The following is a 123,502-nucleotide window of genomic DNA, read 5'->3' on the forward strand; positions in this document are numbered from 1 at the left end:
TGGGGTTTAGGGGGTTTGTTTTGTTTAGAGTTGCCGTTTGCATGCGTGGGAGTTGCACGAATTGTGTCGTTAAATAATGCTCCATGTTTGTCCTGCACGAGACCCGCGAAACACACAAAACGAAACGAATCCAAACCAAGTCAAACAAAACGAACACACTGTAAAAAATCGTTGCTTAAGCTGAAGGGAAAATAGGCTATACAGAGTAGACAGAGTAGGCTAAATATAGTTTCCTATTTATTTATAAATGTAGAAAGCTTATCAGACAAAGAAGTAAAGGTCTACGCACAGTATTTCCTATGTTTTTTAATATTGGCCATAAAAACTGTTAAATGAATTCATAACAATAGTTCCTATTAATATGGAAACATCAGTCGATGAATAGATGAACTGACAATCATTGCCTATTTAGACGGCTGGCTTTGTCGCATTTTATTTATTTTTAAAAACATAATTTGAATTTGGATTTGGCAAAAATTGGTTTTAGTGCCGCAGAAGCAAAAACTGGTTGGCTGCGAGCGCGGAAGCGCTGCTCGAATGGCAACTGGAGCAGCGTTTTGGGTGGCCGGACGGATCGGGTCCAGCCGGGTCTCGTGGCTCGGATCTGGGATGCCAGGGTATGGGTATGGGTATCAGGGTATTTGAGTACCTGGCAGCCGTGCCGGCCTTGCATTTGATGTTGGATGTTGCAGCCGCCGACGTACAGCGCGCAGCGCACAGCGCCGTTTTGTTTAATTGATAGACGACGATGACTGGGACTTGGACTGAGACTGCGACTGGGACGACCCACGCGGCACAAGGCGGTGGAGTGGATTGCTGGATCGGTGGAGCGGCCTGGAAGCCATGGGTTCCTAGCCGGCGGCACGCGATGTCTTTTTTGTTGGATCTCTTTTTGCCGGCCGCCGCTACGGTGGCAGGCAACCCATCGAACTCAAACTGTGCGCATGCTCATGCAACAGAATGCGACGTCGAATGCGGCGTTGACAGATTGATGCCCCCTAACTCAGGCTGGGGCCCCCGCTTCATTATTCAAATTACCGGTGTGTTTGTGCGGAATTTATCAAAGTCCTTCTGGAGGCAAAGAGCCAAGAAGGGTTACTACCAACCATGTGGACGATATGCTTCTCGTTTTTTTTTTTTTTGGCCTAGCTTGTTTTCGCGTGGGCGTCAAATGCTGTTTTTGCTCAACTAGAAATAAAACTATTTGCAGGTCAGTTAAGATAAGTTTCGGCATGTCCACAGACAAGTCCAACTTTCCTTTTGGCTAAGGGCATCGGTTTGTTGAAACTGGAACGCGAATGCGAAATGTATCTGTATCTGTATCTGTAACTGAGACTGAGGACTGAGGCTTGGACTGAGACAGCGGTAACTGGGTGCGGCATAAATTCTCATAAATCTATGGCCCAAAAATCAGGCGCATATACATATGTAGATAGGTATATATACACATGCTGGCTGGAGTAATTAAAGCAGTTTAACATGTCTACAGAGCCTGGCCAGTTTTTGGAGCTGTCACAACATCAACAAGCCTTCATTCATGCTCTGCGACAGCGCAAACATAAGCCAGCCAGAAAGTCAGCCAGCCTGTTTGCGGAGACCCATGGTCCGTCAGTCCGTCAGTCTGTCAGTCAGACGGCCAGTCATTCAGTCATTCAAAAGCCAGCCAAAAACTTGCCATAAATCAACTCATTTGAAATGCATCAAAGGCAGCAATCAGAAACAGAAACAGTAACAGTTACAGGCACAGAGACTGCCCAAAAGAAAAACGCAGTGCAGTCAGTTGCACAAATATTTTTACACGTTGCCGCGATTTCCAATTGAAATCGAATCGAACATTCGGCATTCGCAAAAGTGACAATGTGCGGGCGGGGCAACCACTAAAGTCCAAACGGCATGCGAAAAAAAAAACTAAATAAATAAATAAACATTGGAGAACACAGCTCAACTGTCGTGGCTGGGGGCGTGTTGCACAATGTGTGAAAACAGGATCAGAGTCCTGCCTAAACATTTGTCAACCCAGCGGCGCTTATGTAATCAACAATGCAGATTCGGCATGCTAAGCCTCTGTTTTCTTTAAGCTTTTTTTTGCCAGAGCATGCACCAATTAAACAGTTTGTCTGCAAGCTCGGAACATGCATCAATCAAATGGGAGGACAAGTTTGTGGCTACGCTCCAATCGGCTAAATGTTTGTCCGGTTCTGACCCTCGGAATGTGCATTTGCATTTGGCTTATGACAGGCCAGATCTGGAGGCTTGGGGCGTGGCCATTATTAGCATCGCTGGCCACTGGTCAGTGCTTAATTGATTCGGTTGTTGGCCATGTTAATTGACAGCACGCACGGATGTAACATTGCGATAGCCGGCTGACACAAGCCAAACCAAAGACCCAGTACCAAATACCAATAACCGAAAAGACAAAACCAAACGCAAAAAGCCCAGTTAGTTGGCGAGTCAGTCAGTTGTCAGTCAGTTGGTCAGTTGCCATGGCTGACCATGGTTAGCTCTGGAATCCTGTCGGGGCTCTCGTATAGTCTGGCAAGAGCATAGTAAATTTCACTTATCAAGAGCCAAACAATTAACGGTTGCTGCACGAGTTATAAATATAAATGTCAGGAACCGTCTGGAGTGCCCTGGGATTCGGATTCCGATTCGCATTTAAGCTGGGACTTGGATTCGGATTCGTGAGCGCCCTGACCCACATGCAATTGGCAACTGCCAGCAATTTGCCACCTAAGAGAAAATTATGATCGCCAGCATTTCCTGGGCCAGATAAGGCGGCACAACTTATGCACAAATGCGGCTGTCACAGTGCTTTCCACTTCCCACAATTTCCACAAAGAGCCACAAAAAAGTCAACAGCCGCAACACAGCATTTTCGTTATAATTTCTATTATTTTCCCTTTTGGCATAATTGCAGACAATTTACTTAACGATCAATAGCGTCAAACGGCAGGCAGGCAGGCAGGCTTGCTGGCTGGCTGGCTGGCAGGCAGACGTCGAGAAATTTATTAGCTCCCGCAGCTTCAGCTTAGTTTTATAGTAGAGCTCTAGCTCCATCGCTTGGCCATGTGTTGGCCTCTTGGCAACACCAATCCGCATCCACATCCCCATCAACATCCACATCCGCGTGAGAGCCCGGTTTTCTATCCTTGAGCCTCGGCTAATGCGACTGGCATTTTTCTTGGCTTTGTGTGCTTTCTGTTGCCATAAAACATTATTTAAAATGGAGCACCACCGGGGGCAGCCATCAGCCATGTTTGGGCCAACAGATGAACGCTGTTCATATTTTAATTACGCGGCTTTATCACGTCATTCCAGGGTGGTAACCTCTTGGAAGCGACTGCTCCAGTTGCGGAGCTTTTTGAAGGTCCAGCGGATGCCAAAACAATCAATATTCGATTTATGGGAAAGTCATAAAACCAAAGTGTTTCGATGCGGAAATGTACCTGTGAGGTACTCAAATTTCATTATTATATCTAGACTGATTTCTGCGCTCAATTAATATTAATAGAGGCACAGACGTCTTAACATTTAGTTCACGGAATAAAATTAGAAATATTTTATGTCTCTCTAATTAGTTAATGAGCGAATTCAACAACCGTAACTGTTAGGTCACTGAATTCAACAAGTCTTTTGAGCTTTATGGGCATTTGTTCGATGCAAATATTTTCATTATTGATCGGTGATTTGGGGCAATTAACATACGACCTCTGGCCACAATTGTGCGTCTATTTTTGGCTGCAATCAACCAAAGTGCCCCTCCGTTAACCCTTTTGTTCGAAACATCGTAGAGCTCGGCTAATTCGGCTTAATCTAGCCCAGAGAGCCACCCGTTGATTGACGATAATGTTGTCTAAATGCACATTTAACAAAGAAAGAAAAAGTGTTGCCAGTTATAACTATTTACCTGTCAGAGGCCCAAAGAGTGTGAGAACAGATTTGGCTTTCCATAAAGCCCAAACGCACAATAACGAATGCGCAATAAATTTCTAAATTTTCGCCAATAAACAAACGTAATGATCATGTTGAAGATGCTGATCTTCGCGGCACCATCTACTAGATCCCAGCGCTCCGCGAATGATGATGGTCTCTGCTGGACACCCACTGCCGGTCCCGAACGCTGATTATGTTCGTCTGGCCGACGTCTGTATAGGATGGGTTATGGGTATGGGCACAGGTAGGGGCTTGGATTTTGAGTTTCGGGTATAATGTTGGAAGGAAATCGGCAAAGATCTTCGACGATTTTCAACGATCGGCGGCCGATCAATGCGGTGGTCGGCGAAATGTTGTTTATGTGCTGCTGATTATGAGCGGGCGTCTTTGGGGTCTTTGTTTTTGGGTTTTTGATGTTTCAACAACGTCGAACTTTGGGGTCACAGCGGCAACGTCGCATCGTAAATCATTCATAGAGGGAGCAGGCTCTCCAGCAACAACAACGTGAAATTTGTTGCTTTGCCTGCACACAACAAATTGATTTTAGTCACGATACTGTCAATTAGCCGGCCATGGGTCAGCCTTTGCGAGGTGTTGAAGCCTCCTGACCCCTCAGCGTTTGAGCTGCTCAGCCTCTTGCCCGCTCTTGTCCAGCTTTCGGCCATCTGCGCCTTGTGGCCTGTTTGGCTTTGTGGCCATCTCCTGGGCCAGAAGAGATCCTCCTCCATCGTTTAGGCGCGATTAAGGCCGCAAAGTTATTGTTATAGTTGCCCGCCAGGTATCTGCTACTTTATTAAATCAAACTTTTCAGGTGATTATTATCACGTGAGTTGCTGATCCCTGGCTGGTTTATGGCCGCAATTTGGCGGCCTTTCGCCTCGTTCTCGATCTAATTGAGTGATTTCCGGAATTCCAAATGGGAAAATAAGGAAAGCCTAATTAACTTTTTACTATTTGCTATGTTTATTTGCTTAGTTTCGGTGGCCACTGCGCAGCAAATCGTTGGCATACCTGGGCGATAATTAAAGACTCCAAAACCCAATGCCAATTCCAAAAGAAATAGCAAACCCAATCCGAATCCAAATCCAAATACGATCTCCTTTTTTGAGGCAGGCGTACCTGTTAGGAGATACTTTGAACCTGTTGTACAGTTAGAGTTACAATTTGCAACGGCCAAAGCGAGACGGAGTCGTTGTATATCGATGGCGATGCACTTGAAAATCGTGATTTCACCTTTTGTACCGTACCAAGCGACCAACAGCAGGCTGCAGCCTGCAACCAACTACCAATAACGCCAGAAAGCCAAAAAGCCAAGAGGACCACAAAGGCTTCTAAATGGCAAAGTAAACTGATTTACAATCAAAGGCAACGAAGCGCGCAAAGAGCTCCAATGAAGTTTCTCGGGAAGCGAGAGCCCGACTTAGTTCCGTTCGATCCCAAAGAGTCCAAGTCCAAGTCAAAGACGAAGTCGCAGTCCCGTTGCCATCAGCAGCGCAAAATCAATTGAAGTAATTACGAAATGAAGGCACGAACTAATAAACTTGGTCGTCCCCGGTCGGCAGCCTTAACAAGCTCAAGTGCCCGGGCTGTGGGCCTGGGCATGGGCTTGGGCCTGGTCCTGGTCCTGGCCTGCTTTCCGCTTTCTTGGCCTGATCCCCAGTCACCACCGCCGCCTCCACCCTTCCACAAATGAGAAAAAATCCCAATCCGCATTTGCAGACGACGCCACCGCGCCCAAAACTCGCAGTCTCAATTTACAGTTAGTTTAAATTAATTAACCGAAATGCACTTAATTAGAAGACAATTCCGATTCCGAATCCCCGGCAGTTCAGTTGGCAAATCCAGCATCGGTCGCGGCAAGTGCATGACTCTGGCAGCCTAACCCCGAAAAACGAAATCAGGCCAACTCTTGGCCAGGGATTTGGCCTATTCCGGCCACAGACAGCTACAAATTTGCGAGGGCCCAGCTTTCGGACAGGCGCAATCGATCGTACGTCAGAAACTGGGGCCAGGCATCAACAGAAATATGGCTTTTCATTTAAGCCGGGTCAAGACGCCCCAAAACGCTGACCTCTCCCCAAATGAAAACGAAATTTGAATCAAAAGAAGCCAGAAAACAAAGGAAAAAATCACATTAAATTCATTAAGCTGGCAGCGTTGCTCCGAAGATGTTACTACTCTTAAGTTTTTGTTTATGGTAATAAATTTAATAATTACTTTTAAACTAATATAATCTTTATTTTATGTATTAAGTTTTGAGTAAATCAGCTCACTCATGAAGCTTCTCAAACTAAATAAAATAAAATCATATAAGTTCGGGATAACTAAACTAATATGATTTTAAAATTGAATCCATTGTTCTCATCTTAGCCGCAAAAATTTATTAATTTTATTTTACTCTATGGATTAATCAAAATGAAGTGATATACCCCTTACTAGTGCATAATAGAGCGCCACTTGGTCGAAATGGGAATCGAAAGGGCATCTGTGGGAGGGCAACGGGCATCGGGCATCAGGCATTGGAGTTTTGGGAGCGTTTGAGGTCCAGATTTGGTGGCGGGGCTGGCATCAGTCAATTTGTTTGCCGGGCTTTGGGTTTCTGTTTCTGTTATTACCCTTTGTGGCCACGGCTGTTGGAGTTTGGCGATGAGTCGCCCTAATCGAGGCGCGGAGATCAAAAACGAAAAGAAAACGTGGCCGGAGATGCGCCACACCCGCATCCCAAAACTCAAAATGAAACTTTGAAAAAAAAATTATATAAAAACACGGACAAATGGAAATTAAATCTATTGTCTAGGCATTGGGTCAAGTGCTGGCAGAGACGCCGGCCGAGAAGCCAACAGAGCTGTCGACCGAGACTGCAACATTTATCGTCCGGGCGCGTGCTCAAAATTTAGCTGATTTCACACCGATTTTATGGGGGGTCTCAACCGTGAAGTGTGTGCCAAAAAAGCAAATCGGAATATTAAGAGATGGAAATTTTTCCAAAAATTAAATTTAACATCTAGTCGATCAGGTTTTATTTTCTGCATAATTGGCCAATCTCCGAGTGTTCTCAGCCAGCTTTCGGTAATAAACTTTTATGAATTTGATTTGATGATCAATCTCCGATATTGGCTTATTGTCAAACACTTTTACCCCAGCCTTGCCCTTAATTTTATCCCTCACTTAGCTTGCGAAACCAAGTCGAGTGTTTATCAGTAATTGAGCTTCGCCAAAAACGAACTACGATAGTAATTTGGATCATCTAAGGCCGAGGTGGATCAAGTTGGTCATCAACTCGGCAAGCCGCAACAAAATCCCCCAGCGAAATGAGCCAAAATCTGTGGCAAGCTTTTGCCCTTGCCAACGCCCATCGAAACGGGTGAAAGCCACGAAAACGTGCACCCATTTTGACACTCGGCCAGAGTTACAGATTCGATTTTGACTTAAGAGCTGAGTGCATTCAGTCTCTGCTCTGGAAAAGGCGCCCCGAAAATCGATTTCAATTAAAGTCGCAGCCGAAACGTGCTGGCGATCAAATTAAATGCGCCAAAAATTTTTTGATTATTTGTACAGTTGGAATTAGAAGGAAAGTCGCCGTGGCCGGAGCAATCAACCCCATCATCACCTTTTGTGGCTTTGACTTCATCGCGGCTCCATCTGCGAGTCAGCTCTAACTAGGTTGCACTGACCGGTGGCCAATGGAATGACCCACAGAGTGAGGCGATCCAGTCCCAAGTGTTGCCTGCATTTGGCTGTGAGCCGAAGTTGCATGCCACACGAGATGAAAGCCCGCCGAGCCCGGCGCGCGAGTGCCAAAGTAATTAGTCTGCTGGCAAATAATTTGGGCAGGCTTGCGGTTCCGCATTGCCCGCTTATTAGGCCTATGATAGACTCGAAAACGAGTACACCTCGACCAAATGCCAAACAACTTGAGATCTGAAAATGCACTCCAAACTGCCTCATCATGCGGCCATCAAATCAAAGCGATTCGCGGGGTGCAAGTAATAATAAATAAGCCGAAAATAAATCTAATAAATGGGATGGCGATGCTGCCTCTGTCGACGCCATCAATCAGTTGGCGTTGGAGCCGAAGCGGCAAGGCCAAAGGCGTTTTTCAGTTTCACCAAATGAAATCGGCTATAAATAGCCAAAGAGTCAAGTGAATAAGCCTCAAAATGAGTGCCCCAGAGAACCGAGATGGGCTCATAATTCAACCTGACGAATCCTCCATGCCCTTTGTAACTATTTCCATAATTTCTGCGCTCTCAAGACCAACTCTATAAAAAAGTTGATCTCCCCAATGGAACGATTTATAAGCAACCACTTTTTGGGACCCCCTGGCAGAGTGTTTTCCTCGCTTGTCGGAATTGTTATTTACAATTAAATTTTGTTTTTTGTTGGGCTGGGTCTTGATTGCCCCACCAGAGCCCGGATGGATGGAAACGTAATGATGGACCCTGCACCGCTCAATACCATTACAACAGATTCAATCCGTTCGCAAAGTCGGAGTAATTAAAATCAAAGCACAGAGGAAGCACGAGCCGGGGACGGTGACTGTGAGACTTTAATTGAACACCTCAAAATGATGCGCACGTAACGCAGCTTAACGACTCCAATGAGGCCGTTAAAACAATGCATCTTCTCCCCCATGTCCTGGCAGCATCTCCGGCCAATTGAGGGCAGTTGCTGGCCGAGACTGCTGGCTAAGATGCAGCATGCAACGCCGCCTTAACACGCCCCACATCAAGTGGTCCGAAGTTTGCACAAGAAATTAAACTCCATCGCAGTGGTCGGGGGGCAATGAGGGGCAGCGGCTGAAATCAAGTCTCTCCCATGTCCGTATATCAGTTGTGCATCTACTTGCCCTTAAGTAAAGTAAAGTATCTTGTTGCAACTTCATTTCGTTGCATGGCCCCCAAATATTTTCGCTTCGTTTTGGATTTTTACTCCATTGTTTCTCTGAAATACTCTTCAAAAAACTTAAGCTTTTTTGGCATTAAAAAGATTATATAACAAACGTGTTTATTTAAGTCAAATTAAAGCTTATTAAATACATAATTTAATATTTTCAAAAATATAGTTGGCAAATAGGGAAAGAGATTAATTATGACGGAGGCTAGAAACGAAATAGATATATTAGCGTTGAAAGGACATCTGTATTTCGGCTTGAAAAAAAGCTATTCTGAATGCATTTTCCCCCCTTCGGTTGGCTTTGGCGACCGCAGCAGCAGCAACAACAACATCGGCCGCAATAACATGCATGTTGCATATTTTGGCTTGGCCTTGTTGTTGCTGTTACCAATGTTACTGGTGTTGTTGGGATCCTTCCACGTCCTGCCCTGCCTCACCCTACTCCTTCTGAAATCCAGGCTCCACCGAAATTATTTTCTCTCCCTCGTGCATGTTTCTTTTTCGAGTTTATTTTGTTTTCGGGCTTTGGGTTTTTGGTTTTGGGTGTTTTTATGTTCTTATAATGCGACTTATCAGATTTTTCAGAGCTGACAATGGCCGAAAAGTGGCCAGATTCGGGCTTCGGCTTCGTCTCCCTCTCTGGCCGTTGGCAATGGCCGTGAAGGTGAATGACAAGGGGAGGCTGAATGACAAGGAAAGGCTGGGGCAAGACGGTCCTGGCCACCTGTAAGGGAGGGTGTTGCGGTTTAAATGCGTGCGCTGCAGCCGGCTTGTTGAATTAAGTTTTCTTTTCGGTTTTTTATGGCCCCTCTCTGGCCACGCGACTGATATTTAATATGATTTTATTTTTCTTTTTCGTTTCGATTTTGTTTTGCGATGATTTTCAATAAAATTAAATTGAAAATAAAAATAAAATAAAGTTTTATGATATTATTATTTTGACGCTGCCTTTTACGAAGCCCGGGCCCTCGGAGAAAGATTGTTGGCTCCCGATAAGTGGCCAAAAATGCATTCGAGGCTCGGATTTTGATCTTAATGGCTGGCGTTGTGAAACAAGCACACTCTGACGGGAATTTATTTTATGTCTTTATTGGCATTAGCATATATTTTCTTTTATTGAATTTTGACCAATCTACATTATTTTGTGAGCTGATAAAATTAGAATATTTTGTAAACACGTTTACAATCGTTTCTCACGAGAAAATGAACTACAAAGTATTGAACTATAACTCATCTTCCCACTAATATTTCTCATTCAGCTGCCCCTTTTACAGACCAATCTTTCATTAAACCCGTTGACTCCCATTTGGGGTTGTTGGTGTTATGCGCTTGTCAAATATTTGCAAATCGCTTTGACATCTGGTTCGACAACTTGTTATCGTCTGCTGCTGCTGCCCGACTCGACTTGGCCCGACTTAGTCCGGCTCACACATATTTCGGCTTTAATAAATTGTACCACAATTTGATATGGCCACGCCCGCTCCCTCAGCCCCGGCTCGCAGTCCCGCTGTCCAGCCCCCCAGGTGACCACCCATTTCCGAGTCCAGACTCCTATGGTCCAGCTCCGCTGGCCACTGCAGCTGTCAGACAGAAAATGGCATAAAGTCTTTGATTAGGCGTGGAAAAATATTGTCCGAAAGCATTTTAATCGTTTTGATTAAAAGCCACCACGCCTAATTAGTTGGAAATTGTGTGCCTGCTAGCCTGTCTGTTTTTCAAAACCGGTATGTCCATGCAGATGGAAAACCTTTTCGTCAATTGTTGGCCAACCAATTTAGCAAATAATTCATACGAACATAAATCGCGATAGGCCCTGCCATTGTGGCTGCGATTGTGACTGCCGCAAATTGTTAGCCAATTGTTCGTTTCGGCCAAAACAAATACGAGCTGAAAATGTTTGGGCCCCGCCGCGACACGCCCATTGTTTGTAAATATATTTTCGTTGTGCATTTTGTTCTAATTAATTTTTTCTTCATCTGTTCGGATTTGATTTTAGCATTTTGTTATGCTTTTTGCTATTCGTTTTTGTTATGCCTGCACATTCAACACATTTGGCGATAAGCATCGATCGGCCGGGCCAAATGGCTGGGCGAACCAGCGATCGAACGACATTGGCAAATATGGACGATTAGCAACAGGGCCGAGAGAGCTGCTGTTGCTGCTGCTGCTGCAGAAACCAGGCCGGAACACGTGCTCCATGGGAAACGGAGGTGGGTGCCACAATTGATTGGTTGTGAGGCTAACTGCGAGCTGCATTCAATCAAGACGCTTTTCATCAACTTGCGGGGCAACCCTCGCACCTGGCCACAACATAATGCACACAAAAACGTGCCACTACACCCATGACTTGCCATGCAGCAGCAACGTCTGCGTTCAGCGGACAACAACAAAATACCTTTTAATTGAAAATGTTGATTGAACTCAAGTTCGTTGCCTAAGTCTTTCGTTTGGGCTAGCCCCGCTCACCTGCTCGCCCGTTGTTTTACAGCGTGACACCCGACTGTTGTAGTAATTAATAACAGCGGACAACAACAACAAATTATGTTTTTAATAACTGTAAATTTGTAGTTGTAAAAATTTACGATTTAATTGCCGAACGCTTTTGAATTTATTACGAGTGCTAAGTTGGAGCTGCCAGCGCTAACATTTCACGCTTTGGATTAAAAAAGTCGTTGCATACGTGTGTTTGTGGCCCAGATTGTGATTGGCTTTTGACCTTAGTCCGTGGAGGAACGACCACCTAGGTGGCTTTGAACTAGACCTTGTCATCCGCCTCGAAGTCTTTAACTCCGACCGTATTCGACTTTGACTTTGACGTTTCGCCAATGCCTAAGCAATTGAGCTGAGCAACGAGAAAAACCGTCAAGATCGCCGATCATCGGCTAACTGCACTTGGCCAATGCCGAAAATGAACACAAACAACAACAACAAAACCAAAAAAAAATAATACAACAAAAAGCAACTGCCATGCCGCTTAGCATTTAGTCGATCGTGGTCTTCATCGATGCTGCTTTTTGTTTAACTACAATTACTTATTTAATCATAATTTCGTTCGCGTTTCAACAATCATCAATCATGAAATGCCGAGCGACTGCGACTACGATTTGCGACTGGGCCAACTGTCAGGCTGACAGATTGCCGCTTTCCGCGGATTGGCGAGCAAGTTTTTGGCCTGGCCCACTGGAATGCTGCTATGCGGTCTGCCCCGGCACTGTTTAGTGCAAAAAGTGGCATCAGCCGCAGAACGCCACAATTATCTAGTCAGCAGTCAGTCAGTCAGTCAGTCAGTCAATCGGGCTCGTTGAACTTGCCGTTGCCGTTGCCGTTGATCAATCGATCACGTTTTGACTCACCAGCTCTGGCAATCAACCAAACTTCGCTGGTACCCTGTACCAGGTACCCAGCACCAGGGAATCCCCTTTCCTAGAGCATCCTCCGGCACGATTCGCGCGGACCAAGAAAAACTGAAGCGCAACTGAATGAACTTTCCAAACGGCCAGCACTCGCGAATCAATGCCGCTGCACTTTCTGCTGCTGCGCCTGATCTGGCTGCTGCTGTTGCTGTTGCAGCGGCAGATGGATTGATTGATTGCCTGAAACAGTTAGCAGACATTGTCTGGTTGGCTTATTGCTATTTATGATCTTGATCTATGGATCGAGGGCAAAAGCACATGCGGCGCTGCCATCGAGCAGCCAGTGCACATGTTGATAATCAGCACGGAGCCAAAGTTGATAATGATGCCGTGGCTCAAAAACTCTAGCTGGGAGCTGGCCTTGATTGCGGCTTGGATGGGCCCCACCCCCCGAATTTTCCCCGCAACGGAAAGTGCCTCGTTCATGATTGAGAACATTTTCCAAAAATTGTTGCACAAAAACCTTTAAGGGTAACTGGTTGGCTCGTTGCGGGTTAAAGAGCTGGTGGTGTTAAGTGCACGATAATCGATTCGATTCGATTCGTTGCAAGATGTTGGCGTTAAACGGCCGGAGCGCCAAATTGGCTATTTACGGCCTGGCTGGAGTTTCACTGGCTGGGCTATGCTATGGCTGGCAGGAAGTCATACATTTGCATGTGAAGCCTGGAAAGTATCTATTAGGCTGCGCTCAAAATCTAGATATGCAGTAAAAAACCTGGTTGTGACATTAAAATTCATTGCATCACTTGGCCGAAAAAAAGAATTTACTGCGAATTGTAACACACCGCAAGGGAGCACAGAAATCGACCCAAACTGGTTAACACATTTTGCCACTTTTTACAGCGTTTTAATTACTTGCGATAGCCGAAAAAACAGACGGCAAACTCAAAGTCAGTATTGATTTTTGTGTGCGTTTTGCTGCCTGTCGGCGATCACTAAAAAGTCAATAAAAATCGCCTAGCGAACGCACACGAGCCAATGAGTTATCATTACGGCCGGGTCTCACTTACATTTCAGGTCACAAACAAGAACAGCAACGAGTTTTATGAGATCTTTCGCGATGAGGCAGCGGCACCCAGTTTTTAGCTTGATTAGAGGTGTTCACATTTTGATTACTTGCTGAATGCTAATTACAAACTAGTTGCTATTGGGCAACGTTTAGTTATTATACCCTCCAAATGAGCGTCTTTCAGCTGATTGGCCTTCCAACCTCTTATCAATTTTTTTCGCCCCATAAAACTCTACACTTCCCCTTTCGAAACTGTTGGCTGCTCGATCCTCCTGCACAAAGTGATGTAAATTCCATTAAATGTTGCCATAATCTTCATTGGTCCTTGTGGCTCCGGCTAGTTTGCCCCAAACAATGCGCTAATGATTTATTTAAAGCGCATTAATATCTGTATCGGAATTCGGAATTCGGCATTCAGCACTTGGGAGGAGAATACGGAGGAGCACCGAGACCAAGATTGCCCACTGGGCCGGCTGGGTGGGCGGTGTTGCTGGGATTTTTGGAGCCACAGTCGCAATCGCCGGCGCAGCCGCACCCCTTTTGCGTGGCATTGGCAGTGACCCACCAGCAGCACCACCACCGAAACCAAGCACCACTGCGTACTTCCCGTATCGCTGGCTGCGTATCAGCGCCGCGGGTGCAAAACGAAATCGACATTTAATGCGCTACCACACAATTGCAATTGGCATTGGGGGCACTGGGGGGAGAGGCCCCAGAGCCGGCGGGGTGGGGGCGGGTAGGGAGCGGCCGATGCGGACAGTGCGGCAAAAGCGTCAAGAGCGACCAGTCCGGCGGCCGGCGCGTTTCCGTTTGAGTTGCGGTTACCATGATATCGCATATTTCAATCAATTTGCTTATTATTGTCGTTGCTCTCGGGGCATTCCCGTTAGTATAATAGACCATAAAGGTGCGCTTCAGATCGACACACAAAACACAAGACGGAAAAAATAAGACAAGGAAACAGCAACAACAATTTCACCATAATATATATGCCACAAGTCGGATCTTTACCTTTTGCTTCATACACTCGTTAAAGGTATTTCAAGTTTTTTATGGCAAATTACCTATTTCTGGGAATAAATAATCTGGAATAAATCAGTTGAGCTGTGTTATACTTTGCTAGTCAAGTCGATTTGAAGCTGGAGCTATTTTCACATTAAGAATTAAATAAAGTTTGAATAATCACAGGATAAGTTTGTAGTTAATTATAACCTTTATACAATATAAAGATGATTATTATCATTATTGAAAAATCTCTATAACATACATATATGAAAATTGTCCATTATAATTGGATGAATAAAAGGGTGATTTTTCATTCGATCCTCATATAATTCTCATTCTTTGCGACCTTTTTTGTGTATTTGGATTTTGGGATGTGTCTGAAGCGTGAGATGCGGCCAAATGCAAATTTGCCCGGCACGACGTCTCTGACAGACACTTGTCAAGGAATTTCTTTTTGTTTCCCTGCTGCCATTTTGTTCTCGACAAAACTATGCAAATATATGTCAGGGACATGGAGATGGAGATGCCATGCCGATGCTGATGCCGAGTCGTCATGTCAACTTCCCGACAACAACAAATGAAGATCAACGCTGGCTTATTTATTTTATTTTTATGTACCCCCGCAAAAACACATCTGTGTTTCCGTGTGCACGCCCCTGCAACTGCAACTGCAACAATCGGCGACTGATCCAAAGGCAAAGCCTAAGCCAAGTACACTTGGCCAGGCTGGCAAACACTTGGCCAGAGAAACTCTCTGGCTTGGCAAACACATTTTTCGCGCCCCAAAAGTGTTGGAGGCGTTTTGTTGTCCACTTAGAGACATGGGGCCGTCCGTCTGCTGCTGCATGCTGAATGCTGGATGCTGTTGCAGTGGAAGCTTAACCTGAAGTTAAAGTTGCCGCAGCCAAAGCCGATCTTGCAGCAGCCACTAAGCGTCTTAGGCACACGTCAGACTGTCGCTTCTGTCTGCCGTGGCTGCCTTTTGTTGCCTTTTGGCGCCTTGCGGTGGTCGTTGTTGATTGTGGCATTTTGATTGATTTCTTTTGACTTTTGGCAGCCGCAGCGGCATCGGCAGCCGCAAATATTTGGTAATCCTGCCAGCGAACAAGCCGCTTCATCAGCAATTTTAATGCATATTTTAACACCTCGGGATCGACAGTTGCTCATCGAACCGTGCTTCGGCATTTTAAATGCCTGCAACTTTCTAACCAACGAATAGGAAAAATCCAAGAAGTATTTGTTGACATCCTTCCTCCTGAATATTTCGCTTTTCGGTTTTCTGTTTTCTGCCGCGCATTGACCATAAACTTGATTTCTGCGCACATTCGGCGACAATTTGTCAGAAATTCTGGCACTTTTTCAATCCGTTTTCAGCGGCCCGCGTATTAAGGTCAACGTCAGTGCTTAATTGAACACCTGGACAGTTGCAGCGAGAAACCGATGGTGGGTCAGCAGGTCTGCACAATGACTCATAAGACCCAAGGCGAAGGCAAAAAGTTTTTTAATTTTGTAAAAAAAAAATTAGGATTAAAGTAAATGAGCCACCACAAGAATGGCTATTATTGATCAAATAAGGCACCAACTTTAAATATTACATAAAACTAATATTAAAAAAAATAAAAATATGGCTGAAAACAAATAAAACAGGCAAACTCTCTTCAAAATGCCAAAATTACAAAGATTGCAAGTCGGTTTCAATATAAAATAGAAGAGAAGGAAAAGGATACTATTTAAAGCAGACTATTTCAGGTCCTGGGTTAACAGAGAGCTTCAAAGTCCAGAATAAAATGGCTATGAATAACAAAAAAAAGAAATCTAACTTTTATTTAACGGTGAAAATTAAATAAATAAAATTAAAAGAAGCATCGCAAACGCAACTCTCTACGAAATGCCAAAATTATAAAGATTGCAAGTCTGGTAAGAAATTTAAATTAGGGATGGATAAAATAAAAATAGAATAGAAGAAAATAAGGACGATTATTTCAAGTCCTGGGTTAACAGAGAGCTTCAAAGTCCAAAATAAAATTGCTATGAATAATAAAATAAGGAACCTTACTTGTCTTTTAAATTAAGAAATTAATAATTAAATAAATAAAAGGAAAGAAGTATCGCAAACGAAACTCTCTACAAAATGCCAAAATTATAAAGATTGCAAGTCGGTTTCAATGTAAAATAGAATAGAAGGAAAAGGATACTATTTAAAGCAGACTATTTCAGGTCCTGGGTTAACAGAGAGCTTCAAAGTCCAAAAAAAATGGCAATGAACAATAAAATAAGGAATCTAACTTATCTGTTAAATTAAGAAATTAATAATTAAATAAATAAAAGGAAAGAAGTATCGAAAACGAAACTCTCTACAAAATGCAAAAATTACAAAGATTGCAAGTCGGTTGCAATGTAAAATAGAAGGAAAAGGATACTATTTAAAGCAGACTATTTGAGGTCCTGGGTTAACAGAGAGCTTCAAAGTCCAGAATAAAATGGCTATGAATAACAAAAAAAAGAAATCTAACTTATATTTAACGGTGAAAATTGAATAAATAAAATTAATAGAAGCATCGCAAACGCAACTCTCTACGAAATGTCAAAATTATAAAGATTGCAAGTCTGGTTAAAAATTTAAATTAAGGATGGATAAAATAAAAATTGAATAGAAGAAAATAAGGAAGATTATTTCAAGTCCTGGGTTAACAGAGAGCTTCGAAGTCCAAAATAAAATGGCTATGAGTAATAAAATAAGGAATCTTACTTATCTTTTAAATTAAGAAATTAATAATTAAATAAATAAAAGGAAAGAAGTATCGCAAACGAAACTCTCTACAAAATGCCAAAATTATAAAGATTGCAAGTCGGGTTAAAAATTTAAATTTAAGGATGAAAAATATAAATAGAAGGCAATAAGGATGTTATTCGAAGAAGATTGTTTCAGGTCCTGGGTAAACAGAGAGCTTCAAAGTCCAGAATAAAATGGGTATGAAAAATAAAATAAGGAATCTAACTTATATTTTAAGTTTAGAATTAAATAAATAAAATGAAAAGAAGCATCGCAAACGAAACTCTCTACGAAATTCCAAAATTGTGTAGATTGCAAGTACAGATATAAATATTAATTAATGGATAAAAATACAAAAGAAGGAAATAAGAATATTATTTTAAGCAGATTACTTCATGTCCTGGGTCAACAGAGAGCTAAATTCCAACTCTCAAAATAAATAAAGAATAAAAAGAATAAAAGAAAATAAGAGCTCTGAATCGGTTGGAGGTCCAGCGAATAATGATTATGGATTGTAAATAGAACGACCTGGTCAACAAAAAAAGCCTACTTTTGGATAAATAATATAAAAATACAAAAGAAGGAAATAAGAATATTATTTTAAGCAGATTACTTCATGTCCTGGGTCAACAGAGAGCTAAAGTCCAACTCTCAAAATAAATAAAGAATAAAAAGAATAAAAGAAAATAAGAGCTCCGAATCGGTTGGAGGTCCAGCGAATAATGATTATGGATTGTAAATAGAACGACCTGGTCAACAAAAAAAGCCTACTTGATTCATTTGGGGCAACAGAATAATTATCGATAGTTTCTTTAAGTCTAGTCTGTAGAGTTACCAAATCTGTTAAATTGGGATTTGTTGCCAACAATTCTAAAATACTTTCATTTAAAAAACTTTGTGCATAGTACCATAAGTTTATTTTCCGATTAGATCATATCTTATACAAGTAGTTAAGCAGCTTCTTTATGTCTATTGCGTCCTAAAAACTAACAAAAGCTTTCAAGCTATAATTTTGTTTTGAAAGACCCACAGGTGAACTCCATTTGTAATTGAGATGTGGAATATTGCAACATATCATTGACAGCAACTGAAACGAAGCTAAAATGCATCTTCAGCTGTCAAAATTACAGAAAGCAGCTTGTTGATGCCGATGTTGCAGTTGCAGGTGTTGGTTGGCTTCTTTGGGCAAATAGTGCAAAATCGTGAAATCAAATTTGTTCACGCTGCCGCCAGTCGATGTCTATTATTCGCTTTATGTTAATCAAAACGGGCCAGCGACTCAGACAGTCCTAGCCAAAAAAATCCAAGCAAAATAAAAAGACATCGAACACCCCCTCCAAGCCACTAGGCCACAAATTGTTGGTGCTGGACCTCTTCTCTAGTGTTGGATTTTACATAATTTGGTAGATCTGCTGCGGTTAGCTTGTTTCTTACATCGCACTCGGAGTTGAGTCGGAGTCTTATTTCGTGGCTCCCGTCGTGTCTTTGCGGTGTCTTCCTGGTGAACAATTTGCATTTATTTTATTTGCCGAGAAAAATGACAGAGCCTGGCTCTACAAGCTATTGAGAAACACGTTAGTGTAGAATATCAGTAGTTCGATGACGAACACTATGCCAGAGATGATGAGACTTATCCCACAGATCCTCCAGCACATCCGCAGGTCCTCGAGCCGGAGAGGTAGAGGTGACCACGTTGTGCTGTAATCCTTAATGGTCATGCGGCCAGCCCGCACCATGTCATAGAAGCTGTGGATGAGCCACTGACGCATTAGACCAGACTGGGCCACATTCAAGATGTACTGCTTCAGCGAGTCCCTGAAAATGGACTCCGGGGCGATAAGTATGCCGGAGGGCGAATCCCATTGGAAGCAGAGGTCCTTGCTTAGCTGAAAAACTGGGTGATAAAAGTACTGCTGCTGGGCTTTGATTACCTGCCATTTAATGGAAGTAATGGTGTAGGCCCAGCTGGTGTTGAAAAAGTTCCTATTATCATACAATTCGTTTGGATTGTCGGAGAGGTGAAAAACTGAAGCATACTTGGCCCGGAAATCAGCTTCCAGGTAATAAAACTCGTTCCGCATTCCAAAAATCTTCAGCCCCGAGGCCAGTAATTCATCGAAGCTTCGAATGCGTGGCTCCAGTGGAGGAAGAATCAGCAAGGATATTAACTGGGCGTAGCAGGCGCTGAGCAGGATTAATGTGAAAAGCCTCGTGACCAGCCTCATCATCCGTCCACGGCATTTTATTCCTAAGTACTTGACCATGGGGGGAATACCCAAAAAAACTATAAGATATCCTAACAGCAGAAAAATAGCCGACTCTAAGGTAAGTACATGATCGAACAGAGCTGGTATTTTTAAAATACGTTCTGAAGGGACCATAGTACACCAGCTTAAGAACATAAAAGGATAACTGTAGTCTGCGGCTCTCTCGACGTACTTATACCTTATCATGACTGTGGTCAGGCCAAAATCAACAGATCCATTTCGAGTATACAGTATCATATAGTCGCTGGCCGAGGTTTTTCTTCTGGGAAAGCTTGGATAAACCATATGGACGCCGGCGTTCAAGTTTTTAGCGTAGGCGACGAAATACTGCCATAGGTATCCGGACATTTTTTCGCCATGACTCCCATAACGAAAAGTGTTTGGAGGTGAGAGATCCGGTTGAAGCCGTAGCTTGAAGCCCTTCAGATCCCTCAACTGGTAAGGAAATATCAATGGTACACGATCCTTTGATATACGCTGTTTGATGAGACCGAATTTTGGAAATGCCTGATAGCTGTAGATATGCAAGGAATTTCTCCAATTTTTGAAATACATCACTACATTTAAAACGCTGTACTTCAGGCAAAAGGTCAGGACTTGGGTGGCCCGTACGGAGGATTCCTCGCCTTCGAACTCGATCAATATTCTAACGCTCCTCAGCCTAGTCAAGGTGGTGGCCAAGACCTCAAATTGGGAATGGAAAGAGTTTCCAGAGAGACAGGCCAATACAAATAAGTTGCAGCCATGCCGTTTATAAAGTGCCGGATAGAGTTCGTTCTCTTGCCAAATAATTTGAGGATTTCTAGTTATGTTGGACATTAAAAGCTTATCCAAATCGCATGCGGCAGTCCCTGGATTAAAATAAAACACTGTGCTTTCTGCTGGCACTAAGAACTGCAGCACCAGGCCATAGAGAGCGACCAGGTCAGGAGCGGTACTCAAGCTGATGTTGGACAACATGGATAAAACCGATTCCGTTAGAGACTAACGAAAGGTCTGCCCTTTGAACCAAAAGCAACCCTTTTTCTATTTCTGACACAGTTTGCTTTGGAAATCAAAGCCCTTATCAACGATTATCGCAAGTAATTATCCCAGCCAGCTGAAATTATGGTAACATTAGTTTGGCTCAGAGGCACCCCTTCTCCCAGGGGAACAATAAGAGTTCAAGGCGAACTGGATGTTTGGCTAAAGTTACGATTGCTCGTATCTGGAAATGTCTCTGCTGGCATGTAAAATCCATAAATTCCTGACCTTTCAACTTGTGGGCAAGGCAACCGCAACGCGGGCGAAAACAAAACAAAATGCAGCGAAACAAAACCGGAGAGAAAATACGACAAGCCGATCCCAGAGGGCCAGCTGCAGCTGTAGAATTTTTAAGCCGAAATATTTTAACTTTGTATGGTTGCTCTACCAAAAGGTTGTTAGGTTTTTTATAGACTGTCGTAAAATAAAATTCTCTAGCATAATTATCAATTATACAGTCCTTGGTAACTGCAAAATGAGCTTCTAAATTAATGTGATTAATTTTGCCTTTTTTATTAGCCCTTTCGAAAAAGAGTCTTATTGCTGCGGTGCAGTAATCTTTGGCTACCGACTTGTTTGGCCTGCCATTCAAAGTTCAGGCGGCTCCTCTTTGCACAGCCATGGGTTTTATGGTCGACACAGGCTTGAGCCTGATCCTTCTTGGCAGCTGACAACACCCTCGCATCCGTCTTGCGGAGAAAGTTTTGCGGTCTCAGGGTCCAGGGGACTGATTACTGATTTCTGATTTCGGCTTTAGCATGCGTGTGTGTGTTTTCTACTTCACTGACCCTCGCTGGAACAGAGCGTTTAATAATTTGAAGCAAATTATGAGCAGTTGTCCTCCGCGACTCAATTCCCTGGCACGACATGTCGTGAGGTTCAGCCGCTTTGGCTTTAATTTCCCGTCGATCACGGCCACATAATTCATTGCCAAAATCGTCGTGTTTGGGAAAATTTGTCAACCAAATCGTGGCGCTTCTTGTGTGTCATAAATTTCTTGCGGCGTGCCAATTGTTTCAGCCAGAAAATCGCAAATCTAGACGTCGATTCTTCTTCAGGTCAATAGAACGGTTGAGTTCAAAAGGCACCAAATGTTATCTGGGCCAACTCATTTGGCAAAATGTTTGCCCAGGCTGCTGTTTCATTTTCTTTCCATCGAGTGCCTAACTAGTAGTAATTTGAAATTGAGATGTGTAATGTTGCAACTGGCTAGACATCATTGACAGCCGTGGAATCGGAACGAAAATGTATGTATCTTATACTGCCAACTGTCAAAAATATAGAAAAACAGCTAGTTGATGTCGATGTTGCTTTTGTTGCACTCGCAGGTGTTGGTTGGCTTCTTTGGGTAAATAGTGCAAAATCGTGAAATCAAATTTTTTCACGTTGCCGCCAGTCGGTGTCTATTATTCGCTTTATGTTAATCAAAACGGGCCAGAACTCAAAATCATAGATAGATTTTGCGTTGTCCTACCAAAAAAAATGATGGAAACAAACAGCGAAGCCCCAAGACACTTGCGATTCTTCACTCAGCGGCACTAGGCCACAATTTGTTGGTGTTTGCTGCCAAGGCTTTACATTATTTTGTGGATCCACTGCAGTTGTCTGGCGGTGGCTCATCTCAGAGTCTCATTTCGTGGCTCCCGTCGTGCCGCTGCGGTGACTTCGTTGGAGGTAATTTGCATTTATTCCGTTTGCCCTCAAGAAACTCTCGAAGGTGTAAGACGGTAGGCAACTATTCAACAGCATTGTTAACTACTGTCTCCCCCAAAGAAAACTGCCATTCGGGCCCCTGTCAACGTCACGAAGTGAAACACAAAGTTCCCATTTGTTTGTTTAACTTGTTTATTTATAGGCAGAAAGAAATATGGGGGCTTGGGGCTGCGAGAGCGGGTTGTTTTATCGGACACCATCGCCCTAATTGCCGCGAGGACAACTAAAAGCCAAGCCAGGACTTCACCCAACTAACAATTAGCTCAAAGGTAAACAAAACGAAGCTAATTAGCATACCGATACAGTATATTAGGAGTACGTGCCTCAGATCTGCTATGGTAAGTGCATGGGCTCGGTGGCGTAGCCTTAAGTCCTTGATGTCTATTCTTCCAGCCTTCACCATGTATGAGAAGCCTTTGGAGACCCAAAAGTTAAATAAGCCAGATTGCCATAACTGCATAATAAAATCCTTGAGCGGATCGCGGTGGGGGGAGTTTTCAGGAATACTCAGTCCAAACAGAACCATTTCAAAGAAGCAAATATCCTTGGAGTAGTGAAACAAGGGTCTGGAGCTTCGTTTCTGATGTTCCTCAAAGAGTTTCCACTTCGTGCTGGTGGTGGTATAGCCGAACGATGTGTTCAGCGAGTTGCGCGTTGAAATCAGAATAGTAGCCTTATCTATCAGTCGAAATGCTGCCGAATACCTGGTTCGCTGGGTGAATTCCATTATTTTGTACTCATTGCGAATCGAAAGGATCCGCACTGGTGAATCGATTAGGTCCTGCAGACTGTGAAGCGGTGGTAGAGCAGGAGGAGCGGCTAAGAATGTTAGCAATCTGCTCAGGTAGTTTGCACTCACCAAAACGACCAAAAACAGCCAGCCAATTTTCTTTAGCCTTTGGTGAAAGCGCCAGCGTCCTTTTAAAATTTGGTAGATAATCCATAGAGTCACTATAAAAGAAAAGGTCGTATTGGGTGCCACCCTGGTCAGTATTTCGGACACATTAAGATCCCTCTGCACGGGCAACATGGTGCACCAGCTGGCCAGGTCTGCCGGATAAGAAAATTGATGTATATCGACTTCAGTCATTGACATGGGCTGAATGCTGGCGGACACATCCACGACACCAGCTTGGGCCACATCCAAGATCTCAACGTAGTTTAAGGTTCTTCCGTCCGCGTACTTATTAACAACTTTTAGGGTGGCATTGCACTTTTGGGCGTAAGCTTCCATCATATCCCACAGGTAACCAAGGATGTGCCGATGCCCCTCTTTGTCTACGTAAAGGAGGGTGTTTGGTTCTGAGTAGTCTGGCATGGTTCGAATCCTACCTCCATGAAGGTTCATCATCTTATCCGGATAGAGTGTGGTTATCTTAGTGTCTCCACTAAAGAAATGAGTCGTCATTTTAAATTCCGGGTAGGCTTCAAAGCCATAAATTGTTTTCGTTTTAGTGAAGTTAGGAAAAATCGCATTCACATTAATCATATCTTGGCTCAGGCAAAAGCGCAGAACTTCATTAATTAAACTTTCTTCAATGTCCGCCTTTAGCTCAATCATGATTCGGGCCTGTCTTCGAAAGCGCAAACTCTTCGACACACTGGAAAGCAGATCCTTCCAACGCATTTCCGATAGACAGGCCAACACTAACAAATCGTCGCCGACAAATCGATTCAATATTACGGGTACTTCCGATCGCCAAATTATTGCAGGCAGGGTACCAATTACAGTTGAAAGTGTCTCCTCCAAAGTACATTTTTCCTTTGATGGATCAAAATAGAAGGCGCTGGTAAAATCCCCATCATGGCTTATCAATCTCACTAAATTATCGACCAACTTGCTGTCAAGTTGCGACATTACTGCCGAGCTCATAACTTTATCGAGACGTTCATGTAATGCCCAATGTTTATTTACTGGATAAGTTTATTTTGAAGGTACTAGGTAATGGCGTGTTTTTTTTTAGTGACAGGTTTTTATTTGCACTCATTCTTTACATTGCTTTCCAAACGAGTACCAATTTACTTTGTTTAATCAAAAAAGGAAAGGATGAATTGAAGCTCGTGCAGACTCAAAATTTCTATTCGGTTTCAGTACCCATAAAAAAATTACCATGAGGCAAAAATGTGTTCCCTTTTGAGTTGCGATGAAAAACAACCAAAATATTGACAAAGAAGTGTCTTAAAAGCAGCTATTTAATTCCTGCCTCTAGTTATGGCAAGATAATTGTTATGGCCGATTAGTAAATAATATTGCTTACTCAAATCCTATAAAAAATAGCTTAAATATAAGTTTAAAGGATCTCAAAAGCTTCTATTTTGGCTATTCCAAGATCTGATCTGGGCCAATAAGATTATCCGCCTTAATTTGTGTAAGAGAAACACTCAATATATAATATAATTAATAAATTTTATTTGTTTATTTTTTCCGCCACCACTGCTCACAAGTTGTCCAACCAAACATTGATATAATAAACAGCTAGTTCCATTAAAAATACGGCGAGGGACACAGAGAGAGCCACCCCATACATTATTAGGACATACTGCCAGTCCAGCCAACAAATCGGCTGGAACTGATGGGGTTGGCTTTTATCCTCCAGACGAATACTACCGGCCTCTACCATTTCAAAGAATGATTGGCGATACCACAAACGCAGCAAGCCAGCAGCATGCAGTTTTAGTATAAACGTTCCCAGTCGGTCCTGATATAAGCAGTTTTCTCGAAGAATAAGTGCAAAAAGTGACAGCTTCTGCACACAAATATCCTCTGAGTAGCGAAACAAAGGATGTCGGAAGTAACTTTGTGCTTCCTTGTAGAAACTCCATTTGATGGAAGTCACTGTGTAGGCGTACGTGGTGTTGAATTCATTGCGGTGAGTGGCGACGTCGCTAAGCCCGTCCTTCAGCAAAAAAGAGGAGGCATACCTGCTGCGAAAATCAAAGGGATATTCGGGAAACTCTGTCCGTATGCCCATGATCCGAACACCCGCTTGTTCCATTTCCCTTATATTTGTTATATGGTTAAGCTGCTGGGGCACAATGAATAAGGCCGAAAACTGACCCAGCAGGATGCAAAACAAAAACAGGTGAGTCATTGGTTTCACGATACTAAACAGGCGAGTTTGCAGTAGCCTCCTTTGAGCCAACAGGTTGTGGACGCCATACAGGAGTAGCAAGTAAAGCCACGTCCAGGGCGACTTCATCAGCCTACCCAGTGCTTCGTGGCTACTCAGCGTTCTCTCCATGGGCAGCATGGTACACCAACTACCCACCATTGCCGGATAGCTGAATTTGTGCAGGTTGCTATGCAAGGTCGTATAAGGACGCAAACTGGCGGCAATGTCGACAGTATTGTTCCCCACCAAATCTAAAATCTGAGAATATCTTAAAGTCTGTCCGATCTGGGGAACGGATACCAATTGAATGGTTCCATTCAGATATCGGACAAATTCCACAAGCAGCTTCCAAATGGGACCAGTAACCATAATTTCCCCAGATGGCGATTTGGCGACGATTGTGTGCGGTTGCGAGTTTCCAGGAATAGTGCGTATAGGATGTCCTCCATGGTTTCCCAGTTTGTGAGGGAAAAGAGTAAGCCGTGTCTGATAAACCTTCTTAATTAGTTTGAACTTTGGAAAAATATCGCTGGTGTAAAAAATCTTAGATTTTAAGAACTCCATCGATAGGATAAGGACATTTATCATAAAGTACTCCAGACTTAATTGTAGGATGTTTTCAGCGGAAATTTCTTCATCGTCTGATTCACACAGTTGAACAATAACAGGCACATTCCTCATTTGATTCAACATTACCTTGAGGGCGTTCATTACCCCTCCATATTGAGAAGTCTTTAGACATACCATTCCAATTAGATCCACGTCTTGGTGGTGCCGTAGGTAATGTGGATACTCCTGATCATCCCAGACCAGTGTGGTGACATTGCTACTAGGCAGTAGATCCTCCATCCAGCAGCTGCAGGAGTTTAGGCGGTAGTAGAGCAGCGTCCGGTGTCGGCGTTCTCTCCTCAGATGGTTCCAGAACTGGTGGAGGACTTCAGATCCACTCCACTTGGAGTTTTCCAACTGAACTTGCGACAACATGCCCAACTGGTGAAAAAGTGGTTAGTCAAAGTGTTGATCCAGGATTTTAACCGCCAGTCTATGTGCTCTGCTTTTATTCTGCTTGATTTTACGGTGTCAGCATTTTTAATGGCTGACTTGCAGAACCCTTTGGCCATCTCATTTCGAATGCTCGAGTCCTGAATACAATACACCAAGCGCCAACGCACGAAAGCAAAAGTTAAGACGCACAAGATTGAGGCATGTCTGACCTGTCGCCGGAATGACCCAAATAATCAAGGGGAAAAGTGCCAGGAACGAGCTGAGTCGAATCGCAAGAACCCTCTTAAAATTATACACTCAGAAGTGTATGAGAACTGAAAGAATCAAGTGATTTTGCGAGGTAGAGCCCCGTGCCAAACAGTCTGGGTCGCAGAAAAACAATTACTGCCCCGACGGACAACAGACCAGCGTGTTGACAATGGTCAAATGGTCGGGCCAAATGTGAAGATGCAGCTGGGGATCGGCAAACCCGCGAACCGGTGACCCCTTTGCCGACCCCTCTAGCTGGCATACTAGCCAAACGAATTGTTGTGCTTGCAGCACTCTTCCGCACACATTTTCGAATACACCCACTGCTGGTTGCAGGTTGCTGGCTGCAGGTTGCCGGTTGCCAGTTGCAGATGCACATTGGGCAGCACTTTGCTGGCTCCGCACAAGACTGGCAGCCATGTCCATGTCATCATCATCATCATCATCGCTTGGAGTTGGAGCTGGTGTCGTCGTGGTCGTGGCACTTGTTTTATCGTCATTTTACAGGCATTTTTCATAAATTACAGTTTATTGTTGTTTGATAAACGGTCAGTGGTGGGCGCTACTTGTATTTTGTGACCAGCAGCGACACGCAAATAAAAGCCAAAACAGAAATTACTATGGTTTTATTGTATTAACATCGTAGTCCCCCTCCACCGCAGTCTTCACAGAGCTCATACTCATACCAAACTCATACTCATCGTCGTTGGCGTTGTCCGTGTTGTCTGACTTGATAAAAATAAGCGTTGACATCTTTATGCCCATGTGTGGGCACCGAACGAGGTCCAAACCAATCCGAATGGTAGTCATGTAAAATGGGGAATAAAAACCAAATTTGATGACCATTGTTAATTGCTGACGAAAAGCCTGAGAACTTTTTCCTCATTGAATATATCTCACTAGAGCCAGCTATTGATTTTTTTTTAATATAATTACTTTTCTGGATTAATTCCTTTTATTTTTATTGGATTATTAATTAAAATCAAATTGGTTTAACTAAAAAGATATCTATAGATCCTGCAAAGCCTCCCCTAGAGATCTAAGCGCCGCTTAGCAAAGCGAAAGATACGAGCCGTAACTCACCCACTTATGATTTACGAGCCAAAAGCTGGGGCTCCAAGGCCCCGAGGCTCTATGGGCTTTTGGCGTGCAAATTACCAATGCAAATATGCATCCGCAGAGTGTCTATCGAGGGGATAGTGAAGTGCGGTGGCGCACTGAGATTTGCATAATTTTATGGCCACAAATTCCACTTAAACAACTTAATTAGATTTCAAAGAGCAGCCAGCAAGAAGCAGAAAGCAAAAAGGCTGATTTGAAGGCACTTAAATAAATAAACAAAATTCGAAAATGGAGAATGGATGGCATGTCCCTTTGGGGCAGCCTATCTTATTTATGTACGTGGTCAGCGCCATTTTGGCCAAGTCGCGATAGTCGATTATAGCCCGGTCAACTGACTTATCTCCCACTGCGGACTACAGAAAACTGGCCACCAGCCAGATCTGGATGTGGTCGGGATCGAAACCACGCCAACTTGTGGCCCCGGCTCGCCATCCACCATCCGCGATCCGCGATCTAATGGCAGCTAATCTAGTTAACAGTTTTTCAATTATAGACGATTTGGTGCAGCTGATAATAAATGCGATAAAACATATTTCAGGCCAACGACGCCAATTGGCCAGATTACATCAGAGATTGTGGCCCGGTCTGGGCGTAGTTCGGCTGCAATTGTCAAAACGATTTGGCCCGGTTCGGGCTCATTTGTTAGCCGCCTATTTGGTGGCTGCGGGCGCTAATTGATTTACCAGCTCGTACGCGCCAAAATCGGATCATTAAAATCTTAATTAGCGACCGGCATTCATTAGGGTCTCGGACCGCCCTTCAACTCGATCGGAGTGAGGCCCTTCAATTAAGCCTCCCCATTGATCCCGAGTCGTTGCCCAATTCGATTTTTGAATATCTCGTCCAGAATTGCGTATTGAGAAATCACGTCACCCCGGGGGTTATGGCAAAACTATCTCAATTTTTTTGGCAACAAATAAAATTAATGAGAAGTGCACCGCTAACCCAGTTCAAGTGGCTGGCCAAATGTCAGTGGGCACTTTTTTGATAAATGTGCCACATGGCTGCAGCACAACAAGCCACCGAACGAAATCGAAAATGAAAATGAAAATGTTGCAAATGCACTGGAGCAGCCCCTCCTGAAAGGTTGCCAACTGGCCGTCACTGCCACATCAAAATGATGCCCTCGATCCATCGCGGATCAGCTCCAGGCTCCAGATTAGTCCGTCCTCGGCCAAGTCGTGCGCCGTCAACGAGGAATATGTCAGGGTCTGGGGCCCCCAATGCAGCTCCGGTCCTATCCACTCCGCTCCGGATCAAAGTGTGCCTGTTTAGCAAACATTGCCGCGCCGAGCGGACCAAAAAGCACCCTCACCCCGAGAAGTCAAAATGTGGCAAATGTGTTGCGGCTTTTGGGGACTCCTACCCTTCGAGAAGGTACTGCCAATATTCAAATATTCAATTATTTTATTGTACTGTCTATAATTTGGAAAGTCTGTGAAGCTTTTTATGATTATAAGGGATATAAATGTGAGAAAAGTTTCAGGAAAATGTTGAAATCTAAATAACTAATAAGCATATAAATCTGTGATATTATAAACACATGTGCATATTTAATATAGATCTATTTATTGTTTATTGTTCTCTGTGGCTGCGCCTTCCTTTACTCATTTTTTAGTAAGAGCATATAAAAATTTGTTATAGCAAAAGTAGTTTCCTCCAATTTCTATAGTTTCCCTTGTCGTTCTGTCGGCGTGACAGCTTTGGGCCACAAAAAATTGCCAACTAATGTCGAAAAATTTAGCATCGACCTGGCCCACAACCAAGACTTGCATATGTCCAAATTTTCTTGGAGCCTGGGGCGCTTCTGCTGCAGCGGATTTCAAAACTGAATATCAGAACTACTCGCCATCAATCGATCGCTCTACTATCTTTTGCTTTTGCCTTTTTTGAGCTATTGTAGCTTTGGCTTTTGTTGCTGGGCTGGCCTGGCAGTCAATAAAATTATAAATGCCACTTATTAGACCGAACTATTTCTGGGCAGCGCTTCGCTCCGTTGGCTGTCTGACTGTCTGGCTGGCTGGCTGGCCGGAGCTGCATTTGATGTATGTAAATATAATGAAGCGAATATCAGGCTAATTAAAATAAATTCAGGGCGTGGCGAGCTCTCATGCCGTTTGCAATTAAATTAATTGCCCGCCATTGCTTACTCGCCGACCGTTGTTTGGAGTTGCATAAGTCGGCTTTTGTGGCTATTGTTGGATGCGGAACTGTGGCTCCCAGGCGAAGGAAGCCGAATATATGCCACTCAGACTAGTAATGTGGTCTACTTTTTAAGAGTTCCTAGTACGCAGAAATATCAAGACTCGTCAGTTTCCATTATAATCAAAGCCTTGAGTGTCAGTGTCGTCCCATTAGCTTCCTGTTGAAGCCAAGTCTTTTGTAATTTTCCCACTGTGAGGGAGGGGACTTCTTGATCACTTTTACCAGCAGGTGCTGAAATGTATCTGCCATGGATATGAGCTTGCTGGTAGTTGGCAGCTTCACAGTGCTCGGCTTTTCACTCCTCGTCGGTTTAAACAACGAAACCAGGAAGTCTATGACAATTATAAATCATCTTCGCCTGGCCGTCTAGCATTTTTGCAGCTGTCATGATGAGCACTTCACCTGCTGGCAAGTGACTCGAACACACCAGAAGCAACAGCGGCAGCAGCAATAGTTGCAGTGGTTGCTCATTACACCAGCAACATCAAGAGCAGCAACACCAACTCCAACAGCAACACCCACCCCGCCAACAAATGGGGCAAGTCAAGTGCTCTGGCAAACAGGGCGTCTAACATAGCCCCTCCATGCAACCCCCTGGAGCTCCGTCGTCCACCCCGCCTCTGTCTGCCCGCTCCTAGCATTTTAGCTTTTGTTTGCTCTTCCGACTGACGCAGCTAACTGGAATCCGTTTGTGGCTTAGATAACATTTGGCAAGCGGCAAGTTGATGTCAAATTTCTGGACATGCAGCGAAAGGTTCTTAAATTAGAAAAGCGTGTGCTGGCAATTCTTTACCCCTCCACGCCACCTCCTTCAACCTCGCTTTTCCAAAGTATTTTCACATGTTCACTGACTTTGCAGCAACTTTGGCTTTGGGTCGTCGTGTCGAGTTTTTGCGTCTATTAAAATGCTATTTTGACTGGAGTAGTTTAGTTGAACAACTGTGGCAAAAGGGGGCGGTGGTCGGGGGCGGGACAGAGCAGTCATCATCATTTCGAGTGCTGAAAAGCATTTTTATGTTCTCGTGGCGTCAAGTGCCGCACTGTTGGATGGAAGAAAAGCCCGCCAAAAAGCAAAACAAAAAACAAATAAAAAAATTCGAAATACAAAAACAAGAACAATGTTGATGATAATACTAACAACAACAGTCGGCGGCAGCAACCGCAACTGCAACTGCAACTGCGCGGCGTGCAAATAATGCAATTTGTGCAATGCCCCATCACAAACGTGGGAGTCGAAAAGCTGGCTCTGGAGCTGACTTGGAGCTGCCTCATTTTGGTAGCTTCCCCACTGAGCAGCCAGGCTTAAAAACACTGTCAGTCAGCTATGTAGGTGCTGTTGCGCCCCCCGAGTTGCAAGTTGCTTGTTGCTAGTTGCTGTGTGGCCAACGTTGATTGCATTCTTTGGGCTGCCGCTGCCGCAAAACAAATAAGTGCATTTAGTGTTTAACAAATGTTCGCCTTTGCGCTGATGGCGATGTTGATAAGAGCGGCCAGAATGAATTAACAGCAATAAGCCCGATCTGAAGATCTCGGCGATGACAATTGCTAAACGAGTTATGACAACAGATGATGATGATAATGCTGATCATCATCGTACGCTGCTGCTGATGCGGCCCATTAAAGTTTGAGTCTGTTTGCCTAGCTTTAATGAGTCTCACCGGTACCCCGAAAGTCGTCTGACAATAATTGAATGTCAGAGCTGCCCGCCAAATGGCAGCGAAATGAATTGCAATCTTGGTTCGGGCCATAGGAATTAAAGCGCATTGAAACGGCGGTCATAAAGAAAAAAATATACGCCGCCCACACCGAGCAGGCGAAATTTCACCTCTAACAGAGCAAACACACTCCAAACCTGCAGTCAAGTGGATGTGGAGCAAGATCCGCTTGCCGGACCTGGCTGTAACCGAAGCTGCAACTTGCGAATTTCAGACAGAAGACGGCGGACAGAAGACTGTAGACTGGAGACTCCAGACTTGCTCCAACCTGCAAGTTTAAGACTGCAGGCGGGTGTCATTTAAATTAAATTAGAGATGCCAGCTCTCTAACTGTAACAATGAGTGATGCACGCACTAAAAGCTGACAGCTAGCCCATCAAACGGCAATGGTTGACAGTAAATCAGGCAGAAAGAAAGATGTCGTCCCAGGTCGTAAAAGCCATCCTCGACAATTGCAATTAGCCAAGAACGGGCTGATGCCGGACCATCATCAATGCCAACTGAAATCGAAATACCCATGGTCGATCAATGCGAAGAGGGAGATGGAGCGGCAGCCGGCAGCCGGAACGGGCCATGACCACCGTACCCAAATGGAGCGCCCACGCCAAAAGCCAGCGACGCTTTATGGCCCCCCTGACCAGGTGTCAAGTAATTCGTCATGGCTTGTGGCAGGTCGCCACAGTCCGATCCGGTCCGGTCCAGTCCGGCGGCAGCAGATCCGTTTGCATGCAAATTAGAACAAGCTGGAATAACACACGACCGAGATGCTGACGCTGACAAACGGATTTGGCATGCACCTGCACAGGTTTCTGCCCGGATGGGGGGAAAACTTTGGATTTGGAGTCCGATTCGGATTTGGATGTGGCTCTGACCCCTGAGCCGGCTTTCACATTGCCAGCACTTTCAAGTTCAGAGACAAATGGCTAAGCATTCGATTCGATTTACTTTTAATTTATAATTTGGAAAACCTTTTGAACCATACTTCGGCTTCCAAATGGAAGCAGTCAGAGGCAGTGGACCTGCTCCACCACCATCCGCCAGTTCGAAAAGAAATGAAATTGTCGATGGCCGTCGCCCTGGCAATTTGTGGATGCAATTTCATTTTGTAGTCGGTTCCGCATCATTGCCATCCACTGCAAGAAATGTGCATATTTTTATAATTTAACGACCAAACCTCGTTAAGAGATACATCATAATCTTTATATTTATACCTCCATCCTTAACTATTAACCCCTGAATCCTAAACTGCTAAATTTTGTTGCAGTGTCCTGGAAAACAGTGAGCAATAAAAGTAAAATAGTGCAAATAAAATCAGGTCAAATGGCGCTCACTGGGCTCTAAAAAGCATTATTTTGGGTCCAGGCAGCCGCACGTAACCGAAGAGCATTTGTTGGCCATTTGAGAGGAGAGCTGCTAGCTGACTAATCCGATGCTTCCCATGGATGGGCACTCCTTTCCCAAGACCTGACCCTGGCAGCATTTAAATCGCAGCTTAATTGACTTTTGTGCCAAAGACACAGCTGCGTATCCCCACAGGCGAGCCAAATGCGATTCCGCCAGGAGAATCGAGACTCCAGAGCCAAGACTCAAAACTCAAGACTCGAGAGTCAAGTGTGTCGTTGTCAAGGCGACGTGGACAAGACATCAATCATCACTAAATTAAAAATGGGAAACGTTTAAGATGCCATCGAGGGGGGTGAGCAGCGACCATAGAGAGGTGAATGTGGGGATCGGATTGGATAGGATCGATTCCGCTCCTCATAAATAATGCAACATCAGCCTAGGGAACAGGTAAAGCTACACAGCTAAGGCAACACGGCTACAGCAAATGTCACATTAAACAGGCAATATTAAAGCTGAAAAGCAGATGACACCGAAATCATGTTAGGCGGCACTTGAATGAGTATCAAACGGCAGCTGCCATAAACACACAAACATACTGTCGTGCGATCTGTGCCAGGAGGAGCAGACGGCTCTGGAGCTCTTGAGCCTCCCAATCCCAAACGCAAAGCCACATCCACAACCAAGCTATGAAACTCCTGGAGACAGTCGTTTTACACTTGTCGCCGGCAGTTACCAAAGTTGGCAATTGCCGCGCCATTTTTATGTGGCCTCCGCCTTGGGGATCGGAATTGGAATCGGAATCGGACCGTCGGACGCATCAAATACTGGCTAGGTGCAAACGCCGCACGTCAATTGCTGCATTAGGCCAATTCCGATTGCTGGCCAGATAGAAATGCCAATACCATTGCCACTACCACTGCCACTACCAATTCCAGCTCCAATTCCACTGCCACTGTCGACCACAAACAAGTTGTCATTGTCGCGTTATTTATGACAATGTTCGGGATGTTTCTGTTACCCTTTTGCTGCCCGCGACTCTGGCAACACTTGTTTATGTTAATGCCAAGGGGTCCAGGCCAGGCCACAACAGTGGCCACTCCGCTCTCCGCCGCTCCTTTCGCCGCTCCCCGGATGACAGCGGCTTCCCATTCAAGTGTCCGTCAATTGGCATCGTTAATAGAGTTCCAGCTGGAAGCTGGCCAAAAGTGGCGGGCGTGTGACAATTAAATTGTCAAAGTCGCAACCTTTCGACGTGTGGCAAGTGTCGCCCGTCGCAAAGGTGGCAGCTTAGCTCATCCTGTTCTTCTACCTTATTCTTTATCTTTAATTTTCAATGTTTATGTGTTTAAATTTGGCTCACTAACACTTTCTTGATTTAATTTAAGAGTTTAATGTATTTAAAATGCTTTCCCAGAGCATAATGAAGAAATACACATGCTTGAAAATGTGAACCTTTCAATTATGATTGGTATCACCTACTTGTTTTCTCACAAGCGTTTTGCGCTTCCTTTTGGCCCGATAAATGAGCACAGATAGCTTTAATGTCCAGGCGTGGCTCGCCAGGAAATGTGTGCGCTTTTTTCGGCTTAATGAAATTCATATAATTTTATTCAATTTCTTATCAGTCGCAATTGGCCCTAAGCAAGTGGCCAAAAGAGAGCCCCAGCTCTTGGCCAAGACTCTCTTTGGCCGCCAAGCCGCTGCTTTTGGCAACGCCAACGTCGACGACGGCGTCGTTCCAGACGCTTGGCTGGGAACCCCTTTTTTATTGGTCAAAAGCTGATCGGCAACTGATATTGCAGCCAACTGGAAATGAACCGCTACGACTGGCTCTCTCCACTGGAAGGCTCGAAGAGAGTCAGAGTCGGCCAAGAAAGAGTTGGCTAAGAGCGGAGAATCGCGATAAATACGAAGCAACGAACGACGCTGGCAGCGAACAAAAAACGCGCAACAGGTTTTCTTGGCTCGGCGCTTTTAGCGGCTTTTTCAGCCAGGCGATCCGTTGCGAGAGATTTTGTTGTTGTTGCTGGAGCTGGTTGTTGTGGTTTTTGCTGTTGTTGTGCTGGGTACTGGACTGTATTACTCGGTCAGTCGGTCTTCGAGAGGTTGTTGCTATTTGCCTGTTTTTTGCTCAGAGATTTCTGTTTTGCAACTGCCGGAGAGTTGCTTGGGTTGCCTTCTGGATTCTCCTGCTTCTCCTGCTGCCGATGTCGATGCCGATGTTGCTGCTGCACCGGCAACTGCAATATGTTGCTGCTGTCGGCGTCGCTGCTATTGTCTCAGCCACTGCAGTCGGCCTGTGAGCCGATTGCAATTTTTATCCTCTTGCAGTTTCTGTGCGACTTTCTTGCGGGACTGTTTAAGCTGGTTGCGACTGCGCAGCAAAAAAAAGTAAGAAACAAGATCGCAAATCGGAGTTCGAGTTTTGTGCTTTGCTGAACGAATCGCGTGCGCGGTTTTCGTAGTCGCGTGCGCGCGTTTCCAGGGCGTTTTGCGCGCGATTTTCGCCTGGCTTCAATTTCGTGCGCTTTTTCGCCAATTGGCCAATGAACTGCGGGCCTCCAGATCGAAACCGAAATCGAAATGGAAATGGAAATGCATTTCAGAGGGGGTGCTTGCAAATGAAATGAAAATCCCGCCTGCAGCTGGCACTCAAACTTAATCTGTTATTGTGCGGCTACCTTACAAATAGTGCTCGTAAAAAGTCTGGCAACAGTAAAAATCCATTCAGTGCGGCCATAAAACCAAATCAAAACATATACACTCGACTATGTGAAGTTTTATCTGCCCTATTCCAAGACAAGACAATCATACATATAAAGTAATATTAACAAAAGACCAAACTCGTTTCGATCGGCAACAAACATATATATGCGAGTATAAATAAAAAAGGCAAATTAAATTAAATTTATTTTTAATTACTCGCTGGCCAAAAGATCACATAAAGAGCGTGCAATAAAATATTTGTATCAGTAAATTAATTATATTGTATATAGAAAAACATGTTGCAATAAAGCGGTCTTAACGACACACAAATAAAGAAACAGAGGCTCTAATTCAGCCGTCAAAATTCAGATTCAGTTCAATCTTCAGCCGTGTTCGCGTCGGACTGAAATACAACAAATGAAACACCAAAAACAAAAAATAATAATAATAAAAACAAAAGACTTAGGCAACGAACTTGCTGCCACTTTGTGGTGTCATTTGCTTACACATACACACACACACATAACCCCACAGATAACGGCTCTTCGGGCGCCTCCGGATTGCCGAGTGATATCAGTCGTAACAAACTAATTGACAACTCAAATCCTGCCAAACCACGTAAACGCAAGCCCCAGCTCCAGGGAGCGAGAAAAGGAGAAAAACAGAAAACAATTGTTAAACAACGTTTCGCCTGCCATTCGGGCTGTCGGATTGTTTGGGGGGACTTCAACTTCAACTTCAGATACAGCTTCCAGTGCAACTTCAATCAAATCGCTGCCCCAACGACAATTGCCAAGTGTGCCGCTTAATGTCTTCAAATGCATTTCACCAACACTGGCAGGCTGGATAACAAAAAACGAAAAAAAAAAACAGCTGAAATAAATTTACATAAATATTTCACTTGCCAGTTTTTGCTGCCTGCCAACCACATCCGCGTTTCATAGATTTAGCCTGGCCAAGAGAGTATCTGTGTCTATTGTATGTGCGTTTGTTTAAGTCGCGAGTGTGTGCCTTACTTCTGCGCGATTCCAGACCGATTTCGATTCTGAGGAGCCGTCAATAGCATTTGCCTTGCCGCAGGTGAGTTTAGCCGGATTTTTACGCGTTTGTAATTGCATTTTATGTGCCACTGCCGCCCATCTAGCACTTGGCTCCTGGCGCTGTGCCACAGAGATTTATCAATTAGCAGAGGCAGCGATTTCAAATACAATTAACTGACAAGTTTGCGGCAGTAGACGCGTTTGTTGTTTGGCCATAAAACCGTTAGTTAAAACATTTTTAACTACAATTAATTGCCATGATTTTAAGTGAGAAACACACACACAACAAACGCGCCGTGGAGTGAAAATACCAGCATGGCTCTAAAAATAATTTATCTTCGGCTTTAGCCGTTTCCTTGCCTTATGCTAAATCCAAAGTGCAACAACAGCAGTAGCACCAACAACAACAACAAAAACTACAAATCAGCAATAACAATAATCAGAGTGAGCCATAATTACAAGTTCAGTTGAGCAATTTAAATAAAAACACTTCAACACTTTAACAATTGACGCGTCCACATTGTCGGTGGGATTGTTGAGAGTCTTGTGATGCAATTTATTGGAAAAGCGATTTAATTTTTTTTTGCTTTCCTCCTGTTCAATTAAGAGGAAATACAGCTGTAAGCAAGCTTAGTTTTTGTATTTGTTTTATTTAATAAAGATAATTACAATTGCATGAGGCATTAGAGTTGCTTCGCTGGCAGGAACTGGGGAAGTTGGTTATTGGGTGATGTCTAGGATGAATAATGGGACTTTTAATGATTTATCAAACAAAAGTATATGTCTTGCCATAGCTAAACGATGCTTAAAGTTAGTAATTATTTTTCGTTGCCATAAAAAGTAATTCAAGTAAATAGTCGCTCAATGTAAACTATGTAGCAGACTCATTATTTTAGAGTATTAACTAGGACGCATTAGAGTTATTAGAAAAGCCCAAACAACTTTGAGGAAATTGCAACTCAATAATGAAAAAGTGGCAGCATTAATGTTTACAAATAAATATGCAAAGATTTATTTAATTCTCGATTCTCACAATTGCGAAACGCAAGTCACGAGATCCCAAGCCAGCAGGGCGTGTGCTTTTTTTTTGTTTTGTGAGGGAAACGAAGGGTGGGGATAAGGAGCCAACATAAAGCGAATTAAATAAAATTTATGGCCTGCAATGATGACGACAACAACAAATGAAACGACTGCATCAGACACAACAACATACCGCCACAATAACAACAATTGTTTAATTGCCGAGCTCTGACAAAGAAATCGCCAAGTGGCTGGGACAAAACGCGACAAATGAGTGCAAGAAATGCTGGAAATAGTCAGAGCCAGCGATTCTTGGTAGCCTGCGAGTTGTTAATTGTGGACTCGGATGAGTCAACAAGAAATTTTCTTAATAGCTGTTGTTACCGTTGCAGCTTTTTTCCTCCATTTTTTAATTAATACTTTTTTTTCAACCGCCGCTGCCGCAGCGGCTGCTGCTATAATTTATGAACTTTTTTGCGGACTGGTTGCTGGTTGCTGGCTGCTACTGCTGCAATTAATGTGACTGATTCAAAGCGTTGGTAGCGCGTTGCATTTGATTTGCTTGGCCAGTAGTAATTGTGCTCATTATGCCAGGCTATTGTGGCTGCCATTGTTGTTGCTTCTGAGGTTTTTGCTAGATCTACGCGTCATTACACATGTTGTCTAGACCGAATGTCTGTCTGGCAGTCCGGCAGTCGTCCAGCCAGTGAAGCTGTCAATCTGGTTGGCATGCCGTTTAGCCATCGCTTGACTTCCAGCTAGCACTTGCTGCCCTTTGTACACACTTCCCCCCGATGAATAGCGATCGATGACGCACTTGGCTGACATTTGATAGATTCAATGTGATGTCATCAGTTTAACGCAAATGTCATGCATCCCAATTACTGAGATCACCCGGTGATAGTGCTGGTTATCATTCTAGGCGACTATTGTCAGCCAGTTCGTTGCCTAAGTCTTTTGTTTCGCCACTCCCTCGCATTTTTGGCTTACACCGCCACATCGATTACCGCAACTCAAACCCAAAAAGCAACTGTAATGAGGCATGCGCAAATATTTCGAATATTACTCAACCCCGAACCAGCCAAGCAAACAGCCACAAACAGCACAAATAGCACAAACACAGCACTGCCAACAATGGTCGAAAATCGATGACTATAAGACGTTAGCAGGCGCCAACTTATGCATGCATACTCGGATATTTTGAAGTTTTCTTCATACAGTCTTCTCGATGTGAAGAGTTTTCACTAATTTCAAGCCGCAGCCGAAACAAAACACGCGAATCGAACGGCAGCAACAACATCAACAATGATAGACAGTGCTGCATAAATAAAAGTAAATTTAATGACAAGCAAAATATTTCTTGTCATGCCTATCAGATTACAAGATTTTTATATGAACCCGCTGACGATTCACCACAGCCTCTGGCTCTCCGAGTGGGGTTTGGGGCTTGTTCGGCTTACTATATACAAATTATATAGATATGGGTGTTTGTTTGTGTTGTTAGAGCATGATTACTGGCTCTCCAGGAGAGACAACGAACAGTTACATATAGCCCAGTACATGACAAAGCCGTTAGTGTCATTTGAATGCGAATGTTGCAAATGTTACGAGTGCCATGCAACAGCCAGCGCCAGGTGATGAGGCTGTCAAGGAAGGTGTCCCTACTTGCATAAATCGCCACAGCAACAGGCTTTGATAGAGCCGCTTGAACACTTGGCCAACTTCAAATTTAATTCCAAAGATTTAATAGGATAACCCAAGATTGAGCTCCCTTTCGAATGAAGATAATAACTGACCCAGTTTTTATAAGTTAACCTTCAGACCCTAAGTTACAAGTTCAACTCAAACAGTAGGAGCAGTAAGAAACAAGCGGACATTCCCATCAAGTCTATGGTCGGTTAATTGTCTTCGAACGCATTGAGACCTCCGCCGGGTGAGAAAAGTTTTTGGCCATTACAAGCCCAATTGCCAAACGAAAATCAATTTCACACATTACAACAGAAACAAATCGAAACGAAACGAACCGGAATAAAGGCCACGAAAACTTGGAGCTTCGGACCAAATGGACACAAAGACGCATGAAATTGCTAATTGTGCGAATGAAGGGCCCAGCCCATCACGGGGCCAGCCTATATCGCCAGATACTATGAGATATAACTTAGAAATATAGGCAGAAAAACGCCGTAGGCTGCTACAATTAAAATCGTAGCGAATTCCCAAGCAACAAAGGAAATTTAATTACGCCGCATGTGGCAGGGGCAACCCTTTAAAAATCGGTTTTGGTTTGTAATCAAGTGAAAAATTTTCAACGGGCCTAATGAATTTTTTTTTAATCGAGCAGAAAACTGGGCGGGATCGTTTTATTTTGGTCCATGGTCCGGATCTGGGGAAAAATCGAATTCGAATCTAATTTCGACAAATATTAATCACTAATGATGTGTTTCTGGCTCCGTTTGAAAGGAGGTCACACGAGATACAGGGAACTACTCCACAATTTGGCAAATTGTTTGTCACTTGGATTGAACAATGGGAAAAGCTGACAGCATTAATTTATCGCAATTAAAAATGCGTTTTCGGTTAGCGTCTGCGACGTCTCCTAATTGGAAGCCGCGAACTCGTCCAAACGAATTCCGATGGTATCCCCAATCGACTATTTTTCTCCATTTGTGGCGGTGAGACTTTATCATTGCAAAGCCATCGAGCAGGCAAGCGGCATATTCTATGTTTATTTAAATGGATAATTTGCTTAATTAATTTTCAAACTAAAACGCTTCGCATTCATCATTTTAATTAGCCACATGTTCGGGTTCAGATCTGGAGGCAGGCCCAGCACAGCTTTTAATTTATAAATAATTTATAAATATTGATTTGACAAAGATTTGCGGCAATAAAATCTTTGAGCTATTAATTAAGAAAACGCAGTCGATAGTCAGTAACCAGTATCGAATATCCATAGTTTTGAAGACTCGTGTGAGGAAGCGCAAGTCACATTAATCTTCTCGACAACTTTAACCAAAAATTCCGCAGCTGGCGACAGCCATTAATTTCACTTTAATGGGATTGCAACTAACAGCGCATAAAAAATAAACAAACACTAAAAATTAGGCAAAAAAAAAAACGCGAGCATACCAATTTGGCTTTGTTTTCATTTTTTTGCATAGATCTTACAAGCTCCACCAGACAAAAGCCCCAAGATCGAATCGAAATTAGTTTTCCTTTTGTTTTTGCTAGTCCATTTCATTTGATTTATTTTCCCCTGCATCCATAGCTACGATTTGCATATTTCTCGTAGGTGGTTCAATGAACTTGCTGTGGGGGAGCGGTGGGGGCGTCGCGTCGTTAGATGAGGCGGCTGCGGTGAAGCTGGTGGTGCTAGTGGTGCTGAGACGGCGACACTTCCAGCTCTTTCGGCTCGATTCAGCTCGCCTACGCGTTAATTTGAGAAATTTGCAAACATTTGCATGAAATCAGAAACGAAACGAAAGGAAACCAAAACAAAAACTAAAACCAATATAAATAAAGAATTGAAAAATAAATATTACAGACAAAATAGAATTTAAACTCATACGAATTTATGCTACAATTAAATGTCAAAATATTGAAACATCTGAAATAAATTGGATCTGAAAATATGTATGTTTATGCCCAAAAACAGATCAAATTCTTAGTCTTGTTTTGCATACCCAACTTTGTTAGGGTAACTTAATAATTGCACAATCGAGAAGCTGCTGAGTCTGGCATTAAATAAATAACGCATTTGCCAAGCCATTGATAATGTCAATTTGGGCAGCCAAGCAGGCAACAATTGCAAACATTTTGCCAGCCCGACAATTTCTATTAAAGCATTTTCCAATCGACTAACCACTAACGAGGACTTCCTTGGCACGGCTTTTGTTGGTTTTAAGCTTTTTAATTGCAACTGAGTTTCGACATGAACTGCGTGCATTTGCGCAATGATTTTCCCGATACCAAAACACCAGCCATATCCATGGGAAGCTGGCACTGCCACTTGCAACTCGGCTACTTGCAACCAAGCATTGCTTTTGGTTGGGCCCGTTGGGAGAGTTTCTTCCCTAATTGATAATTTCATTAATTTATGCACCTGATGCCAACCAACTTTGGCCACTGATTGAGATATTGGCAAGCGGGAAATGCTCTGACAGCAATTTGCCTCCGTTTAGCATTGCCAGCTAATGACTGGACTTGGCTTTGCCCCGAACCCATTATTAGCCAGACTCGGATTCTGAGACAGCAGCCACACAGCCAGACCGACAGACTGAGACCCAGAGCACACATACTTACATCCATTTATCAAGCAACCTTCGCGGTAACCCCATAAATATATTATTGCCAGCAATTGCCTCAATTCTTGTTACGCACTTCGCTTTCAGCTCAAGTGTGTAATCGAAAATGCTAATTAAGCTGCCGGCATTTGTTTAGCATACCTTGTGCCGTGTTTTCGCAGCCTTACGCACTTTACATGTGCAGGAGGTTGGTCAGGTGCCTGGGTTGGCCGGGGGGAATAAATCTTTCAGCTCCATTCGGATTTTTAGTCTTGCATTAATTAATAAACGTCGTGATGTCGCTTTTGAAGTGTCTGTCATTATGAGATCAATTAATAGGAACAAAATTCTAGATCAAGGCGAAAATCAACAAAAATGTCGCACATGCCCCGTGCGTGTTGTTATTACGATATTGATGTATTGATCGACACGCAGCCGCGATATCCAGCCTGGATTTCTGCTTTTAATTTCGCGGATCTCTCTAGCCAAAGCAGCGATACGGCCAGACAGCACGACGTTACCGAGAATTATTACATCACGCAGCGACCGAGGCAGCTGCAACAGCGAAGGCAAATTGAATGGCCACCTATCAATCATTCTTCCCAACTACTACTCACTAAGCCGAGCTAAGCGGCTATCAAAAGACCGTTTTACTATCAACTAAGATTTTATGTTAAAATGTGAAAAATGTTGATGGATATAGAAAAAGGCAAATATCAAAAGACCTTTTTACTATCAACTAAGATTTTATGTTAAAATGTAAAAAATATTGATGGATATAGAAAAACGCAAATATTTACTTTCACCAAAAACTCATATCTCAATATTTTTACTACACTAATAATATTTTTATTGTTCATGGTTTGTCTTTTTTTTTTTGCTTGCTTATTTTTTTATTGCTTGCTTTACTAGCGGCTCGGTTCAATTTCCATAATCGTCGTCCATTATCGTTGTTGGCGGTTTTTTCCAGTGCATTGTAAATTTATTTTCAATTTAAAATAAACGCATTTTTTCACCGCCTTATATTGCTTTGGCTGGCTGTTGTAATTAATGTTGCTGATACGAAAAATGTTGTTGCCTGGGCTGTTTGTTTGTTGTTTGCTGTAGATATTGCTCACAACAAAGTTGCTTGTTTTTTTGGCGTTTGGCGTTTGCCGTTTGCTGTTCGGCGTTGGCTGCACTTGCTAATGTTGTTCGGTTTGTAGTTGTTATTGGAAGTATATCAGTTGGCGGTTTTATGTTACACACAAATATTTTCGCTATTAAAAACGGAGCAGCAGCCGTAACTCCGATCCGTACGCAGTCAAAGCTCCAGCAGCAACAGCAGCAGCAGCGTCAAATTTGCCTTGCAAATCGAATTTTATATGCATGTTCGTTTGAACTTGATTTTTGTCTCGACCGGAGTAGCGGCGACTGCGGCGGCGGCATGACAAAAGTCACGGGCCATGGCCCGTTGGCGAGGGGTCGGTGCGGGGGCGGGGTCAAGTACAACCCGCTGACCAAATGCAGCTGCACTGTGCGCCTGTGCGTGAGAACTAGCTTGGAAAAACAACAACGCCAGCCAGACTGCAGCTACAACAATGTTGGCTGCCTTAAATATATCAAGATTTTGATTTTTGCATTAGAGGTTTCGTGTATCGGTGCGAGTGTGTGTGTTGGTGTGCTGGCAAGTGTACTTGAAAATTGACGCCGCACGGCAGGCACGCATTTGTTTTTTTGTTGGTCCGGCTGGTTAATAAATTTCGCGATACTTATCAATTAGCATACGAATTACATGCCTTGCAATCATAAATAATGCGTGAGTACTGAGGCAAAAATCAACTAGAAAACGCAAAAAATGCCCAGAAAAACAAACCGCAATCGATGCATAAATTTTGATTGCTGCAGCTTTAGTTAGTATTTGTTTTTTCCATTACTTTTGGGTGCATTTAAGATTCGTTGTAATTTATAAACATTTCTACACACTTTTGACTCAAAGGTGCGTGTTTGATTTGCCTCCGATTAGGAATGACAAATAAACAACAAATCATGCGGCACGAAACTAAGCGAAACGAAAGACTTAGGCAACGAACTTGATGGCATGATCAAGAAGCTTACGGTGCTAAGCTCCCTGCCCCTTCTCCTATCTCCCATGTTCCCGTAATCCACCCACACACAACTATACAATTCCCGCCACTCTACAGAGTCTCATTGTTATGCTCGACACTTTTGCGCTATATTTACAAATTGGGCCAATAAAATGAACACCAAGACTACGGCGACCTGGCCAGAGACTAGAAATGTGAGGCCATAAAATCGAGGAGATAGCAGAGGAGAAACAAAAGTCCACTGCTGATGAATTTTTATGCATGTTTATATGACGGTCATATAAAAGTCGAGTCTAGAAGTCAATGATTGTTTAATGAAACAGCGGCTCAATCGTGTTCCTCCCGGTCTGTTTCGGCCAGTTGGTGGTGGGGTGGGGGTGAAGAGTCATTAAAATGCCTAGCAAATAAATCAAAAAACTAGCTCCGAAGAGACCCACCACCACTTGATTACGCCTGATTTCGAGCCAAGCGAATTCCGCCCGCTTCGTTAGCACATCTCACCTGCTCGCCTGCTGGGCCTCGGCCGCGAGTAAGATGTCAATAATGCGCTAATCTCCAAAAATACAATAGCTTATCCGGAATAAAGCTGCCTAAAATGATAGAATCAAAAATACCCTTTATGTATAAAAACATAAGACTTGCCTAATCATTCATATGATTTTGGGGTCTTAAAAATATGTAAAGTACCTTTATAAAATGGAAAGTTTAGTTTAAATTTAAGTAAATGAATGTTAGCTATTAATTAAGTATTTATTGAAATCCAATTCCTTTTTCTAGGAATAAGTTAATGCTTTTTATTTTAGTCATGTACCTTTTAAATAAGACAAGCCGAAAAGCTTTTCAAAAACCGTTTATGATTTGAATTTATTGGGACACAGTGTTCGGTTCAATTTGTCTGGTCATCTTTATCCTGAATTTATAAGCGTCGTTAGAGGGGAATATACTGCTTTCGGAGTGGGCTTTTGGACATCTGCACACCAATATCGTATTATTCACTCAGCTTGAGTGTAATGAAAATGTTTGGCATGGGATTAGATGGATGGCGATGGCGTTGGAGATGAAGTAGATGAAGACGGAGGAGGAGATGGAGAGAGCGCTAAGCTGACACGGCGCTGGGCACGCGCTAAAACGCTTAGAAACCGAAAACGTTGATAAATCGATCGATTGAAACCGGGTTCAATCAACGCGCCATCTCCCTCTGAATGCCCCTGCCTCTTACTCTCGTTTTTCCCTCTGGGCTCGAGTCATACTTCATACTTACGTACTTGCTCAAATCGCGTATCTGGTGCTCCAGATCTGGATCTCACTCTGAATCTGTATCCGAATCCGAATCTGAATCTGGCAATCGATTGCCGTGTTGTCAGCCGAGCGACACTCAGCTCCAATGATTTATGCGTATTTAGATACTTTTTGTTGTCGTTGGCAGGCATTTAACTTGTGTTTGTGTGGGTGCCTGTTGGTTAGTGTGAGTGTGCGTGCCTTGTGTTGAGGCAATTACGCCCACCACCTGAATTTCGATTTCGATGATATTGGCAGCGGATTTCGTACGGAAATTCCCACATATTTGAGCCTGACTCAAAAGAAATTCGCCAACTTTTATGGATTTTATTGGTGCTTTTTGTTGTTTTTGTTTTCTTTGCGCTTGGTCTTTGCTAATTAAAAGTCAATAAAAATACAGGCAGCCGAGCCATTAGCCGCTCGGTCACAGCCACCTGCCGCGTCATCCGTTGACAAAAGGCATGACTAAGTGACTGCAACTACTCCTAATTGGCCGCAAGCCACATGCTGCTTGCCTCTCGCCACGTCGGTTATCCAAAGCCATTGATTCGAAAAATCATTTCCATAATCTTACTTAGTTCTACCTTATTGCTAGAAAAATATATAAAGACAGAGGAGTAATTTTAAACAAATGAAAGACCTCAATTCAATTTTTCAAACCTTTTTTTCTTTGTGTAGAAAGAAAACGTATCTGTTGAAGTTCAGCCTGGGCCGCTTTTCTTAAAGTGCCAGCTTATCGCAGGGATGCTGGCCCGCGGCTTTTATGATTTTTAAAAATGTAAGTCACGCTTTTGGCAATTAAGTGCCCCAACACCGATCGAAGGCTGGCACTTGCAACCAAAACCACTGTGTGGCCCAAGCCAGACAGGTGGATGTGAGGGGTGTTGGGCGCTGGTATCTCTTTGCCTACATCGCCCTCCTGTGACTTCCTGAGACTTTTGGCAGACCCCTGGCTGGATGTGGCTTTTCTCACCGCGATATGTTTGGGCGACACGAGTCGCATTTGCAATTATTTTGCGGCTCATTAAAGTTTTAAACACGTCGCTCACGTAGTGACGCGTCTGTCAGACGGCTGCCATGTAGCCCGGCACCCTCTTCCCGCTCCCACACCCAACAATTCGATTCGAATCGGATCGGTTCGGTTCTCTGCTCCTCCGGCCTGCGAAAATGTCATTAAAATCTCCGGGGAGTTTTACTGTTTTGGCTGCTTTGATTTCTGTGCGGATTTCGCCTGGCTCTTGCTACTTTTTCTCAACGTTTTTCGCTTGCGAAATCAAATAAAAGATTTCTTTTTTATCGCTCAAGAGCCGTTTGTTGTGTGGTTGTTCGTTTGTTTGGCTCATGTCTGGTTTTTATTTTATGATTATTATAGATTTTTTGCTATTTTTCCTTTTGTATTTTTGAAAATTGCCGTTGCACCAAAGCTGCACACGCAGACATACAAAAGACTTAGGCAACGAACCTGCGGGCGTTGCTTTTTGCCTGGCTAATAAATGATTTATTTTGGCTTGTGTTTGCCGCCGCTGTCAGATGCAATTAGTTGTAGTTTAATTGAAATCGGAACAATCGCCCAAAATGTTTTTCCGACATATAGCAGCGTAGTACGTACCCACTTTGCTCTTCTCTTTTTCGCTTTATACCATTATATATACATATATCTTGGAGCTGATCAGCCAAGGCTGAAGCGGTGTCAGGCTGCATTAATGTGTCGGCCTGGTTTTCTGGTTCAAGTACGTTTCCTTCGCTGACATCGGGCAAATTCCATTTCATGGCCATTTGCATGGAAATCGCCTCTTCGCCGTCGTGGTCGTCGTCTTCCGTTGTCAATAACGATTTCCATCATCATCATCATCAGCTGCTGCCGCAGCATCATCCTGTCCCCGGATTGGATGCGGATTCGGGATCGTGTGTCTGCACCGAAAGTGGAATGCGAACCAGTTTTGTGGCAGCTCAAATCTTCGATCTTCGCCCTCTCTTTCCGTCCTTGCCCCCGGAATGTCCGCCACTTTTCTCCCGAGTGGCGTGCATTTCAGTTTTCGCCAACTAATGAAATACATATATGCAAAAAATCAAACTAAAGACTTTGGCCCGTTATCAGCCGGCTGTCATGGAGTTTCCCCACCCGTCGCCTCCAAGAAACGAAGAGAAAAAAAATAAATGAAAACCAAATGCCACATGCCTTTGTTTATATTGTCAGCAGCATCAGAAGCAACATCAACGGAACGGAACGGTTTTCAGGCTTTTGTCCCCAAAAATCGATGCATAATTTATGAGCTCTCCAAGCTGCGAGTTCCGAGCTGTGCGCTCTAAACTCGGAGGGTTGCATCGCTTTATTATGCTAATGTCTGCGGTGGTAATTTGTTCATTCCGTTTCTGGCCAACTGGGCTTAGTGTCATAATTAAGCGGCTAATTGATTTGTTGCAGGCGTTTGTTCAATGCTGTTATTATTCCGTTTTATGAATTGATTGGTGATTAGTGATTAGCCAAGGCTCGCAAAGGTGCCAACAGCTTCATCAATCAATTAGCTACAGCTACGGCCGAGATATATTTCTGCGATTGCGTTGCCAAAACTAAAGGTGGAATAAAAGCAACGCCCTGGTCGGCCTAAACTGCGAATGCAATCGCAATCGCCATGAATTTGGCAATAGCTAGACAGCCAAAAAGAAATAGCAACGGAAATGCCATAAACCATATAAAAGAGAGCAATGATTAGAGACTGTGACTCGGAGTTGGAGTTGCGCTACACTATGAGAAATAGTTTTTAATAATTATTATTTCACTATCTTCATGATTGGGTCCTTGCAACGGGTTATCTTTTTATTTTTGGTGGGTAACTAATGGAATTACTCATAGGATTCTGCGCAATGCAATCTAGAGACTTATTTAGACTTTGTGGCATTTATATTTCTGTAAGTGCAGTCTCCGAGTCTTGACCACGTCGTCGTGTCTGGCTAACTTGGCCTGTTGCGACTTGTGAGTGGAGCACATGCCCCCGCGAGAGGTCGTCCAGCCACAGATCCGGCTTGCCTGTGGATTTGGCTTTGGATTTGGCCCAGACTTCGCGACTGTGACTGGGCGATGCTTGTTACAAATATTTTAAAGCGCTTAATAATATGCAGTTTATTATTGTTATTGGCATCGTTGCGGCACATAAAACATGCAATTGGCATTATTAACGCCATCGGCTTGGGTCGTTTAACTTTTCCAGAGAACCGAAATCAGTTGTTTTGGGCGTGTGTGGGAATGCAACAAATGACGCTGATTGATTATGCTCGTTGACCATTTGGCCGGCATACTAGCGGACATGTACATATGTCCCAAACACAAACCCAACCCAAACTCTGTTCACACCTGGCCAGGGCATTAATAAACATTGAAATTAACCGCACTCTAATTAACTGCAGTCTATTTGAATATCGATACTCGAGTCGAGTGGGGCGGGGGTCGCATTCGGCACGCAAGCGACATTGATCGAATCAAAGGAAACAAGCCGTTGCTGGCTAATTAAAAGCAAAAGTGTTGCTAATAAATATTTTTATATAATGGCTTAATAAAGTGCGTGATACGGGCGGGAATCGCGATCTGCTCTAGCGGAACGCTCGTTGAATAATAATAAAGCTTATGGCTCTCTGCTCTAAACACGATTATGAATGCGAATAGGATTTGAGACTGAGACTGGGTCTGAGGTACATTAGTCTAATGAGCTGGCCGAAAAGATTTGCATGACTTGCCGAAAACGTATATATAAACCATTTTTTTTTTCGTATCTCGCCTGCACTTAAGCTCGCGAGGTGTTGGCTAATTTCTCAACTCCCCCTAGATGTGGGCGTTTTGTGGTGTAAACTAGAGTACATTTGGCTTAAACTAACAAGAAAATATAAATTTGATGAATATTTTCGCAAAATTGCTTAAATCATATACAATTTTGGCAGGGGCCATAAATTACTTCAGTAAACTGTAAATTAAATTAAAATTTTAAAACAGCAACCTGTTCTACAAATCTCTACTGGCAGCTGGCAGTTGCCAGAAAAATTATCTCTTATTTGAGGATTGGGCAATTGAAATAAATGACACAATCAAACCATTCAATGAATCCGTATCGAAAGCAATTTTAATTTCGAAACACAGCTTCGTGCTTTTATCTCTGGCTTTATCCATTTTTGAGTGCATCTCGTGGTGTGAGAGATGCAATATTTTAGCACTGCCAGCTGATGACTGATTTCGATTTCCGTATTGCCAAATTGTTGGCGTTTGAACTAAGCCGCCGCCACAGCCGCCATGGCCACCGCCACCGCCACCGACGCGACGCTAACTGCGTGCAACTTCGGCGGCAACGCGGCGTATGCGCATTTTTAATTGCTCCAACATGTTGCAGCGTCAGCTAAAGATTGGCAGCGTTAGCTTTATGTTTTTGTAATTTTTCTTATGGCATTTTTTTTTGAAGCCAATCTACCGCTCTGTCAAAGTGCTTGCGGCGCGGCAAATTAAAATTGACATTTGAACAGCCCCAGCCGGCGACTTCGCCGCCAAGTGGCGCGTTAATTTTAAATGGCTCACCATTTTTGGACCGTCAGGCGTTTACTTTTTTCATTTTTTTCGCACACTTTATGAATTATCAATATGGAGCCGCCGCCCCGCGGATGACACAAAATGTGAACTGTTGCTGGTCAACCGCCGCTTTTGGGCTTTCTGTTCGGCTTTGTTTCAACGCAGGAAATAGTTTCAACTCCGGCCGCTCCATATAAGGTCTAAGTATTTGCCAAATCACACGCCACACAGTCGGCCAGTCAGCCCCCAAAGACAATGCCGTCGTCCAGTTCGGTAGAGAGCGGCACTGAGAGAAATTGATAGAGCTATAAGTGAGTTGAAAGCTTTAAATCGGTTAGCATCAGACAGGGCTTTATTTAATAATTCTTTTTAATGGGTCCAATGTGTTAATGTATCTCATTGAATGTTTCTCTCTGTGCATTTGCGGCATCAGGTGGTGCTTAAAGGGGGCAGGGTAGCGAAGGCTAGAGCCAGAGCTAGACTTGTGGCTGGCTGTGGTCACGATTTTAACATTTTTGAGCATGCGCAGTGCGCACCCCAAAATTTTGCAGCGTTTGCCCATTAATTTTCATTGAAAACGTTTTCATATTTTGCCACAGTTTTCTCGTTGCTGCCCTGACCGAAGTGAGTAGTTATTGTTGTTGCCACATTTTCGTATAGCACAATATTTTCATTGTAGTGTTTTTGGCATATATTTATGTGCCGTAAAAAATGCGATCAAGATTGTAGCCAGGCACCAGGTACCAGGACCAGGGGTACCAGGTCCAACCCAAGCCAGGCGGACTCGATTTTGGCCGAAGACCCAGTACACGACCAGAAGTACTGCCCACATGTACACTGTATATTGTTGTTCAACTTTGCACTTCAATTGCGGCCCGTAGTTTTTGGGGGCGCTGGTGCAAATTAATGGATTCATTCAGCGGTTTGGCAGCCGCCCCACAGCACCACACCGAACCGCCACGAACCGCAGCGAAGTTCAATGTTTATGTTAACAACTTGGCACCTCTACTAGCCGGGCTTATGGGGGCAGAAAGCGGGGCAAGCGGATGGTTCCTCTTTTAATTGAATTTCTTGTTTAATTTATCAATTAGAGTGTGGCCTTTGTTAATTAAAGCCTCGCAGCCACACACAGGCCGCCTTAAATGCTGGCCAAATTAGCGGCCAACTAACGTGGCCATTATATGGGACGCAGCCAGGAAACAAAGAAACCACAAATTGACCCACCGACCGTCCCGCCGTCATTGTCTCTCGGATTTTATTCTCCTATTTTTTATTTTGGGGTGTGGAGCAGGGCGAGTCCCTGGCTCTGCTAAAAAACAAATGCTAATTATATAGCTACCGAGTATGTTTCTTTAGTACGAAGCTCTCTTATTGATTCTCGACTGCTGGGCAAGGTTATGATTTCGCTTCAGTGTCTCTCTTTCCGAGTTCCTCCTTGGAACTTGGATCTGCAGCAGCAGCAGCTTTAGCTTCAGCTCTACTGAGCTCCCTCAGCCACGCCCATTTAATTGCCACCTAGCATTTAAGTTAACTAACTGTTCATAAATAGTTATGGCATACACGGTCAGCCGGGCTAAAAAACCCAGTTCAGTGCTGGGCTGCGCCCACAAAACTCAGCCAAAGTGCTAGCTGGCTGCAGTCATTGCAGGCCAACAGTCCGCGGCCTGGGACTGGGACAAGACTAAATATTTTTTTATATTTTTTACTCCAAGTTTTGCCATTGTTAGCGCAACAAATTTATTTTCCCACTCTTGACTGGAGCTTTGTTTTTAGTGCCCCTCAGCTGGCGCTGCTATTGGTACTGCTGCTGTTGGTGCTGCTGCTGCCATTGCTTAAACAAAAATTAGTTAATTTAGCGCATTTTGCCGGATTTTAGCACTGCTGCCAATTTGATTTGCAGTCCAATTTCTGATTGCTTTATTAACCGTTAATTCGTAGTGCCAGCCATGTCCTTGATCAGCCAAAGCATGGCTTCCGCACTCTAAAGCCTGGAATTATATCATTATTTTTTGGATAATTGCGAGAGTGACTTGGAAAGATACAAAGGTTTTAGATTTTTATATTCAATAGGACTTCTGCATAGAATTCAACAGATAAATAATTTTAGTGCTTACGAATAAAAATATCAATAGAGTCTTAATTAAAAGTTTCTTTCAACTAAATCAGAAACATAATATCAGTATTTTATTGTTTTTTTATGACCTTTGTATGACTTTCTATAAGAAACTTTTTTTCATTTATTTGTTAGACTTCCTTTTTCTATGAAAATGATGAACCGTTCCGGTTCCCATTGTCACCTTTATTTTGTCCCTAATTGAATTATGCGTCTGGGCTTTGAGATTGGTCCAGCCCGGGCTTTCCCACCTTCATAAATTTCCCATATATGCAAAGCAGAGCAAATAGGGCCTAGCTCTTGAGGCTGGATCCCAGGCTCCCAGGCATAAATCACCCGGTCTCAAAGGAGACCCCACACACAATTGAACCCCACACAAATGCTCGTGAGGCGGCGTTTCCATTCATGCGTGGCCCGTTCGGATCTGCCCCAACATTTGGAGGTGTCGTTTATGCAAATACGCCACAAAATGATGGAAAAAAATAGTGAGCACGCCCAACATGTCGCAGTGGATGTCAGAGGGCGTTCATAGTGGGGCCTAATTGCCAGCGATCACAGCCAGATCCCATTGTGATGCAGAAATCGAGAAATCGGGCTAAATGCAGTTTTGAGAACTCTGGCCATGTAGAGTCGAGCATTTGCATAAATTAAGCCACTTGAAGCCCCCTGCTGACGGCCGTGTTGATGTGGATATCGATGCCATGTGTCAATCAGCGGCGCATGCAAATCAATCAGACGATGGACAAGTTATTCGTCATACACCTGACAGTTAGCCACAATTTATGAGCCAGCAGCAGGCCACTTAGCCAGATAAAACCACAATAACAATGACAATGGCAATAACAAGCGAGACATGCACAAAAAATGTTTGGATACGCGAGTCTGCGTCTGCATTGCTTTTGATGCGTCGTCGCTGTGGGAATCCTAAAAAGATGCGTTAATCACATTTATTTATATCTATTTATGGGCACTCAGTGCCTAGTTGGCCCTCCAAAGCTTCAGAAAACAGTATTAGGAAGAAACATCTCCGCCATCATCGGCACAACAAAAAGTGAATGGTTTTTATGCTGAGCCATACATCAGAGTCTCGTCGACTTGTACCATCCCATACAATTATGACTTTACACTTTGTGCCACCTTTTGGGTGGTTTATGATCCGGCGGTCAAAGTTTTATGGCCCATCGTTTAGCCCCGGCTAATGGCTGTTAGATTTGAAAAAGTGTTGACACTTTACTTACGGCCCTCTTCTATAAGCCAAAATATCAATAAAGGCTCGTAAAACTTAAGCCCCTAATGCCCCACTAAAAAAAATTGAATAAAAAAGGCAGAAAGGTAGAAAAGAAGTTGCCAAAAAGCTGAAAGATCTGGGCCTTGGCGTTTCCGCTTCCCATCTTAAGGAATCTCGGAGCTGGCATCTTGTTAATGCTGTGCGAAGAGGTCCCACAATAGGACCCCATTCAGATCGTGAATCGCCTTAGGTATTGTCTAGGGATTAGGCATTAGCTGAGACTTGTTCTCGGCTTGTTCGTCAAAGATCTGCATAAGTTCATTATAACACTATTTGAGTGGGCTCGGGGAGAAATCGTGAATGAATTCGAGCAAACAGAAGTCATGAATGAAAAAGCTGCAGAAGGGTCTTGTCCATATTTGATAGCTTTTTTTATCACTTTTACTATCTGGCTAGGTGCCTTAAGATTCATTCACAAGACCAGACAGATTTCTCTCTATTGAGATGGAAAGCTCTGATAGGAAACGAATATAGTGTTCAGTTCAATGTACCCACTTGCCAACTCGGCTGCCGCACATTTCAAAGACAGGGACCCAACCCATTGGGCAACCCATAAGGAAAATGGTAGAAAAAAACCGAAACCGAAACCATTTTGGCAATTTGGAGCAGAGCAAGCTGCAAGAAATGTTGAAATACTTAACAAAATCCACAAGTAACGACAACAATAAAAAATAAACGAACGTTTTTATAGCTTTTCAATTGATTTTAAAGTTTTTGGCGTGCAGAGCAATAAATAAAACTGCGTACGGCGTATTATACAATAATAAATCTCCCAGACCCAGTCGCAGTATCTGAATCTGCAGCAGTGTGTCGCAGATACTTCTATATGTGTGTGTGTGTTTTTAGTGTTTCTGCAGGTATTCACAAAAAAAGTGGGCGTGCTGCGTGTTTCGTTGTTGGCAGCGCACTTTGCACATTAAAATGCCGCGCATGCGTGCCAAAGTGTTGCAACGTCAGTCACCATTGCCGCCATACCCCTGGCCACCACTGCTGATGCAGCAGGATGTCGGGAGATCGTTCAGATTCGGATCATGTTGAGCAATATCCCAAAAACACTTCTGACCTGCCTGCCTGCCCCACCGACCTGCCTCCTTGGGCGCGGAAGCCTCGCCGGCGTTCGTAATTAATGCTGCACTTTTATTCATAATAAATTCACTTTAAATGCATGTTTTCTCGCACATTAAAAGCGCATAAATTAAAAATCAACACCCAAATGCGTCAACAGGCGTCTCGCAAGCTGCGTGTGGCAGAGTCTCAATGGGGCAAGGGGGCCAGCTCGGACGCGGCCACGGCCAAGGCTGCCTCATCACTCATACGCAATGAAGACATTTATATGGCAAAAACCATTTAGCGCCAGCAAAGTTGTCGCTGTTGCTTCCTTTTGGCGCCACCAGTAGCGAATCAGTTAGACAGGGGTGTGGCCGGAGGGGATCTGATGTATTTAACTGTCTTTTAATGGGGGCACCCCATAAAATTAAATGAAATTAATTGAGTAAGAGGATCGAGAGGGATAGGATGGAGTCCACAAGGTTTAAATTCTATACCCTAAGAAAGTGAGTCTTGAATATTTATAAAAATATTTAAACATTAATCATTTATTATGCAACTTTAAAGTAATGACCCAGTTTTATGTCGCATTATCTTTGTGTGGCAACTGAGTGATCCACTGTTGTTGCACATCCCCCTTCGGAACGCCGCTGCCCTGGGCTGCTCACGCACTTGCCAGTCGGCCAGTTTGCTAGTCGGCCAGTTAGCCAGCCAGGCGCTTATCTGGGGGACTTGGCTTTTTCTAGCCGCCACAACACACGCAATGGGCGTTGCCAGGCACCTGTTGCACCAGCAACATTTGCTCTTGTCGCCCGTTGAAATCAGAGCAAGGCAAGACCCGCACACACATACACCCCACAAACTACAAACTAAACACCACACATGGAGTTGTGTCTGTGCAGGTTGCAACTTGGAAGTTGGCCTGATGACAGCGAGCTGTGTGCGTTGGCTTCGCCAGTGGAACATGTTAATTCGAGCGTTGCATAAAGCGGAGAAGACGGAGACAGCATCCGAGACAGAGGCGGCCGTTACATGGCAAACCGTTGCAGATCTGGCTGGAAGCTGCTCCTTATTTTATGTAATTGGCAACTAAACACTTTCAGCCACATACTCCGGTCCTCCCCGCCTCCTTTAGCTGATCCACCCATATAAAAATGTGCTGCTGCGTCGTTTATGTCTAATTAAAATTGCTCTGCGTGCCGGGCGTGCCAAACGCTAAAACGCTAAACTAAACGGAGCTAAATGTGGCGCTGTTTTCTGTTTTTTGTCTCCGCCATGGCAGTCAAGTGTGTGTACTTATATGTTAAGTGTGCTGATTTGTATTAATTATAACGCTTTAATGTTTCTTCGCTTGAAACTATTTGCAGTGCACTGAGCTGGCATTTCCTCCTGCGATCGCACATTCTTCCTGCTCCGCCGCCGCACGGGGGGCAGCCAAAGTAAGTAAGTCAATAAATCTATGCAAAACTTATTATAAATCATATGACAATTTGCGAGGGGGTATTTTAATTACCTGTTTTTGCCACCACTAAGCCTGAATATGCCATTCGAAGGGGCTTTTCAGTAGTCAGTGGCTGTTGTTGGTGTTGCGGTTGCTGCTATCTTAATAAGCCGCCTTAATTTGGCTTAATTTGCGGGCGGACACAGGGTCGTATGAGTAACATTTAATTGCATGCCAAAAGCAGCCAAAGCCGAGGCGAAACAAAGGCAGCACCACTTGCAAGAATTTCAGCTGGAATTGCTCATTACGAACGGGCCATTCCTCGGAAATAGCTCCAGTAACAGTCCGGCAATAACAACAACAGTACAGTAGCCGCAATAACAATAACAATAATAATAATTAAAAACCGATTTTTTCTTCTTTTCGTTCGTTTGTTGGCAGTATGACTGGGCCATAAAACAACAAGAAACTGGGCTATAAACCCAGTGGCACTCATGTGGTATGTGGTGCTTTTAGTTTATAAATTTGCTTAGTCAAGCGGCAATAAACGGCGCCCAAATATACAAAATAAAATAAAAAAAAAACAATAATAAACTGGGCGCAGCCCAATGGCGGGCCAAGGAACCCCAAGCCAAGCAGAAAAATTAAAAAACATATAGATCCGCCAAAAGATTGCGACTAAATATGATTGCAATTAATAATTTAGCAATAAAATTTAGCACCCGACGTCGGAATTATAACAGCCGTGATTAACAATTAAGCTTTGCCACTTAGGCAGATGCCAAAAGCTAAAAAAAATCTAAAAGACAAGAGGTAACAAAAAATTTCTGTCCAAATTTTTTTTTTCGGCCAGCCACATTAGCAACTGCAACAGCAATTGTTGCTGCCATTGCTGTTGCTGCCACTGGAGTTAGGCAACAATTAAGCAATTTTCATAATTACAAACAATGACCAATTTTTTGACACGCTTGCAAAGCGCGCAACATTTTTTTTTTATTTTAACCAGCGGCAAATGCAGCACCAGCAGCAACACCAACAGCAACTGCAACAGCAGCAACAACAGCCACAAGCTGCAAGTGCAAATGCAACTGCAGCGGCGCAAAACGCTGATTTGTGTATGGCTGCCGGTTGATCCATGTAACTTGAAATGTTTCTTGGTGTAAAACTCAATGCATAACGAATCCAATTATTACCGAAAAATCGGCCATAGGGGGTTCTTAAAAAACATAAGTATGCGGAATGATCTGTAAGGCTTTTTCGGAGATCTACTTGCATTACAAGCTAGTTATAATTCTAAAACATACTCAAAGCTTAAGCCAAGAAGCCAATTTTGGCCACCTGACAAGAATCACGTGTCCAGAAACTGCGCCACAGACAATTGTCCAAAGGCTGCCACCGATATGTCGTGCATTATTATCAAGAGTCTAGAGCAGAGGTAGGGGGAATCGAGTTTACAAGTAATTTCTGAACCGATTTATATAATCAGGAGCGACACAAAACGTGGCAACATACACCGAATAATTCGCCGCTTTGGGCAATCTAAAACAATTTGCGTTTTGTTTCTGTTTCTGCCACAGACAAGAAAACATTGCGATCGCCGTGCCTCAGTTTTGTCTTGACATTTTGCGTGCTGGGAAATTGGGCAATCCACTGACCAGGGGGAGACATTTGAGCCGGAGTGTCCCACCCGCAATTAATGCATAATAATTGCAAACGAAAACCGAGTCGAATCGAGCGAAGTCAGCGAATCGGGTTGCAACAAAGTGCGGCAAGTGCGGTGTTGCAAATGTTGCTGTTGCCGGTCTCTAGGGTCTTCTGCGGCTACACGATATAAAACAATAATTGTAACTGTAAAGTGAGCTTAACGTGAGTGCATCAAAGCATAATCTCTCTTGCAACAGAGACACAGATACAGGTAGAGATACAGATACAGGCATAGATATAGATACATATACAGATACAAAGATACGGATACCTAGAGACAGCCGCAGACGGATGGAAACCAAAGCGCAGACTATAAAACAAAACAAAAAAACACCAAGAAATATTCATTGAAAAAAACTAAAGCGGACAGACGAGGAGTCAAGAAACTTGGCTAGTACGTAAAACATACCGCCTTATAATTAGAGCAGAAATTCTGACGTTTCTATTTCAATTTTCCAACAAACGCCACGCAAAACTGCCACGCCAAGTGACGTTTTGATTGAGTGATTGGCAACAAGACGCGGCCAAAAAACTAGCAGAAGAGGGGAAAAGGGGGTCGGGCAGTAAGCAAACCAACCAGGCAGCAAGTGTTTGCCCACTGCGGTTGGATCCGATGGTTGCAAAAATATCTGCATACCAGAGACTCTGGACGACTGGCTATAACTGAATGAAAATCGTTGTGAAAGAAGGTTTCGAGTTACCCTCGACAGCGATCTCTCGTATCTGTCGCACTCCAAATCCGGCACGTAATTCAAGCTCCGGAGAAATTTCCATTGCACAGACATAACAAGAGTATGAGCACCTCGGTCCGATGTCTACTTGATCTACTGGATCAAAAAGCAAAAACCCCTGATCGTGTCCATTTTGTTGCAGCATTTATAATTATCACAAGACAATTTATCCAAAGAGCAGATACAGAAAACAAAAACCATGTTGGGGTTGCGGCCAGCGGCTGCCACACCCACTTTTATGCCATACGAGTTCCAAGTGGTAATGGCACCAATTTGAATACGTAATAAAATCGAATGAGCAGCAAATCGATTAGCGATCTAACGCGCCCATTGTGTGGTCGTATCAGATCTCTTTCTGCCCCGCTTCCCACTCCTAGCGACCCCTCTGATCGAATCCAATCCGATCTACTGGCCATAGTTGCTATCAGACGTGAGCACGAGCTAGACGACGAGACGTTTGTCCGGTCGATCGACTTGCGGATACTGTCCGCAGCTCAATGTGAAGGTCAGTAGGTGGCGGCCAGCAACTGCAAACAATCAATTAGACTAACTGCCTAAAACGGTAAAATCCATATGTGCACACTGCACCAGATACTCGTAATACTCCGGTGCACTCGTAATGCTATGCACCCGGACTGGGCTCTCTGGCTGTCGATCAGGAATATGGGTGTGCACCGGCTTCCACTCATGCATCAAGATCAAGGTGAGACTGCTCTTGACTGGGCATTGAAAAGAGGAAGTTTGTGGGATACATTTTCAGATATTTAATCTCCAGACAAATCTCAGGAAGTTTTCCAGAAACTATAAACTTTTTACCATAGTTTTATCTAACAAAAAATAACCATAAAGTAACTCCAACTCTAAAACTAGTTCGTTGTGTCATTAACAATATAAAGCTAAGTCTTAAAAGCTGTTTTAAAAAGTACTCCCCGAAAATATCTTTCATCGATAATATGCCCAAAATTTTCATTACATTACGTTTAATAGCCATTGGAAAGTAGTTTTGATGGCTGGATTAGTGTCGCCTTAGCTAATGGCTTGTGGTGTAAGCATTCATTGTAGTCGGTAATTGCTTTCTTTAATGCCACTATTTTTGTGGGACAAGGCTTGATCGAGTCAAGTCCCGCCCACACCCACCTGGATCCATCCAGCCCGAGCCCGAGCCCGAGCCCGAGAGCTGTGCTCCAATTTAATTTGGAAGCGTTTTGACAGTTTGCAGTTATTGTTTGATGCGCTGTCCATGTGATGAGTTCATTAAGAGTGCCATAATTGAGCCTTTAATGCTCGAGCTCGACTCATGAATGGGCGTGCGTTTTGACAGTCAGATTGACTGACTGCCTGAATGACTGCCCGGCCGAATGGAGTGACTGACAGCCTGACACTGATGGGCCGAGCATCTGAAGCTGGCTCTGGCCCAGTGAAATTGATACGACGAAAGTAGGCAAGCTGGTAACTAAGCCAACCGCTTTGATGGCAACCACTTCCTGCTTTGCTCGGGAGCTTCAGTTTTAAGTCCCGCTTAAGTGTATTGGGTTTTATGTGCACCCATTTAATTAAAACAAGGGCTTGGTTATCTGGTTACTACCCACCTGGTCAGCCAGTCAGCTGGCCAGTAACCTGGCCTTGATAACGCCCAGCCACCGTCCCGTCCCGTCCCAGAGACCGTCCAGCCCAGCCCAGCTCGACCCAATCTAAGACCCGCTTCCAGGGCGCTCCTTTCGATGAAAATTACGGATATTTGATGCCATTAGCACAAATATTGCCATCTGTAATTGCAGAAACCCTGCCCGTGGCTCGATCATATTGATTTCCATTTCCATCCGAAACTCCGCGCGTGGCAAATCAAATCGAAATGAATCGCAATGAATCGTATCGAATCGAAACGGACCAATTTGAATCGCAGTAAAGTCAATAGCAAGACCAAGAGCCATGATCAGGCCGGACTCTAACTCGCAGACTCGATGAAATAGATCCGCTTTAATATCGGTAATTAGGACCACACCTATGCGATATTCAAAGTGATTTTTATTACAATCGCAGGCAAGCTTCGATTCTGACTTATTTGTATTTTTTATGTTTATGGCAGCTGCCTTTTGGCCGAAACTCGATTAGTTTCAATTTGCTGTTTGTTTGTTTGGATCTTGGTGGTGTGGTTGGCCGTTTTTTTTCATGGGCAAGCTCTTGCATTTGTATAAAGTATTTGCATGCTGTTTTATGGAACCGCCACTTTGACTTCAAAGTCTCTCCGAGCCCGGGGCAGTTGCATATCACACGATAAGCTGACCTTAAACTTGCCAGGCTGCCTTTGTTGTGGCGAATTTAAATACACCAAGCAGCGGTCAACTTCTATGTGCAATTAGTTTTCCTACGTATCTTTTTCTTTTTCTGTATCTCCCTTTATTTTCTCGTGTGTTGAAAGTCGGGGGTTTCATATTTTTTAGATTCCGATTTTGTGGCCGGAGCCGGGCCCGGCATCTAGCCAGTCAGCCACTCAGCCAGCTAGGGAGCAGCAGGTGGTCCTCGACTGCTCCGCCGCCAAAAGCTAATTGTGTTTTTCTCACATTTGCAGTTAGGCACCGTTGGCTCCAACTCCGGGCCATGTGTATCTGTGAGATACTCATATGTGAGCTTAAAACAAACACACAATAAATTGCCTGTGCACAGCAGGCGACCAGGCTTCGGTGGTTGTGTTTGATGGTGGTGCAAGTACTGGTGGTGCAGCGGTTCTACTTCCATTTCATTTTGAATGCTGTAAATTAAGGCAGGTTGCCCCAATGCGATTCCTGCTCACCACTATCCGTTAATGGAGGAAATCGTTAGGATTCAGCTATTAAGTACGTATAATTGCTTGTTAGCGATTGCGAATGCGAATAATATGCTCACTGGCAATCGCAGGTGACTGCAGATGAGAGTGAGAAGACCCAAATTGAATCCAGATCCACAAGGCAGTATCATAATTTTCCATTTTCCCATACAGTGAAAAAATAATTCTTTACTTGGAGAGTATATTTATTGTGTTAATATAAAGCTACTCCTCTCTAAAGCATAAGATTAATAAGCTTTTAAGGTGCAAACAAAAGAGTAAAGAATTCGATTTTATCTGGTTCCTAGTTGGTTAAGACTTTACGTGTACTAATATCAACCATATCCATATCTTAGAGACGATTCTCTGGCACTTGCCTGTCATCGCAGCCATTGCGTTCGGCTCCCAGTGGCTACCTGTGTTTTCTCTCGCTGTCATCGGATCTGTGGCCAGTTATCTCACATTTGTATCCGCTGGCCGGCTATCAAGGCTCGATCGCCTTATGACTACCTGATTTTCGATTCAGCAAATCCCCCCAACCGGTTGCTGCTGTCTGGAGACTCTGGGAGCCAACTCGACGACAACTGGCACAGAGCTCATGCTTCATTAGACGTCACATTTGGCAAACTCCGCAAACGCAAAACGCAAAGTGTGCAAAAAGCCAAAAGCAAAAAGGCCAGAGCCAAAGCGAAAACGAAACGAAAACGAGTCGTCATCTGACAACGAGATCATGAGATGCGAGAATCTCTGCTAGATACGAGATTTTCGCAGATTTTCTCAGCGATTTTCACTGTGCCAACTAATGAAGGCAAAGGCGCAGAAATTAATTTGCAAAATGAAAATACGGTCTTGGAAAAGCTCGCATAAATAAGCAGGCACTTGCAGACAGGTGCGGCAGGTAATGGAAATTGCGAGCTCGGAGGGGGGCGGTGCTGTTGGAAAATTGTAACTCGCTCATGCAGATAAACAGTTAGGAAAGCCACAGCCGAAGGAGCGTTTTTCGAGTGGACGTGCGGACCACATGTGGGCTGAGCGATGCGCTCGAAATGAACTCACTCGGAGTGTCTGCAATTGCATTTGTTCGGACAGGTGGGTGGCGGAGGTGGGGCTGGGGCATAAATACACACTGCCACAAAGTCAGCCTATTTGCTGTATGGTTGCGCCCCTAACACACACTCAAGAATTTTCCATGTTTCGGCTTCCGAGTCTCGGCAAGTCCCTCCAGTCTCCAGTTTCCAGTCTCTCCAGTCGATTGTTTGCCCAGCTCAAGCAACTAACGTTGACTTTGAGCCTGGCTGCTAACCTGACTGAAGCCGTAGTCGGAGGCAAACATCTAAAAGTTAACAGCCAAGAGCGGACAGCGACTGCCGCCAAGCAGTCTGTTGACTGTTTTCAATACCAAATTGGTGGCAGCCAACACATGGGGCTGTTGTCTCGCTCGTATTAGATTTAAATGCCACATTGGCATTGTGCAAACACTTTGAACCAGGTCCAAACAATGCGTCAATACTCAAGGCGTTCTATAAAAAAATATTAAAATTTATTTTGTATTCAGAAGATTTTCAAACAAAAAATATCTAAATATCTGGTTTTTGATGAAAATTATTGGAAAATCTTGTTTAAGGTTCTAGACAAATGAACAAAACACACACCATTCAATTTGTTTTCCGTGTAGGCGATAGATTTTTGTCCAGAGTCAACAGAGTCACAGTCAGCATCGATCCACGAGATAGCCCCTGGCTAATAGTTGGTCACCAGCTGTGGACAGCTGTCCCCCTTCTGGCTTTTGGCCGGTCGGGTTGTCGCTTTGTTTGCCCGCTTGTTATTTGCCGTTTGTCTTTTGGGCCTAAACGGCGTTAATGCGTACAGCAAACACTCGCACAGACCACCGGCAAACTGCTGCCGACCAGGAGCTATATGGCCATATAGCCATAGGAACTGGAGATTGGGGCAGGGGCTCCCGGCTACCGTTAGCCACCGGGCCGGAGGCTTTGCTTTTGCTAATTGGCCAGAAAGCAACAAATAAGCTGAAAAGAGAGTTTTGTGGATATGCGAGATACTGCTTGCCAGAAATTCTCAAGTAATTATGAAAGTTTCACTTTTTGCCAGGCAGCTTTTTTTGTCTTTTGGTTAGACGATGGCATGCGCCATTCCAGCCAGAGGAAATTATGCAAAAAACAAAAAACGCAAAGGCAAAAAGCTAAACGCGAAATTTTTCAACTGCTTGCCATTTTTGGCCATGGCAAATTGTTTGCCCAGTTGTTGGTAGTTGGTTGCTAGCCGCTACTGTTACTGCTAAGGCGATGGCTTCAAAAGTTGTAAATTAATAGGCGAAAATACGTGAAATCGCAACAAAAATACAGAGACAAATACAAACAATAACAGAGACACTAAGCCACAGTCACACATGCGCACTTGGCCAATGGGTGAACGCCCATTGCGGGTCTTTCAATCAAATGGCCGAAAATGGCTTCTATAAATTGCGGCCCATGCATTAAATGTGACTATTTTCAGCCTTTTTGTGTGTTTCGGGCTGGCAGCAGGGGCTGCGGCACTTACCAAACAATAAACATTCATTTTACTATGCAGCTGACAGAGATTTGTTGCAACAGCAAGCTGCTGTCAATTGCCAATTGAAATTTATGCAGCCAGCACCCCGAATCCCGCATCCAGCTTCGCATTTCTGCCCAATCTGCCCGAGAACATTTTCGACTGGGTGTGACGACAGCAGCGACACTTGAGTCAATTTTAATTATGTGTACTCGCAGGCCGGCAAATAATGACGTCGGGGGTTGCCCAAAAATGGCACAGACAACATGGCCATAGCACCGGTCCACTCGACTGTTTTTTTAGCCATGCGGCAGCTCAGTCCTCCTGTCTGTCTATCGTTGTCAAATAGCCTTAAGAGTCTGCAGCTGGAGAGGCAAAAAATCAACTCTTGGCCAGGAAGCACTTTGAATGGCTTGAGGGGTTTGTCATAGCTTTAAATAATGTTTCCTTTTAAGATGCTTTCCATATAATATTAATCCCCAATCTTAACTCCTGCTTGGCTTTAATATTTATAAGCCAAAAGTAAAATAAAGTCAGGCTATGATCCGGCAGATTAAAATCCATTCATTGTTTGTTTTCCATCGCACTTGTTTAGCATGTAGACCTCGCCCATCACAACCACCAAAAAGCGAAATACCACCGGCTGCACCAGCACCACCGGCACCACCACACGCCCACGAGGCGTCGAAATGGGCACGGCTGCCATTTTTTGGTGGGTGTTGTGCTCTCAACACTTTCGCCAGTCGATTCCGATGTCAATTGGCTCTTTGGCAGGCTGCGCCGCAAATTGCATTGATTTGTGTGGGAATGCGGCGTTAATTTGATTTGATTAATCAAAGTGCATGCACTGATTTCACCCATGAGACGCCGTCGAAGGTGCAAAGCCAAGACGTGTGCCGCCGGGTCGTGTGTTTTCTGTTCCTTACGTTTTCTTCTTTTTTTGAGTGTTTTTTTCGGCTTTTATGTATATGGCCAATAATTCACTCAGTCGGCCTAACGGTTTATTAGCATAAATAAAAATAAAATTGATATGTTTGAACTATTTCCTGCAGCAATGCGCGCTACAATTTTCGTACATGACAACCAACAACCATCGACCAACGACCAACGAGCAACTAGCAACCAGCAACTAGCAACAAGAACAACCAGCAACCTGCAGCCAGGTTTTAGTGGCTGCCACAGATTGAGCCCCGATCCCAAACAAGCTGAAACTTAGCGGACGGACTTGGAGTCAGACTTAAAGTTAGACTCGGCAACTGCCACTGCGGAATTGGTAGCCGCTCCAACAAAATGTTGCGATGCCAGGCGACTCATGCAAATGGGGTTAGGGTAGGGTAGGGGCCCAGGCAAAGATACAGATACACCGTCGTATCTAATGGTTATATAAATTTGGCACTTCATGTAGTCCACAGGCCGGGGCTGGCTGTTAGCCATAGACGTTGTTGTTTAAGCGCTTGTTTAGGCCGCGAACATTGCCTTGATTTGAAACAATATCGACGGGGGAAGACAAACGACAGGAAAAGGCTGGGTTCACTTGTAGATTCAGCCGAAGATTGAACTGGCTGGTGTAGCTTGTAGCCAGAATGAGTGTATTATGTAATTACTTCTGTTCCCCAAAGTGATAAGCTGTAAATCCGGGATGGGTATTCGAAATGGGACTTTCAGGAAACAGATGCAAGCTGTGGGACTTTATGGCTGGTGTTCTAAACATTTTAAGAGGCCACAACCCATTGCATTACATCACGTCTATGCCACGCCTCTCCCGGCCACTATGATGCCTTGCCAATCGAGTCTGTTGCGTTCGGTTTTGGCCTCCCCACCTGTACCGAGTGACATGTTAATTTTTACAGGCCCAGAGCCAGAGCGAGATGGCCGAAACACGCAACTGACACGCAGGTAGACCAGTCACTCAGCTACTCACTGGCCACGCCTCCAGCGCCGAACTATCCAAATCATTGGCTCTGTTCGATAAAGTTATCATTTATGCAAATTTCCCTGACAACTTTGACAAAATCGAAACAAGCAGTTTGAGAGGCGGTATCTGAATTTTTTCGGCTAGACAGCAGAAATTTTATTAGGTGTTCAGCCAACAAAGCTTGGCCCAAACGCTAATAACTCTCTAGGAGGAGCTCCGGCTAATCATATGGCCAGCGTGTCTGTGTGTGGCCCGGCCAAAAGCGTCTAATATGCAGTTAACCCACAAATGCCAGCCCAAAGAAAAACGGCTAAGACAACACCGGCTATTATTAAAAATAAAATGATTATAAAACCAACAACGGCCAAGAGCCGGCGGACAATGAGGCTCGGCGCGGGCCAAAAGCTACGCAAGCCGTAATTGATGACGAAGAAAAGAGATCGATCATATTGTGCGAGCGCATATCAATCACGACCACGACAAAATGTAAACACACACACACAGTATACACTGGATACTGAATACTGGACATTGTGGTCTGTGCCAGGCCTACCTGGCGAATGCGTAACGTGTGGCATTTGCGGCTGCTACCTGACCACGAATGGCAAATGTTTAACCCGGCTAACCGTGCGTATGAGTAATGTTCAAGTGCAAAACACAATGAGCCGAGGAAGAAAACCGAAATACTCGAACCACACACCACACCGATATAGATAGATAGAAATATGTGTAATAAGGCCCCGGCATTCCATTGAAACGAGTTTCATATTAATTGGCCTTTTCATAGCTGAATATTTTTGATTCGGTTTCTTTTGGCTTTTTGGCCTTATGCGGGTTCAATGGTTTGTTCTACTTTCTGGGCCACCCCGCCCGCCATCCACAATGCTGGATTACAAGGCGAAATCCGCGATCTATATGGTGCTGCTCCTCTTTTGAATCATTCAAATCGCCCGAAATCGCCCCGAGGCGAGTACCGAAGAAGCAAAAAAGACCTGGCTCGCCATGGACCCAAGCGCTCTTGGACCCAATTTCTTTTGGGCCGGCACTTTTTATTTGCTTTTGACCATTTCTTCATTGTTTGTTTTGATTAATTTTTTTTGCTAGCCCCGCGCACCGGCCGTGTTGTTGCATTTGTTTAAGTGGAGCAGAAAAGATTTGGCTGGCAACTCGATGCTTCCGTTGCTAAACGATTCGAATTAAGATTCCCTTGCCACAACGCCGAACAACGAACACGGCGCTTCTGAATGAATGAAATCTCGAAATGGAATGTGCTGTCCAGCGGAAATGAGCTGTTCTCCATGGTCAGCTTTCTTTTGGGTGTGTTGTCTCTGGTATTGAATGATTACCAGCTATTGGCGAAATAAAATGATTCGGCTTAGGCGATTTCCCTTTTGCCGCCGTAGCTTCGGGTATCCTCTAGATACATTTATTGCTTAATTAAGCAGAAACATTTTACACTCGTAATTAAGGCTGGTTTTTTTTTTAACAGGGTCAGCCAAATATTCCAAATAAGTTGAACAAATGTCAGGCCAAAACAACGCTTTAATACGAAATAAATAAAAACACTCGAGAATCTTTGTTCAATAAATCTTTATTTATACGGACAGGCCTGGAAAAACACTTGTTGCTGTTTTTGTTGTCGAACGTCGAACGTCGACCATCGACCGTCGACTGTCGACTGTCTTGTTGGCTCATTTGACCTTTATTTCATAGAAAAAAGCGGCGATGTCTGCATTTGCCGGCAAATGCAATTGCGGGAGAGAGCAAAGAACCAGTTGGCCATTGATCATCCTCCCCGCCACCCCACGCTACCAACAATGTTGCCCAGAGCCAAGACCATTGATTCCAACACCAGCACACACAGTTGGCCTTGTTGTAGTTGTCGGCCAAGCTGGGTGGGAATGGGTGGCCCGGGACTATACCCTGTAACGGAAAGAGTTAAGAAACTTTTTCAATTAAATTTATATTTAAAGAATTTGAATCATGTTGGAAATATTCAGTTTGGAAACCAGTTTTTGCCAATTAGATGAAGCACTTAAAACTTAAATATGCTGCATAAAATCTTATATAGACTAAGGCTAATGGAACTATAATATTCAATGCCAATTTTTGCTTATGATTTATATTATTTTTATTGTCTTTCTTAGTTTTCCATTAGGCCACATATACCCTGGATTAATGGCCGGCTAAAGAAAAAGCCGTTAAAGTCATTTCGCATCATTAGTATGATATGTGCGATGGTATGGGTGTTGATTTCTGACTCCAGCGACTGTGTGTGCGCCTCTGAGTGTTGCCGACTGTGAGAATTACTAAATGCGCATGTAAATACAAGTGCCGCCGGGGGGCGGAGTGGAGCGTAGAAGTGCAGATGCTGCCGTGAGCTGGCACACGGATATATATTCCGAGGCATTTAATATCCACCTTGACTTTGATAGGCTATAATCGTTATATCTGCGAATGAGTGTAAGTGTATGCGTGGCCGTGCCCAAGTGTACGTCTGTCCGCCTGTGCCCGTAAATTAGCCGCAGTTAGTGACCCGGTGCGGCTGCAATGGCATATTTCATGCGCTAAATGCATCATTAGGTGGCTTGATTTACGGCACACGTGTGCTTGGGAAGGGGAAATGTACGGCGATCTGGGGATTGGGAAGAGGAGGATATATAGTATATATCCGCCGGCTATGTTTTGATAACCAAATGCTTATTGGCCGGGCCATTTAATTAAAATTGAAAAAATTTTTTTATGCCATCAGCCGCATGGCCAAGTGCGGCAAACAATTTAATTAAAAAATTTCGTTTGATTTTTCCCCAGCATGAAAATGGTCAGCCAATCTGCGGCAGCTTCAATTCCACTGGCAGTGGCAGTTGCTGCCATTTGGGTTGCGATTTTGGCCACAAGCGGTCGGCCGTTTATAGAGTTTTTGGTCAAAACGAGATCGCAGCAAGTGGCACGCAATGTTGCAGTTGCAGTTTGAGTCGATGCTGCGGCTGCCGCTGCTGCTGCGGTGGCAGTTGCCAGGTTGCAGGAGCCAACTGATGCGTATCGAGCGGCATTTTAAATGAAGCGATTAAAATCGAACGCCTGCACAGTTACACATTTGGCCCCCGGGCACCTGCCACTACCCCCACTACCCCACCACCCCACCACCCCACCATCCGCCAGATAGTGTGTATCTTTTAATTCAATCAATTTTTCTCACAGCTACCCGTTGGCATGCGAGCATCGATCATGTAAATTGAAATTGAGTTACATGACCAACATGACATCATTCGGGAATTTGCAATTTTCTCCAAACTTTGGTAATGGAGCACTTCCCCCAAACCATCTCATTTAATGTTACACAAAAAGAAATGGGGTTGCAATTTTTTAATCATTTTTAGATATTCAATATAAGTCTAGCAAAACTTTCATAATTTTTTCGCGTGCACTACTCTACTGGGTAGCGTGTGGGTTCATTAGAATAAGCAAACATTGGGGGTCTGGACAAAGTATCGAATCGTATAGCGGTCAACGAGCGAGTGCGTGTGGAACACCCACAGTTGGATAAACATTGACGCGGAGCAATTAGAGCCCCGAGACAAGCTGGCAAGTGGAAGAGATTTCGTCCGAGAGCTATCTCGCCGGGGTTACCTTACAAATGTACGAGTATCTGCGTTATTTATGCGCCTGTTTGCCTTCTCAGGCACCCAAAACAAACACACAGACATCGATGGACGATTGTCATTGATTTATGCCACTAATTGTTATTCATCGCACCGTAGGTGGGCCTCCATATATACGCTTATGTATATAAACGTACGTACCACCGATCCAAGCCACCCCAGCTCCAATTTGATTTGGGAGCTGTTCTATATCGCGTGCTAATGTCGCATAAATCAGACGCCGGCCAAGACTGGCAGCCAAAAAACTACATCACCTAATGATTTGTTTTGGGGCCCTGACAATGGGCTACCAAAAACGGCCTTAGGTTACAGCATCGCCATCAGATCTCCGACTTTTCCCCACTCTCGAACCTAACCCCACCTCCCAGTCTCCCAAATAAAAAATCGTTGTAGTTCGTTTCGTTTAATGATCGCCTACGCAAAATGTGGTGCCTCAGATTTGTCTTATGTCAGCATAAATTTGTCTTAATTGATTTTAAATTCGGGCATTCTCGTTGTTGTTTCAAGATTTTATGGCCGCCTGCAGGCCAAATTTGAATCTCTAGAAATGAGCTCGACTATGGCAGCACAACAGCAAGAAGCATTTAAGCTCAAACAAGAAATTATATTTTTCCGCTTTTAGGCTCTTGCATAGCTAATGGCTGGCCAAAACTAGTCCGTTGTTTGGCTTTTGATTGAGCATGAATATGTATGCTCAGATAGCTAATTCAATTAACGAGCCTTAACGACTTTATCTGAGTTATTTGGAAAATCGGCCACCAAGTAGGAACCAGCAAAACGGAAAGGGCATACTGCCCTTAAATGTCACAGTGATTGATACATTTGCACTTGGCTGATTTACGTTGGAGGCACATCCAGCCAAGGGAAAAAATATCCGAAAGTTTCCATTATAATTTCTTTCTAATAAGCCATCAGTCCGTATCTTTTCACTCTTTGAGATCTCTCAGATGGCAGTCCAAAGACCTGATATGATAGAGTTACCAATGGGCCAACACCTGCTGTGCAGGAAAATTAGTTTGTTGGTTATCTTTGTGGGATGCCAATCAAAATAAACATATGTAAATAACCTCTAGTTTATTTGAGCGCATAAATATGGTGATATATGTAATTTACATTTATTTATTGGAATGACGTAGTCAGATCGAGTGTGGACACATTTAAGGCAGCAAATTATCAAAACGAAATTGCACCATAAATAAGCCAGTTGAAATGTTAAAATTATGAACAGCAATTCAACCCAAGATGCAAACAAGCTTCAGCTAATGGAGTCGGGTCGATCTCCATCTGATTCGACCGTTCGAACGATCGATCGATCGATCCATCCCATCGGATCTGAACTGAACGGAACGGAACGAAACGGATCGGATCGAACAGATCGTCGCACGGTTAATGGCGTGAATTATTTACCGATTTTAATGCCAAGCCAATACCCACAATACCAACAACACCACAGGTCCAACACACCACCAAAAAATGGAAAAACAAAAACAAATACAAAATAAAACCAATATCGATCAGACACTGCTGCGCCTTTGTGATTATGTGCTGCATTGATTGTTGTTAATACTTTTGCGGCATGTCATTGCTTTTATTTAAAACAAATCGTAAATGTTTAAATGCCGCTAGCTTTTGGAGCTGCCGCCGACGCTAGCTCTGAAGTTTTTAAAGTTGGGAACCCGGGACATTGCTCAATGGCTAGGTTTGCTTTAGCTTTGGCCATAGATTTTGTGGCTATAGGTGGTTACTGTACGGTGGCTATCGGTGGCATTCGGTGGCTCGTTTAAGGTGTGTCCCGGCCCGGAGACCTTATAAAAATAAACAACAATGAAATGAGACTCTGCGCTATCGCTATTGAGTGCGTTAAATGCCGTGTATGTGGAGCAGTTTGATTTTGTGAAACGCCCCGCTCAGAAAAAACAACAATGAAACGGCCTAAAAAGATCAACAATAATAATTTTTTTTTCCTTTTTTTTTTGGCTGAGGTGGCTACTTAAATAAACAGATCTCGGGACTGAAGTGGCCGGAGCCGCAAGAGGGGGGAGATAATGAAAAATAGCGGCATCAAGTTGAACAAAAATAAACCACTCTTTGAGATATTTTAATCATAATAATAGACAACAGCCACAAAAAAGCTGACAAGAGCCTTTGTCCGAATGTCAGTCTTAATAAAGGCGCAAAACTTTATTTTAAACGTTTTTTAATGACGTCAATGAGTATGCAATTGTTTCGCCCTGTATGTGTGAATATAGTCCGATTTAAGACTTAAAAATTTGAATAGGCCATACCACGCACTTCGTGCTGCCGTCTTCCCTCACAAAACAAAATATCAGCATTGACTTTCCCAAAAACTGAGCCCTTTGTTTTCACTACCTTGGGTTCTTTTTGCCGACATACTTAGTTCCATTTCTAATTTGAAGCCTGACAAAATTGAAACTGACACCCAGAAACCCCGACGAAATCCTGATCCGACACCTACGACATGACATCACGTACAAATATCGCTAGCACGATTTTGCACTATTTTTAAATTTATCCAACACCTGCGCAAAAAATAAAAATTATCTGAGAAAATTGAAATGAAAATGGAGATGCCAGGAGATCAGCAGAGATCACGCTGAACATGAAAAGCATGAAAAGCGTTTCGTATTTTCAAGTCGAGAATATAGGTGAGGCCTTTGCGCCAATATCGGATTGAGGGACTAAGGACTGCCCCTCGGGGGATGCAAATTGTTTTGCACTTGAAAACGAAAGAGTTTTCGGAGACTCGAAGGCGAGGCGTTGGAGATCATTAAGCTTAACGCACGACATTTCCGTTTTAATCAACCACCCGCTACCAGCGAAATTAACTCAATTCACAAAAGCAGCCAAAAATGACAGAAACAACGCGACTCGGAGGAGATTTACAGATTGACTGTGAGTCGTGAGTGTTAGGTTTTTGTGGGCTTATGCTGAATTTGGATACACTTTAAAGGTTTACAAATATGTTGCTAAATTTACCAGTTTTAATCATTTAATTAAATTTTCTCATAGCTAATAGCAACTACCTCCTTACGATTGGATTAAAAATTTTCACATCAAATACTTTATAAGCTGTATAGATAAATGTGGCCACATAACTCACAGCCATACCATTATTCCAATCATGCGAACATCCAACTGCATTCCTATCAATCTCGCCGGCACTTCTCCACATCTCCTAACCTCCTCAACCTTCATGCCTGGCAATCTGAGCTGCCAAACCAACACGATCTGCAGAAATGTCTTGCGGAAAAAAGAGTAAACATAAAAATTAACTTACCAAGAAAAGAGCTGGGGTAGCAGCTCGGTGCTGGAGGAGAGGATCGGATCGAGGGGGGGCTAGAAAACGGAATTTCATGGCTCAATGAAAAGGCCAGCTGAAGAACTAATAAACATCAGGCGGCACCGCGGCAACACCGACAGCCAACAGCCACAAGAAATGGCTTCAAAAATATAGTTCATAGGCATTGTGATTGCCTTCAATAAATTGCAAATAATTTCGACCTCATTTCGCTGGGCTGGCCAACGCCACACGGTCACGGACAACGCCTCTTAAAAAAAATAGAAAAATACAAAAAAATACAACGCCAAACGCCAGCTCCTTTGGAGCCAACTGAGCCACCTCCGCAACATAGAGCTCTGCGTGATATAATTTCTGAGATCTATAGACAGATCGGAGTGCTCCAAAAAATATACCACGCATGTGCACTGCACACACACGGATTTAGTGCGCCGTCATAAATTTTCCTGCGACTCTGTTCGACTTCTTTTTAATTAAATTGCTATCAAATGTCAAGTTTACATGCCGGAGCGCCAGCTGCGGTAGAAAATCCAGAGTGTATTTCGAGCCGGAGTCGAAGTGGAAGTCGGAATCGGAATGGGAATCAGAGTCGGAGTCGGGGGCAGGCAAAAGCAAAGCAAACACTTGTCATCTTGACAGGCCAAACAAAGCGTGACAGACGCAGGGAGCTAGAGAAAGAGTGGTTGGGGGGAGGAGGCTGGGGGGTTTTCCCCTAACGAGGGTCATTCAATGAGTTGAGACTGCATTTGCATTTGCATAGGATACCCACACAAACAGACCCAGTGCACCTGGCAAATGTGGGCAACACTCGTGGACGCGGACTTGGACATGTTTAAGTAATTGCGCGCGTGCGTGGTGGCAAACAATTGAGACACACTGTGTACACACAGTGCTGACTGAGCTTAGGCTCTAGCCTTTGTTTTTGTTTTGGTTGGATTTTGGCTCTGGTGTTTGGCCTCAGCTTGGGCCAATGATTTTGGGCTTTGTCCGTTGTCGTCTACAGTGTGTCTTTTGATAGTTTTGCGGCGATAAGCGCGACATGTCAGCGTCAGAGTCAACTCGAGATTCAGATTCCGCCTGGAGTTTAGCGTGGCAGCTTTAGATTTCGAGCACAATATATTTTGTCAGCTCAAACGGTGTACATAATAGCCCAGAGATAAGATTGTAATGGGCCGGTTAAGCGGCTCATAAATCATTGGCATGGAAATTGCTTTTCCATGATAGACAACTTGTTGCCTGGGATAGTTAGCGGTGGTATCCGATGTGTCCGTATATTTGCCGCCACACTGACTTCCGCAAGGCAAGGCGAAACCTGCAAACTAAGTCATTTTAAGCAGCACTTTTCACTTTCCGCTAAACACTCGACATCCGCTCGACATTTTGGCCAGCTCCGGGAGGGGGCTAGCTCACCGGTGAGCTGGTGAAAAGTTCATTTAGAAAACAAACAAACAAAAACTTAAACTCATTTTCATAACAGCCGCCACCGGTCAGCATCGTGAATGTGCAGCTTTTTATTTGTCTTTCTTTTTGGCCCAGAGCCTCAGTCTGGTATGCGTTTCCTGCGACGATTTCTAAGTAGAAATATGCTGGGAAATGAAGAGCTAAATGGTGAAAATAGTTAAAGCAATTGCGGAAAGGAATTTTTGAGAAATTGGAGTTAACAGCAAGATGCAAAGATGATATACTCAAGTATACTAGATTTAGCTTTTTAAAGTGACTAAAAATTACGTCTAATTTCATTATTATAAAAAATTATCAAATTCCGATCCATTTTTTAAGTCTTTAAGATATAATATAATACAAAATAGAATGGTTTAAAATTCCTACCTCCCAACCCTTTGACACAGTTGCCTAGAAAATATTCCATTTGCGGCGTTTCCGCCTTTAAACGTCCATTTAACAATGCAAAGTTTGCCGCAAGGGCATGTAAAGTGCCAAAAAAAAAATAGAAATCAAATTCCACTCCTTATGTGGTGAGGGGCTGCTCCCAACTATACAAATTTCCTTCTGTATATAATATGATTGATTGCCCCGTTGACCTGGAAACGTAGCAAACTAATAGTTACACTTAACAATGGGACCAGGGGACAGTGAAGCCCTACACATAGAAATCATACCAACATTTTTATACACATATGGTTTATAATGAAAATGGGTCAAGCGGGGCGGTGAGCAGGCTCCACGAAGATGAAATAATAAATGCTGCATTCCGGGAGTTGCCTATGAAACAAGGAGCGGGGGTACAGGTAGCTGCAACATTTCGAGAGGGAATTTATTCCAAAACGCTAGACTGCCCCATGACGTGGCGCTATTTTATTTTTCGGGCATCTGGGCAGTTGACGAAAGCGGCAAGTTAATGAGCTGCCCCCGATCTGTGTTATTCTTCTGATTACTAGGTTTTTTACATTATTATATGTATGTTGCGCCCGCCTCCCGTTTTCCCCCCACTACCACTACCACTGAGATTTCAATTTCACTTTTTCATGTATGGTAGAGAGCCTGGCAGTGTTGTCAGGCCGTCATGCTAGTTGATTTTTTCATGCGGAGAACAAAAGACTTAGGCAGCGAACTTGTTTTGGGCCACCGCATGGGTAATTAAAAAACCGTTAATATTGGGAACCCTCCACTTCCACCGTGGCTCGGGTGTCAAATCAAACATAAAAAGAAATTATTAAAAATTCACAAAAGCCACAGAATATAGATTGAGTCGAAAAAAGATGTGAACCAAATTGAAATTTCGGCGTAGAAATGTGAGAAAAGTCAGCAGGCACACACATCGAGGGTCGTCATAAAATGCAAAACAGATGAACAGCGATATCTGGAGATTGAGGTTCGAGGCAGCCAATAAGCCCGGGTAATGCTCCTCCCTCCTTCCCTCTCCTAACCCTCTCACAGTCCACCCAAAATGTAGCGTTAAGTGCTCAATGGCCACAAAACGGCATTAAGCCATAAAATCGTATCGAAAGAGAAAGAGCCAAAAGAAATGCTCCAAGCCAGACCAAATCCCACAAAAAAGCGAAAGAAACGATTGATGGAGTTCAAATGCATATTGATTGACGTTGAAATGCTCTAAATGGAGCACAACAACCAAGAGGCAGGTGCAAGTCGGTTGCCCCGGCTGTTTTGTGGCTAATAAGTGGCATGAATTAGTGAAACGCTTATGGGGGTCAGGTCGTTGCGGCACGCCACTCAATGAACTGTTTACGGGGAGTTCACTTCCAATGGAAAGGCTTTTAAGAAAAAGCAAAAAAAAATACTGAAACAGTCACAGTCGCAGTTTGAGATCAATGGGCCATTGAGGCGAAACGAAATCGTAAATTCGAAATCATTGACTAAAAGCTTTTGATAAATTATAAACAAGGGGCCATCGCATCAATGAGAGCATTTCAGCCTTTTTTTCTATCAATGGACAGCAGCTGAGACTCCAAGCGGCAGCATAATTGTTGTGAGAAACACACATCCCGCTTCCCGCTTATTTATGGGAAAAATTCAATAGCCTGGGCGTGTCCAACAGCCTTTCCCCCGTTAATAAGATTCTACCAACTCAGGGGTCAAAAGGTTTTTGTTTTCCAAGCCAAAGCTATTTTTGCACTGCTTTGATTAGGAGACGCTCGTAAAATGATAAATTTATGTGGCGAAACGATATCAAAAATGCTGACAGTTTAATGCTCAATGCTATGGCAGCCTATGCAAATTCTAAAAATAATCCCAAGCCACCCATAGAAACCCCAGGCAGACAAAAGAATTAAGCAGCAGGCAGGCGAACTTAAAAATAATTGACAAATATATTAAAGAGCATAAATCAGCATCAGAATCGTCTGAAGAGAGCCAGTCTCTTAACAACAACGATCATCTTCATTGATTTTGTTTTTGGCCAAGACTTTTATTATCGTTTACCGCTTCGACCGGGCCACAACAAACTCATCTTATAATAGTAGAAAAAAAAACTTGAAAACCCCCAAAACCTACAACAAAAAACAATCTACGCCGGCGTCACGCTCTCAGCAACGTTACTGCCAGCGTCGCTGCCGGCTTCGCTGTCGACGTTGCCGCCTGTTGGCCAGCAACTTCTTGGACATGCTGCTGGCCAAGAGCAAGATTTAGTTCAGTTTCAGTTCAGTTTCAAGTGTTTGAGCGTTGCGTGCGTTTCGTTACGAGCTGCGAGCGGAGATTTCGATTTTCGATTTCCGATTTCCGAGCTTTTTGAGCTGCGAGTTTGTTTTGCTTCTTCGGATCGGCTCGAATCGCTTCTCGCCTCTAGTCTCACCGACTTCCGTATAAGTTCACAGCTTTTGCCGTCGGGCTAGCATCAAAAATTTCCATCGCATCGCGAGATTCCTGTCGCCCACCGCTTCGGGTATTTGTCAGTTAAACGGAACGGAAACCGCCAACGGAAGTCGCGATACGGGGCATAGTTTTTAATTAACCCGTTCCCGGGCTGACGTGCGCAAAAATAAGTCAAGTCCAAGAATATTTTCCGGACGTCAAATGCAAATGAAATAGTGGCAAGCTGGTTAAATTTATGAATGCAGGCCGGGAATTATGTTTCGTCTGATAAGACGATGCAATGATTTATGTGTGTGAGAGTGTGACTCGATCTGCCGCCTAACAATCGAGGGCCATAAATAATGGTCATTATGGGCTGAGGCTTGGGAAAAACTAATGAAAATCTTATTGTGTGGCCAAAAAGCAAATATAACACAAATATAAAAGAATCACATACTATAAACGTCAATCTCCATTGTACATATTTTTGTGGATTTATTAAGCTGTTCAAATTGGATAAACTTTCCGACCGCTTTGACCAAAATTTGAAACCGGTAAGTGCAACTTTTGTTGTTTGCTAGTTCGTTGTCCAGGTTTTTTCTCTATATTTTAACCATCCGACATTTATGCTAAGTAGATCCATATTTAAAACAAATTTCTATAGTTTATATATTTAAAGTTAGGCAAATACAGACTTTTCTGCCTTTTAATAGTTTTATCAGACTCTTTGTGGCAAGACACAAAGACAGCACGGCCTTATCGCAGGCATAAATTTAGTTTTTATCGCCATCGTTTTGTATTTGGAAAGTCATGACGTGCAAAACTTAGAAATTCCCCAATCAGTAATCAAAGCCGAAAACCGCAAAACAAAGCAAAACTAAGACTAAATATAAAAAAGGATTTTGACTAAGCTACTTTGTATATGTATAATTTTAAAGAGAACTCAGATTTTTTCTTGGTTCTTTTGTGGCGAAAAAGTGACAAATTAAATACAAAAGTTTACAAACTGCTGATAGCTCATCGCAACGGTATTAAAGCTAGCCTTATCAAAATTTTGACAATCATTTCTTTTCTACCAATTTGAGTGCTCCCATTTAATGGTGGCAAAAATCTCGCTTTGGCGCCCCTCAACCTTTGCTTCGCACAAATTAGTCACTCGGCTTGAGCAAGCCAGCAATAATTATATACTAATTTAGCGTATAATTAGCTAATTAGAACTGCGCAGCAACTGCCGCAAACCCCAAAAACTAAAAACGCACAAAAATGTTCCGGCAACACCTTCCATGCCAAAAAAAAATGTAGAAACAACAACAGTGAGCACTATGAAAAATGCGCAAAAATTCGCGCTTGCGAAAATAGAAAACGACCAGCACCAGGTGAACCCTTGACAAGACCGAAAAACTTGAAAAGCTATTAATCAATCGAGGCTGGCCGCATGTTTGGCTTGCTGTAAATAATAATGACTTCATAATTGATAATTTTGCCAGTTGCTGGAAGAAAGTTAGCCGAACTTTGGCAGTAGCCGTCCGATGCTATAGCACTCGGCCAAGGCACAAGATCCGCTGACACATACGAGGCTCATAAATTAGCCATCAATGAATATTAATCAGTTTTATTTATTTAAATTGTATAAAAATATAATCAATAACAAGCGGGCACTGATGAACAGAAACAACGACGAGAAACTAAACTTTAAGTGTGTGCAGGCAGTAAATTAAAACGAAGTCAATTTTAGATAAGATCCCCAAATGGGAGCACTACAATTTTTCACCGAACTGCCTATGACAGAGATCCGATCGCCAACATAAAACTTAAGGAAAAAAAGAGAAAAAACAATTGGCGCCATATAGCCCAGGGAAAAAGAAACACCTTAATGGCATTTAATTAAAACGAAGGCAATAAAAAACTCAAGGTATTAAAATTATTAAAGTGAAACGTCGCCACTTTAAATTAAAAACGACAAAAACGGAAAATAAAAATAATAAAAAGCAATTCCAAATCAACGTCGCATTCAGCAGTGCAAACAAAAGACTTAAGCAACGAACTCATGGAGAAGATCGGCTTTACTTAACTACACTCGCATATAACTTTGTATTAACTCTTGATCATAGTGTTTGGAGGAACTCGAACACGAGCAGGAACAAAAGACTTAGGCAACGAACTCGCTGGCGCTCTCAGCCCAAAATTATGAATGAATCGAAGCGATTATGGTGTGCAGCTAAAAATAGACAGAAACGACTTAAGGCTAAGAATTTTTAGATTTTCAATGAATGAGCCGTAGCTAAAAAGTTTATTCTAGGAAAAAACAAAAATTTTTAACTAAAATCTTTGCAAAAAATATACAAAAAAAGTTTTGTAGAAAATTGAAACTGTCAAAAAATTTCACTGGAAAAACTTATTATATTTTTTTACTTATGCGTCAACTGCTAAGTTGATTTGTTTATTGTTTGTCAAAAATTAGTCACTCATTTGTCCATTTAACATGGCCAAACCAAGATTTTCTTCAATTAACGGCAAATCTCGTATGTTTGACCAAAAAAGAAAAAAGGCGACAGACGAAGGAAATAAAAGCTGTTAATTTGTTTGGGGTGCCCGATGGGTTGTGAAACCACTGACTGATTGATTTTGTTTATCTTATTCGTTTGGTATTCGTTTTCTAATGTCTAATATTAATAATTAAAACTATGCTTCCAGTGTCATGCAGCCACTAAAATCGGATACGTGTTAAAGCGCCAAAAGGGAGGAATATGCAAATTTTAGAGTTTGCTTTCGGTATTCGGTGTTATCTTTTTTTTTTTGTTCATAATTTTCTATGAAAAATGTTGCTGCTGTTATACTAGCTGCCTGACTAGATACTGCTGTTGCTGTTTTCTCACATAAATCTGCCACAGGCGCTTAGAAAATTTCACCCAAAAGAAACCGGAAGCTTGGCCGCCGAATGGAATGGACCCCGTGAATTTTGTCCGGGTCGCTTCGTCCGGCCGCTTAACGTTAGCGGGTGTTTATCGGAGGTAGAAATTTTCATAAAGTTTTTTTCATACAAGACACGCAGCACATTTCGCACTCCATTTTTTCTCACTTTCGCATAATTGTGGTGGGGTACCCTTATGGCTCTTTTTTTTCGTGAATCTTTTTTTATTTTTAGACTTTGTTCGGGCTCTGCTCTTCCACGCTCCTCATGTCAGACACTTTGTCAAAATAGCATTTGTTACGCTGTCAGTGCCAGCCACCAACGCACTGGACAGCAACAAAGGTAGCAACAACGACGGCAGCGGTGGCAGCAACAGTAACAACAACCAAAGTACAAAAAAAACCAACAACCATAGTAATAACGAGCGTTATCCAAGCATCATCATTATCAACTTTTAACCATCGGTTTATGTTGTTTGCCACCGAAATGATTTAATTTTGACAGACCTTTTTTTGCCTCCCTCTCCGTGAATTTGTGTACATTTTTTCCAGAGTTTCTTTCTCGACTTTTATGTGTGGGAGTTTTTTGGATTTTAATTTAAATTTCTTTGTTGTTGTTCCTGTTGCTGGTGTTGTCTATTTTGGTCATAATTTTTGTCGTCTTGTTGGCACGCATTGTGGTTGTTGTTGCTAGAGTTGCTGGTGTTGCCGTGGCTTGAACTTTATTTGATATGCATTACCCCGGCCTGGCCTGGCATGGCTTTCGTCTTTGTTTATTTCTTCTACGACTTCTCCTTTTTGGCATTAAGTGCTTGTAAATTGGGTCAGTGGGAAGTTACACTTCAGTCGATCATGGTTGTTGTTGCTTGTACTCCACGACGTCATGTGTCATAAATTATTTGTGCTGTGTTTTCATGAATGTGGCGATCTACGAGTATGTTGGGCTGTATCCGTGCTGAGAACTTTTGCCCGGCACTGTGAGCTCTGACATTTTCCCGTTTGATTTTCGTTTGCTTTACTTATTTATTTATTTACTGCCAACTACAAATACCAGACAATTTTCTTAGACTCGCTGCAGCGGCTGCAACTGGTATTTTAAGTGCTTTTGTGCTGGGACGGCATTGATTTGAGTAATGCCAGGTCCAAACACCTTTTCTCTTGTTTACGATCCTCATAAAATTCGCCAGAATGTTTCCAACCCCGGCTTCCTGCCAATTTGTAGGCATAGTACATAAAACGATTTGTTTATCGTTGATGCCGTGTGATCTGATGCAAATTCCCAGAGGATTCACAATAAATTTAACCCTGATTAGCTTTGAGGTTTCATGGTAGAGATGAATTTTTTATTCGAGTCCCCTGCATCTATGCTTTCCAGTCATCCAACCCACCTGCCCCCAACATGATTGCAACCTATATTGGGCCGTAAAAATTCAATGCCCCATCCGCATAATCTCGTCCATGGCTCATTGAATCGGCCATAGAGCTTTGAAACGCGGCAGTCGGCATTCGGCAGTCAGGAAGCGCAATGTGCAATCTGAAGTGATTTTGGCTGTCTGCTGTCTAGACTCGAGATCGAGGCACACTCACATGTGCCAGCTGCAATGCGGCAATGCAGCAACTAACCGAACAAGTGCATCGGGCTTGGGATTCGTTTGGGGTTAGAGGATGCATTTGCAGTGCTTGGCTTGATTTTTATTGACACAAGTTGCTGGCTGACTGCTGACTGCTGCTCTGGCACACATTTTGCATATTTTATGAGTTCGTGTCGATGTCGTTGCCATTGCCGTTGTCGTTGTCGTAGTCGTAGTCATTTTTGTGCAACGTGCTTTTTGTTCTCCGCTCTGCCACAGCTCTTTGCATAATTATTGTGGAACGTATTTTCTTTTGAGTTTGATTCGAATTCTATGTAATGCCAGCTACTGAAGGTGGTTGCTTTTTATGGCCGCATTTAGTGCCTGGTGATGGGGAGCTCGTGTAGCCCATCTGGAAGTACAAATACCCACGGGACATGTGACCCACTTGCTGGAAGATATTGCTACCAGCCCATCTCCCTGCCGCTACCCCTGCCACTGCTCTACCGCTATCCACTGATCGCATCGCATAAATCAAGAACAGTCATTAATGTGCCTGGCATGTGCATAAGCTTTTCGAGCAAATCAACATCGGCTGTGGAGGACCCCCTGCTAAATTAGTTTTCACTATATACCCACTATATATACCCATATATAAACACACAAGTACACGGGGATTTCGCTTGTTAACATTAATAATAACTTGTAATTTGCAGTCGTTGTTGAAAATCACTCACTGAGCGCCGTCAGACGATGGAAACCAACATCCAAAAAAAAACACAAAAAACTAATTACAACATTTTTCACATGTGTATATGTAAACATTCATTCATAATATGGAGCCAGCATAATGTAATGTAAATGAGAAAACCAAGAGACGAGAAGAAACTTGACCAAAAAACGCGCGGACTTTGAAGATCTTCCGCATGGCTGGCTGGGCTTCTGTCTCCCCCGCCCTGCTTCAGGCCGCCCCCCAGTCCCCATGCATACTGTGTATATAGCGGCCATATCTCCCCCCGAGAGTGATCTCAGTGTGTTGTTAATTTCTGTTCATTAAGTCAGAAAATAGCCAGGTTTAATGTTCGAGCGAGGCACAAAATTAATTAAACATTTATCAAAATCAACGCCGCCTCTCATGGCTCCGCGATAACAGAGAAGCTCTGACGATCTGGAGATCTGAAGATCCCCCAAAAAATACACACCGTTGACATTTGGGCATTTTACGAGTATGAGTGGCATTGTTTTGGCTCTTTTCGCTTTTCGGGATCGCTTAACTCTTAACTCATTGTCATTGCTATAGTACTAGTCAAAGTACGAATGCCGCTCGAAATCGTAAACGAAACCGAAACTGAAACCGAAAACGATGCCACAAATTCCAAGCTACGACTTGGATACAGACGTGGACTTCAACATCAATTCGGCTGTCGTTTCGAAATGAAAAATGCTCAAAAACCGACACGACGATCCAAAATAAGAAAAAAAAGAAGACAAAATCCAGCTAAAACCAAAGAAACACTTGGGCTCGTTATTCTTAGCTTGAGTTTTGTTTTTTTCGGGGGTCTCTTATTTTTTCTTGGATTTTTTGTTTTATTTCGCTTTTTGCCTGGCCTGTCCAATGCGATTCAGGCTCCGATGTGGATGGCCCAGTACTTGAATTGCACTTGAGTGCTGTAAATACATATTTTTAAAGGCTGCCTGGCCGGCTGGGAAGTTGAAACGAATCTCGAATGCCCTCCCTGAAGGCAGATGAGCCCAAAATATCGGATCGAGATGAGCCTAGCTTATTATGAGGTCAGCGGCGGGCTTTTGAAGTCATCATTGAGGCTGTCAAAAGTCATTCAGCAGGTCACTTGAAACTAATATCTATCGACAAAGTTGTACAGGCGAAAGCGGGTAAAAATTTGGGTTGACTGAAGATTCTAGGGAAACTGCAATTTGCTTCAATCAGAGCTGGGTGGTCTTGGGAAACTATATAAAAAATATGAAGTAAAAACTTTATTTATTAGTCAGTTACAATTTTTAATATATAAGTGCTATATGGACTCCTTGGGAGAGAACTTTACCCCTGAAAAATGTGTTTTACTTTTCGATTTTACTTTTTACCTTCGGCTCCTGTTGCTTGTTTTGGCCGTGTTGTTACTTTTGTTGCCGCTCTGTAAGTCTTTCGCGTTTTTTGGCAATTTGGGTTACATTGGCCGCTGTCCGAAAAATTATCTGGCACTTATATTCACGCTTAATTGGCATTTTTTATGAAACTCGAGCGTGCTGAAAAGTGCAGCAGCAACAGCAACACGGGCAGCAACACAACAGCAAACACAAACAAACATTCGTGCTCTTCTCGAGACTCCTTATGCGGTTTCTCCCGGTCTCTGACAATGACACTGGCACTCAAAATCAAAGGAGTAAAATCAATTTAATGAGCAAAACATGCAATAAATTACATAGCCAGACAAATGAATTTTATTTATTTCATTTTCCATCCTTTTCAACAAATTGGGTCACATATGTTTTAAAGGAATTTGTTGTTGCTCCACATTTGTTTTTTTGGATTTTTGTATTTTTGATTTGGTTTCGTTTTCGAATCGATCTGATCAGGAAATGACCGGACCAGCGGCCAAGCAAATTTCAGTATTAATAATTTGAATTTTATTAATTCGATATTGAAGCAATTTATTTTATTTTGCCTCTATCTTGATTGTTGTTCCTATGATGTTTCTTAATTTTTTTTATTTTGGCAAATGACAAAACGAGTTCCCCCAATAGGTTGACCTTTTGCTTAATGCTATGCATGATTCTAAAGCCGTTGTGTGTTTATTGTTTCAGTGAGACTGTCCGGCAATATGTCAGAGTCAGTGCCGTAAACTGGACCAACACAACAGTAGCGACATCCCCACAGCCACCAGGTCAATAAAATGTAAGTTGAGGAATTTAAAAAGGCATTCAATCAAACGCATCGGGCCACTCACCTAGATCGATTTATTTGACATCAATGGCGTATGGGGCAAATAAAAGGCTGCACAGCTCCGGTTATTTGTGGTAATCAAAATGACTGATGAGCCAGCTCCATAAACTGGTTCGCATCTATTGCCCAACGCGTGGGCGTTTTATTGTTTTGGCTTGGTAGCTTTGGTAGCCAGAAATTAGAAATCTTTGATTCGATTTTAAATGCAAATCGATTTCGATCGCTATATTTAAATGCGTCTAAATTCGATTTGTTGCCTTTGTCTTAAGCTCGAAATTTGAAATATTTTCGTAGTATTGATTTCTATTTGGTAGCCGTCCCGCTGCGCCAACACCGCATCGGTCATACGGACACAAATTAATGAATGGGTTCGCTTGGGAAATTCTATCGGCCGAAGTCGAAGTGGAAGCCATAAGCATGCATCATTGACAAATCGTTGGACAAAGACTCTTTGAATCACTTTGCCAGCTTAAATACTCGTAGTTTGGGCTTTAAGCCGCGATCGCAGCAGCTCAAGTGATAAATGATAGCCAAATGAGACCTGGCTTATGGCCTGCGTACACCTGTTTAGAGTCAACACGTTGTGAATGAATCGCTTCCGGCATGAATGGAATGGAATCATGGGTTTTTGCCAAACGATGCTGCCAACCAGTATCGTTCTTGAGTGCAATTGACTAAACTCCATGTTTATTACTCGAATCTATCAATGGGAATAGAAAACATGTCTTTAATGGTTTTGTCGTTGAATAAACCACTTGTTATTTTATTCATTTAAAAAGGTGCTGAAGGCATCAGTTTTCTTCATCAAAAGCAAAGTTAACCCAGAAAAAGTCAACATCTATGTTTGCTTCGAAGCTATTTGATTCCGCCATTAAATTTCAATTGCTGTCCTGGCATAACTGGCTATAAAGATTTTTCTACGAAAAGTTATAGCCTGAATTGACGGTTTCATAAAAACGTGAACCGTTAAAGCTGAGCAACAAGAAAATCCGCTGATGAACACCCAGATAAATGTCAGATCGCCATGGAATAGATTCACTTCCGAAACGATCCCATCACTCAAAACTGTAGTATTTTTTTCGTTTTACGATTTACGACTTTAAATAAAGAAGCCTTTAGTGGCTCCTCATCCGAGACACCTGCTGAGCCATCTCCACATCAGCATACAGCAAACAGAGCCTGGTCGTCATTATAAAGTCCAATAAATTTTCGCCAATGGTACATAAAAATTTGTCACATAAATTACAATTTGCGTGCTCCTGTCGACTGTCCAACAACGCGCACACTTGTCAGACACAGATGCAAATACTCTGGCTAAAACTAACACACTAACCGACAACCAACCGACTGTTGGCATTTCGCAATGAATTTGTAAGAAGCGAGGCGTCGGGCTGGCCCCAGTCGACCCTAATTGCCATTGAGTGTTGTCCCGGGCAAACGACTAACACTAATTGTGCGTACAACTGCAACTACTCGAACAAATCCCCGAACAGCTCAATTTGCATGCCGCAGAGGGGCGACGGAAGATGCATCTGGGGCCTGCACTCCCGTTAGAGGTGGATGCAGTCCAGCATTCTGGGCAATTAGCCTGGCCGACGGGGCTATCCCGTCCCGATCGGAGTTACGGAGGCTTCACTCCGAAATGGAGCGCAAGCATAAATGTCAGCTTCAATTTAGCGTGCAATTAAAAGGGGATTCGGTGGCCAGGATGGTTACTCTGGGGATTCAATGACAGATCAACGGGGCAACAACTTTATTTGCGGATTCATTTACCTTCTGCAAGATGAATGACTCTGCAGCTGCCGCTGCTGGCGATAAGCGATAAACGCCAATTCAGTGGTAGAAAGTAAGGCGCTCGGAAGACGACTTTCTTTTCTTCTCGGGCAAAGAAAACTTCTGGGCCAGCTTTGAGATAAAAGAAGCTAAATTGTATCTAACTCGATTGTAATTATAATGCTGATTGTGAAAAATTTGGGCGTTGCTCATGCAAATTATCGATTCGATTCAAGCCGATTGGATCTGGCGTCTGGCACGAGTTGGTTTCATAATTAAAATGCAGGCAAAACGGGAAAGAGTTGCGGTCACTCAGAGCTACCGCAAAATGTATAAATTATGCAAAATCAAACAGCAGCAGCAGCAGTGGTAGCGGCAAAAAAGGTATATTTGAACACGAAAAAGCAGAGACCTTAAAATTCATATTGTTAGCAAATGTGGGCATTGTTAGTCGCCTAGCCGCTCGCCGATTGGTCCACTGAAAGTTGGCTCATTAGCATGTTAGGCACACGCCCCACACCACAGCACACGCCCCAAAAAACAAAAAGCAACAAAATATCCACAGCAGGTTGAACTAAGCAGAACTATCCCCTGATAATAGCCACAATGCCCGGACGTACATAGTTGAGTTATCTAGCTCAGATTGTCGATGGCGGTGGTAGCTAGTTGGCCGAGATGCTGTGCCAATAAATCAAAATTATTATCCGCACATTTGGCTGTTTATGGCGGCGCATGCATTGCGACCATTTATGGCCATGGTTCCTGGTTAACGGATAGTCTGGCAAAAACGGCTACAAAAAAATAAATAACAAGAAAGGAAAGCTAACTTCGGGCGGAGCCGAAGTTGATATACCCTTGCAGTTCAGTCGCAGTCCGCTAGGTGGCGCCACGCATCTTATATTATTAGATATGTAGCGGATCGTATATAGTCGGCCGATTCTTATGAATTTTGGCATATTGAATTATTTTTCCCAAAATAGAATCTGTACCAAATCCCATCTTTGTAAATTAAAAAACACCAAAGTTATGCCAATTTCGATCGTTCTATGACAGCTATAGGATATAGTCGGCCGATCCTTATGAAATTTTGTACACAAGATATGTTGGTCAAATATAACATGTGTGGAAAGTCCCAACCCTCTAACTTAAAAAACACCAAAGTTATGGCATTTCCGATCAATCAGTTATATGGCAGCTATAGGATATAGTCGACCGATCCCGGCCGTTCCGACTTATATACTACCTGCAAAGGAAAGAAGGGTGTGTGCAAAGTTTCAACTCGATAGCTCCAAAACTGAGAGACTAGTTTGCGTAGAAACCGACAGACAGACAGACGGACAGACGGACAGACGGACAGACGGACATGCTCATATCAACTCAGGAGGTGATCCTGATCAAGAATATATATACTTTATAGGGTCGGAGATGTCTCCTTCACTGCGTTGCACACTTTTGACCAAAATTATAATACCCTCTGCAAGGGTATAAAAAGCAACAAGCATACAGCAAACGGCCTTTGAAAGAATGCCATAGTCGGATAGACGGAGTAGTCCCAGTCATCGGATCGAAACAGTGGCGCTGGCGTTGGCTTATCTTTCGAACGCAATCTGCGACCTGGAGCCGCTGGAGCAGCTTTAGCAGGCCACATTTGAATATGACGCACGAGTGGGCCAACTAGGGTGTGTGCTAAAAAATCCAGTGCCAGCATCCAGTATTCAACATCCAAGCTGGAAGTCCAAGTGCCAGTGGCCAGGTCTGGGCTTTGCTTTTTCGTCTGTGACTTGTGGTGAGCACGCTTGATTTTCGATCGCCGATAAGAAATTTATAGTTTCGGCTTAAAAGGCATTAGAGTGTAATATATTTAAAGTTTGGCATCGTATCTATATAGCTACATATATTAACAACTAAAGGAGTCGCTCAGCCCATTGTTGCTAAGCCTTTCTGGCTCTGCGGCGACTCCGGCTCAGCCCAGAGCCCGTGGGTGTGTAAATCTATATGCAAATATTTGCATGCCCAGTCGCAATACAAAAGACTTAGGCAACGAACTTGGCTCGGTTGTCATAAAGTCTCTTTGCCATGCACCCGAATAAGCTAGAACGGGACGAAAGGCCGAAGCCAATATTCTTTATAGATCAACTACATGCAATCAATGAGTTGGGGAGTAGAGTTATAGCCGATTGGCACGGTGTTGAATAAATCTAATAAACCAAATGGGAAAATCTATAAAATTAACGATACATGTATGTTTAACATGATGAATGGGAATTATAAGGTGTTTGGAAATTGACTTGAGCTAATTATAATGGAACTCGTAATAGTTATACACTGTTCTACTAAATCAAAAAGATATAAATCAAAAGATTATTAAATGAAAAGAAAATAACACTTCATGTCTGATGAAGAAAAGCAAGAGACTAATTTATTCGGCAGAACCTGTTGGCTATACCTTGCATTTATTTTGTGGCGTGTTTATGTTCAGTGATATGTTTTTAGCTCAATTAATTTTTTCAGGCACAAACCCAATAATTTTCACAGATTTCCCTTTTCTCATTCCCAAGCACCTAATCCAAAATAATCCAGCCATAAAGCGACAAACTCTTGCAAATTCATTTCTATGCAAATTTCTTGTTTCCATTTGGTTTTTTCCTGGAGTTTCACTTTCAATTTGTATTTGTATGGTTTTTGGTGCTTTTGTCACAGTTTCTGTTGCAGTTGCTGCACTTTGTGTTGCATTGTTGTTAGTGTTTTTTTTTGTTTTTTGAGTATGACAATGTGTTTGCTTTGGTTCGCTCCGAGTTAAGTTGAGTTTCTTTTGTCTAGCAGCTGAAATTGTTTTATATGGTAAAATGCAATTTGTGCAACTTGCAAAAGCGACAAACAACAACAGGCTAAGCATCCTTTGCTATATATTGAAAGTGAAGTCTCTTAGCATATTTGTTGTTGTGTCGCTACTGTTTCACTTTGTGAAATTTGCATATTTGCGCACAGCTGCTTTTTCTATTTCTTCTGTGCTTTTCTTCACTTGCCGCTGTTGTCTTCTATTGCATTAATTTTGGCTTCTTGTCGTGGCTAATATGGTTGCTCCCAGGTTGCTGCTGCTGATGTTGCTAGTGCGGCTGCTGCTGTCGTACCCTGATGCTGTTGCAGCAGTTGCTACTGATGTTGCCTCTTTTGTTGATCATGTGCAGCATTTGTCGTTGGTGCTGTTACCACATTCTGCCGCTCAGGCGGTTTGTAATTAATGGTTAATTAATTGAAACGAAGTAGCTGACAATCTTAATGATCCGTAATTTGTTATTATGGTAATTTATACAAGCCGAAGCCACAGCGGCAGCAGCAGCAACAAGAGCTACACCAACACAATAAAGGCCTTATCCGTGGTTGTCGTTGTTGGCGTTTGTCTTGTAAGACATATACAAATAAAAATTCATTAGCTTCTGAGCCGAGTGAGTTCGGATGACGGCGACAATTGTCTAATTGCAGTCACGAGCAATTTATGTACCTCGTTTCAACTATGAGTTATATATATCCATATGTCCGGTATATTTATATCAGATCGGTGGTCCCTCTACATGGACAGAGCAACGCCCACAGGTGGCCCTAAAAGCCGGGCCATAACAATAAATTGTGCTAAGCTTAGTGGCGAAGTCAAAGCACCGAGAAATAATGTCAAAGCCCAGAAATGCCAGACTGGAGGCTGACGATCTCCTCCGCCCACTCCTCCCACTTCCACTCCCGATCCCACACCCACTCCTCCCCCTATTTTTCTTTATTTTTTGTTAGTATTTTTGCAGGAAGATGAGCACGACTGGCAAACAACGGGCCAGAAATTTGCATCTTGACGAATTTAATGATGATGATGAAAAAGACGCCACAGAGGGAAATGGCGGAAAAAAATAAAAAAAATCATTTTGATCGAGGCAAAAAGAAACTTCAAGGAGCCCACAGACAGCACACGATGTTTGTTGAAGGCATTTTGGGATGTGGGAGTGTTGCTGCTGCTGATGCTGCTGCTGCTGCAGCAGTTCCCGTTGCTGCGATGCAATGCGATGGTGCTGCAATGTTGCCTTTGCCGTTGCTAGAAAATATTTATGAAGATGCCTTTTGGGTGGCATTGCGGAATGTTTGACGTTCGCTGTCTCATGTCAAGTGCTGTGTCGTTTGATGGGCAAGTGAAAATATTTTCATTGCACTTTGACATGACAGCCAAACAAATTGCTAGGCGCGCATACTGACTATAAGCTCCATAGGTCCATAGAAAAGAGTATTAAGCCCAGAAGAATTCAGAGGGAGTCTGGCTGATACACACCTACTCGACGGCATGACCGGTTAAATGGCATTAATGAATGGCAGTCAGCCTTCAAACTAAATACATGGGAGCGTCACCCCTTTGTCTGTGCTGATTAGCCAGAATTTCTGGCCATTTCGGTCTCCTGGTCTCCTTTGTTTGGCTGCCAAGTGGCGCCTGCAGCGATCACGTCACAGACTCAAAACTCAGACACAAAAAAAAAATAAATATGGTAAAAAAATAACAAACAGCAAGAGCAACAATTGTTGGGTTTCTTTCCGATTTGATTGTTAGCCCAAAGCTCACGATTTGGTTTCAATGTCTTCTTGGATGGAGCGGCGGCCCGGGTTCGCTCGTTTGCCAAAATCAATAAAGTTATCATGATTTCTGGCAGAGGCGTCGCTCCACCTAAATGCTTTAATACTTTAATTTCTATATATTTTCATATCAATCCAATTTGAAAGCGCCAAATTAAGTTAGCTGTCAAAATTTCTGTACATTCGGGGTGAACGCCCACCCATTGAAATCGGGCAGTCGAAACATAATCAAAATTCAGGAAAATAAACTCAATTAACATGTCACGCTTGGGCAATGAGTGCAGTTGCCTTATATTTGTTGCCTGATTTTTGTAGCCAGATTTTGTTTAGATTTTGTTGTTTCTGTTTCAGGTTTGTCATTATTATGTCGCCAGTCAAAAAGGCAACTGAAAGTAACGGCTGCCAAAATTCGTGCGCTACCGTTTTGCAATGGCTTAGAACAACGTCAGTGGCAGTGGCAGCGGCAGCGGCAGCGGCAGCTGAAAAAATTAACTTGTTAAAATGCAAATTTTTGACTTGGGGGGCTGACTGCTCAGCTCGGCATTTAGCCTTGTTATTACTCCGCATCGGCGGCATTGAGACCTTACCATTCCCGTATTGATTTTGATAAATGACCCCGCCGAACAATTGCCAATCATATTTTGTTGTGTTTTTGCCTTTTTTTATGGGCTTTTCTGGGCTGGGTTCTGACTAACTGCCGTATTGATTGAGCGCTGCACTAATTAAGGCATTAATCACTGTTCAGCGTCAGGCTGGTTTGGAACGTATGACGAGCTAACTGTAACCCAAAAGTAGAGTTGTCGCTGGATAGTTGCCGCTGTGAAAGTCGTGGGGGCCCCACGAAAATTTTCACCCAACTGAGGCCCCAAAACAGTGTGGGACGCCAAGATGGACATGTTCTGATACAAGTTTCATAGCAAATTTGAAATTTATTGTGCCGTGTTGCTGCGGTGCAAGGCACGACAGCAACATCATCAGCAACCGTGGCAGTTGCAACTGGCAACTTGCAAAAGCGGGAGCAGCACCCACAAGCGCAAGGCCGTTACACGTTGCACAAAACAAAATTATGATGCTTTTAATAAATTGTAATAGCTTTTTTGTTCGCCATTACTATTTTATAAACATGTTTAAAAATACTACATAATTTTAGTGCAAAATAACAAAGCATTAGCTTGATTTTGCTTTCACAATCAATATTTATTTTTGGGTAATTAAATTTTATATCGAAAGCTCCTTAGTCTAGATAAATATTGTCTTCAGTGTCTTAACAATTTATGCAAATTAGCCGCGTGGGTGGCAGCACTTTCTACTCTACTCGAAACTGCACTTGCCCATTTGCATCGAAAGGCTTTCTTCCCTTGCGTTTTGCTGCTTCCAATTGATGCCTGGTTTTGATTGCTTTATGAGCTGTCACTTATGTTCGGATAGTGTTGATGGTCAAGCATAAAAAACAAATGCACATACGAAAATCTGTGCAGCATCTACTGCATATGTGGCTGCAACAACAATTGCATCCGACAGTTGACAACAGCAATGGCAACGACGGGCCAACAGACATGAGACAAGAGACAGACAACAGGCCAATCAGCAACATCTTCGTTAGCTGCAGTTGCTTTTACGGCTTTGTCATTAATCAAATGGAATTGAAATGCGCCGCGTGTACATCACACGCCGTTGTTGCATGTGTTGTTGTTGCACTGTAGCTGTTACTGCCAAGCAGCGCCCATTTGGAGTTTGCCATTTTTGCGCATTTTAATCATGCCCGTCTCGCCTGTAGTTATTTGGCGTTTTTTTTTTATATGCCTGGCTATGCCAAAGAGATCTGCGCCAGCTGATAAAGCCATGGCATTGCCGGTTGCTTGTTGCTAGTTGGTGTTGTTGTTTCTGTTTCTTTTGCTGTACGCTGTTAGTGTTGCTGTTGCTGTTGATGTTACTGTTACTGTAGCTGGCTCTGCTGCCGCCAACGCCAACGCAGGCAGCGGCCAAAATGATTAATACATCTTGATGCGATTTGGTTTGTAACGCAGGCGCAATAAAAACGTGGCTTTTGATTGACAATGGCAGCAAAAAGTTTGAGATGCCGGCCGTTGATTACTTCATTAGGCGGGGTTCGAAAGTTGCTGCTGCCACTGCCTCGTCCAGGAGGAGTTCCATTTGATTCAATTATGCATTTGCATGCAATTGAAACATAAGCCACTAGCGGAATCCCCCAACAGTTGCAGCTGCAATCGCTGCAATCGCAATATTGCAATTGCAATGGAAATTGCCGTTGCTTGGCATCTGCAGCATTTCTTATCAGGCGGCAGTCCGCTGAGCTATTGGTCAATTGGTCAGCAAATTGCAACTGCAACTGCCACACTCGTATCCGGCTGGTTTGGTTTAGCTTTCGGGGCAGGCTCTCAACTGGTGGGCGATAATTATCTGCCTGAGAAATGATCGACTGCCTTATGGCCGCCGGTCTCACTTCGCTAACGATGACAATTTGCCGGGTAGCTAAAAAAAACTTTTTGCAGCTGCATGCTTCTCGCATCAAAAAAAGCAAAAAACTCTAAAAAAACAACACGCACATTCAAATATCTGAGCTCCCGTGTTTTTCTGATGCGTTTTACGAGCGTTTTACGAATGGTTTTCGTAATTTATGCGTCGGTAAGGAAAATTTCCCAATTTGAATATGCTCATGTCGTTTCCTGTGCGTTAAAATGGCAATATATCGAAAACTTGTCTTGTCGCCAAAAAGTATACCCCCAGCAAGCGTTTACCCCCAGCATCATTAAATCTGTGCCGAACATGATTAACCCATTTTCTTACACAATTATCACATTGTGCACGCACACACTGCGTATACGCAACGCCGCGGAACGCCCCATCGTTTATCTCAATAAATGTGATTACGAGCCGAAGAGATGGACGGACATTCGATAAACTGCCGCTTTCCACTCTGATGGCTCCATTTTGGCCAATCGAAGTGCAATTTAATAGCGGTACGTGAAACAGCCTGGCGAAAAAAATATATGAGCCTTCAATCTGCTTATCGGCTTAGTCTTCTTTTTTCTTTTCTTTTCTTTTCTTTTCTTTTCTTTTTTTTTTTAATTTGCTCTGCAATCGGTTTGAATTATTTTAATTGATTGAGTCAGCGATTGAAGGGGTGTAGATGTAAGATGGCCAAAGTGTGGGTTAAGTACGGCTGGTTTCCAGTTTTTATGCACACGCAGTTGACGATTGGTAATTGAAACTTGTTAGTGAAGACATTAAAAAATCGTTTAGCACGGTATTTGGGTTAAAAATGCGTGGAAAATCGTGCAGAAAAAAGAGCGACAAGTTTGTGCAGCAATATCGGTGGCTCCACCAAAGAAAAGCGGCCAAAGCAGAAGCAGCCAAAGCGTGTGATTTTCATTGATGGCAACACACACAACAAAAAATAAAAAGAGCCAAGAGAAAATTGTGTAACCGCAATATAAAAATTCCTGCACATAAACTAATCTCAGACGACGGCTGCCTTTTGACTACCGCGTGATGCATTTTTCCTATTTTTCTTCTTTTTATTTATTTGCTCCCCCCCTTTTTTGCATTTGACGCCCGCAACAAAGACGAGGCTTAAGCCGACCGCTAATCATACCCGGCCAGACCAAAGAAATTGTGCCGAAAATTGCCCATATATTTTCTAACCATTTTCCTTTGTCTGGGGCAATTTGCATACCCGAATAAATCATTGCTGCCTCAGCCTGTCAACTCGGCCTGGTAACTTTAAATAAATAAATATGTCGCGGATAGCTCGAGCGCGCTTAATTAAAAACATTCAAATTATTGGAACGTTTTTATTTATGGCCCATAATCGAAGACCCCCACATACATACATTCATATATCTGTTGGATATCCGACCATAAAACCCATCATGCTATCATGTTTTTTAAATGATGCCGCCTCGGGCTGTTTGCATTGGCCAAAATGCGCTAACAATTTCTACGATTACGATTGCGATTACCATGCAGCATTGGGGGAAATAAAATGCAGCATGTCCCCCCTTTTTTCTCCCGTTTAGACCCCAATCCCAGATGCATTCGTATTCGGATTCGAATTCGCATTCGCATGCATCTTCATCACGGCACCGCCGAAGACACGAGCACCGATGGGAAGATGCATGTGCCCGCCACATGCACCTTTACATCCACATCCATGGGATGCATCCAAACGCTACAAAAAATTGCATCCACCAACACCAATGCAGTGAAAAAAGTTTTAAGAATTTTAATTAAAATTTATTAACAAATAAAGTCTAATTACTTCGCAATAACATAATATTCATTTTAATTAAGAATAAGCTTTTGTTGAACTGGATATAGTTTATTTTTCTCAGTGCCTATATGGACGACGACCACGTCCATGATTGGCTGGCCGCCAGTTATATGAGCACGTCTCTACTGGCCGCCTGGCTGACTGGCAGGCCGGTATGGCCAACTTTCTTTCCCGACTCGGACCCGCTTCCAAATCACAATAATCGTGCTCAAATTAGTCAATATTTGAGCGCCAAAATGCTCAAACAAAGGCTTATTATTTTATTTCATATTTTTGGCTCGTTCTGCCGGAGTGGCGCGGCGCTGCGCTTTTCCCCGCTCCTGGCCATAAACTATATATAAAGTAATTTCTGCATTTTAAACATGATTATTAAGTAAACTACTAGGCAGGCCCTGGTGCGGCTGACAGTCGGCAGGCAAATGGCCTCAAATGATTACGCAGTCTTTGTTTTTGGGTTTTTGTGTTTTTGGTGAAATTTAAGAGTCTGTCTTGATGCTATTTTGTTGGCCGCCCAGGCCGATGGACGAACGATAAACGAGGGAAAACAAGCTCACCTTTTGGGAGCCTCTTTAAAATGTTAACTGACCGCTTACCAAATGGCCTGCACTTGTTGCCGCATTTTGTTGCCTCCTTTGAATGTATTTAGCGATCAGGTGTTGATGGTGCTGCAGCTGCCTTGGCTACTTCCAGATGCCCCTTGCCAACCTGATTCCCCTTTAAGATATTGCACTTAAAGTTTCTAGCAGCAGCATCAGCATCTAAAATATTTTCCAGCAGCGGCATTTTCTCTACGCTTCGCCCTTATCTAAGCTATGCAATGGCTCTACGTACGAGCCATGCAAATTTGTTAAGTCATTTCTGTTTGTGGTTCTCACGCTGCCACACTGCCACACAGCCACGCCGCCATAGAAAAGGCAACCAGTCAGAGTAAGCCAGGGTAAGGTCCATTTTTCCATTTTTCATACAGAAATAAGCGACTTGCGAGTCGGTTTCGATGTCGATGTCAGTGTCGGTGGAACCAAAATAAAAGGAGTAGAATCAATTTGACAATTTGAACATTTGGCACATTTGCCAGAACACGACTTGGGGGTACGTTTGCTTAATAAAAAAAAAGAATATATAGATACAGATACAGATACGGTAACTGAAATGGCCAGGCCTGTCGGTTCGATCACCTTAGGGGTATGTGTGGGATACCTGTACCTGAGCAGCAAACGGTAGCCACACACTTTATTATTTGCAACTATTCTAAATGCCGGGCACTTGCCGAATCTATGCAAATGAAACAAGACAAAACAAAGTTTGCTGGGCAGCGAAATATCAAATAAGCCAGGCCAAAAAACTGTCGCTGCGACAGGTTCAGTTTGGCATTAGCCAAAGTCCAAGAGATTTACGAGTCGAGCACGCCAAATGTGTTTACACTTTGTCACCCTTCTGTCAGTTTGATTTATTTATTTGCAGATAGCCGGCTAAAAGTCTGAGAGTCGAAGCGGCTAAGAAACCAAGCCGGGTTGTCTCAAATTAAAATGCAAGTATGGCCGGAATGCAGGCCCGGACCATGTGGCTAGAATGAGCGAATGCGAATGTGAATGACTGATTGACTTAAGTGGCCAGCTGACAAGTGGCTTTAATCAATTGGTGTGACTTTTAATGCAATCTAGTGTTTCGTGTGTGCAAGTGCTGGAGAAATTGTGAAACCGAAAGCGAAATCTAGTCTTTATTTCCAGCAGGCTTCAAGAATAGCTTGAATATTTTACCCAAAGTGGTTTCAAATGAGATTGAAGTTTATTTGCTCTTGATTTTTGTATTAAAAAGGTTTATATTTCTAAAATATATATCTTATATCCTCTCTTATCTCTTACAGAATACATCTTCCCTTGAACTCGAACCATTTATTGGTTTTTAAGGCGCTACTCTGGCGCTTCAGGCTCACCAAATGATCGGCACCGAGGACCTTTCCGCATCGGCTGGTATGGACATCAGCGAATCCTTCCGGGCCGAGGATCTTTCAAAAGCGGACTTCTTCGACTTTGTCACCGGACCCGACATGGGCATCGGTATTGGCGTGGGCGTTGGTGTTGGTGTGGGCGTGGAGGCCCTCGGCGTTAGCCTGCACCAGCAGCAGCACCACCATCATCCCAACCACCAGCCGCATAGTCACAACAACAACAACAGCACCCACATCCAGGTGGTGCACCAGCCAGTTTCGTCCCAGTCCCAGCAACAACAAGGCCTCTGCAGTGGGACTGGGTCCCGAATCCACGACGCAGGTGGCGGTGGAACAGTGGGCGGCGGTGGTGGCGTCGTAGTGCCAGTGGGCAGTCGCAATGGTAGCACCAATGGCGGTGATCCTACGTTACAAGGATACGAGGTAAGAATAAATGAATATTTTTTAGTTTTTGTTTTAAGTTTTAAAGCTAGTCCTTTCTTAAAGTTCAATAACTTCATCTTAACTTACTATTTTCCATAATTTTTATAATTTTCAGTTCTGGCACCAGGACAAGGACAACAGCCGCCTCGACTCCAGCTCTTTCTTCGAGGATCTGGATCGCTACTGCTGGCAACAGCAAACTGTAACTGCACCCACTGCCAGTAATGGAGGAACCACCAGCAACAACCAGCCCAGTCCCACCTCGCCGCAATCGCACCAGCAACAGCACCAACAACAGCAAAATCAGCAGCAGCAGCCTCAACACCAGCAGCTCCAACAACAGCAGCAAGGAAACGCCGGGAGCTCCTCGGGGGCATCCAGTGGAGCGGGAAGCAGCAGCGACACGATCAGCAGCCTGGACACCACCGACGGCCAAATCTACACCCTGACAGTATTAAACGGCGGAGAGCCTTGGCTGAAGCGCTCCGAGGCGGAGCAGCTGCCCAGTGCCCTGGATCTGGACAGTTTGCTGGGCAGTTTTCCGGGGTACATCAAGTCCGAATATCCATACGACGACAGCGGCTTCAGCACAGATGGTAAGGATGTGATTGTGAACGGAGGCGGCGGCGGAGGAGGAGGAGCAGGCAGTATTCCCCAGGCCCAGAATCAAACGCAAACCCTACCCTCGCTGGTCACGGCCATTTCGATAGCCGGTGGCAACGATTTGGGCCAGCAGCTGGCCCAGTTCCAGAACAACAACAACGACTGGCACATGGCAGATCACAATGCCGAAACGGAGCAGAGCACAGCAGAATCCTTACTGAGGAGTGCGCTCCAGGGCAAGGGCTATGGCAAAGGACTGCACATGCAGAACGGCCTGGTCATGCCGGTGGTGAAGGATGAGGATATGCGGCGATTACTGTTTGCGGATGAGACTGCGGAAGCCTTGGGATTTGCGGACTCTACGCTCAGTGCTGCCCAAATATTCGACGAGGCCCAGGGTCTGCACATCAACTCCCAGCATCAGCAGCAGCAACAGCAGCACAACAGCAACGCCAACATCATTGTGGACGACATGTTTGTGTCGCTGGACGCCTTCAGCGATGATTTCGAGAAAATGAAGCGCTTAGCCAACGAAGTGCAGCAGTTCTGCAGTGGCGGCTCAACGGGAGCACCCACTCCTGTCGGCGATTATGGACCGCCCGGTGGGGGAGATGTGCTAATGCAAATATCCCCCAGTCCTGTGCAGTCTGCTTCGGTGCAATTGCAGCCACCACAACCGCTGAAGCCGGAGGTCAGCACATCCACCTCCCCCAGCTCCGCTGGTAACGCCTCCCGGTCCTCCGGTGGAGTAACCAAGCCCAAAAAGCAGTACAAACGCAGCAGCAGCAACAACAATAATCCCAATGTGGCAAACAACAACAGCAGCAACGGCAGCAATCCCCTGGGCGGCGGTGTTCTCAGCGGTAGTGGGAGTGGCAGCTCTTCCTCTAGCGGCAGTGCCAGCAGTAGCAGCAACAGTCCACCCGCCAACTCCGGCGGCAGCTCGTCCTCCTCCTCCGGAGGTGGGCAGCGGAAGGAGCGCTCTCTACACTACTGCTCCATATGCTCGAAGGGATTCAAGGACAAGTACTCGGTGAACGTGCACATACGCACCCATACGGGGGAGAAGCCCTTTGCCTGCTCCCTCTGCGGAAAGAGTTTCCGGCAGAAGGCCCACCTGGCCAAGCACTACCAGACGCACATGACACAGAAGAACAACGGCAACCTGATCAAAGGCAGTTCCGGCAAGCACCAGCGGTCCAGTGGCTCCTCCTCGGCGGCGGCAGCGGCAGCAGCAGCAGCAGCGGCGGCGGCAGCGGCTGCGGTCTCCCTCAACCAGCGGCAAGTGGGAGGCGGAGGAGGCGTGGGGCCGCCCAGCCTGCCCGTGATGATCAGCAATCCCAATACACCGCCCGGAGTGCTGCCCCCAGCCAATGGCCTGCTAACCAACCGGTAGTGGCAAAAAGGCAGGGACATCCCGGCTAAAACTATTTCTTGTTCCTTACTCACAAAAAAGAAAGACGCAAACTCGAAACACAAATGAAAATAAGAAACTATACTATAATCTATAAAAACGCCTTTAAAATACAATACTCCCAACTCGAATTTACGTCATTGATGAATTCCTATTTCAGCTTTCTGTGCAATTCCTACTATGCCCACACAAACCAATAAACACACTCTAAGCACTTCCAAATACAATACTCAATAATTAATGTACATTTATACGAAGCAAGTTAATTTTAAATGTGCCAAATTTTGAAGATTTTAATTACGCTACTACCAGTTAAAGTTAAACTAAAATAATCGTATGCTAGAGATAGAAGTGTAACGAAGCTAATGAAGAAATTCTACGAGTGGTGATATCAAAATGAGGCCAAACGCTTCCTTGCTAAATTAGAGAAAACTTTTATAGTTTTTTTTTTGATAATATTATTAATAAAATCCTCCAATTAAATCCTACTCACCCGCAGTTCTTCACAGTCTTCAAAAAAATAAATAATAAATAAACAAAACTAGCCCAGCACGATGCGTGTTTTTCCTGTAAATTGAAAGTATTTGTTTTCTTAGTTGCTCTGCCCAAATTAGCATAAAATTGTTTGCTAGTGTTAATGTATATATACTCATAATTAAATAAAACTAAAGCCAGCAAGGGGAATGCCAATAGTTTGAGGAAGGAGCACTGATCTGAGGCACTAAATTCGAAACTCATCCTTTGAAGCTCATCCTACCACAACTCCCCCAATCGTTTCTCCTTCAAGGATCTCTTTGATCTCTCGGGCCCAGTGTTCACCGACTTCAAAGGCATTCTGTATATTACTAAATAACTTTAAAAATAATTATAATTATTAAATAAATGTATTGTACACTCCAGCGTTCAGAAGTTGTTAACAGAATGCAGCTCAACTTGCACTTGCCATTATTTTTTGTATTTGATATTTGATAACACAAAGCAGCGCATTACTAAAGCGAACTCCCTACAATTAAATAATAACAAATCGACATTCCCCTAACTTGTGAAATAAGCCTAGACTAAGCTAATTGATAAATCAACCGTAGTTAATGGTTAATAAAACTGCCAATTATTTTGTGATAGTTTTTAATGGACATTAGCTTAAGATTACGCAAAAATATCTTCAATGGTGTTTGGGTTATGTAACGTTTTAACGATTTTTGTTATAAACTGTGTACACTTTGCAATACGAGTATTTTCTGCTAATTTATTGAACTTAATAGTTTATGTACATAGAAAGAAAGATATAGTATATACATATACTATATATAAAATCATTTGAAAAGAGAAATAGGGAGAGCGATCCTTGTTTGTAACGGAGCCTAGGCTAAGCCACACATCGAAAATCTTAGTTAAATCTTTGTTAGTTATTATTTATGCACACACACACAAAGACACGAAAAAGACAACAACACACACTCCAAACATACACATCCATCTGCGGTTAAGTTTTGCATTAATTTTTTTAGTATTGCAAGCATTAAAAATAAAGAAATCTAAAACGTTTTATTGACAATTAAGATGCGCCCCGTGTCTGCCTGGGTTAATTAGTTTCAGCTCGTTATGCGATGCAATGGGTCGGACTGGTCGACTGGTCGACGGTTGAGGTCTGAAATAATTTTCTCCAATAAAGGAGCGCGATGCACACGAAAGCGCATGCAGCTGCGCATGTCAACAGCAACTGCAACATCTGCAGCACCAACAACTGCAACAGCAACAACCGCAACAGGCAGGCAGGCGGCACTTGTCAGTCAAAATCAAAGTACCCGGCCCCAGCGATCCGCGGGGGGGCCAACAAATGCGTGCCATCAGCGCAGATTAGAGAAAATTTCTCACTCCACAATCGGGCCAACACGACTGCATCTTCGCTGCCGGCCAAGTCGTTTGAGATCGAAACATGTCGATTAGGGAATTTCAAGAGGCGCCAGTTGCCGTCGCACAGGTGGCTAACATCAGCGCGCACCTTTGGGGGAGCTCATCTACTAACCACAACTTGGATCCTGGCTTTTTTCAACTTCCATCTCCCAGCAGCTCCCAGCTTGCAGCTCCCAGCTGCCACTGCAACAAGCACGCGTCTTAATTGCTTTCGATGTTGAACTTTGAGCCGGATAGCTGCTGTGCTGTGCAAATATTTGCCCAATGAAAATCGGGAACAGAAAGATCATCGAGTGGGGCAAAAAATAAAGACCCAACCGCAGCCGAGGCTATACGAAAGGAAAGTCATCTTGGATGGCTAGACAAATAACCATAAGCCAGCTGGATAACAAGAGTCGTAAAATAAGAGTTGCCTTCGTTTAAAGGGCAAGCCCTTAATGTTAAACAAAAAATCCATTTATTTATTTTAACGCTCGGAGTCGTTAAATAGGAAAATCTGTTTAGTTTTACTTGTCTATTTAATTTGAGAAAGCTTAATTAAAGACTGAAATAAAAATAAAAATATTTTATGTGTTATAATTTGTTTCTCCAAAAAATAAGTACTTTAACAATATGGGCTTTGCTCTTTAGTCTGTAAGAGATAATTTCCAAAAGCCATACGATACTTGAAAATACTGCCATAAAAGCGAAGCCATACCATATATACTGAAGGTCCTGAGCCTGCATGGCGCGAAACTCTCGTCGCTGACTCAAATCCAGGAAATGCATTTCCCCTGCCTGGATCATCTCCAAAAATGCCGTCTCCATCCAGTGAAAGGACAGCCCCGTTTCAGCCAGTTCCATTATCAATCTGAGTACCGGCTCCATGAAAACAGAGTTCTCATTTATGGGGAATCCAAAGGGTATGTTGTTAAAGAAGCAAAAGTCATTTCGCATGCGAAACAATGGTCTGGAGAAAATCTTCTGCTGTTCCTTAATCAGCAGCCATCGACCATTGGGTATCATATAGCCGTACCGTGTATCCATCGAGTCCCGAAGTGCAAGATACTTGCTAAAATCTGGTTCTACATAAAACATCGGCTCGTATTTGCGAAACTCCAAGAGTCGCCCAAAGAGCTCCGCATATTCTGGCTTCCAGGCCACGACTTTCATCCTAGATGCCAAAATGTCGTCGTAACTTTGGAATTCAGGCTGCTTTGGCGAGGTCGTCACATAGCTGGAAAAGTATGAGTTGTACCAGGCCGTAATCAGGATGCCCAGCACGCAAATCTCAAGGTAGATTCCTCGAACTAGAGTGGGGGCCCTTAACACCTCCACAAAGGATTGTCCCAGCACTCCTCTTAGGCAGCTGTCGTGCAGGAGGAACTCTGTGGAGGCAATCGGATAGCCGTGCAGCCTCAAAGTAATGGTTAAAAGACAGGAAATTATAACCAAAATTACCAAAGTCAACAAAAAGGCGGCTAACTCAAAGACCCTGGTGTAATACTCCAAAGGTGGAACATCCGCTTCTAGAGGCATCATCAGGCACCAGTTCAGTTGCTCGTAGGGATAACTAAATCCGAAGGGGGGGAACACTGGTGGAAAAGTCAGAGCCATTGACATCTCCACGGAATTATTGCGAACTGCTTTCACTGTTTGCATGGACGGTGCAAATTCTAGGGGGTTTTTGGCCATCAGAGGCTGGACAAAGCTGCAATTGTACTTTTGCTGGAAGGCCATCATAAAGTGGCCCACAGTTCCGTCATAGACAATCCGGCCCTTTTTATAGTAGGGGATGATACGAGGCGCAGTGCCACCAATGATTACTGGCAACTGAAAGCCACGAAGGTTCCTCAGGCGATCAGGATAAAAAGTGACAGATTCCTCAGATGTTTGAAAAAGGTGTTCCTCAATTCGCAGAGTGGGGAAAGGGGAATAGCTATAGAAGGTATTCGTAACCTAAAGGATGTGTTTTTTTAAGATAAATAAATATAAAAATGTTGTAAGTTTACCTCATAGTCCTTAAAGAGAACCATAACATTCAGCAATCTCATTTTCCAGCAGTTGGAAAATAACTCATACAACATCCGTTCACTGTCCGCCGGCATTTTTACTAAAAACAATACCCTGGTAGTGGTCATATGCCTAAGATTCAAAACCAAGGCTTTTAACAAATCTCTTTGATCATCCAAATTTTCATTAGCAACTAGAACTAGGGATATCACACGATTATGTGTGTTGTTGTAAACGAAATAAGTAATTTTTTCATCCAATTGAACAACAGGAACTGACAACTCTTCCATTAGAACTTTTGGCAAAGTACTCTCATTCCAAGCTCCGTCTGTTAGGGTATAGTTACTGTTCTTCATGAGCAGCAGGTATTCAAAGTCCAACTCCTGCTTTATCCTGCCGAGTAATTCAATTAACGTGGACGCACTGGCCCAGCTAATCAGGCAAAGACCGCCTAGTATCCACTTTGGACAATCCATCACGATGGCCGAGGGACAACTGCATGACACTGATTGATGCGGCTGCACATTTAAAGGGTTGCTAATGAACGCCGCTAATGGTTAATTCCAATTAGCCGGACATGTTAACAAGTCCCGGGCGCAAAAAAGGCAACCAAAAATGTAAAAAAAAACTATACCCTTGGGATAACATGGAAAAACACTGATGTAACCTCAGCCAGACAACCGCGAGGACAAGCCTAATGATAGAAAAATTAGCACCATATTTTTTTTTACTATTAAGTTAATAAGCAAAGCGGTGAATGGATGTTTTATTTAGGCTCTTACATTAAAAGATAATAGTACAAAGCTTGATATTTTCTTGCGCCAAAACCAAACCACTTCCAACACAAATACTAAAGTGGCCAAGCCCAATAAGAATCCACCAGCTATCAAAATTTGGTCCAAGTCCTGTAGCTGCATGGCTCGAAACTCTTTTGGCTTTCCGCGATCTACCAGGCTCAACTGACCGGCCTTGATCAGGTCCGTGAAGGCCATATCGTGCCAACGATCCAGGAGACCCATGGCCGTAACATCCAGAATCAGCTGCTCCAATGGCTCCCGGAATACCGAGTTATCCGCAATAGGAAACACAATGGGAATTGTGTGGTAGAAGCACAAGTCCTCTTGCAGAGTGAACAATGGGGAACTGAATACCTTCTGTTGCTCCTTGATCAGAGACCACTTCTCCAGCGGCATCATGTATCCGTATCGTGTATCAAAAGAGTCGCGTAGCAGCAGGAACTCCTTGTAATTCGCTTTAAATTGAAAGATGGACGAGTACTTTTCCAGGTTTTCAGACATTCGGATTAGTACTTCGTATTCCGGAGTCCAAACTACGACCTTCACGTTGGAGCTTTTGATGCTCTCGTAACTCGTAATTGGAGGGAGTAATGGAGGACTGGTTACAAAGGTAGAGAAGTACGAGTTGTACCAGGCGGTGATCAGGATGCCAAGTATGCAAATAAGTAGGTAGATAGCTCTAACCAAAGTTGGTGCCCGAAGTACCTCGTAGAACGGCTGAGAAAGTATTCCCCTGAAACAACTAGTGTGTATGAAAAATTCGCTGAAATTAACCCGATATCCGTGAAGTCGCAGGGCAAGTGATAAAGTCACAGAAATCAATAGTAAGCCACCAATAATTAGCCAAAATGCAGACGGATGAAAGACCATTGTGTACAGGTGACTGTGAGGTACCTCCGCTGGCACTGGCATCATCAAGCACCAACTCATTAGTTCTATGGGATAGCTATAGCCGCTGAACGGAAGCTTTGGATATATCGCTGCGAATGCGAACTGTGCGCTTCCATTTCGCACAAATCCGAGCAGCTCCTGGGCAGGGGGAATGGCCAACTCGTCGAAAGGATATGGTTGCACCAGCTCACAATTATATCGCTGCTCAAAGCATTTCATAAGATTACCAACCACTCCAGAGTATTTTAACTCTCCGTTCATTCCACGATAAACAATCAACCTGGGCGAGGATCCTCCCACAACAACTGAAAACTTATAGCCATTGAGATTCCCCAGGCGTTGCTCAAAAATAATGGAGTTGTTTTCCAAGCGCCGCTCTATAAATTGAAATATCGGAAAGGGTATATAGCCGTACACAATCAGAGAGTCCTGAAATAAACATCAAATAATTCACAAAATAAAATACAACACACAATTTTTTCTCAAAAAATTATGCATCTTACTCTATGTCTTCTGCTTTTTATACTGACTTTTATGCTAACACATTCTCGACCATTACGCCAGGGTAAGTTACTAACCTTCACCAGAACTTAGTTACAAAATTATCACCCTTTGTTAGAAAAATGTTCGTTTATGGCAAATTCCGGACACTGTAATGGCCAGTACGAGATGTTTGCCTACGATTCTGCCAGCAATCGTTGCGTCCAATTCGTTTACACCGGTTGTGGTGGAAATCCCAATCGCTTTTTAAGTAAAGAAGATTGTATTGAAATCTGCCAGCCCCTTTTAGATGACGAAGCAGAACTGCAAACTTCACCACAAGAGTTGTCAACTAAGACATATCGAAATAAATCAATAACTAGCTATACGGTAGAGGAGAAATTTTCGCCAGAAGCCGCCAAATCAACGACTCAACCAATTTCAAAAAATATACCGAGTTCTACAGGAGAACCTTCAACTACTGACATATATAATTTAAAGCCCATATCAAAATTGACGGAAACAATGACAGTTACATCAGAAATAAATAATTTTTTAGTGGATTTCACATCGGCAAAGAAAACCTCTACTAGCCCGGAATTGTTAAATGATAACCAATCCACTACTGAGGCAAGCTCGGAAGTGATGAAAGTCTTTACAATGTATAATCTCTTTAATTTCAATCCCTTAAGAACAAAATCTTACCTCGAAGTGCGGTTCAATGGCTAAGACATTTAAAAGTTGATGCTGCCAGCACCACTCCAGAATTGAATAAATTCTAATATTCGAGTATTTTATAACCAAAAGCACAGGACGAGTGTTTAGCAGGTTCAATGTCAAATAAAGAAACTTCAGACTGTCATCCACAGATTCGTCCAGAAAAGCTATGGTAAGAAAATTGTAGGAATGGTGCCCTCCGAGTACAAATTCAGTTTCTGGTTCTTCATCCATTTGTATAAGTGGAACTGACATCTGCCAAAGAAGCTTCTGCCAAATGGGGTCGCTTTTTCCCAGCAACACAACATACTCAAAATTAAGTTCACTTTTTAAATCGTCCAGCAACTGACGATAGGAGGAGTAAATCCTTCCAGTACCAAGAAGAACCAAAGTGACTACTAGATAAGCCCGCTCCATTTCGAATGTCGCAATGCATGTCCTACTCCAGCTTTTATTCTGATTTTTAAGTTGCAATTAGACAGTCCCGGAGGAGTAAGGTGTTAGGGCAACCCTCTGATTTAATGGGCTAGGCACGGACTTTTTTATGAGTACCGCAATGTTTTTGCTCGTCAAATAAATATAATTTTAAAACTAAAAAAATGAATATAGAATTTGTTTTGTCATGGTTAGTCCCGTAAGAATCGGTCCCGTAACCCAACCCAACCACAGCGAAACTATGTCTAAATCGATTCTTCATCAATCTAGATAAAAATCTGAAAAATATTTTTTTGATTCAAAATTTTGAAGAAAACAGAGAAACTTTAGCACTACCCATCGAAAAACTTATTACTTTTGAAGGGAAGGAATGAATTCACTTTATTGGCCAATGCAAAGACCATATCTTTGCCAATATTCACCCGATTCTTAAACGGAATACCTCAATCGATTTTTAGATCGATTCTCCACAAATCTGCATCAAAATCCAGAACCGAAATATTTTTTAGATTTTTTGTTACATTTTCTGGGCTGTCCCCTTCAAAATGTGAAATAGTGGATGGGGATGAATATATGACCCACTTCACTGCCCATATCTTTGCCAATATTCACCCGATTATTAAGCGGAATACCTTAATCGATTTGTAGATCGATTTTCCATAAATCTGCATCAAAATCTGCATCTAAAAAACGAAATATTTTTTAGATTTTCCGATAAGTTTTCTAGGCTGTCCCTTTCAAAATGTGGAATAGTGGAAGGTAATGAATATATAGCCCCCTGCAATGATCATATCTTTGCCAATATTCACCCAGTTCCTAAACGGAATACCTCAATCGATTTCTAGATCGATTCTTCACAAATCTGCTTTAAAATCAAAAAACGAAATCGTTTTTACATTTTTTGTTATATTTTCTGGGCTGTCCCCTTCAAAATGTGGAAAGTGGAAGGGGATGAATATATGGCCCCTGCAATGGCCATATCTTTGCAAAAATTCATCCGATTATTAAGCGGAATACCTTAATCGATTTGTAGATCGATTTTCCACAAATCTGCATCAAAATCTAGAAACGAAACATTTTTTAGATTTTTTGTTATATTTTCGGGGCTGTCCCGAAAATTTTTCTGGCATCGGCTCAGTACCAAGTGTAAGCATCGGCTCAGTACCAAGTTAGATTTCATTTTCGAGTTTAATTGAATCTAGTCAAAAATTGAAATAATAAGTCAGAATGGAAAACTAGGCGATTTTCAAATGAAGCAGAAATCTCGATTATGCGCCAATCCGCCTGACAGATGATCGCTCTTAATGATGCTGGAAATAACAACAATAATAAAATCCATAACAACAACATAGCCATCAACAAAAACAACAAAAAAGCCGAATCCAGCACTCCGCTCATTATATTTTTCAAGCATTTATGTATATGTTGTGGTGCACTCCACCGGATTTGGCTGATGCGTCAGCACTTGACCCGCACTCAGCTCAGCCCCCGCCTCTTGCTTCCAGCCTCCAGGGGCTGCTCCTCCCCCCGGAATCCTAACCAGCTGGAGACTCCGCCGCAACCAACTCGTTGTCCGCCAAATCGAGTTGACGTTGACGTAATGCCCCGCCACTTGAGTGAGTCTCACTCAGACGCTCTTTTTTGGATTTGTCATTTCTGATTGTGGCTTCTGCTTTTTTTGGTATTTTTTCATTTTTTGATGAAGTGCATCATCGCCGGCCGGTCAATTAGCTGCACATACCGAGTATCTCGCGGTTCCAGCACAAAAAGAGTGGCAGCATGGAAAGCTTAAGATGGCAGGGCACCGAATCTTGTTGGTTTTATTATTATTTTTTGCCTTTTTTTTTGTCTTTCCATGGGCCTTTATCTGCAGTTTTGTTTTTTGGACTGGAGGTCACGTAGAGTCTTTAATTGGCTGGATGGGGTATACGCAACCCGAGATGTCAATTTACCAAGAAGAGCCCCAAAGTTCATAAGTGCCTCAGGGCATTCTTGTATTGCAATCTTTTGCAACGCAGTCATTTTACTTAACCCAGTTAAAAAACAAGACAAGTAAAAATTAACAAAGAGTTAGTCCACGAAAATAATACAATTTTGGTTCTTATTATTCTAACAAATATTTTAGTACTGAGTGAAGCACTTTTTTTATGATTAGTGTCTCTCGTAAAAGCGATACCTCATTTGCATTCAACCCAGCTATGCAACTCAGTGGAACGACCCACTTTTTGATGCCTGGAGTGTCCTTACTCCTGGAACTCGAAACTGGCACTGGCACTGGCAACCTGGTAATTGTTTCTGAGCTCTACAACTTCCTGGCCTTCTCAGCCAGAGATCATGGCCCCGTTCCATTTGTTCGGCAGCAGACACTGCCCCAGGAAGGTAACTCATATGTAAACGTGTTCAACCAAAAATCTACAACTCGAACCGTAATGCAAGTGATAGTACATCCGACTATTTTTTGGGGGCTTTTGTTGTCCAGTTCAGTTATTCGGTTATTGTTACTGGCCACGAGACATGCACGAGCCAACTGTAGCCTTTTTCCACGAATCCTGCCTCCCAACTCCCTCGCCGAAAACGGTAGCCTTTTTGGGGACGGTTCCCGCCTTGTAACGACCAGCTCAAGACAACAGCAACAGGCCTGGCCCGATCCGGCCTGGTCGCATTGAAAAGCGAAAGATGGCCAAATGGAAATGGTGAAAATGGCAAAATGGTAAAAAGGCCAAAAGCGGACTGACAAAATATTTTCGCATATGATAAATGGCATAGTTTAAAGTAAGTCGAGCACTTGCAATTGTCCACGTTCCGGCACAATGTAAATTTTCCCCCGCTGACCATTTGCAAGAGTTTTCCCGATTTCCCGGGCCAGCCATAGCTATGTGGCTAATGGTGCCACACTGAGTACTGGTTGGCATTTTTCGCTAGGTCGCCGCTGCCCGACTGCCTGATTTATGAAAGGGCCTCATAATTTAGCACAAATATGGTCATAACTTTTTGGCTTTTACTTTTTGGGGCCAGCCAAAGCTGCTAATGAAGCAGCCGCCGCCAGAAACTGAAAACTCTGAAACAAAAAAAACCAAAAAAAACTAAAAAAAAAATATATGGCAAACCACACAGCCAAATAAAAGCAACATGAATACTCCTAGCGAGAAACTCATTTAAGTGGATGGGCAGCCGATGGCCACTTGTTGCCATCGTTTCCTAGCAATCAGCAATGAACGTGTCATTCCTAACAGGCCAGGAACTGCCTAAACGGGAATGCACTGAAAAAATAAGCAGCCAGTTAAAAGAAATAAAAGTGAAAATTTTAATAAAGGTGAAATGGCAAGTCTTGATATTTTCTTTCAATTCTGTCTGAAGCATAACCATGCCGGACTATGCCTATAATCATCATCAACATTACCAGCCTCCTGCAATGTGGAGCAATCACGTCCTGGACCCGAACTGAACTGAGACTGAGACAGAGAGCCTGGCCACGGGCCCCTGCCGTTGCTCCAGCCATGCTTCAATAAATGTCACTCCTCGAGCTTTGCATCTAAAAATTGATGACAATAATTTGTTGCGTTTGCCCGAGGGGGTGTGGCCAGCACCGATCGCCGGATCGCCAGTCGGCCGGGTTGAGACTGAAATTGCCTTGGACAGACGGAGTTGGCTTAGAGCTGTTACCGCTCCCACTCCTGGGCCCCTTCCCGCTCCTGCTCCGGCTGCTGCTGCTGTTTTCAACACAATTTATACAAAGTGTCGCAGTTTTTGGCGCTTTGCATTTGTTGCTGACAGACTGCCCACCTGCCCGCCCCTTTGGAAATCTGCAACGGTTTGCACTTTGCCGATGCAAAAAAGGTAACATAAATTTCGTCATTTTGTCACAAGTCGTTTATATGCGATACCACTACACAGGGAATACAATTCTTCACCAATTAAATAATTATATTTCTATAAGTCCCCAAAAAATAATCTATTAGGTAGATTATATTCAATGTAAGGTCTCTAACTTGCTCAGTTTACTTTTAAAATGATATACTATTTTCTTTGAGTGTACCCCAGCAGCAGGGTTAACCAAATGCGGCTGGGCTGGGCTTAATCCGAGGCTGCTGATTGCAAAGCGATTTGCCGAATTGTTTCCCCCACAATTCCATAAAAATCAACACACTCCTCTATGGCCAGTCCAGAGCCGAGCTTTGATTTGATTTCCATTGCGCATTTTTCAATTTGATAAATTTATTGAATCGCCGGGGCCAAACAAATCTACTGAGATGTCGGACCAGGATATTATCGGGAAACCCAATACACCAAATATATATTAAACGACCAGAGATGCCACCGACACCGGCTCCACCACCGCCACGGCCAATGCCAATAGCTCCACATATATGGCCATTGCTTGGCAATCGTCTTGTAAATGGCTTCAATTGCGACCTTTTGGCATTCTTACGGAAACATTTCGCTAATGAAACCGATACCTCAAGTGTCAAGACACGATCGGTTCGCATTGCCATAGGTACGGCCTGCGGTCAGTTAGTTGCTCCTGGCCAGTGGCAGTGGTAACTGCAGTATTTACCACACTCTGGCCAACTTATGGCAGCCATAAAAATGTTAAGCACAAAACATTTGCCACATTGGCACCTTTTGGCCGAAAAAAGAAGAAATTCAAATCACAACGAAGAAGATGTGGAGCACGCACGTGGCAAATGTCCCGGGGCGAAATTGGATGCTATTCTCGAAATGTATTCTCCTGGACAGAACTGGACTCCTCCGTTTGAGGTCGCAGCTGCAGTTATGCGGAAGCTGATTCCAGTCATAATTTGAAGCCTTTTTTTTTTTGTTTGTGGGCCACCTCCAGTTAAAAAAAACTTTCAAGAGCTATCACAGGCGAATGAGAAATGCGGTAGCCGAGGATATAATTCGAAATGGGATACTTAAAGTGATTTATACTCGCCCAGATCAGTAGAAAGTGCAATATTATTTTCTCTGATTTTATTAAAATCTGCCCGGGGTCAACGTTTAAGGAGTAAGGAGTGTAGGCTCTAAATGAGAATAATTCCAGAAATAATACATAATAAAAAGCCAATTGAAGTTGATCACCGCCGACGGCTAACTTTAATTAAAGAGATATAACTTCAGCTCCTAAATCTTGTTATTAAAACTCAATGGATTTTTATTTATTATTTATTACCTTACCTACCTCTTTATAAAAGGAACTTTCTTTCACGAAGTTAGCCGTCATGAAATGGCCAGGACATGTGATTACTTCCTGGTTCCCAGATTAGAACCTTTTCCCCTGCGACCCCTATATTATTTCATTATAAAACTGAAATCTGGGAAGTAAATAAAAAATAATTTGTTAACAACACACACTTGATGCCACTTTGGGAGATGTCTTGGAAGCTGTTGCCAGTGATTTTGGCCGAAAGAAAAAAACGTCAAGCAATCGTTCAAAGTTGTCTCGAAGCTTGTCGGGTTGTGTTTTTTTTTCGCCATGTGGGCGTGGGGCTGCACAAACAACCAGCAACAAGAAACAAAAGATCTGTGGACACACCAGCAACATGCAATTTCTGGTACTCCTGGGAGCACCGAGAGCACTGCCATCGGCCAACAACACACACGGCTCACCAACAGCTTGGGTACGTGTTTAAACAAATACAATTTGCAATTATATGGCAAGCAAATCAAGTTGAAATCAGCATGCGATTTCCACCTGTGGCCAGCGTCATAATTCGTGGCTGTGTTTTTGGTCATAAATCTAGCGATTTACAATTATTTTTTTTCGGTTTTTTTCGCTTTGCTGTTGGGTGCCATGTTTTGGTTTTCCTTGCGGAAAATAGGAAAGCAGAAAATACATTTCGTGGCACAGTGGGACATGGACTTGAGACACAGTTCGTGTGTTCGTTCAGCAACAAAAGGCATCTAAGCCAGCCAACTGCCCCTAATGGCCATTATGGTCATTTTGTTATCACTTGGCAGCAGCAGCAGTGGCTACAAAAAAACGAGGAAATGCAAGAAACGCCGTCCATGATCTGCTGACAGTCATAAATTTGCATAGGTCTTGCAACAGCCTCAAAAACCATGCCACAGAGTGGGGGACTGGGGAACCGCACAACCACACTTGAGAGGCAAGAAATGCGAGGATCCGAAATTATTTACGATGACGCTAACGAGCGACGACAGGTGGCGCTACGCATCCCGCTCGCACTGTGATAACGCAGTGCGTGGCTGCAAATTGATTTTACGGCGCCGCCCGTGTTTCTGCCCCGGGCTCCATAGCTCCATAGATCCATAGCCCCATCGCTCCATCGCCCATTCAGCTTGTCTAAATTATGCAAAAGACAAGTGAAAATTTGCGCTAAGCGGAGCTACCCCAAGCCTGGCTTTAACCCAAGAAACACAGTTAACATATCCCAAGCTTTAAGTACTTTCTTTAATAGATTATTAAATTATCATAATTTATTAAAAATTAAAGTCAGAATTCAACAGTGCTCTTATCAAACTTCTTATTAATCATATTAGTAATAAACGACTTATAAGTAATGGGTTAAAAATCCGTAAACCGACTCCCGCTGTCAATGGAATATATGCATTATATAAAATCGGCTTGAGGGATTAGCCGGCCGTTGTATGTGTAATTAAAAGTGAAATTGTTTTTTCTGCCAAGAGGTCCTAACGAGTTTCCAGCAGCTGCTAAATGCAACTGCAACTTGGCCACACAAAAACAAAAATCTGAGCACCACTCGAACTGGAGTTCGACTCCGTGATTGATGGATGAGTTTGAGTTTGTCATGCAAATTTCAACAGACTCCACCGAGTGGCAGTCCGTCGCTGATGATGATGTTGTCTCCTAGTGTCCACCGGGGCACCACCTTCCCTCCTCAAGCTTCTCTCCCAGAAATCTGCGCTAACGAGCGGCGCGTGGTCTGGCCCAAAGTCTGTTGCTGTGCATTTTCTCGTTTTCTCGCCCATATTCTGATATCATAAATATGAAGCTGTTTTTATTAAAAATTGCCTGATGCCCGAGACCTGGCCTAAGCCGCATTGGCATGTGTGTGGCATATAAATTGCATTGCGCTGGAATTTTAATGACAGCCTTTGGAAATTAATCTAACGCGTTCGCCAACCGACAGAAGATCGTTGACTAGCCCAGTCTAACATATAAGCACTGAGGATTATTATATATTTGTTTTTTATATTAAAACATATATATAAACATAGATATATAAACACTATACCACGTCCTATTTCTCTATGATTCTTTTAACATATATAAGGCCTTCAGAAATTAAAACAAAACCCGTTTAACACAGTAATATTTTTTAAACAATTTATTTTCAGTGCAGCATCCGTATCTTGTTGTGGAACAAGTTTGTCAAAGTGTCGCAGATGGTGGTTGTTGTTCCCGTTGTGATATTGATTTTATACTGATCTGCTGGGCCTCAGCTGGGGCCCTGCCAACGCTCCGATATCCATATAGTACGGACCATATACTGGATAATGAAATCGGGGTTGTGGGGGCCGGAGTGATCCTCCGTCGATCGCTATCAGCAAAGGAGGGGGAAATAAAGAAGCCACCGGCTGTGGATGCGGCTTTCACTTGTCCCGCATTTGCATGGAAATTCCGCGCCAATTTCAGCGCAATTAATCGCACAGCCGAGTCCGATCTAGAGACGCCCCCAACCCGGTGCCGGGCATCCTCCGGCATGTCCCACAGCGCCCCTCTCCTATCTGCGGCCATCTACCATCCTGGCCAAAAAAACCAGTTGCAGCTCATTTGCATGGCGGCTTAATTAAAACGGTCTATGTTGGTGGGTGGGTGATGGGTGGCTCAGTGGTTGTGGGTTCGTTGGTGGTTTGGCCATCAGCAATTGCCTCGCTTTCTTTGCCAATTTCTCTCGCACACACACTGTGGCTGCTCCGCTTGCCTTTATTTATGAGAAAATTTCGTGGCACATCTGCCGACTTCCATTTAGTCAGTGGCAAAATTTACTCGCTCATAATTTAGTCACTGGCAGGAAGACAGAAAAAACAATAACCACACAACACAACTGAGCCAGGCTTTCGTGGCCAAAACAGTGGCAAGAGTGGGCGGGCCAGTCGGCTGGGTTTTGGCCATGGGAAAAGTGGAATCTCTCGCCAGACCAGGCTGACTGATTGAGCACACCAATTTCCAGACGACGTTGAAAGTGCATTTTATCAGCTGCAACCGATCAGAATGTTAATGGTTTCGAGGGAATTAATTGAATTTGTATGTGTTTACCTGTAATATCTTTAGCATTTTATACGACTAGAATCTGGCATCTGGAATCTTGAATCTGAAATCTAGATGTTTAGATATTTAGAGTTCCCATGGATGTCAAAATAAATTAAGAGCTTAAGCTTGTATTGGGCATTAAATAAAAATTAAAAACAAATACTCATTTTAGATTTTAATAAGTTTAAAGCTAGTTGCAAAGCAAGTTTATTAGATTTCCGGCATTGTTTCATCTTAAGCCGCATGTGGATAAACAAAATCTTTTGGTTCTATAAACTCTGGGTAAATTTCTTGGTAAATTCCACATGATGTGAGCTACCATTAATTATATGCAAATATTGTCAAATGCATTGGCTCCACTCTTGAAATAGATTGGCATCTGGGCGTGATCTGCAGGTGTTTCCCTTCCAATCATCTTGTCAGGGCCTGGCTAATAGATCGACCATCGTTAATGCGACAATTGAAATGCTTTCAGTTTTATTTATTTGGCTTTGTTTTTTTATATTTATCCAGGCCAGAACGAATTCGGTGGCAACAAGTTGAGGAAATAGGCAATAAGGGGAGCACCGACAACAAAGCGACAAAAAACGTTGTCAATTGATTTTCTGCACTATTTCAATTGACCTCACCGCAAGTTGCTGTTGTTATTTCTGTTGCTGCTGTAAATGTTGCTGCTGTTGCTGTTGCCGTTGATGTTGCTTGTGGCCAGTGCTTGGAGCCACGGTAGCCATGAGAGTTGCTGAGATGCTGGATACTGGAGTCGCCGAATCGTAGACAGTGCAAAATGAAACGAATTAACAATTTGATGTAACTGTGATTTTTTCGTTGGGGTCTTTTTGTATTTTTTATTCCATTCGGTCGCACACGCCCTCAACGAAGCGAATTCAGGAGAAATGCTTATCGTGCTTCAAAGAAATCCAGCAATACGAACGGCAACAGCAACAAAACATGAAATTGAAAATGCCAAACGCTAAAAGACAACTAGACAGACCGTACCCAACCCTTCTTCGCCTCCCAGCCCCAAATCCCCGCAGCTCCGCTGTCCCGGAGTCCCCGTCTCAAGACCCACCCGGCGGATCAACAATATAGAGCTTATAGTAAAACTGTAACGAAACCCGATTGAACCCGCCATGGGTGGCGGTGGTACAGCAACAGAGCCATAGCTACAGCAATAGGCACTAGCAATAGCAACAGCGGCGGACCTGAACCTGGGACATGGACAATAACATGTACCAAAAAATTTCATTGCTGGTGCTGGGGCTGCTTTTTGCCGGCCACGATTTGGGGCCAGCTAAAAAAATCTCTGTCAAAAATCGCTGGCGGGCAGCTGCAGGCCCAGCCCAAGCACATCCTCACGAGCAACAACACCAGCAACTGCACCACCAACAACATCGACAACAGCGACAACAAAAGGCCGGAATACAACAACGAAAAAAAAAGAAATAATTAATATGCCTCAAAATATACCGGCCAGCTTTTATGACAGCCAGGGTTCGAAGGGAGGACTGCAACTGCAACTGAATCGGGATTGCAGCTGCACTTGGACGTTGGCCGCCGGCAGCAACAGTTGCAGCAATTGCAGCAGCAGCAGCAGTTTAACTAACGGCTTCTGTGCTTGTTGTGCTGCCGTTTCCGCATCTCGGTGTCGCCTCAGAATGTGCACGATTTTCCTTCAGATTCAATTTCAAGTGCAACAGCAGCAGCAGCAACAGCGACAGCAGCAATGGAAGCAACAAGGGGCAAGCGCCGCTATTAAGTCGACGACAACAACAAGCAATAACCCTAACCGATGGAGCCGCCAGCGGTGCTCCGCCAGCTTACCAGCTTCAGCCTGCCACTGTCTGCCGCTTCTTGCCGAGATTTCTATCTTTGATCTCTTACTCCACATGGAGCAGCAGCAGCAACAGCAGCAGCGACGGCGGCGGCAACTTCCAGCCAGCAGCAACTGCAACGTGGAGCATTTGCCGCATTATGTGGCAGGGCAGCCGGTGCTGTCTGCTTGTTAAATTGCTCATTTAAACCATAACGAAATGGTCTATGCCTGGGGACAGATCCAGAGCATGTGCCTTCCTAGAACTGACACAGAAAAAAATGAACAATAAGAAATTAATTTACGTACAAAAAGATATACTTAGAACTACATTCAAAGCTAAAAGATAAGGCTAAACTACACCTTTATTTTAGTCTCTTCATTTTTAGAGTTTTAAAAGGAAAACAGCATTTTTTCCTGTGGAACTGCCTGTTTCCCTTTCCTCTTTTTGGGGATCCAAGAACCACCATCGATGCCTCAGCAGTGCAAATTGCCCGGAGTCATGTGAAGACCATGTTGCCAAAGGCATTTTTAATTAGCATGCAGCGGAAATTAGCCAGGCCCAATGCCAGTCTAGCCATTTTCAATGGGAACGGAGTAGGTTTGTCGGCTGGGGGATAGCAAATGGGATTTGGGATCCCATCAGATGTTTAAGTTTCTCGATTTGCGTCATAAGCCTGCGTCAACATAAATTACGATCTCTGGAATCGGAATTTATCGGTGACATTCGGCGATAACGAGCATTGTGAAAATGCGCTTAGAAAAGGCGACAGCTTCTCAAGTGGCCCGACACACGCAATTATATTTGATATTTTTATGGCACACGTAAGTGCGTTTTTGCCTGCCACCTCAAATGTTGACATAGAAAGCTGACAATAAGCGCCGGCTTAAGAGCGTTTTTTTACTTTTGTTTATAATGAAAGAATTTGTCCATAATTAACCAGATTGTCGCGGATGGGCTCTCATGCCAATGATAGCTAAAATGCCGTCAATTGGTCATCGAGATCTTTTATGCTTACAGCAAGATCTTCATTTTGGAGAAAGAAAATTTACAAGACGTGGACTTTTTCCGGGGAATCTGCATCTCCCCGAGGGAGAATCGACTGGTCTGCTGGGGGGCACATGCCAAATTGGTGTCACAAAACCAAATCATAAATCAAGCAAATTATTATTATTATTATTGGCCGGCACATCTCGGACACATGTGAGCCACATATAAAGATATCTCCCAGCTACAGATCGTAGAACAAGCGCCAAGCTCTGTCGGTCTCTTTCTATCTCGCTATGCCTCTCCCTTTCTATCTGCAACTCTGGGGGGAAAAGGCCATAAATCATGACAATACCCCAAAGCCGGCTTGGCCGAAGCCATCCTCCATGCTTCACTGGACAATCATAATAATCACAGCCGGCTGCCGCACCAGCAGCAGTAAATAAAAAAAAATGCAGCAACAGCAGCAGCAGGAGAAGCAGCAACAAAAGCTACTTACTATGTCTACGTCAAGTCGATATGCAACTGATAAAAGAAAAACTGTGTAGAAAATACACAAAAAATGAGACAAACCAAGTTGCAGAAATACACTTTATTCAGTATGGGGTAGTGTGCAATATTAGAGGATTTAAGCTTTAAATTTTTTAATATTAGATCTTTATGCTTTTTTCGAAAAAGGACAATAAACTTATGGTATATTTTATAATAGAATATATATATATAATAGAATAGTCCCAGATAGAATATTGTATCTTTTAATGTTAAGCTTCGTTCAGAGCATTCCATCTTCTTGGGCTGTGGCATAGAGCTAGTTTTCCGTGGCATTGATTGTTTCCTTTGTTGGCCAGCCGCCTTCTCGCTCGCTCCCCAACAGCATCCTTCGGTGGCCAGCTAGCAGGAAAATTGACAATTGCGCACCTGCTTCATTTTCCATGGCGGCTGCCGAACGGCAAGCGGTCAACAACAATGCCACTGCCAATGCCGCGGCATCTTCTGGTTAATGGCATTTAACGGTCACCAAAAAGCCCGCTGTGTAGCAGTAAACTTTCCCAAAAAAAAAAAAATGGAAAAAAACAATAATAATAGAAAATAGGAAAAAAATCTGAAAAGAAAAACTACAATATATATTTATGCGGCCATCCAAAGCTGGCTGGATGGCTTACGGTTAATTTTAATGCGGATACAGTGAGTTACATTGTAGCATGTGCAATTTGCATAATGCTAGGGATATATCCCTGATCCGGCATAAATATTTCATAAAATCCATAAACCGAAACGCAAACATTGCGCATTTGCTCTAATTGTATGCTAATTCGAGCATGCCCCAAATAAATCAAAGCCAACTGAGTGAGTTATGATCGCGGATTTGCGGATTTCTGTGGGCTTTTATATAGCTTTTTGAACCAGCCTGCAGCTGGTCGGCATCCTTTGTTAAGGGGCCGGGTCCTAATTAAAAACTGCTTACAGGCTTATGGGGCCTATCAAATGGCCATCACTACTGGGCCAATTAAGCTGGCCAACGGGAAATATACGAAATGAACCTGACCGCAAGATCAATGAGTCGTTGATGAAGTTGTTTTGATAACAAAAGCAGCAAACAGCACCAGTCCGAGCCCAGTTTAAACTTGGCCCTGCCTTAGAAAACGTGCGCAATTTATCTAAATCAGTGCAGAGAAACTCTCCTCCTTCAGTATCCCTCAACAATCGTCCTCTGTTTCTCTTTCTCCTTTTCTCTGGCCCGAGGCACTTGACAATTGGCATGGTATCTGAGAGTGGCTCCTAGCTTTGAGGCCTCAGCCGGGCTCCACTGACCAAGATAAACATCATAAATGCATTGAAATGTCATTGCCAAGTTGTGCTATCAGTCGCAGCTACCAAAAACAGAAAAACCGATGGCGATAATAACTAGAAATAAGCCCAAATCGATGGGCACGGCTTTGGTTACTGGTAGGATGGCCAAGTGCCGTTACCCTTTATGCAATTACAAGTACGTGCAATTGCAATGAAGCTTAATTAGAGGCACAAACAGTGGTTACACTTATACAAATAATGATAAACTTTAATCTAAAATACCTACAATAGTATATAGAGACTAGCTTATTATCTCAAAATTCTTAGATAGGCCATCCATAAAATCCTTACTTTTTAGAAACATTAAAATTACCACCTTGATTATCTCTAATTTGTTTTCTCAGTGTAAAGGCATAAAGGAGCCTGCAAACTTGGCCAAGCACTTGACTAGCCCGCTGACTGACTGATGATTATTTATCACCGTCGTGAGTCGTGCGACAATGACACGAGATAGCCCAGAGCTGGCCTAAAGCTGGAACAGAGCCAGAGCATCGTTAGCATCATTTTGTCTGCCACAAGTGACTGACACTGGCTGCCCCTTACCGCCGGATGGACAGTTGTACAGCCAAACAGACTGGCCGGGCACTCAATCTTTCAATTTGAGCTTCACTTCAATCAGTTTGGACCAGGTCGGTTCAGCGTCATCATTTTGGGCTGACGTTCTGTGAGAACGAAATTAGTTTGCAATTGGAAGAAGCTCACTCTGCTAAGTATTAACACCGAAAGAAATTACATTGCAGTTATTTCCTCATAAAAATATAAACTAAAAAAATTAGAGAGTTTTCTATTCCATTAATAATGCTTTAAAAAAGGCATTGATTTTCTTATAAAGTACTCACCCAATTTGCATTACTGAAACTGCAGATGAAGTAAGAAACACTAACGTTTTTTATGATTATTCAGGAATTCCAAAATTGAAAAAAACGCAATGAATGAAAACGAAATGGTTTTGGTTACAGACCTTTTGGCGATACGGTTAGAGTACTTACAAATAAAGCATTTCATTTGTCTGGGTTTTGCAGGTAATTTAACTTTGTTGGCTAAACCTATAAGTACTACATTTGTAAAAATTGTAAAATCAGTTGGCAACTAAACTCAGAACCATGAGATTGGGATTTCCTTTATTTTTGATACTTTTAGTTGGTTGTTTCCTGCCCCAGACCCACGGACGTATAGAAATAGCTGGCTATGTGGTCCGGCAAGGTAGGACCTTCTAAATATACATACAATATATCAGCTTTTATTTAGCTGCTTTCTTTTTAGAAAAGTGCCTGTTTACCCCCAAGTATGGACCTTGCAAGAAACGCTACAAGGTCTTCGCCTATGACCTCATGACCAATCGGTGTGTTCAATTTTATTATAGTGGCTGCGGAGGAAACCCCAATCGGTTCGCAACTGAAAATGAGTGCCGGACCACTTGTTACGTGGTGGAAACAGATAAAACTGAAATCTACGATGATAATTATGAGTACGAAGACACCACACAAGCTAATAAGGATGAAGATGATTATTAAACTATTTTAATTTACTTTTGAACTTAATCTTAAATACTCTTCTAGCATCTAAATTAAAGCCTCCATCTGAGCCCACATACAAATGGCATTCAAATTCAAATTCTCTGGGGCACTCCGATATCTCCGATAGGCGTTGTGGTATATTAGTCCATGGCTAATCCTCAATTCCCAACCAATTTGTTCTATGCGGAAGTTGTTTGTACCGCCGCCGAATGCAACGACAACAACTCGGCTAGTCAAAGCAGCGGAACTAAACCATTAACGCCTCAAAAGTGCACGAGACTCGTACATTCTAATGACTTTATTATGAGCAATGCAGGGCAGTAATGGCAATGGCTCCATAGCACACACCACAGAGCCATAAGTTGTTACAGTTGATGTTGCTGCCGCTGCTGCTGCACCCACAAAAAACAAAACCAAAACCAAACACAAAAAGTGACGTCAGGGTGCGGCGTAGTCATCGCACTCAGCCGTCGGCTTTGGGCCTTTCAAGTGTGCAGTTAACTGAAATGAATACCGGGCTAAAATCCATTGCGAACCTAGCCCAAACACAGACCCAGAGATCAGGGCATGACAGTATATCGGTTGACGTTTCTTGGCTGGCGTTGACAATTATTTATGGTAATAAACAGTTCCGCTCAGAGCTCGGAAGGGTGGCACTCGCCTCTTCTATCGCAGATACTAAATTTCGAGATCAAATCCAAAAATACTTGTAGCCAAAGCCCACATAATACGCCTCTAATTGCTCCCAACGTCGATGTGCTACAATAACCATAAAATGTTACGATTTCCACAATTGAAATGATCAGAGACAAAAACTGCATCTGATGGGGAGAACCAGAGCCGAGGGGGATGCAGATACTTACAACCGAACACAATTCACAATTTGTAAGGCAACCAAAGTTCGGTTTCATTGTCGGCCAGTAACAGTGAAAAAATGGCAAAACAAATGGCCGGTGTCTCATTAATGCCACACAATGGTGGCAGCCAACGGCGTCCAAAATATGCAACATTCATCAATCACACAGCAAGCGAACGTAGCTGACCTAAGTCGATATGCACTCAGAAAAATGGGATTTCTTTATACAAAGATTGGGGCTTGGATCCACAAAGGAATAAAAAGATATTATCATACACAAAAAGTTAAATGCGAATGGAATTAATAAAGATTTATCTTTGTATCGGATGGATTTTTGTATCCAAACAGTACCAACATTGTAAATAAATCTGAGATGTACAGATACTGTATCAATAAATATTTTAAAGATACTACCGCCAGCATTTTATCTACTAGATACAATCTTTTGTTACTAATATACCTTTAAATAAAATGAAATATTTTTTTGTAGTGCTTTCTGGCCGGAGCGTGCCGCACTCTGCTGGCCAACGAATGAGAATGAGTTCACGCGCTGCACTTGAGGTCGAAAATGGACGGACTGCGGCCGGAGGACCGACTGTGTGCGGATTGATTTGCTTGGCGCATTTTCAAGTCAATTACACATATTTGTGGCATTTGCGGCAATTGAGTATAAAAACTCATGCGGTGGGTCGCCCGTTCGACCGGTCGTAGGTGTTGGCCGTCTGTCTATTTTATTTGTTTGCGGCTCGGTTTGTTTGCCTGTGTGCGAATGTGGCATGCCACAACATAGCGAAAGAAATATACATATAGCTATAGCTCGCCGCATGTGTCCGCCCACAAAATAGAGCCCCAAGAGCCGAGGTAGGGGCTGACCAAGTGAGTCACGTTTAGCAGTCAAGCGGTTCATAACTCATGTCCGTGTCATTGCACAACGATTCCGTGGGACACGGAAAACGGTCAACTAAGGGTTAAACGCTGCTTCTTATCAAATCAGCTGATGTCTAAGCTTTCGGACAAACACGAAGCTCCAGCTCTGATAAGAAAGCTCCAGCCAGGCATGTGTGAGAGAAAGGTGGCGGAGAAAGAGTGTTTTGGTGACACAGAAGAGCGATAAACAAATAAAAGCTCAGTCATCTGAGCGCTTTTATAAAAAACTTACTCATATTTTGTTTACTTCATGAGTAGTTACAAGTATCTTGTTATTTTGCTTTTGTTTAGTTTGAAGATAGCCGGGTAACGTCAACGTGAGAAATTATGCTTAGCTTGGGTTTGAGAAGTAAAAAATTTGAGGTACTGTGGGAACTAATGGCGTGTCTCCATAAGAAAGTGCTTGTCTTGGCGTTGTGAATTAAAATTAAATTAAGTTAGCTTTAATTTATTTTATAAACTTATCTTTGCAAGCAAATAAACTTCAACCTTGTGTCTTAAAAATGTTTATCTTTAAATATTTAGGAACGAGTGTGTTTGAGAAGATGCTTAAACACCATTGGCGCCTTCATCTTATTGGATTTGTTTACCAATTTGTTCTCATAATATTCTCAACCTGCCAGAGATATAAAACACATGCCACGAGCTGCACCCACTTATCTGGGGAATTTCTTGCACAGATCATTTATCACCCGATCGATGCAATCGGTAACCCAATCCAGTGAAGTTCAAAGATAGAACATTTAGATTATGTGGTTTAATGTGGTGCGCCTGGCAACAAGGGCGTGCTCCCCTTTTAATCCAGCTGCATTCTTCCCCAATGACTGCAACTATTTATAAAATACACCCGACTCTCCGGCGAATCTTCATTCTTCTCGCATTCTCTGACCGACTCTCTCCGGCTGGGCTTCTGTCAGCTTCGCACATCAAAATACGTAAACAAAAGCCTATTATCGCCCAAATAAACACAAACAAAATTGTAATTATTCTCAGAGCGCTCT

The 123,502-nt window shown here is 43.3% G+C and overlaps 7 protein-coding genes and 1 long non-coding RNA gene across 13 annotated transcripts; 2 read left to right on the forward strand and 6 right to left on the reverse strand.

Annotated features, from left to right (window-relative positions):
- Window positions 1–17,919: 17,919 nt before the first annotated feature.
- Window positions 17,920–20,256, reverse strand: LOC6502613. Its single transcript, XM_001955398.4, has one exon. It carries the CDS (start codon window positions 20,254–20,256, stop codon window positions 18,583–18,585), a length of 1,674 nt encoding a protein of 557 aa, XP_001955434.1. The 3' UTR covers window positions 17,920–18,582.
- A 78-nt stretch (window positions 20,257–20,334) lies between these two features.
- On the reverse strand, window positions 20,335–23,921 carry LOC6502612. Its single transcript, XM_001955399.4, has one exon. It carries the CDS (start codon window positions 23,903–23,905, stop codon window positions 22,256–22,258), a length of 1,650 nt encoding a protein of 549 aa, XP_001955435.2. The 5' UTR covers window positions 23,906–23,921; the 3' UTR covers window positions 20,335–22,255.
- Window positions 23,922–24,394: 473 nt separating this feature from the next.
- On the reverse strand, window positions 24,395–27,152 carry LOC6502611. The gene is made up of 2 exons (XM_001955400.4): window positions 27,039–27,152; window positions 24,395–26,135 (listed from the first exon to the last, which is right to left on the reverse strand). Exons 1-2 carry the CDS (start codon window positions 27,150–27,152, stop codon window positions 24,471–24,473), a joined length of 1,779 nt encoding a protein of 592 aa, XP_001955436.2. The 3' UTR covers window positions 24,395–24,470.
- Window positions 27,153–35,120: 7,968 nt separating this feature from the next.
- On the forward strand, window positions 35,121–100,645 carry LOC6501535. Of its 5 annotated transcripts, none has more exons than XM_044714384.1 (5): window positions 35,121–36,571; window positions 55,564–55,639; window positions 83,892–83,982; window positions 96,567–97,073; window positions 97,189–100,645. In XM_044714384.1, exons 4-5 carry the CDS (start codon window positions 96,639–96,641, stop codon window positions 99,070–99,072), a joined length of 2,319 nt encoding a protein of 772 aa, XP_044570319.1. In that variant the 5' UTR covers window positions 35,121–36,571; window positions 55,564–55,639; window positions 83,892–83,982; window positions 96,567–96,638; the 3' UTR covers window positions 99,073–100,645. The 5 variants fall into 5 exon arrangements, with proteins under 5 accessions (XP_044570319.1, XP_044570324.1, XP_001955437.2 ...); XM_044714389.1 differs by having other exon boundaries at window positions 55,564–55,635; XM_001955401.3 differs by lacking the exon at window positions 83,892–83,982.
- On the reverse strand, window positions 40,571–41,322 carry LOC26515034. The gene is made up of 2 exons (XR_001409089.3): window positions 40,681–41,322; window positions 40,571–40,617 (listed from the first exon to the last, which is right to left on the reverse strand). It is a non-coding gene; the product is annotated as an uncharacterized LOC26515034 (long non-coding RNA).
- Window positions 100,646–101,518: 873 nt separating the features above from the next.
- LOC26515141 lies at window positions 101,519–103,472 on the reverse strand. The gene is made up of 3 exons (XM_014911902.1): window positions 102,996–103,472; window positions 101,614–102,942; window positions 101,519–101,548 (listed from the first exon to the last, which is right to left on the reverse strand). The coding sequence occupies exons 1-3, from the start codon at window positions 103,470–103,472 to the stop codon at window positions 101,519–101,521; spliced, it is 1,836 nt and encodes a 611-aa protein (XP_014767388.1).
- Window positions 103,473–103,747: 275 nt separating this feature from the next.
- On the reverse strand, window positions 103,748–106,298 carry LOC6499042. Its single transcript, XM_001955402.3, has 2 exons — window positions 105,870–106,298; window positions 103,748–105,113 (listed from the first exon to the last, which is right to left on the reverse strand). The coding sequence occupies exons 1-2, from the start codon at window positions 106,296–106,298 to the stop codon at window positions 103,767–103,769; spliced, it is 1,776 nt and encodes a 591-aa protein (XP_001955438.2). The 3' UTR covers window positions 103,748–103,766.
- A 13,982-nt stretch (window positions 106,299–120,280) lies between these two features.
- On the forward strand, window positions 120,281–120,790 carry LOC6501536 (kunitz-type serine protease inhibitor conotoxin Cal9.1a). 2 transcript variants are annotated; one of them, XM_044714364.1, is made up of 2 exons: window positions 120,281–120,404; window positions 120,450–120,790. In XM_044714364.1, exons 1-2 carry the CDS (start codon window positions 120,305–120,307, stop codon window positions 120,713–120,715), a joined length of 366 nt encoding a protein of 121 aa, XP_044570299.1. In that variant the 5' UTR covers window positions 120,281–120,304; the 3' UTR covers window positions 120,716–120,790. The 2 variants fall into 2 exon arrangements, with proteins under 2 accessions (XP_044570299.1, XP_001955440.1); XM_001955404.4 differs by having other exon boundaries at window positions 120,465–120,790.
- Window positions 120,791–123,502: the final 2,712 nt, after the last annotated feature.

This window comes from Drosophila ananassae, chromosome 2L (assembly GCF_017639315.1).
Source record: "Drosophila ananassae strain 14024-0371.13 chromosome 2L, ASM1763931v2, whole genome shotgun sequence".
In the NCBI taxonomy this organism is placed as follows: domain Eukaryota; kingdom Metazoa; phylum Arthropoda; class Insecta; order Diptera; family Drosophilidae; genus Drosophila; species Drosophila ananassae.

What these genes read in the sequence shown, in the direction of transcription:
- LOC6502612 (XM_001955399.4), bottom strand. Translation starts at nt 23,905, where the DNA reads ATGAGCTCGGCAGTAATGTCGCAACTTGACAGCAAGTTGGTCGATAAT.
- LOC26515141 (XM_014911902.1), bottom strand. Translation starts at nt 103,472, where the DNA reads ATGGATTGTCCAAAGTGGATACTAGGCGGTCTTTGCCTGATTAGCTGG. An exon ending in TTCTCTTTAAGGACTATGAG is followed by an intron (nt 102,943 to 102,995) that starts GTAAACTTACAA and finishes CACATCCTTTAG; the next exon opens with GTTACGAATACCTTCTATAG. An exon ending in TAAAGAGCAAAGCCCATATT is followed by an intron (nt 101,549 to 101,613) that starts GTTAAAGTACTT and finishes TTTTTATTTCAG; the next exon opens with TCTTTAATTAAGCTTTCTCA.
- LOC6502613 (XM_001955398.4), bottom strand. Translation starts at nt 20,256, where the DNA reads ATGTTGTCCAACATCAGCTTGAGTACCGCTCCTGACCTGGTCGCTCTC.
- LOC6502611 (XM_001955400.4), bottom strand. Translation starts at nt 27,152, where the DNA reads ATGTCAACGCTTATTTTTATCAAGTCAGACAACACGGACAACGCCAAC. An exon ending in CGGTGGAGGGGGACTACGAT is followed by an intron (nt 26,136 to 27,038) that starts GTTAATACAATA and finishes CTTTTTCACCAG; the next exon opens with TTGGGCATGTTGTCGCAAGT.
- LOC6501536 (XM_044714364.1), top strand. Translation starts at nt 120,305, where the DNA reads ATGAGATTGGGATTTCCTTTATTTTTGATACTTTTAGTTGGTTGTTTC. An exon ending in TGGCTATGTGGTCCGGCAAG is followed by an intron (nt 120,405 to 120,449) that starts GTAGGACCTTCT and finishes GCTTTTATTTAG; the next exon opens with CTGCTTTCTTTTTAGAAAAG.
- LOC6501535 (XM_044714384.1), top strand. Translation starts at nt 96,639, where the DNA reads ATGATCGGCACCGAGGACCTTTCCGCATCGGCTGGTATGGACATCAGC. An exon ending in CTACGTTACAAGGATACGAG is followed by an intron (nt 97,074 to 97,188) that starts GTAAGAATAAAT and finishes TATAATTTTCAG; the next exon opens with TTCTGGCACCAGGACAAGGA.
- LOC6499042 (XM_001955402.3), bottom strand. Translation starts at nt 106,298, where the DNA reads ATGGAGCGGGCTTATCTAGTAGTCACTTTGGTTCTTCTTGGTACTGGA. An exon ending in CCATTGAACCGCACTTCGAG is followed by an intron (nt 105,114 to 105,869) that starts GTAAGATTTTGT and finishes TGTTTATTTCAG; the next exon opens with GACTCTCTGATTGTGTACGG.